The following is a 144,179-nucleotide window of genomic DNA, read 5'->3' as shown; positions in this document are numbered from 1 at the left end:
GTATTCCTGAGGGCTTCAGGGGTACACTATCAATCAGTGTGGGCTGCAGGAACCTAAAGCAGTTTCAGACATTCGTAAAACAGAAATATTCACAGCTTTATGAAGGATACGTATTTTATATAAAACATACCTTTTCTCCCACATAAGTACAAAGACACTGCTTCTCAGGCGCTGGAGTTTGCAGTGTAACTATACACACATGCTCAGGTAGTAAGATCACTGTGGAGCTGACTTCCCAGAATGATTGCCTTATTCTCCTTATAGTCCACAGATAGTCAAAACCAATCAATGTCTTGCAGAAATCACTAGTTCAGGCTGGTCAATCAGATACTACTATGGCATGTAGAAAGGTCAGAAAAGGGCTGGCGAGATAAGACAGGATCAGGCCCGCAGATAATAAGAAATGCATCTTGTGCTCATGAGCACACATTATGTGCTTTGATTGCAGGAAATCAGGGAGACTGGGGCAGCTATTTACGTTTTCACTTCATATTCCTGGGACTATTTAAGACAATACCACAATGTGAGAGGTGCTGGCACTACCAATATATGTATTCAGCTTTACACACAGCTGACATCATGCATTACCTGCTTCTTGTGTCACAGCCAAAACGCAAAATACTTTAGCTTGCAAGAAGTTAACAAAATATGGAACTGTGAAGCTTCAAGTCGTCTGAAACATACAGCAGTTATTAGATCTGTTTGTGGATTGTCATCCAGGAAGACTCCGTAATATTGCAAGGGAAAACAAGCTACAGAAAGCAGATGCCTTAACAGCTAGTAATTAGAATCTAATTACTCTTTCAATTACCTTTGCTCACCACTCTCAGTCACCAAGCAAGCTGCTGACAGACATCAGCTGTCCATGTAGCATCCTCATCTAGCACAAACCCTACTGAGTGTGAAATCAAATGAAACACTGTTACACCAACATTAACAGCATGCTTTTCAAATGCTGTGCAGTAGGAAGGCGCACTGAATATTTCATAGCACACGTTTATACTTAGTGCTTCCTTTCTGAGGTGATAGAAATACTGTATATCTGCAGAATTTCAGTGCTGCATAGCTATAGACAAGCAATTAAATTCTCTGTATAAACACAAATACATGACAAATCACAGTCATGCTGGACTAAACACAGCTTTCTCCATCCTTTTACTTGAGGTCAGTCTCCTGCTGTTACAAGCATTCTGTCATATAATAACACCTAGCATCAACCCCTTCCTTACTTAAAACCAGAGAAGGTTCCTTGCACACTGAAGGAATGAAACATAAATACAGTTGTTACTCCTCCACAGAGAATTTTCTATATATTCTGAGAAATTGCAAATCCCCCAATTGCCATCATCTAGAGAGGTAGATAAAGCTGGTGATTACTTCTTGTAATTCTCACAGTGCCTAGAGTCCTCCTACAGCTGCGGGATCCCTCTGTAGCAGCTCTGTAGCTGCTGGCACTGTAAGCAAGCCCACACTGTCACAAGCACACAATGTTAAGCATGTAAGAAAAAGGAAACAATCTCTATTCACAGATGAGGAACTAAAGTTGAGAGACACTTCCCCCAAAACACGAGAGACTCAACCTCAGATTTCCTGCTCTCAGCACAGCATCACCACTGTTTGTCCTTCTTTCACCAGAAGGATGGACTTCATTGGCTGTAAATCAATACATGTGAGTTTTGTGGGGACCTGAGTTTTTGAAGCTCACCAAGCAATGAGACTGTTTGAGACATAAAGAAATAGTCAGCAGGAGAAAGCCTATCCAAGTGTGGCTTATGGGGGTAGTGGTGCCACTCAGTTGCAATTACAGTGGTATTGCTGCAGCACATGAGTGCTGCAGGAGGAACCTGTGCTTGTTTCTTGTCTAGCACACTCTACCAGGCAGCATACACACTCCATCAGCTCTTTTGTAGGCGAGTTAACCAGGCTTCTTTTCAGATCTGCCTTTTTTTGATCAGTTCTCAGAGCATGCTCTTCGTCCCCAGAGGAAGGAATCTGTACTCTAACAGGAAAACTGTGGACACACAAGATAGCTAAGAGCTGGCACAGAGATATTCAGCCTGAAGGAAGAAGAGTCTGTAATACCTGCAAGAAAAACCTGGTAACTATCTAGAGAGTAGAAGAGGTTTCTCTCAACCACAGCTGGAGAAGGATCCCCTTACCTGGCAGCTATTTCTTCCATTTTAGACTCATCTGCCTCAGCCTGACCAAGGTTTGCAGGCCCACATGTAACCTAGTAATAGAAACAGTCTTTCCAGGCTACCTGGTGCTCTCCCAAAAAGCTTCCAAGTTGGGTTTGAGAGTTGGTATGGCGGGGGAATTAATCCAGTTTGGGCATGTGCTCCATCTTGTTTAAGAGGACAAGAGGGTTTAACTGTATGCACATGGACTGCTCATAGAATCATAGAATAGTTAGGGTTGGAAAGGACCTTAAGATCATCTAGTTCCAGTCCCCCTTCCATGGGCAAGGACGCCTCACACTAAACCGTATCACCCAAGGCTCTCTCCAACGCGGCCTTGAACACCACCAAGGATGAAGCATTCACAACTTCGTTGGGCAACCCATTCCAGTGCCTCACCACCCTTACAGTAAAGAACTTCTTCCTTATATCTAACCCAAACTTTCCCTGTTCAAGTTTGAACCCATTACCCCTTGTCCTAAGCTCCTCTTCAGACAGCTCCAGTGGAAATAAATCATTAGTGAAAGAGATCAAAGGGAAGAAAAGAAACTTGTTCTTTCAAATTCTCCTTGTTTCTTGCATCCACCACAGACCACAAGGTCAATAGTCATTTGTTTTCCTGCACAAATCCCTGTTTGGGAAGAGGTAGTCAGGGAGATTACAAACTTCAGACAAGAATTCTCCCTCCTGACCACACTAATCAATATCTCTCATTAATTTGCCAAACATGGTTATCAGCATGAGGAGGCTCCTAATAAGACCCAGAGGCAGCTTTTTAGTTCTAAAGAGAGATCATTAGTGACGTACACCCAAATAGGTCAAGCTAGCAGATAGACTATAAAGCATTTTTCTATGCCAAAGCGTCCTTCTTAAAGAAAAATCATGGTCAATCTTGTATCAATTTGTTTTCTTATTACAGGCAAATTTAGTATGCACGTTGCAGCTGATCAGATCTTTGCCTTTTCTTCTGCTGCAGGTGAAAAGCCAGGAGAATAGCATTACAAAGGCTAAACAAACCGTGAAAGAAGCAGCAGCTCCACTGAAGAGCAAGTCCTGCTGCCATGGGAGTTTAAAAGATTCCTAATCCTCAGAAGTCCCTGCCCCTTTCAAAAACAAAAGAAAAAAGAACCCAAAATAAATGAGTCTTTAACAAATGTTGACCTTATCAATATAAAGAACTCATTTCATGATAGGAAATGGTGGAAGAGAGATGCTCAAAATGAGGGCTGTACGAAAAGCTTCCTGACTGCCTCCATGTAGGTCATCTACCTAAAAATTTCCTTGCATTTTTAGTGATCAGTTGGGTTTTTAATTCATTCTGACCTAGACTGTAAGATACTCTTCTGCAAGAGGCGGATAGAGGGATTCACCTTCTGCATGTCACAAGAAATCAACATACCTTTTTATTGTTTCTTATGCAATTCTCTCCTGTGAATATTATGCTGATTATTAAAGGAATGGTATTTAGATAGTGGAATGATTAAAATATATTTCATTTAATCTAGCCTTTAACATAAGACTCTTCTTTGGGGGATATGACACTCCTTTATTAAGCCATTGTTCTGCAAAGATGCATGAACTTGCCTTCCTGTACAGACCTCTCTGCTAGGTTCAGACCTTAATTATATTAAATCCAAACTTTGACATTTTCCAGAAATGCTGCTTGGAAATTCATCCATATATATTCAAAGGGGAGGAAGGATGAAGTGAGAGACAGCTAGTTCTTTTCTATGATTATTTTTTTATGAATTATTAATATTAACTAAATATTTTTTGAATTTATTTGCCATCTCTGAAGGTGAATGTAAATATGTTTTAATCAATGTGCCTGCATCCTGTTAGATTTATTAGATCTAAAACTCTGGAATGCATGAAGACACGTGGAAAATGGAAGTTTTTTGGTTATCCAGAGCAAGGGGAGATGTCAGATACAGTGGGGGAGTTCTCTCATCTCTCCAGTTTTGAATATTTAGCATTCCGCTTTTTTCATCCAAGCATTTTCCTAAGCCTTTAAGTAAGAATTAGAGAGTTAATGCATCTATACATGGGCACACTGATAAAATAGCTTTACATTTATATAAGATTAAATTATATTTAAAATTTAAAACAGGTTTTGTTTTTATCTGCTCTGGTTCCAGTCTCTTACAAAGAGATAGTCCAGCTAGTTCCAGAGTCAGTGCCATCTGTATTTTAATTTATAATAAAGTCCCCAAACTGTTAATTAAACATCAGAGGACACAAATCTAAATATAACACAGAGTTCTTGGAATCCATGTGAAGCTATATTGTGAGAACATTGGCACAAGATAATAAATCTTTCTTATTTCTTATTGATACTACTTTCTTATTGTAAAATTTCAGCCTTTCCGTGTAGCAACTTTATCCCACGAGAAAATAAGAAGCCAGTCTTTGGCAACTAGAGGCATGGCCTTAAAAAACAAGTGCTTCCCTTCATCTGCTGTGAATCAGAAACATTTGTAGAAAAACAAACGAGCTGAGGGGCAAAACTAGGATGCTACTGAACACAACTGCAAGCCTGATTTGGCAGTATGTCTTCCTGATGACCCTCCCTGCAAAGACAGAAGTGCAGCATCTCAGAGCTAGTTTCACAGAAGCACTCGCATGGGCCAAGACATTCAGGCTGATTTTACAAGAACAAGAATCTGAGGTTTTTGACTTGTAAGCACACAGAAACAGCATCCTTGTGCAAAATTGTTTTGCAGATTGAAATTGCTCTGCTGCTGTTTCTTTGGTCAGATCAAGAATGTATTTTGAAGTCCAAAATGCCTGTCTGTCTGAGATCACAAGGCTGTAAGCCTACTTAATCTGCAGTCTCATATATATACATGAACTGATTTCCTAACCTCTTTGTTCCACGCCTCCTCTCTCTTCCTCTATGTAGTACAAGGAGTACAAGCAAAATGCGTCAGCGTTACCTTCTTCAGGATGATCTCACTATGAGATGATCTCATATACACATCTCAGATACACTGAGAGATCCTTGAGCAAAGTGAAACCATATATAGCAAGCAGCACTTTGGCTTTGCATTACCTTGCAGTTCCAGCTCACAACCCTCACATGATTTAGGCTGAGTAATTTAAGATGTTGTAGGGAGAAGGTCTGGTTCACTGTCCTCTGTTTCAGTACAGTCACATCCTTCACTCATGATTTGTTACATCTAGTGTACTTCCGAACTTGTCTTGCAGTCTGTATTTAAATGATGACATCTAGGTAGATTAGGATTTTGCAAGATTTCAAGAAAAGTCTATCTAGTTTTAATTCTTTTGTTCCAAACTAGAGGTAAGTATTCCTGAGGCAACACAGCAAGAGACAGACCCTTCTCCAAGATGCATGATGCCTTTATCACAGTATCTTGATTCATCATCAGTGAAGATTCCCAAGTGCTGCCCAACTCAGAAATCAGTAGGAATCAGGATCAGGGAACTTGCTGCTTTGCAGAATATACCAGAGCACTCCCATTTTGATCCTTTTGTGCCTCACTGAATGCTTGGCAAGACAGAGTGATACAGATGCTGGTAGGTCAGAAGGCAAAAGACACAGATCAACCCGCAGCAGCACTGGCAAACATCAGCAATGCTCAGTGGTACTGGGTGCTGAAGTGCTTTGGAGACCTTGGTACATGTCTTCACACATCCTTTAGACACCAAAGTACTTTAAGAAAACTGTTCTCTGGGTATCTAATACTTATTACACATAACAGAACTTCCAGTATTCTTTGATAAACTAAAATAAATCATTTTTTTCTCTTGTATTGGTGGCATTAATGTTGTCCTGCTAAATATACACTACCCTTAAACAATACAAAAGATAAAGCATTGCTGGGACTGCATAGACCTGTAAAATGACTCACAGCAATTGCACAGTACTTAAATATTTCATAGAACTGTAGAATCAATGAGGTTGGAAAAGACCTTTAAGATCAAGTCCAACCACTACCCCAGGACTGCCAAGTCCACCACTAAACCATGTCACAGCCTCATCTACACAGTTCTTGAACACTTCCAGGGACAGCAATTCCACTACTTCGCTGGGCAGCCTGTTCCAATGCCTGACCACCCTCTAAGTGATTTTTCCTAATATCCTGTCTAAACATCCCTTGGCGTAGCTTGAGGTCATCTCCTCTTGTCTAATCACTTGTTATGTGGGAGAAGAGACAGACCCCCACTTCACTACAACCTCCTTTCAGGTAGTTGTAGAGAGTGATAAGGTCCCCCCGAGCCTTCTCTTCTCCAGACTGAATGACCCCACTTCCCTCAGCAGTTCCTCATAAGACTTGTGCTCCAGGCCCTTCACCAGCTTCTTTGACCTTTTCTGAACTCAGTATCACAGTTTAGACATTTGCATTAATTGCCATTACTGTAGAAGCTCACTACCATGAAGAACACTTCTCTGAATAGCTGATATTCTGGTATTATTTTTACCTGATACCTTTACCTTTTAACGCTGATACTTTGAAAAGAACAGTTTAATAATTTCAATAACATTTACAAGAAAAATTTGGAATGAAATAGTATGTAGGTACTTCATTTAAGCAATTAAATACAATAATTCAAAAATCAGAGTTTTGGGGATATGCTTAAGTTACTTAATAAAACAGCAAAAATGCATATTCAGCAGCAAGATAAAACCAAAATTAGTCTGAAATGTCACTTGGGATTTCATAATTTTCTTTGTTTTCTAGCTGCAACTTAGCCAGCTCAGGGTTTGGAGACAGCTTTCTCCTCATGCATGATCGTTTTGCAAAATAAATATGCAAAGCCCGTTCATTTCATTATAACCACATGAGGACAACAAATTCAACAAACTGTGCATTTCTTTGACCTGCAGGGCTGCATGTATGAATATAACCTTATCACTTCTGTTCTCTGCCAAGCCAAGTTTCCCCATCACAGCACCAACCCCCCAGCACCAGCCCTTGTGCCAGCATCTTCTGCCCTCTTGCAGGGCAAGACATGAGGGAGCAGCCATGGCTCCCAGCTCCTGTTCAACTGCTGTCTTTGCCTACCTAATAGGCAGGCAAGAGAGACAGAGCCAGACTCTTTTTGGAGGCACTCAGTGACAGGAGGGGAGGCAATGGACACAAACTGCAACCCAAGAAACTCTGACCAAGTAGGAGGAAAACTTTTACTATAAGGCTGGTCAAAGACTGGACCAGGTCACTGAGGCTTGTGGATCCTTCACCCTTGAAGATATTCAAGCCTCAATTACACATAGCCCCTGGGCAATCTGACAAAACCGGACGTGATCTGAGCAGGGGCTGGACTGGATGACATCCCCTCCAATCTTCATTACTCTGTAATGCTATGACATGGAGACAAACAGCTTTTCAGGAGCTTCAGCCGATCAATATGATCTCACTTGTTTGAGACAGAAGTTCGCAACTTACATACGATGATGCTCAAAAAAAACCCCTTGAGGGTGGGTTTTTTCTTTTAGGAAAGAAATCATCTCTTAATTAGGCAAATACAATCATACATTATACCTGTCCAGGGCTTCCATCTAAGGTACCTGAACACTGTAAATATCATTAAAGATAATGAATATCCATTATCAGAAAATACAGGTGCATCTCCCAACTTTATTCAAGTTCCGATCCAGTAAGAGATGCTGACAACAGGGTGGGTTTATTTGCTCAGGCTCATGCTGTAGCATATTATACATGCTATACATTTGGCCAATTCTAAGACACACAATGGCACATGGAGCACAGGAAGAGAAGATTAGGTACTTCAGTGCCACACATAACCCCTAAAAACTGAAGGACCTTTCCCCAAAACACTACAATCCACATGATACTAATATATCTATGCTTCACTACACAACTACCTTTCCTTTAGTGTTTATCAGAGTGGATATAATGAAGAAAAGGAGATTTGTATCAACATACCTGCCACATAAAAATTTCTGCCTTGCCTTGAGGTTAATATTCAGTAATCTTTATGAGTCCACATTTTCTGCACTGTTAATACATTCTTCTGTAACTCCCTCTCCTCCCTCTACTTGGGTTTTAACAAGTGAAAAGGATTTTAAAAAATAAAGTACATTTAATCCATTCTCTAAGGAATGATTCACTGAAAAGGGGAGAATAACCTCGTCTAATTAGAGCTGCCAGGCTTTTTACCTCCCGGTAAGTATACTAATAGTTTTGCGCTAATTGCAACTCTCCCCCTCCTCCTTTAAGTTTTCAGTTCCAGTCTCAAACTGATTCTTTATGGAAACATTTTTAGAACTCATTACCACAGCACTTTTCCCCAGCGGAAATGATAGGGCCTCTGGGGAGTTGAGGGTTCTTCCTCCAGACCCTGCCATTTTCCCACCTTAAGGCTTGTTTGAAAGAGCACTGTCATACCCCCGCCTTAAGGAAGCATCAGCTGCAAGGAGAGAGAATGTATTTCATTAGACTGACAGATACAGCTGGAAAAGAAGACAGATTGCTCAGCTGAAAGGAGCCAGCCACAGAAACCCCCTGTTCAGTGTTGGACCAATGCACTGCACAGCAGAAACACCTCTTTGACTGCAAATTAAGTGATAACCATACAACATCTGGTCAACCACCATGTTGGTAGGAGGCAAGAGGCATGCTGTATCCAGTGAAAGACAGTTCAACTCACTGCACCAAAAAAAAAAAACAACCAAGAAACTCCACTCTTGCCAAAACCTGCACAAGACACACATCATGTTACAGCCAGCACAGCATTCCCACAAAATGCAACAGAAAACACAAAATGCTTGTAAAGTACCTATTCATGTGACAGTGGAGCTGCACCTAAAATTCAGTGCAACATTAAGATGACTGGAAATCAGTGATTTGATAGTGTGAGCTGCAAAGAGATCCCTTCATGGCCTCCGAAGTACTGCATCCTAGCAAGCTCAAGAGCCGGAGAGCTTCATTTCATGCAGCAGTCATTGAGCACAGAAGAGATTACTACAGCTGGCTGAACACAAATCATCTTGTACATCAATTTACACCCACAGGAGAATATATAGGATATTAATTTACTGGTATGACTTTTACCAGTCCCAAAGGTTTCTTAGGTGGTATTGGGTTTTTTGGGGGGGTTTGTTTGTTGTCTGTTTTTTTGGTTTTTTGTTGTTTTTTTTTTAGTGGGAGTGGGTTTGGTTGTTTTTTTTTTTAAGAGTGTAGGAAAAGGAAGCTACTCAAAGTGGTGTGAGAATGAATGACACAGAGCAACCTCTGGTTTCAACTCTGCAACCTCTGCCTCCCCAGATGTGCAAGTACACAGCTCTTTTTCACCCAGCCACCACCTCAACTAGGCAAAGCAAAGCAAGGCAAAAATGAAGCCTTTCAGGCAGGCAAGCCATCTGCTATACACCTCTGCTGCATAAGATATCAAAATGGCAGTAACAATGTTCCTCTTCTGATGAGAGCTATCCGCTGCTTCTGGTTTCATGGTTTCAACTTTGCTAGCCTAAGATATAAACTCAGGCCCTGGAAGAAGAGGTAGGTAACATAATCAGCAGCCCTCAGAAGCTGAGATGCTCTTAGTTACAGCTCTTGCTCTAGCTGCTTCTGAGATGTTATTTCCCATAGATGTAAAAGGCATCTGAAACAGTCACAGGAAGCTAAGGTTCAAAAGAATGAGCAATAACTTCATATCATTGCCATTTCAGTGTTAGCTGCTTCCAGTGATACCACCTCCAGCCCTCCCCACTCCCAAAAATCCAACAAAAAAAAACCCCACCCCTCTATCATCTGGGTACTTCATCATGTACTGAAGCAAACTGTTACTCCCTCACAAAAATCACAGAGAATTCATTAGTCTATTCCCTCACCCGCCTACCATTTCTCACACTAAATGGAGAATATTTGTGATCTTAAGCAATCATGTTTCTAAGGCAGAGAGTGAAAATCTGCTATTAGAATAGTCCATCACCACAGGCTTTCCTTCCTTCCTCCTACCCGCCCACCCACAAGCTTCAAGTGAAACAGTTGTAGCTCACTGGGAACAGAGAAAAGCACCTCACATGCAGCAAAATCGAGCTCAATCCTGCGGAAGTTCCTTCTTGGGCCAGGTGCACATGGATGAAAACCACTTGGTACATATATGTTTGCACCCGAGCCAATCTTGCTCTGTTACTGGGACAAACTGAACCACCCTGATTAGAGAAACATCAACGAAATTTGTTAAAAGACTATTATTTCAGAAGTTAAGAGGTCTGAGAGTCAAAGCATACTAAAATTCTCCAGAAGAGAAAACAATGACCTGCCTCTAGGTGAGGCCACCCAGCTGCAATTCTGTGGAAAGAAGTGGATGCTGTTGAAGGAATTAGCAATTAAGAAAGCAAGACACTTGCATGTATTCAGTTATGGAAATGTTATTTTAACCTCTTCAAAGTGTCCCCTCTGTGCTCAGACTATTATTTATTCCCCTTCAGCTCTGAAAGACTTACAGCTCTCTAGATTACCCCTCCTGCAGATGAGGAGGGATGGGAAGTAAAGCACTGCAGCCACCAATGCCATGCTGCTGTAGGTTGTATGAAAAGGACAGACATGCCATGCTAACTTGAAGATACAGGTTTTACATCCTCTTCACCAAAGCAGACAACTAATTACCTTGACTTGCCTTACTTACATGTGCTACATCTTGGCAACATTCTCATCTCCTAAAAAGGATGACACCCAATATTCAAGTCTCAGGATCTGGACAAAGCAAATCTTTCTTCTGCTATCTTGCTAATAACACAACCCCCCGTACAATAAACCTACCCTGATTTATTCCACAATATATCTAAAGTCTCAACTAGAAAGAAAGTTAGAGGACATTGCACTCACAACAGGAAAACTTGCCCACCTAATTTTCCAAATGAACTGAGACTCCAGATCCAACCAACTATTAGTCATTTGGCTAGCAAGCAAGACTGAACTTACATTAATGAACACCAGACTGCATTAAAATGTAGTTTAAGTTTAGCAATATGCCAGAATAATCCAAGGAAGGAGGGAATGGACAGGATTGAAACTTCAGACTGTTATTTCTTGCTTAACACCACTAAATTAAAAAACAATACTGCAGGATAGTTTGAGACAAACCCTAATGTCCTTGAAGGCAGGATGTGTTAGACCCATCAGCCCAGTGCTGCCAGGCATATCACTAATCCTGCAGGACTGGGGAGGACAGGGACAAGACACTTTCCTCAGCAGAGGCAGAATTTACATCACCTCCTCCTCTGCTCTTGACTTCCTATTCCCTCATGCCCAAACCATCTTCTTACGTAGATGGGACTGGTACCAACTTTGAATTTATTATAGCGAGGAAGCCTGCCAGAGCTACTAAAGCTACTTGCTTCTGTCATTAAGAATGACCATGCAGTAAATAGGAACATATTTACAGTATTTCATTTTAAGCATCGTATCCTAGATTATTTGCAAGGCCGCAGATGACTCCAGTAAGCTTGGCCAAAGTCCAAATCATACCAGCCTTCGGTAGAAAGCTAAAAAAAAATACAAAGGATCCAATATGTGAAACTAGCCACACACCATGGAAGAGCAATTTTTCCATTCTTGAACCTCACCTCAGCAATGCTTCTTGAAGTTCTTGTGCAATAATCAGTGTGAAAATAGTATATAAAGCTCTTGGACAAAAGAAGTTTTCCTCCCAGGTGCTTTGTATAACGTAAACTTTTGACGAATTTATTACACAGTTGCACTTACCACAAGGAAGAGGAAGGAAAACTGGTACCGCACAGCTGAGAGAGACTCCTTCTTCTGTATGAATGACCTGCGATTTAGGTACATTTTGTGTACGAGATGTAGAAATTTCACCTTCATGGCAACTCAGAAAATATTCATGAAGCTCACTTGCCACATTACTTAAACTGGATTAATACCCTTTTCCTTTTAAATGCACTAGGTAGGGAGACCATCCAAAAGAAAAACAAAAAAATCGCATTACTTGTACATTCAAAAATAACAGCTGTCTTTTGGTTTGGTAGCACATTTCTCATAAACATCCCTATGGTTATTCTTCTATCAAAAAGGCAGCTACAAGCACCTAACCTTCAAAGTATTTAACGGAATTAAGCATGAATTTTAAAATTTAATAAAAATCAAGTATCTTTCCCTTGTAACTCCCCTTCCCAGAAATCAGCCTTAAGTACTAACTTGTTACTCCTTCAATGCAGACAACTATCATTGCATGCATATGTAAACAACAGCTCCTTCCAACCTTCTTCCCAACTCCTTCATAGCAACTTAAGCATTTAATACATATTCCTTTAAAGAAATTTGAGTGAATTTATTGTATAAAATTATGATTGGCATGGTACAGAAAAATTCCTTTTAATGCACATTTCCCATTAACTTGTACACAAATATTACAAGTATCAAGCAAAATGCAAAAGTCTTAAGAACTAATTCCATACTACAAAAGTGTTCACATAGTGAAGTTACTCTGGTTACAAAATGTGATGGAAATAAAAGCACTTCAAAATACATAATTGGGAAATGTTCTCAAATAATCAACACAACCTTAAGTTAGTTAAAAAATGCAAAGAAAGAGATACCCTCTTCGAAATACTGTTGATTTGGCAAGACGGAGCAAAGTTCAGATCAGTTCATTTACTGAAGGATTGTTCTTTCCAAGAAACAAACAAACAAAAAAGAAAAAAAACAACCAACCTTCCAACCTTTAGTTAAGAAAGGGCTCAATTCTATTATGATGACAAATAACGTCATCAAAGAGTTATCTGGCTCTCGTTTTCACACAGGAGCTGTCAGCGGCAGAGATGTGTAAATCAACACCTCCAGGTATACACAGATTGCCTTTTCAAAAACAAACCAAACAAAAATACCAAACCCCAAAACAGCAAAAAGGAGACAATCTGAACTTTGTTGTTTCATTTAAATAGTTCAGTTCTTTAGGTCTCAAGGCCCAAGAACAGCAGTCTGCAAAGGATACATACTTAAAGAATAAAACTGAACTTCCACTACCAGGGAAGGTGCAGATGCCAAGTTACGTGAGTACCGTACGTCCTCACAGTAAGACTGCTAGAGGCTATCAAATCTCTGCTTCCCAACAGCTTTGATGGCTTGCTATTCTCAACACAACGAAAACTGCTTGGACCCTATAAACAGCCTTACAAAAAGAAGGCATAATCATTGCTAGAAGATAACACAAACCTTGAAGACTGAAAGAATCCTTACAAACACGCAAAATAGGCAATACATCACTTCTTGTATCAGGTGACTCGTGTGTGTTTGAGCAATTAAACCTTGGTATGTATATCTACATGAAACTCACACATACAGAATTATCAGGCGTTATTGTTGTTTTCCTTTTACACACACACACACACACACACACACAAATTACTATCGGCTTAACCAGTCTACTCAAACTCAGTGAAAAACAGTCCACAGCACACATAAAAGAAGCACTATCCAATACAGTGTTATCTTGCAAAAAAGGAGTCAGAATTCCTGAGTCTCAGAGACACTACTGTCCTCCTCCATTACTGGATTATTTATTTTTCCAAGGAGAACCTCTAGTTTTCATTTCTTCATGCTGACGAAATTTATAATAGATTGCATCCTTTAAAAAAAATTAAAACTTTTAGAAAAAAACATGCCAACCAAAGTGAATTTTTAAAGCTTGGGGGGGGGGGGGGGGAGGAGGGAATGACGAAGGATTCACTTACAAAGGAGAAGGGGGATTCACTTACAAAATAAAGGCCACCTACATGTAAAATAAGTACTGCCAGTATCCCATCATTCTGTTTAAAGGAGGGATTTAGCTTCCTGTTCTGGAAGCACTATTATGAGCAGTCATTAGAGTTGAAAAACTCCCTCTGTTTAACAATTAAAAATACTGCAAACAGGACTAACATGGAACAGCCCTTTGTTACAATCACCAAAGTGGCAAAACCAATGCAACAGTTAGGTCATGAAGTTTCCTTCAGTTAGTCACTGCAATCTATTATAACTTCTATATTTTCCCTTTTACTTTGCATATTACACAGTGTAACTTAAAATGTTATTTAAGAGCACTTCAGTCCCACAATGTAGGATTTAAGCTTGTATGAATATGTATGCATGGTTCTGCGACATTTTCAATGACTTACAAAAATACATTCAATCAAAACTTTGTATAGGGATTTTGTTTTGTTTTGGGGGTTTTTTGACCCAAAAATGAAGGAAAAGCCAAATGGTCCCATCATTAGCTAAATAATACACTCCAAGTTCTGGAAGCAATTCCAATGCAAAAGCATATTCAAGAATAACATACACTGAATTGCATACTTTCTCATTCATCTTTATCAGTAATAAAATTCTACTGCATATAATTATTCAGGCTTATAAATAATGCTAAGCAGAAAAATATTTACCTCTGTGCTACTTTTCTCAGTTTATAGAAGCATTTTTCAGTTTACAGGAGCAAAGGAAAAAAAAACCTAAAGTGCAGACTACAGGCCATGACAGGCATAGTAAATGACCAAAGGTGCAGCCAAATTTGCATTTACATCTTAAGTTACTTCGCCATCTTTCTTTCCTTGCTAGAAGTCACCCCATGTGCAACTGAAGAGCTGGTCGGTTGGTTTGTGCCACAGTACAACCTGTAACCACTGGTAAATTCTTCTTCTGTTTTGTTTTTTTTTTTTTTTAAACTAGTTGAATTGTCCATAGGTATTTCTAGGCAATAGCTTAGGTACACAAAACCTTACTCTATTAATACTTGAAATCACACAATATTGACACCTCCTCCAGAGAATGCTACTGTCCTTTTGTTGCAGTATGTGGTTGAACCACTGATGCTTGGTTGACTGTCTTTAGCAAGAGAGGTCTTCATTTCTATTTCACACGCTACAATAGCTGCATTCAGTTCCACTTGAGCTCGGTGAACGACATAAAACATGAGTCCTATGCTTATGATAATCTGTAAAAAAAACAAGAAAGAGTGTTGTAGACTACATAAACTGTAAGCATGAATACAAACCAACTGTTCGGAACAAACTAAAAAGTCACTGATGCAAAGATGCATGGAGGCACCTGTTGACTCCATGTCAAGACATCAGATAGGAGATGAACTTGACCAGTGAGTGGCTCTAAACCTACACGCTAACAACATAACAGCATATCAGAACATAGACATTACATGGACCTTAAATACTGATATAAATTGAAAATATGTTTTCTTTCTTTCCATTGACATCCAAGTACTTATTAAAAACCAATCCCTTCACTTTCTCTCTTGGCAAAAATACCTCCACAAAGAAACAACATGGTGTATTTCTGTCAGTCAAAAGGGCTCTTTTCCCATGTACCAAGTGAATAATAGATCAAAATTGTACTGGGCGTCTGCAATTTGCAAAATAGCAGACAGGGGATGATGCAGATGAAAAGAAATAAAGCTTCTTGTCCTTGCCCCTCTGGTGTGGAAGAGGGCAGAGAGCAGCATTATCACTGTGCTTCTCGGCTATCATCACTAAACAGGACTGAGCAACTTACAGCGGTCTGTATGGGAAGAACTTGGTTTCTAGACAATGGTGCGGGGGACAGAATGTTGGTGGGTGTGGGTTTTGTTTGTTTTAAGCAGGAAATATTGTCCAAAACTAGGGTTTAGTTCAGGGTTTTGCTCTTTATTTTACTACTAAGAATTTTAAACTTCCACCACAATTATTATCAGGAATAAACCAGGACAATTTTTTCTTAGAAATTACTCATTCAATGACAACAGCATGCACTGCGCTCCCCAGAGGAAGCCTCTGGTTTCAATAAAACATCAGTTAAGTTCTACAAATGAGATCCTCCTTAAGAAAAATAATAAAGTCTTCAAATAAAAATCAAGCTGTCTCATAGTGAGAGTGCCTTTGAAAGAATTGCTTTGCCTTTTTAAAGAATATTTTATGAAACTAGTCTGCAACTTTACAAGAAAAGAAACAAAACCAACAAACAAAACCCCCAAAAACACTGAACAAAGGTTGTATTGTTTACAACAGAACCTAAAGTTTTGAGTCAAACATCTGAACTTCATTATTAATTGGTAAGGCTATGTTTTCTTTGAGGACTATCACTTAAAACATCTGCTGGCATGGCATAAAAGATGTTAGAATATCCCCAAGTAAGACGATTCACAAGTACAGTCAGAGGAGAATTGTGGCAGTCTCTAGCCCAACCTGCTGCTCAGAGCAGGGTTGGCTGGACGATCAGACCAGGTTGCTCAGCACTTTTGTCTAGTCAGGTGCTGCAAACTTCCAAGGATAAAGGTTTCACCACCTCTCTTATCCCTGTGGTGAAAAAAAAAGATGTTTCTCACTAATTCAAATTATACAGTTCAAAAGCTGGCCAATGTAAGAATCAAAAGGAGACTATGGAGACAAAATTCTGAATACATAGTAAAAATCCTATTCTAAAAGCTTATCCAAATATTTAAATCTTACTGGTTTTAGAAATACTACTACCAGTAGCCTAGTTCCCTAGATGAGTAATGATGACACAATGGCTATGTTCTGATATGCTAGCTTTGTTGTTAGCATATCTAGTCTACTAGTCTGGAAATAACATTTCACAACTAAAACAAAAGATTATCAAGTAACCATTTATCTTCTCCTTGATCTATTTACCCAACATTTAAAAAGGCATTTTAATACTCATAACCCTGTTCTATGAAGCCTATAAATTAAATGTTCCATTTAAGAACACAAAAGTTGGGAAGGAAGGAGTATTAAAATGGTCCTCCTAGACTTAGTTTTACAACTTGGCATTGTTAAACATCAGCTTTACAATTGTAAAAACAGAGGAAGATAAATGACTGCAGTACCAAAGTCTGCAAAACACAGTAACTGCCAGCCAGACACAGCCTGAAGTACTGACACTGTGAGAGGCGGTTTTAGTATATAATCTGGTTCTGAAATACTCATGACCTCGATGCTTGTAATAGTCTCAGACTTAATGCTTACCCCAAAGATTTACTGACAAATTATTTCATCAGCTAAGCTTACATAAAGGTACTATATACTTCTCATGAACTTACTCACTTGAAAAATTAGGATATTCTGATGCTGGCTTTAGGAAAATATTATTTCTACAACACTTTCCATCCTGAACACCTATGCAAAATGGGGAGTGTCCAGTCCTAACAGTGACCACTGCACACATGCTGGGTCCATGCACCCTGAACATGCTACTTCACAGCTGGTGGCACGCAGGCTTTTGTGTAGCAGGGAACTGACACAACTAAAATCCATCAGGAGATTACCACAGAGGGCAAAAGAAGAAAATTTGACAAAACTGTGGCAGAAAAGAGAACACTGAGTAAGTTCTGCTTGCATCATATGAGGTAAGAGAGAATTAAACTTTGCTAACAGAACAAAATCAAAAGAAAACAGTACACTGGAAACTAGTATCTCTGGGTATCTAGCAGTCAATAAGGCTGGGAAAAAAAGAAACATCAGCTCAGTTTTACACAATCCACTGAAAATACCAAAACCAGTTATAAACACTTTTTAATATCCACTACTTTTCAATACCACATGCCATATTCACTTGGCTCAGCCTGTACAAGGTCGGTTATGTCAGACTAGGGATCTGTTATGCTAACAGAGAACAGTTCTTAACCCCCAAGACATGCATTCCCCCCAGACACCTTTTACCTGAGGATGTACAATGTGAAAGACAAATCTCTGTGTCTCACACATTCCTATATGCATTCCAAATGACTTGAGACAAAGCTACAGGAAGGAAACTTGTCTACTGTCTCCAGAAGAAAAGTTCTGCTTTGAATCCCACTGGTACAGTAGATGGGTGAGAAATCAACGCAGATACAGAAAAAAAAACTCAAAAAGATGATTGTTTCCAAGAGTAACTGCTTACCCAAGGAGTCGTAAAGAAACTGACATTATTGGTACCAAGGTCTATGAAAGCTATTCTTTTAACTTACCTGTAAACTGAATATAAAATAGCCACTAACACTTTGTTCTGCAATCACATCCTCCATGGTGCGCAAGGTAGTGCCCAAGTATGAGTTCAGGAGCTGAGTAGGAAGCAGTCCAACTGAGGAAGCCATCAGGTAGTTGGGTAGTGACAAATCTGTAATCTGAGTAAAAGAGAGCATAAGAAATGGAGCATAGTCCTAACACAGTCTATGTGCACAAACAGCCAGACTGCCACTCCCATGCAAAATAATGAAAGAATTTCTTACATTCCTTCACTGAAAGTTTCTACTGTGTGTGAATCAAAACAGTACAGGGCTGGTTTTCATCCAGTCTTTCAAAAGTTCTTAGGTTTTATTTTGTTTTACCTTACTGTACACAACATCTCTGTGCAATAGTCATTAACTAAAGATGCAATTTCACTGTTCATTCAAGATGTTCATTTCTTCATGGTGAACAGAGCCCTACAATTTATGAGAATTTGATTGCAGGAAGAAATTACCAAATGTGAAGGACTAAAGCAAAAACCTATTTGCTTTGCATTTTACACGTATGGCAACTGATAAGAGGCAATTGTTTAAAATGTTTTTGTATTAAATATCTAGGTAAACAGAATGGCAGATACAATTGGCCTCTGCAAAGGAAGTTATATATCTCATTCAGATACATGTAACTGTCAGTGATCTCCATCAGTGATATTTATCTGTATCTACCCTGAGATATATGGGTATCATTAAGAATCTCTACCCAAGATGTTTTACATCACACTTTCATTACATAGTACACAGTTACAGCTTTTAATTTATCTGGAAAAAAACAGTAACAATACGTCAAAATATTTTCCCCTCTTTGCTGAAATTTCTGTTCTCAGCCAATATGTGGACAGTTTACATGGGAACAAAATATACAGCACTAGCTAAATTAGTATCAGCAGCCATTAGGAAATAGTAAATGAAAGAGCCAAGAGGCCAAAGGATATTTACTCAGGAAAACAGAAACAGGAGAAAACTACAGGTTAAAAATGCGTACAGAAAGGGTGATTCTGAAAGAAGCAGGCTAAGGAATTTTCCAGACAATTCAGTTGATCACATAGGCATAAAACAAGTTCTAATTAAGAACAGCCCCTAACACTGGGAGCCTACACAGAAATTACTGACCTTGAGAGTTCTGTACAATGTCGAAGACAAGAGAATAGCAGCAAAGTTACACATTTCATCATGCTATTCTTAAAATAAGCTTTAGTTACTATGAAAGTCACAGTGCTGAATTCTCAAAGCTCTAAGCAGCATCAGTGGAAAGTTTTTAGGAGGAAGGAAGGGCAATGGAGGAGGCAAATGCACTGAAGCATAAAGATTGATTCACTGGAACAAGATCCAGTAACTCAAATCAAAACTTCATGCTGCAAATTATTCTTCCCACAGACTGAAATACACACCAGCACCACAAAAAATACAGTTCCTCTATACACAAGATTAATTTAGGTTTATAATGAAAAAGCTCTACACAACTCATAGAACCATGGAATGCTTAGACCTTAAAGGTCATCTAGTTCCAACCCCTTGCCATGGGCAGGGACACCTTACACTTAGACCAGGTTGCTCAAAGCCCCATCCAACCTGGCCTTTAACACTGCCAGGGAAGAGGCATCCGCAATTTTCTGGGCAACCTGTTACAATGCCTCACCACTCTCACAGTAAAGAATTTCTTCCTCATATCTAATCTAAATCTATCCTCCTTAAATTTAAAGCCACTACACTTTGTCTTATCCCTGCATGCCCTTGTAAAAAGTCCCTCTCCAATTATGTCAGAACTTCACATTTGACCAATGCTTTGAAACCTTGTTTCCCCCTGAACATAATAGTAATCTGGGCCATGCAGTAAAAATGCACAATGAAAATTTAACATATTGCCAAAGGAATGAAGGAGCTGCTACTAAAAGTCTCTGAAATACTAATGCTGAGACAAGATTTGCTAAGTAGGGCAGTCATTACATGTAACGGAGATGAGAAACTTCCCAAAGATTGTTTTAATGCTCCCAGGCACTTCTCTCATTTCTGTACATACATTAAGGACACTTCGGTTGCAGAGCAACACATATGCACACCTGGATTTGTCCTGAAGCAACTGGACCTCCTGAGTCATGAGAGGCTCCAAGCGAGAGGCTGCCAATGAACACACTGAACTGCAACCTGTGCTTCCATTAAAATGAAAGCTAGGGAAAGCAGGGTGGAATCTTGCAGGTGCCCTTTTAACCCCTGGTTTGCAAGGCTTAGACCTACAGTGGTATTCCTTCCCCCAGGAGGCACAAGAAGTGGACAGTGTCCCTGCCTAAGAAAGCAGAGAAATCTGCAATAGAACTTACAGCTTTCCATTTCTTTCCTTTTACGAACTTGACCTATTCTACAAACCTGCTAGACTGGGGTCTGTGTGGCCAGACAAACACAGCTTCTGATAAACAGAAGCTACCAGAACTCCATTTCTAGTGAAAGCTCAAGACAGCAAAAATTAACAGTGAATTCCCAAAGCATGCATGGATATAATTGTGTTATGGGCCTAACTGACGTATTTAAATGAAATTAAGAACTACCTAACTGCTCTGGTAACAAGATTATTAGCCAGAAAATCTCCCAGTAAGCCTTGGACAGGCTTTGTCTGGTAGAATTTCTGTGTAGTCTTTGCAGCTCACAACTTTGGTTCTGTACTATCAAAGAATAAATGCTTGTGTCAGGACTTTGTTGGGGGTTTCACATGCCTTTAGGGACTGCAGTAGATTTCTCTCCACTCAACTTACAAATCTGTGTATTTCAGATCCGGCAGGCCTAGCAACCGAGAGCAAAGGACAGTGTTGATGCTCTTTTATTTCCTTGGGGTGGGGGGTGAGGTTTGAGGTGCTGTGAGGGGGGGGGAAGAATAAAACCTGCAATGCCACCAAGTAGTAAATAAAAAACAAGACAAAAAATAGCTATCAACTTTTCAAGAAGCAGAGTAAGCAGCCTGCCTGTTCTTGCAAAGCAGGTACCATTTCTTCACATCTGATTTCACGCTGTGCATTTCTGCAACCGGAGATGCTCACTTGGACACTCTAGATTTCTTTTTAGCCAAATTATTTCATACACATGATACTCCTCTCAAAGAGGAGAAGAAATATAAATGCTGATCTAACCTACACCTGGCACTACAAATAATCAGTTTGCACAAACCTCGCTCCAGGGACCTACTAGTAGGAAGGAGGTGATAACCTGCATACCAGGGCTCCTTACAGACCTGCCTTCAAAACACTCAAGAGCTGCCAAGGGAAGACGGGTGGGCAAACACTCCAGTAACAGCTATCAGCCCACCCCAGCAACTGAAGCCAACCTGGCACCACAGGAGCAACAATTAAGCAAAACCCACTCAAAGAGAAATATGAACATGCTTTCAGTTAACAAGTTTCTAGGTCTTCATAAAGGCAAGTAAATGCATTACCCCACTGCTCCTACTATCAGCACCTTCCCAAAGAGCAGCAGAATGAACTTAAGAAACAAGACGCTCATGTCTGGCTGGTGAAAGACTAAGGAACCTGTGTTAATTTTCCTCTTGTGCTGCCAAATAATATAATCCCATCACTTGCCGAATGCTAGGAAGCTCTTCCTCCCTACTGTATACTCCCTGGCAATTCAACCTCCTCAATCCCCTCAGCAGGTGGTACACACCACTGAACAAGTGCTTGTGGAAATCCATCAAGTAATCCCAGCCCTGCAGATGACCACTCCCACATCAAAGTTATGTTTTGCCCTGGACTTCATGTGTCACTTCCTCCCTTCCCTCTCATTTAAGCATTCTCAGTATCTCCTGTTTACTTATACATATGCACACAGACCAGACTGCTGGAAAATTAAAGACACATAGGTTTTCTTAAGGTCACTGGTCTCTTCTCCATTATTAAGAGCAATCCTTTTCAAATTCATTGCTAAAGCTGCTAGGACAGGGAATGGATAAATGGTTAGGGCACCCCAAAACCCCTTGCAATTTTAACTTTTCAAATAAATCAGATTTCAAAGAAATTAACAACTTGACCCACGTAGGTAGAATTTTGTATCATATACATAGTTTACACTTGACTAACAGCAAGAAACTGCCCTGAATTCCCAGATTTGCATGCAACATCTTTAATTTTCAGTAATCTAGCAGTTCATATTAAACGTTCTCAGTTAAAATTTAAACACACCGTGCTTTATTTGACTATGCTGTGCAGTAGTAAATCCAGAGTAATAAACATAACCCAAATTAGTTTTAGCAGGCAATATCCAAGTTACTTGGCATATCAAGAATCTGGTTTCATCTCATTTCCTATCTGTTATTTTAACACTGAAACCTTCCCCTTGGAAAGAAAATTATTTAGCTTGCAGTACAGAGAGAATACAAAATGCTGATTTACAGCATCATTTTAATATTGCACTGGCCTGAATACTCTGCTCAATTGTGTTTCCAACCAAATGGTTTGCAATGAAGGAAATCTTTTTAACCCAGTAATTCTCTGGCCAGTTCTCGAGATTCAATACTACTCTACATCTGCTGACTACTTCAAGTGACACCCAGAAGCTGTGAACAACTGGAGCACAACAGCTCTCCCCACTTTAGGAGGGTCACACTACAGCAGAAGCCTCATCTGCAACACTGGGACCTTGAGTTCCGGCAGGACTCTGCTCCCAGCTGCATGGGTCTAAGCTTCCTCAGTCCTGCAGTAATATAAGAAAATAAATAAAATGGCAGAGTTTCTTCTCAATTACAAGGAAATAGTTAAATGACCTGCTTAAAAAGAAATTATAAATTGCTACAGTTTTCATGGACAGAGACTGCAGCTCTTGAGATGAATGCCTCAGCATACATAGCTTTATATATAGCAACTTTAAATATTTGATGGGGGTGTTAACCCCTAAAAATTGTGTGGATTTTTTCTTAAATAAAAAATTTGGTATTCAGTGATCTATGCATTTCAATCAGATGATTTTGTCAGAATTAAGCAAGCACTTCAGAAGGGTACAGGACCAGGACTGCAGAAGGGGGGAAGGAAAGTGTACTGTAACAAAGTGGCAGACCAAACCACTTTTTTAGAGGGTCTCTTACACTAAAGAACCTATGAGTTCCTGTTAAATGCTTAAAATATTTCACCATCTGGTTTGCTTTGTTTTGATTCCACAGAGTTAGCAGACACAACTAAGGCGTAACACACAGCCAAAACCAAAACCTTCAGACAAAGCACTCACGAAGAGATGAGGGTCTGAAATTGTCATCGTCAGCATGATGGTACTCAAAAAGGGGACCCTCCATACTCTACTTTCTCCTTTAAGATGACCAAAGAGAACAGTAAGATTGTAAGTTTTACATGGCTGCTCTTAAAGAGCACACCGTCATTTTAAAGTAGAAAGAAAAGCCAGAATAACCCCCTGTCAAACTCAAAGTTTAAACCAACTTTCAATACCACTGTGGTGTACAGTCTCTTTTCAGCTCTGAGGCTACATCTTCCTGTTTTGCCCAAGATATGCGGCCTCTCTGATGTGCACGGACCTACCACGTTACGGATTTGCCAGATGTATGCTACAAACACCAAGCAGAGGAGGAATTTTGTCAATTTCTTTCTTTCCAATATAATTACTTTTATTAAGTAGTTCAGAAAGATCTGACATGACCACTTAAAAATACAACTTTCCCTCCCACTCCAATCACTTTGAAAACACACACTTAAAAACTGCTGTGTTCTCCACAGATTTTGCTAACCAGCACATTGGTGCTTCTTTCCATCATTAGAATATAGTCTTGAAACATAGACAGCAGCTCTAACACAATGACACCGAACAAGGCACCTTGAAAACCTGACATCCCTCCACAAGGACAGAAGAGCCACTAGCAAAGGCAGGCAAGGGAATATTACTTTTAATGCTGTTAGAAAAGAAAGAAACCAAGGTTTCTTCCCGGGAAAGAGGGCAACTTCCACCACTGACACCGGTCGCTATGGTGCAAGCCATCCTTCCAGCCAGAGCTTTTTCCTTGGCCACACGGGAACTCACCGCGAAGACAGCATTCTGCAGCCCAAAGGGGATCGGGGTCAGCCGTGCCAGAGCCACCACCTTGAGGCCACTGCCGCCCTCCACGACGCGGACGATGGCACTGAGAGTCTCGCTGCCCTGGATCCTGGCCCTCGCCCAGTGGGCCAACAGCCGCTTGCAGGCCACATGGGCGACAAAAGTGCCCACAAGGACGCCGAGCACCATCAGCCCCATGCCCAGCCAGAAGCCATAGAGGTAGCTGGCGGCCACGTTGAGAAGGATGTAGCCCCAGCCGCAGGGGAAGGACACGATGATGAAGCCCACGGTGAAGAGCAGCACACCTGCCAGGCTGTCCAGGCTCTCGGCCCAGAGCACCAGGTCTCGCAGGTACTGGCGCACCAGGGCCAGCGAGGCGAAGCAGAGGGCTGCCAGAACGCACACGCTGAGGCAGCTCTTGCACCAGCAGGTGCCCAGGAGGCAGCAGGAGCAGCGCCAGCCCCGGGCCTCGGCCAGCCCGGACCCGCCGCCGCCCTCCTCGGGCAGCTGGCAGAGCAGCAGCTCCGCCGGCGGCAGCCCGCCCTGCTCCACGTATGGCCGGAGCAGCAGCCCCTCAGCCCCCGCTGCCTCTGCTGGGACGAAGCCGACAGTACCCCCGCCGCCGCCTCCTGCCGCTGTCCCAGCGGCTCGGGACAGCCAGCGGCCCAGGTCCTGCCGGGCCCCCTGCGCCGCCGCCTGCTTCACGGCCCGGGAGAGCAGCTGCAGCGCCGCCGTCCCCGCGCCCCACATGCCCCCGCCCCGCCGCCCGGCTCTACCGCGGCGGAGCCGCCCAGCCCCGTCGCTTCCCGCCTCCGCAGGCAGCCAGCGGCCGGGGGCGGCTGCTCCCTCATCGCCCCGCCATGGCCCGGCTGCCGGCGGCGGAGCCCAGCCGAGGGCCGGGCGGGGGCGGAGAAGCGGCAGCGGGGCGGGCGGAGAGGTGGGGGCCGCGCTTCGCCGCCGCCGCCGCGCGGGCCCGGCAAGCGGACTGTCCGCGGCGGCCTCCGAGCTGCCTCCCCCCTGAGTTAGACAGCAGCGGCAGCGCCGCGCTCTCCGTCCCGGCAGTGGCAGCGGCGGCCCTGGCGGAGCGCGAGTCCCGGGGGGCGGCAGCGGCGGCAGCAGCGGAGCTCCATCTCCCGGCGCTCTGGTCTCCCGCTCTGCGAAACGCGCTCTCGGAGCGGCGATGCCGATGTGGCAGCCCGGGCGCCGCTCGCAGCGGAGGGGGAGGAGGCTCCACTCCAGCGGTAACACAGCCCAGCCCCGCTGCGGGGCTCGGGGGCAGCGCCGTGGCCCGCCCCCCGCTCCGCTCCGCCCCGCGCCGGGTGTGCCTGCGCGGGCCTCTCTCCTTGCCCGAAAGAGCGAGGCTATGGTGGGTTTGGTGGTCCTCTGTCTTGTTCTCGGTAGCCTTCGTTCCGAGCCGCGGGCAGCAGCGAGGAGAGGGACCGGTCTGGGAAGCCGGAGATTTATGTCAGAGGAGGGGGTAGCTGAAGCGCTTCTGAGTAGCTGCTCGCATCGCGGTGGGTTGACCCACCCGACGGCTTAGCTCACATGCCTGGAGGCTCAGGCACTCTTTCGGACAGTTTGAGCTTGAATTTTGAGCCATTGCTAGAATGAAACAGCCTGAATACGGGAGATTAGTTCACAGGGGGCCTTTCTCTGAAGCTTCGCCGAGCCTCGGCAGCTTCATAGGTGGCTGTTGCTCTGGCGTTAACTAATGACAGAAGCTGTATAGTGCAGAAAGGGTTTTGTTTCTTTCACAACACTTAAACGTACCATGCGTTCCAGTGTAGTTACATTCCTCCACTAGGAAATTTGCATGCATATATAAAACAAGTGTGGGAGCTGTAAAGGTTAAAGAGTGATTGGAAAAAAATGAAGAGCATATCTCGGGTATATTACAGATACATTCACTTGACAAAGACACCATTTAGAAATGGCATAACCTGAGTAGTCCAACAAAACAGCCTAAGAAAATAACAGATGTCTTTGAGTACCAGAACAGAATAAAACAATCCTGGGAGACACTGTACAACAGGGACCTGCAGATAAATATCTCCAGCATAATCTGCTTTCTTGCTGTCACTTGTATCCCAGTGTGAGCATTTGGTTTTGTGTGTGCTCCTTCCTTACAATGCAAACACAGGGCATACATCCGACAATAATAATATTCTTGTAATAATGCCCCACATTGTGGGTTGTAAAGGGTGGTTGGCATGCTTGTACATTCAGTAAGGCATTTCAGCAAACTGGGGATGGCTGGAAGTTTAGTAGAAAAATGAGGCAAAATATTCTGGTTTTATATTAAGAGCGTGTATGTCTTTGATGTGGTTTCAGCTTGTGTGTATTTTTGTTCAGTGCAGTTGCTTTCACCAAATATGAAAAAGCCTGAGTGGAAATGTCTATCAGAGTTCCACACTTCACACTGCCCCTACATTTCTGTATTTAAAGTGTATAACCTTTTTGGAATGAATTGCCTGCTGTTGCTCCTAAAAGCCTCGGGGTTCTGTATTTGTAATCACAGAAAACATACTTGCAAGAGGAACATCATAGTCTATCTAACTGACGGTCCTGAGATTACACTCCAGACTATAAAAACATTTTAACTAGTTAGCTGGTGGACATGCTTTTCTAATCTCTAAGAGTACGCAGGCTGAAACTTCTTGATCTCATCCATCCCTAAAATATCCCTAGGTTCCCTTAAAAATCTCTAGGTTCCCCTAAAATAGCTAATCCTGGCATTGTACAGATCTCTAGAGCAATAGCTCAGGGAGGAAAAACAACAGGCAGTCAGATTTAGAGTAATGCGGAGTAAGAGATGAAGCATCTTTGGATAAACATCCAAGAGAGGCCACAGGAATTCAGCAGGACTGGGGTGGAGCTGGGAGCCTTTCCCTTACACATAGCAGATACAGCTACAGAGCTGAGAGCAGTGTCAGCTGGCTCCTGTGAGCCTTCCCAATGCGCTCTTACCATCTCAAGGGGAAAAAAAACAACCTCACAACATCCTTGAAAATGTGCCAAATTGGCACACTGCTGGACAAAATGCTGGACTAAATGGTTCACCTTTCACCCTTACTAGTCAGTGATTGATAATATATTCCCGTACTATGTGTGATGCGGTTGCAATAGTTTGATGATATAATCAAGGCAAGATCTGTAAGGAAAAGCAGTTATCTTCTCCTAGACCAATCACTACACTTAGAAAAACAGACAAGCTCTTGAGTACATAGCTCCTGGAGAAACATTTTGTGCTCCAAAAGATAGCACTGATTTTTATTTGTTGGCTTTTATTTTTTTTTCCTCAGGTAGGTTAGTTGAGTTGATTTAGTGACTAAACTCCAACAAATGTTGTCTAACCTGTTCTGTAAAAAAGCACTTGCTGCCTTGGTTAGCTTCAGAAATTATTTGAAGCAATGGAGATAAAAATTACAGGTCTAGTACATATGGGTTTAAATGGTTATATCGACTAAAACTGCTCCTGAGTTATCTAGTTTCTCATTAAACTCATCTGTCATTTGAACTAATTTCTTACCTCTCTTTATATATAATTTTGGTATTTGCCAATAAACCAATGTAAAACCTGAGAAGCACAGGGTAACAGCCAGAGGACTCTTCTGCTTCAAGAAAAGGCGTTTCTATAGAAAGATGCTCTCATAATAACATAGATTGTTGTGAATATTGAAGAACTTTTGCCATGTGGTGGTTTCTTCCAGGTCTGTGTTTTAGGTCCAGGATATTTCCTTGACCTAGTGTGAGCAACTGTGTTTTGAAACTCTGCTTCTCCTGTCTCATTTTTTATTTCAAAGAATATTGCATGCAAACACACCCAACTAACTGTGTGGGTCATCTTACTGAAATGAAAGACATGACTCATGTAGGCCCATGCAACTGGTCTGTTAGAAAAAGACTGAAACTTTACGTTAAAATGATTATATAGAACAATAGAAATGACTATATTTGAAAAGTTTTCGAATCAATAGTAGACTTCTGTATATTAAAAGAATGTTGTAACTTTGCTGTGGTAGCCTCAGCAGTAGAAACTAATGTAACAACAAGGACACAGAATGCCTGGCCTAAGACCTTGTAGTTTAGAACGGGGAAGCTTTGTCTAACTGTGCGTCTTGATAATACAGACGTTCATAATTTTTGTATTGCTTACAAGGAAGCTTTGTCTAGAAATGGAAACCATGTCTCTTAAGCAGCAGAAAATTTCATCTGCAATATTGGTAGCTTTGTGAAATCATTGCAACATAAAAGGACAAGCCAAGCGAGGAAGTGAGAACGCTGATATCCATATAATGGTTGGGGCCTGTCCAAAGAACAGAAAGGTGAAAAGAATAAGGGGAGGAAGACTTCTTACTTCATCTGAGGAAGACTCCTTACTTCATCGGCACGACCACCAGAGGGGGCTGCGCAAGCGCAGAAGAGGCTGATGTCGTAATGGACTAATAAAGTAATCCTTGATGCATATGTATTAGTTACGAATTTTTAGCGTATAAATTGCGAACACGATGTGACGAGGTCGAAGCCAGATTTGGGCACGTGCCCCTGGTTTCCCAGCGCTGCAATAAAGCAACTCATATAACCATTCCGGTGGTTATGTGTCAGTTCTTACGCTAACAGGTCCACACTCCAGGGGTCATGAAGCAAGAGTAGGATACATTGGACCTGTTGGATCAAGTCCAGAGGAGGGCCATGGGAATGATCAGAGGGCTGTAGCACCTCTCCTATGAATACAGGCTAGAGAGTTGGACTCAGCCTGGAGAAGAGAAGGCTCCGTGGAGTTCTTAGAGCAGTCTTCCACTACCTGTAGGAGGTCTACAAGGAAGATGGAGCGGGACTTTTTACAAGGGCATGTAGGGATAGGTCAGAGTGTAATGGCTTTAGTCTTAAGGAGGATAGATTTAGATAAGATGTAAGAAATTCCTTACTGTGAGGGTGGTGAGGCACTGGCACAGGTTGCCCAGAGAAGTTATGGATGCCTCATCCCTGGAAGTATTGAAGGCCAGGTTGTACAGGGAATTGAGCAACCTGGTCTAGTTAAAGGTCTCCCTGCCTACAGCAGGACAGGCTGGAACTAGATGACCTTTAAGGTTTCTTCAACCTTGCAGTAGTTCTGTGATTAAGCCACAAATCAGGAGCCAAAATATTCTGCAAGGTTCTGTAAATTTGCCTTACTCATTTCTGAATTGCTCTTTGAGAGGAAGAAGCAGGACTTTTTTGAGAAGATGATGTTAAAGGCTGTTACTCCAAGGTATTTCTAGATGCTTGTGCTGTTTAATTCTGTCAGCATTAATGTGAAGGTCCTTTGGTGGGAACTGCAACATTGACTGGTTTTGTCAGGAGTAACCATTCTTTGGCCACAGCAGGCTGTCACTAGAAGTACTTTCATCTTATCTGCAGCAGTACTCCTTGTCATACATTCCTTTACATCCACATGAAGAAAGGTAAATACACTTTGTTCATGCAGGAAGTATACTTTTTGCTGTTTAACACAGAATGAGTTGCAAGCATTTGGGGGAAGATATTAGCAAGGAGCAAGCCATGACCAGAGAAATTACTCTGGTAGATCATAATAATGGCTGGAGAAATTACTCTGGTAGTGGTGCCAGGGCCTGAGCACCACGATTTGGGTAGTTATTTTAAACATGTGTTAATTCACAGTTTAATCAAAGTGAATGAGAAGTATGCTGAAGGAAAATAATCTATCAGGTAGCTTTATATGAGATTGGTTAAATTCCCAGTGAAAGGTGGTAGTTCTGAATTTGCTGTTTCAGAAACGGGAGGTGTAAGAAATGGCACTACTAGCAATTTAGGATTGCTTCAGTGTTTTAATTTTTTGGACAAATATCAATCAAGATGGAGCAAAGCTTGCATTGCTTTCACCCGGAACTATCTAGATTATAAAAGATCTTTAAATAAAAGATGCAATTGTAAAAAAAAGGACATGTCCTTTATTGAGTCTCAATAAATATCTCCATTGAAAAGTACTAGAAGTCTTAGGGTGGGAATCCAGACAGTGTTATTTTGCAGCTTGATTCATTAGGTGTCTACATATAGGACTAGAAACTTCATTACTTTCTTTATAGTCGCAGCCTCCCAGATAAGAGCCATACAATCATGCTAAAAACATTGAATTTTATATACTATCATAAATTCGCATAATTCAGAATATGAATGTGTTTATGTTCATACATGTTTATACATAAAAAAATATGGTTTAATACATAATTTTACAAGAACCATGTCAAGCACATTTTATTTAAAGCTGTATGTAAGGCATGAACAGAAATTAAATACAATAAGCAATGTGCTGAAATATTTACATTAAAGGGAAGATTCTGAGACATCACTCTGCCATTAGTTATTATACAAATAGTGACACATCTAAAACAAGTCCATTTCAGTAGAACTGAGGATTTATGATGTCTTGCATGATATTCCTTAGAGTTGTCCTAGCCCAGAAACAGCAAATGAGAAACCTTAATCGTCCCTATAAAATACAGCTATATATTTGGTATTTCTGCAGCTGCTTAGAACTGTTGCAGTCATGGAAAATTTAAGCTAATTCGTCTTAAAGACTCACATGGGATTCTTCCTTGCAAAAGGATATCCTTAGATTGACAGAAGAAACTTCCGCCAATTTTTCCTTCTATGAAATGACTGCCTTGTTGCCAAAATACCACATTAGTCATGGGTTGTTGGTGTAATGCAGAGTAGGCTAAAGTTTGGAAGTCACAGAGTTGTACATAAGGACTAGACTAGCTTTGCAGACCTTGGAAATGATAAGCTATAGAAGAAAGACCCAGGGAGGTTGTGAATGCTCCATCCCTGGCAGTGTTCACGACCAGGTTGGACGAGGCCTTGGGTGATATGGTTTACTGTGAGGTGTCCCTGCCTATGGCACGGGGGTTGGAACTTGATGATCTTAAGGTCCTTTCCAACTATTCTATGATTCGATGATTTGATGATTCTAAAAGTGACTAAAAGAAGTGTGACTAAATATATACCATGCTCAGGGCACTTTTTAGTGGCACAGGTTTAGGAAAATGGCAATGTTACCATATCTTTAGTGTCATGTTTTCATCAGTTCCCATGCATCTGTGTCTTTCTAGCAGTATACTTTGATATTCTTCAACAAACTGTCACATTCCTTTTGATACATCAGCAATGCATTTTAGCCGATTCCCTTTGTAAAAGCTGTATCTGTCTCTTTTCATACACATACATATATATATATACTTTTAAAGTTTACTAGACAAAGTTTCAAAGCAAAGAAAAGTAGACTGCATTTTCACTAGTTCCATGGCAAGGGTGTAGTCTTAACAGGTTATGGATTGGAGGTTAGTTTCTCCTAATATTTTTATATCAGTGATTTTTGTAAAAATATTTAACATTAAAGCTTAACCCAAAATACAAAGGTTCTCTTTTAACACCACAGTAATATTTGACTTTTACTATTAAGCTTTATCAGGCAGCTTTAAGGTTAGCTTCCAGTGAGCACTGAACCACAATATTGTATTTGAGTTTGTGGCTTGGATAAACAAACATGTTTAAGTTTGCTGGTACAAAGCAGATGACTGATCTCAGTTACAGCAGTCTAAGATCAGAAAAAAGCTCATGGATTTATGTTTTCATGTTGTCTTGATTTATAATTAGCTTTTACATAGCAAAGTTTTAGCAGCCCTTTCCCATCTTGTTATTCCTTTAACTGAGAAACCACAATGTGGTAACTGCTGGCAGGCATTGAACATAGCAAGTCTTTATGCCTCTGTAGAAGGATAAGGAGGGAATAAATTTCAGCTTCTAAAATCAATGGCAGAACACTTGTCTGACACTATATCAGGCACTGTTTCTGCAACAAAGCTTGAATATATTGGTCTACATGTTTACAATCTTTGTTGCAGCATATCTACTAAATAATATATTTTTCTTAGTTTCCAGCTAGACTAACTGATGAGTTACAAACCTCCTCTAAGGGAACACTCACATTTTACATTAAACACTGGTACAAACATGATTTGAAGCCTAATTTACCTCCCATGCTAATTGTTATGGCCCTAGCATCAGGCAAAAGAGCATCTTAACTAGAATCCCCAAAAGGCAGAGTTATGTACGCAGCCTGGCTCTCCTCTGCTGTGTAGTTTAAAGGAGAGGCAGAATATGACTGAGTTTGGAAAACGGTTCACAGTCTTACCTCTTATGTGTTAAGACTGCAAAATGGAAACTCCACTTCTTGCCTGCTTCTTCTAGGCTCTGGTGTCTGCACCGCTGCTCCAGCAGCTGACATGGGGCACAGTGTAGCTGAAAGAACAGCAATTCATTAGGTTTGAAATAAATATTTTGCCAAAGGCTTGGAGTCTCTTTTGAAGTATTCAGTAGTCCTCAGCAAGCTTAGTGTGCCCTCAGGAACTCATGTGTTTCACATCAAGAAGCTTAGAGATAGACACAGAACACAAATAAATAAATGGTCAGATGTGATAGAGAAGGATGACAGGATTTAAAGAATATTACTGCTCTTCGGAAACCACATGAAAAAGGGCTGTGTATTCTTTTCAGTCCCATTTCTATGCTCCCCCAGTAACAAGGGTGCTGTACATATCTTTCAGTACTATTTAAATGGAGTTATACACGAGAAGGTATGAGAAACAGGGTAGAAGTATAGGGTCTGTACATGACTCTGCTCCCATCAGCCCCAGAACCACTCTATCCAAGGCAATGTCCATGCACCCCTTTCTGCGCCTGAGGGCAGCTTTTTCCTAACAAGAAGGAGGAACCTCTAATGCTGTAAGAGACAGCCTTGCACACAGTAATTAAGATTAGTGTGTTTGCTAAACATGAAACCCGTGTATAGAACAGATCTCTATAGGGCACGTAGCTTAGGCAAGTAGGAGTCCAGATGCCTGGCAATTTGGACTTTCAAATACAAGCATTCCCAAATTGCACCTCTTGCCAGGTTCAACAGAGTCATAATAGCTGTGTTTAAAAATATTTCAACATGTTGAAACTATTTATTGACTTTGAGAATGACTTAAACTGCTTATACATTGATACCCAAAAGCATGTGTTTAAACTGCAGTTATTTAGTAAACCTGGTTCAAATTGTATTGTTAGATAAAATCAGAGAAAGGTTTGAAAACCTGATCTTGCAAAGACATAGGAACACATGGGTTTTAGTCATGTAAGTAGGTACTTTGGTCTGCCCTCTGTTCACTTTGTCCTGGACAAAATTGTGCTTTCTGCAACCAGTAAAACCCAAAGGAATATTATAAACAGCTGAAAAGTTATACATGTCAATGGTAGACATGTTCAGGCAAAGACATCCACAAAACCTGAAAGCATCAAGAAAGCATTGATAGGCTCTACATCTCTTGCTTAGCTCAAGTCTTTACCTGGATTTAGAGTTTGTTTGTGAAGGTGGTTGTCTGGGGGTTTGAGCCATCTATACCATTGGTGCTCATTCTTCATTCTAACAGTTTCAATTTCAACAGGTTTCACTGGGCTACAACAATTTTTTTAACTGTCTGGCTCTCCTGTACTTTGCATCCTCAAAACACTATATAAGCACTTTGTGTTGCATTTATTGCCTCTATCTGTCCCTTGAAGCACTTAAAATTACCTTTATAAAATATGTATACATTAAATCCAACACACTGTACACTTGACTAAATCTGCTCTAAACTGCTTTCCAAGTCATCACACCAAACAGGCAGTCTGCAAACCCAGCTATAACCTTAGAAAATAAACACATCAGCAGCATATCAGACATCCCAGGAAGATGATCTCAGCCTCAAAATACAGTCTTTCCCTACTATTCCTCCCAAAGTAACAGAACTGATCATGTGAACCACTGCATCATGTCCTAACTTAGGTAGAGAATTTCTTCTTAATTGAAAGAGCAGCAAAGCTTTCTCCAACATTGAACCTGCCCTCTTTATAAAACCTGTATGTAGTGTTTGCTTACTTGTTTACTTCTTGTGATCAGAAGTAAGGCAGAAGGGTAAGTTAGACAGAAAGGGAATTTGCTCCAAATCTGAGATTTGAAATCAGTTTGTTCCTATTACACAAATTTAGATTTTTGTGAGTTCTTTTTCTCTCTTAAAAAATTTAGAGGATCATACACTTTTAAAAAGTAAGTTTGTGCAACAGAAGTTCCCAAAATTTTCTTCATGCTTTTCACAGTTTCCTTAACATATTCTGAAATCATTCTTTCAATGTTTGCATTCCGTCATGAAATAACATGGTATGTTGATATACAGACACCTGATCTATCCTTAGGAAAATGTTAGCTTTCATAATTCTGTACAGTCCCAGTGCTAACACTTAACATCTACCTTTATTCCCTGTTTCTAGTCAAGAATGGTAGGAGGTTCACCTCTGTTATCCTTCCTTCTCTGTCTCCTTTCTGGCATTCTGCTACAGCCATGGAGTAGCAGGCATATAGTATTTCTTCAAGCAGTTGCACCAGCTACTTCAGGCATGCGTATCTCTTCAAATTAACTTCTCTGTGTCCTTTAGCAGCTGTTGCTGCTTTATCACTTTACTGGTAGATGGGCAGCAGGCACCAGTCCTGAGCCAGGACCAGCCGACATGCCATTCCATCCTTACAGCAGCACTGCTGTTGAATTCCTTACTGGAAACTGGATACCTTAAGCAGCTATGTTTCTTCATTACAATCTATTTCTATTCTTCTTTATGTGTGTTATTAATATTTGTCAATAAGCCAGGACTAATTTTATACCAAAGGAGATACTGAAGAGCTATTATGTAGACATGTATGTATGATTTTTAATGACTTCTGAGTGCAACTCAACGCCACTCCAGCATAAAATTTGCCTTAATTTGAAGTTATTCCTAGTTTTCTTCTTTATGCATTTAGGTGTTCCAGATTAATCTCACCTCTAGCAAGACAAAAAGTTTTGCTATGAAATAGATACATTTTAAAGTGTAAAGTCTACTTCACCTCCTCTAAAATGCACAAAAATTTCTACTAAATAATTATTTGTAAAGGAAAAAAATCATTAACAAAAACCATTAAAATACATTTGTTACTGATTTTGATATTAATAACTTGAGTAAATAGTTACAGTGTGTGATGCTAACATTATCCTTCAGTACAAAAAGCAGACCAGCTTACACTGCTAAACCCAATATATGTACTTTCATAGAATCGTACAATCACAGAATGGTTTGGGTTGGAAGGGACCTTAGAGATCATCTAGTTCCAACTGCCCTGCCATGGGCAGGGACACATTCCACAAGACCAGATAGTCATGTTATTCACGATATTCTTAAACACACTATATGCTATTTGCTAATTATGGCTTGGGTAAGATCATGGCATGCTCTATTATGAGCCTCTCCATTCTACAATAGTTTATTGCAGTCCTAAGCAAAAGGCTGTAGTGTCTTTTTTCTTGACCTGTTAAGTTATAGACTTTTTCTGTAACACATACCTTGGTCTACAGTGCCAAAAGAGAACTGATGGATTCCTGCACAAGCCTTTACTTCCTCACAAAGCAGATGTTGTAAGCAGTCTCCTTCTAGATCACCTTCGTCAATTGTATCATACACACTCCAGTAATGAGAGAGACATACATTACCTCTAGTCTGAATTCACGGACAAACTGTACTTGCTGTCCCTGTACTTGCTGTACTTGTACTAACTTCAGAAGCACTGACGTCAAATGTGCAGACACCCCAAACTGTGAAGACCAGTTCAATATAGTTAATAGAATTTATTTTGCTAATTCTAAGAAAAATTGTGTAACTAATGCAAACGACTTGTCTAGCTTACACATGATTAATGTGCTAGTAGAGGTTGACAAGTGCAGAGGAGGATCACGTCTTTCTTATTTGCATCTGTGCCATTAAAAAGTTTTTATTTGGCTTTTCTTTCTATGTTTTGTTTTGCAGTAGCTATTGGTATTTTTTCTGTAGTTTTTATTTTATCTTTCTATCTTGCATGGAGATAGAAATCAAGCCTCATGAAGCAGTTCCTTAAATCAGAAGACTGACAAGAAAAATGGATGTGAGGTGTTGAGCTTCTGTTGAGAGCAGAGATCTAGTATCTTGGGTCCGTATAAGACCTGCAGTCTTCATGATTTCACCCTCTTGTTTCCTAGTTGCCCCTTCCTTAAAAATTTGTCATGCACTTTAAAATTTCATCCCTTCAGACACTTTATGTTACTTCAAAATCCACTAGTCCTCCACTTGCATGTTTGGCCAAAACTTGCAGGGCAAAAAGCAGACTACATTTCTTAGGCAATACCTGTGGAGGTTGCTTCAGAATTAAGACAACTGATCATAAACTCAGTGTGTAGTGATAAAGTCAATCCCAGTAGCTTCCCAAGAGCTGCAAGAAGCTTTTTACAAAGTTACCTTTTAGACATACCAAATACAGGAATAACTCATTGCACTGGCATTTGAAATCCACGAAGCATTTTGTTTCTTTTTTATTGTCTTAATTTTTGATTAGCATTTCACTTAGCTAAGTTTGAGCAGTCCTTTCTTATTTTTGTTGTTATTCCTTTATCTCAGAAACTACAAATGGAGTCCATCAAAGGTAATCAAGTTGCTCAGGCATGATTTTCCCTTGCTAAATCCATGCTGACTGCTCCAAATCATCTTCTTTTCCTTCATGTTCTCAGAAGACTTTTTCTGCTCTTTTAGATGACATGCAGAAAATATTTAATCAGAGTATACTTTTATTGCTACTACACATTTCTCACCACATATTTTAGGGTACAGACTGTGCTGTGTGTAAACTTGCACACCATGTGTCTGAATCCGTGGGCCACACTGGAAGAGGCTAAAAAAGAATGGCCAGGTAGAAGGAGAAGGTTACGGGCCATGTCACTTGTCTCCCATCCCTCCTTGCCACTCCACCTTTTCCAGTAAGCCCTACATGCAGGGAATTGTGCTGTCATCCAAACTAGTTCTGTAAACAGATAGCAAACTGGAGGAGGGAGATTAATAAAAACCCTACATAACTATTTACATAGCTGAGGATTTGATCTGATTCAACAGAGCATTACAATAGCTCTAGGACAAGTTATCCTCCATAACACCAGAGGTTTTCCATAAGAAGAAGAGCAGGGAAACAGAAGCAGTCAGCCCTACCTAGTCTTCAGTGTAAGGGAAGGCTGCTTCAACAACAGAGGCAGTGAGGCAGTAGAGTAGTTGAAACTCTGCTGCAACTCGTTACAAGGTTTCTAGTTACGAATAATTATTTAGGATTTCCTCCACGGAGTTCATTTTAAAGAGAACTGGAGATTAAAGGCCTCTTGTAACCTGTCACACTTAAAAGCATTCCAGCTTCTCAGATGTGCTGCTCAAGGGACCTCTTTCTATTTTATTGGTATCCACGCTAGGAAAATAAGCAACAGCCAAGTCAGAAAAAGGTTGGCTTTTATTACTGAACTACAGCAATTTGCTGTTGCTAACCTCATTGGGAAATTGCAAGGAGCTGAAGATAAGTGGATGAGCTGATTCACTGGGGAGTATGATTGATGGTGGGAAAATAACGAGGAGTCCCAGGGAAGAAGAGAAACTTCAGCAAAACATGAGTTTTAAAGGGAAACATTCTATTTTTCCCTTTTTTTCTTTTTCTTTTTTTTTAAGTAAAAGCACCCACCATGGTCACAATGTACTTTGATCTGCCTAATTTTGAGGTTATTTTCAAAGTGCAGAAGGCCCTTCTTCCTGTGTGAAAGCGAAAAGGCTGTGCTTGCCAACCCTGGAAACAGGTGTGGGATTCACAATTCACACAGATCTCCTAAGAAAGCAGATTCTCATATGTAGCCTGTATTTCCTTCCGACAGTGTAAAACCAGCTGGTTTTAAGCTGTTTGTTAAGAAGAGTCTAAACCACATCATCTTTGGTTGAAGAAAGTGGATGTATGCCACCCATGTATGACTGACCAATAAACTGCTCTCCCCCATGCCAGCATTTAGATCAGAGCAAAGCACATGTAAAAAGCCCCAAAATATTTCCCCACCTGTTTCCTACCCTTGCAGAGACTGTAACAGTCTCTGTGGTTTGGAAGCAAAACCAAAGAGGGAAGCTGTGATTTGAAAGCAGCACAACATGAGGGTAATGTTCAGTGTGGCAACAGGGTCTGCTGTGCCTGCAGTCCTGCAGAAGAGCAAAAATGTTGCCCAGTTGTAAGGAGACACTTGCAGATAAGTACATATTTGGCAAAGATTATCACTTTGTGTTCTGGAATAGCATCTCTGCTTTACTGTGAGTGGAAAGCAGGAAAATCGGGTCAACTGAGGGGACAAACTACAGGGCCAAGGGATTTCTTCTTTCTTAGAGTTCAAGCAAGTCAAAAACATAGCAAGACATGATGAAGATACTTCATACCAAGATCTTAGAGAGTGGAGGACAAGCATGCGTGTTAGAAGAAAGCCACACTGGAGGGAAGCCAACCAGCCAGTATCTAGCAGGTCTTTGTTTTCAGGGGAACTCAGGAAATGGGTGAGCTTTGTGGTTCTTCCTCACTGCTGATGTGTACAGGCAGTACCACATGAAGTCCTACCCTTTAAAGTACAGATTACCACACAAACATGATTCTCCATTTTCATTTTTTTTGGAATTAAATTTAAACATACATTGTACTAGCACAACTAGGGTTACTACAGCAGCAGTTGCTTTATTTCCTGTATTTCTGCAACAATGCAATTTAAAGACTGAGCCTGACTTTGAGACAGAAAAGCCTCCCGTGAAGGAAATAATCTCATCAGCCTTCTGAACTGAACTATTAGTCCTGTTGCAGTGCAGAGCAGACCGTAAAATTGCTACTGTCACACCAAGATGACTTAAACTTATTGCTGAGCCTTATGCCTTCTCAAGGGACTGCCACACAGGAGCTCTCTTGGAGGGTTTTTCAGAAGTCACACGTCTTGGATGCTGCAAGTCCCTTGGCAACACCGCTGTCAACAAATACACACAAAATCACTTGATGGTGTACACAAAACTCCCTACCATGACAGCAGGATCTAACACTGAAATATACACCCTGAGATGTAGAGACAACTTTTCTTGTAAAATGTGGCTGGAGGCTGCAAGGCTGCTTTAGCAATCATGTAAGAGGGCCTGTACGCTCACGAAGCTCTAGAAAAGGGGTGTAATTAAAAGGATTATGCCAGTGCTTACTTCAGACATCGCTCTTCAGCCTATGTAACCAAAAATAAAGAAAACAAGGACTGTGTCATCATTAAGACATTAATTAAGTAATGAGGCTAAAAATAAAACAGAAAATTGTTTGTGTAGTTTTACTTCCTGAGCTTTCATTCACCAACTGACACAGGCCAGCTCCTGGGTTAAAAACTGGACAAAAATTAAAAGATAAATTTGAAGACCATCTCCTTGGCAGCTCTCATGTATTCAGCACGCAGCAAGACTCCTTTAAAAATGTTAAAAGTGAGTCAATCTGAAGATGCCACAGATTTTAGGAGAGGTTCGAAGTGAAACTAATCTGCCTGAAGCCATTGTGACCCTGCAATAATGTATACTGTCTGTCCGTATTTAATGTTCAGAATATCAGCATGCCAATCAGATTTTCCCAGAAATCATGTTATTAATCTTTACCTTTTATAATAAAGTCTTGGCTTTAGCTTCTTGTGTACAATATGAGCCTAGGATCCTGTCAAGAACTTGTCCTCTGTGGATCTTCTGCAGCCCAGCAATGTGGGTTCTTCGGAGACAACAAAAAAAAAAAAAGTCCTTTGAGATTTCCTTTAGCATGTGAGGAGGAGAGGGAAAATGTTAATAACTATATAGAAAAGTATAAATTTACAGATTAAAGTGCCTTGTGTGTAATCAACTCTGCGCCAGTTTCAGGCATGCGATCGGATGCAGCAGGTGGACATACACTAACACTTCTGTCTGTGGATGGAGCTCAATCACTCCCTGAATTAGGCCAGGATTCCTCTTGGGAAAAGCCCCAGGAATTAGCAGCTCTAATTGCATTATCCAAAGAAATTTGGGGCATGGTGAGCAGAGACAGCCATGAATGAGACCTTGATAAAAACCCTTAGTCTCTTGCCCATCTCTAGAAACTTTTTAGAAAGTTTACCCTTTCTAAGAATCTATAATTTAGTAGAGTTATAAATTTGTATAGGCTATGTAGCTTTATACAGCCAGCTTTTGTGCTGGGAACTGAAGAAAAAGGAAATAGGAATACTGAGAGTTTGAGAGCCTGAGAGAAACAGCAGTGTCAATACAGCCCATCCAATGAAAGACATGCTTGGGTTTTACTTACATTCTGTTGCCATTTGTGTTTAAAATAATCTCATTAGTTCGGGTTATTCACTACCTGGAATGTCTTTTTCCCTGCTTGCCAAAAATAAATTATTAAGCCTTATTCTTTGTGATAGAGGACATTGGAAAGGGAAGCTATGGGGGAAAAGACAGGAAAGTAGATTGGGAGAAATACTCAGAATACTCAGCGATGTGTTTCTAAGCAGTCTGACGTATACCTGAAGCCTACAAGAGACCAGAATTTCTGTCCCAGCTGGAAATGGTGGGCAGAACAGATCTCACAGCAATGCTAAACAGTAAGGACACCTGAACCCTTGTCGTGTCCTTAGCAAGGGAGAAAGTTAATATTTCTGTAATTTTGCTGCAGATTAAGTATGAAATTCTAAGTGAAACAGAGTATCTTGATGCTGTTTTCCTTCTCACAGAAGATGTTTCCATGCATAGTTCTGTTCATATTTACTTCTATGCCAACAAGAGTGCATCAAATGCCTTTCCACTGCTGCTTTTTTTCTCAGAACTGCTGCCAAACCATACAATCATTTTGTTTTTTAATTCAGTGTTTACAGAGAGTTTGAGAGTTTATAAACTGTAGTTCCTGTGATACACACACAAAAGCAAAGGAAAGAGAGGAATAAAAATCTCTTGCCTGCTTTGATGGCAAAATTGTTTGTACAAGGATATATAAATTCTTTTATTCTTTTAAGTTATAACAGCTGCCAAATTCATCCTCTGCTAAACTCCAGTATTTCAAAAATGCAGTGACTTAACTGCAGGGGATTTTGCTGATGAATTGGAGTCCCATCTCTCTAGCTCTGAAGCTGGCTTTTCCACAGCAGCGTTTGCAGGCCATTTTGTATCCAGGTGTAGAGGTTTTCCCAGCCCCAACCTCAGCCCCCATCTTGTGATCCTTCCTCATATTCTCTTCCTTATCTGAGCAAGAACCACTTTCATCCTTCAAGCTGGAGATGTTAATTTGTACTAATTAGATTAAAATAGAAGTTATAGTTACACAAAGGACTTGCCAGTGGAATCTGGCAAAAGAAGAGGGAAGGAAAAGGAAGAAAGAGAAGAGTTTATTTGTGGAAACCACTTCATTAGTAGCTGCTATTTCTGAAGTACAAAACCAAGCAAAAACTTAAATTTAATCCCCAAAAGGCCTGACTGAAACCAGTACAGCTGCCAAATATTAGGCCATCTTGGGAAATGGTTTCACTAAGCAGTATTCTCTCCATTATACTGTTGTTTTCTCATGTGGGATACTCAGTAAAGTGTGCAAAAGGAAAGGGTCCCTGAGTGAAGGAGAGAAGAAGTCCCCAACAAAAGGGAGAACATAGCTACTAATACTAGTAAATACTGTATAATATAATAATCAGTTGAATGAATAATCAGTTACCATCGTGATAATTAAAAGGTAATTGTCTAAACTGATGGCTGTAATGTAAATGGAGATGTGCTAACACAACTGGAATTTGTGCAAGTATCATCAGAGACTAATCAAACCCTTCTTCTCTATAGGCTTGCTTGAATTTGCTTATTTTGGAAACAAAGCAAAGCTTTAACCTCATTTGTTAAAACTGTATAGGCAGCAGAACTTCACTCTATCTCATGACCTTTTAATGAAGTTCCCAGAATCAGCAGATTTCCAGGTGCAGAAGCTTTAACTGGTGAAAATACAAGGGACAGAAGTGACTTGTGGGTTGCAAAATTAACAGTGAAATAACTATCTCTGATGTATGTCTGAGTGCTGTATTCCAGTGGTAGATATTTGCCATTTTACACCAGTACGTTTCTGTGAGATGTCCTGATGGTCCCCAACGTTAAAATTAAGACAACACAGTCATGTTCGGTCATCATGTGCAACAGTACAGATCTAGATTAACATCAGTATTGAATTTACATCAACAAGAGAATGAGAGATCAAGAGGACTTGGCTTTTTCTGGAAAGATCCAGAACAAAAAAAAATGTTAATATTACCTTTCCCACAAGATTTTACATTGGCAGAAGAGGGGAAGAATGTGGTCACTAGTACACCAGCCTTACAATTAGTTTCTCAACTTTATTATTGTCTCCACTGAGACTCTCAAAATCCTTTTGCTATAACATCATCCCAAGTATTTTCAGCTGCTCAGCAATCAGAATTTTATAGGAAAATTCTGACTCTCTGAAGGTTGTGCTCATTCTGAATGGGAACAAAAGCACCTTCTTATAGTTCCTTCAAACAGAAGTTTCTGGAAGAGATGCTGTTTCAGGAAATTTGAAATGCATTACCCTAAGATAATTAACTAGTAAAGAGCTTTGCATTTCAAACATGACAATTTGTTCCGAAAAGGATCAAAATTAATTGCACTAACATTGTTAAAATGCTTTTCAATTCTTTTCATCATGGAATTTCACGAAAGGCAATGCAGTTTTCAAGATAGTTCAGCTCTTAATGAAGCTTCATTTCCTAAAAGATAAATTTTCATACAGTCAATTTCTTTCCTTTTTAATTTTACCCTTTGTTTTCTGTACTCTGTTCATCTGACACTCAGTTACACAAACGTTGACACTTGCACCACCATCAGGACCCCTTTTTCTAGGTATGAGTCTCTTACTCCATCTGCCAGTACGAAAGTGTATTACAACACAGACATTACAGCTCTATGTATATGGCATTTTATAATTTGAAAGTTGCCTAAGGGTTAATATTAGTTCCAAACTATAACACTAAAGGATGTAAATAAAGTTTTGTATGTTGGAAGTGACTGTTAGATTAACATCAGTATTGAATTTACAGTCTGACCTCAGACTGTTAGACTGAGGTCTTCTGCTTTTTAAGAGGTGATCAGAGTGCAAAGGGTAGATTAGGAAAAGGAGCTTAACTAAAAAATTAGAAGGCAGGAATAAGGCTTGAATTTGCAAAATACACAGACAATATCTCAATTAACAGGGAAAAGCTTTCCAAAGAATGGCTGTACTTGAAGCACAGTGAAAAAATTAATTGGTTCTCTTGAGGTTAATAGGGAATTAAAGAGAGGATAGAGTCGCATTGCAGACCTGTTGTATAATTTCCTTGTCTGCTTTTACAAATGAAGTGGATGGAGTTTTACTTTACTGGGCATCCATTTTCCCAAAGACAGGGAAAAGAACTAAGAAACAATGCTCAGCTATAGCTGCAGGCAGGATGCAGCAGGGCCAAACGAAGCAAAAAATGTGTGGATGGGAAACTGTCAGAGGTAACTGTGGACAAATATTTGCCAGGCTGATTTTGGTAGATTTGAATCCAACATCTGTTCTGAAGGACAGGAAAAAAAAACCCAAATGTGAAACAAATGCCAACAATCAAGGCTTATTTGGCAGAGATTATGGGTATTTATTACTGGGCACACATACGGAAATCTGACCTTTGGCAAGAAGATATGATTAGACAGAGTACGCACACTTCAGACACTGTGGCTTTCCCACTGAAGGAGGACGCTTGAAGCAGCAGTCGCTGAAGTACACTGGGGTTATAAAATGGAGACCAAAATATTCTGTGCATGTGTCACGTAGCAAATGACGTATGTTGTCCTTGGGAGGAGGAGAGGGTGCACAACTTCTTTGAAGCTCTGGCACCTCATCTTTGCCCTTTATTCAGATAGTCCAGAGTTAGAAGATGAGTAATTCCCAGGCTCCCATGGACATTAGATATGTTCTTTTACTAAAGGCCGCTTTAGTGGCTTAAAAATGTCTTATAATTTGTTTTCTTTTCAAGTGAGATCAACCTTATAATCACTTATGTTTACTGTTCAACTGCCAGTACATTCCTCATTGTTGACAATATAAAGCCACAAGGTAAATCTTAGCTGTTAGTTAAGGCTATGCTGGTGACCCCAGCATAAGAAGGACATGGAACTATTGGAGCAAGTCCAGAGGAGGGCCATGATATGGAGGTTGGAGCACCTCCCATACAAAGACAGACTAAGAAAACTGGGGCTGTTCAGCCTGGAGAAGGCTGCATGGAGAACTCATAGCAGTCTTCCAGTATCTTAAGGGGGCCTACAAGGATGCCAGAGAGGGATTCTTCATCAGGGACTGTAATGATAGGTCAAGGGTAATGGTTTCAAACTTAAGCAGGGAAGTTTAGGTTGGATATGAGGAAGAAATTCTTTACTGTGAAAATGGTGAGACACTGGAACAGGTTGCCCAAGGAAGTTGTGAATGCTCCATCCTTGGCAGTGTTCAAGCACAGGTTTGACAGAGCCTTGGTCTAGTGTGAGATGTCCCTGCCCATGTCAGGGGGGTTGGAACCAGATGACCTTAAGGTCCTTTCCAATCCAAACCATTATTTGATTCTACGATTCTATGACTCTGCAATAAATGGTCATTTTATTGCCTCATGCAAGAATCAAGAACAGCACAGGCTGTTTTATTGTGAGCTACAAAACATGAGAGGATAGTTTACAAAACTTATCTGCCAGCTATCCTTATATTCAGTGTAGATGTTCCTCTGGTGCATGCCACCTCCCAGATAGACTCCTGTTTTCCACATGTGTCTGTTGAGCAGGAAGGCAAGGATGGTCAGGACCAGGAGGGTCCACACAGTGCAAAGCAAGAAGGTCTGTGTGAAGGAAGCTGGCATGGGGATTAACATCATTGCAGAGGCAGCTAAAGGGAGAAACTCCTTTGGATGAAGGCCTTGGGGCTGTGAGGACTTTGTCTGTTATAGCTAAAAGAAGCATCATCTGGGATCCTACAAACCTTAAAAAAAATGAAAATAAAAGGGCAAAACCACAGCTGTCATACATCTCCGTAAACTTTCTTATCTACACAAGGGGTTCAGACATGAAATCCCCTCTCAGTCAAAAAATGGGAATTGTCTAAGAATATCCACATTGACAAATCAAGTGCTGAGTAAAGACAGATGTAGAAAGGATTAAAGCTGGCATTTTTTTTTGCACTTGTTTGTGCATTGTATCCACCACAGACTTTCTTATATTCACTGGAATTAAAGCTCCCTTCTTGTAATCTTCTATGATATTCAGTCACATTCTACCTTGAAAAACAGGATCAGAAGCCAACGGCTTTCAGTTATTAGAGATGATCCAGTTAAACACAAAGTGCTATGAAGGAGAGAGGAGCATCCAACAGACCGTGCCAACTTCTGCAACAGTGCACATGTTTCTCTTGATATGGCCAATAGGAAAGCGTTCTCTGTGTAAGCGCTTACCCTGCTTTAATTTGTGGTTTGTGGAAATTGATAGCACATTATAATCCATTAGTAAGTATCTTAGGTCATCATCCTGTTAACTTCTTTCATGCTTTGATCAACTGCACAACAAATACTACTAACTCTTGTTAACTCCCAAATTCATACCCGTAAGGAAGGTTTAGTGTGGGCAATGCTCTTTGTGCAGGTGGAGTTTGTACATAAATATTTAACCTGTTCACATCTTCTCAATTGTAGAAATTCAAATGCAAAATGGAGGGAAAGAAAAGAATGTTAAGTTGGGAACCAGATGTGACTGTTAAAACTCTTTCCACGAAGCATAGCTTTCTAAAGACTAAAAATTGCTGAATGTCATGCAGAGGGGAATAGAAGACAAGCTTGGCACAGCTTTAAATCTCTTGTTTTAATGACTTGGTGGGTAAGATTCAGAATTTCTAATGTGTTCAGTTTCAGAAACTCACTAGGAGTGACAAAGCCAATAAAACAAAGAAGTGATGTTCAAACCACCTTGATGTTTCATCTGATTAAAATTCTGATTTTTGTTTGCAGATAAGCTCAAAATGAGATAAAATTAATACAGGCACCATGTTTATGCTTCAGAATATAAATTAGAGAGTTATAAACTGTGTCCTAAAAATGTAACATAAATTTCCTGTTCCTTTTACGTTTTAAGGGAGAGTGATCTGGGTATTTGTCAATGTCATTTTAATGTTTCACAATATTTGTCAAATGCATTATTCACAAGCATGTTCAGTGATTTACTTGTTTAGTTATGAGCAAACACTTTCATGTGGAAAGCTGGAAATTCAAATATTATTCTATTCAACTAGCTGTGGCTGAGAGACAGAAGGCGGCACGTTTGCTGAAAATATCCTATTCTAGCACTTTAATAAGGAAAGACTGGAGAAAGTTCCCTAAAGCTCTTGACTAGACAGTATTAGGCTGCAGTGTAAAAACCAAAATCTAAATTAAAAGAGGAGAATTGTCTCATGGCAGAGCTCAGACCAGAGACCAGAGCACGCCTGCAGCCTCAGTCTTTTTGCTTGAAAGCTGAAAACAGTTTGGGTTTTGTATGCTTTATACATCAGAATTGCAACAGATGAGAAGAGTAAAATAACAGAGCTCTGAGAGTTAATACAAGAGCAGACTATTTAAAATAAAAACCTGAGAGCCATGTGCTATTCAGAGCCTTATTAGCAGGGCCAGTTGGAGGCAGAGCATTTGCTTCTGTGACCAGAGGGCAGCCCATGGCTGTGCCCAAGGAGCCCCACTCGGGCATGCAGAGCCCTAGTTCTAGACCCTTTGGGATAGTTTTGCTCTGGCTTCACCAGTGCAGTCTATGGCATATGTGAGCACAGCATTTCCTCAGGCTGTAGCCTGTGCTGTACCTGATCCGTAGATTAATGGAGTTCAGCAAGCCCAGCTGTTAATCTCCTACTTTTCAGGAACATGATATATACATATTTATTTATACTCACATTGATTGTGAATGTATAAGTAAATGTGAAGGGAAAGAAAGGAAAACATTAAAGTAGAAATAAAAATGAGACTCGTGGGAACTCTGATGTCTAATTACAAACACTGTGCATCTATTAGCCCAGAGAGGTTAATAGAAAATGAGATCAAAGGCAGCATGTGTTTACCAATGGTAGATCATGCCAGATTAAGCATCTTTGATGTGCTGAGAGCTCTGAATAGGAAATGCAGATCTCATCTATCTGAACGTCAGGAAAACATTTAATGTGCTGCCACTTGGGACCATATCTGTTAGATGGATGATAAAGGAACTCATAAAAGAACCATAAAAGTTCATGAGGTTTGGAACAAGGTAGATGACAATCTGATCCTGTTGAAAGGAAAATAACTATACTGCAAGGAGGTCAGTAGTGAAGATCCTTGTGGATTTGTGGTGGGTTTGGTCATCTTCTGTAACAGCACTTATACTGTTCCTCCACTCCTCCTCCCAGCCCCATATTTTCCTGGGGATTTGCTTATCAGATGCTTCAGGGCTGCTCAGCAAACAAATGTGATGCTGCCCTGGACTCTGAGCTGTGTCACCCAGACAGTGGGAACCTGTCGCAAGTCCCTGCCCTTCCTCCTGGAGAAATCTTCACCTGGGCTACAAGCATTTGCTCCAGGGAGGGCATTCGTGCCCAGCAAGTTCAGGAATGGTGATGCTTCCCACATCCCTTGAGTATGGAAACTTGCAGAAGAGTTCTGCAGGGCCACACAAACACCACAAAACCTTCTAGACTCATGTCTATAAGTTGATAGCATTGCCAGGTCACCCTTCAACTAGTAAAGAAAATAGGTTCCAGTGTTGGGTGGAAGCAAATGATGAACACAAAAAGATAGCTTTCATTGGTAACCATGAAATGTTTATAATTGAAATTACAGATGTAACAAAGCAGGTAACTGCAGTATCATTCAGGAGGAACAAGACCTTAGGGCGTGGAGTCACAGCAGTGTGATGATGAGCTTCCATCAAATATGTTGTAAGGCTATGCCCTTTGGACCTCGATGAGATTTGTGTTACAGACTGGGAGTTCGTCCTTTGGGCAGATGATGGATCAAGGGTTTCTTTTCAAAGAAGCAAAGGTACTTGGAAAGCATAATCTGAGCTACTGAGCTACTTCTAGCAAAGAAGGAGGAAATATCTAATGACATTTTCCTTGTGAGCTCTTTCTCAAAGATGGCATAAACCCCTTGTCCTTTACTTTGAAAAAGAGAAGCAAAGGTGAACAAGTGCAGAAAAGGCAAACCTGACAAGGGAAATCACAGCTTCTCTTAATAAGAGAAACCCTAATGTATTTGCTTAGTTAGTCTAGCAAAATCAAGGCCAAAAGAAGAAGCAATTATTCTCTGTAAACCTGTCAAGGCCAAACCTCAGTGAAGAAAAGGGACTTTTTAGCTGGCACAGCAAGACATGGGAATAAACTGGCCATGAATATGTTTTGGCTGGAAAATAGGAAAAAAAAAAAAACTGCAAGGGAGCAGGGTTGTTTCCCAGTAGAAGGAATAAAATAAAAACATGCAATTTTAGGACAGCAGCCAATCAGCATATGGAAGTGCCACCTTGAACACTGCCATCCTGCAGCAAGAAAAAGAAACAATAAGAAACCATAAGGCATTTCTAATTTGCAGCTGGACATAGGAAGCCCAAGGGATACCAAACTGTATGGCAGTAAAACCACTTCTCTCAATGCAAGAGACTGCTGTCTAAACACAGGTTAGTAACGCTGGGATTTAGAGGCCAGTCCTACATCAGAACAAGTAGTTTCTTTACTCTGGAGTTGTAAGTGAAACTGGAATCAAATTTACCTAGCCCACGTAGAGCAAAAAGAATGGCAACAAGAAGAGCAACAAGCCCACAATAAGTAATTTCAACCGATGTTCAGATCCACAGTTCAAGCTGAACTGCAACAGCAGAGGGCTGGTTATTGGTGCAAATACTCTGCTTTGGAAAAAATGCAGGACCTCATATAAAAATTTATATACACTTTTGCTATGAATCATTGAGACTCCAGGTAGGACATCTGTGCATTTTGAAGGTGAAAGACCTATGGACATTACCTTACCACAATAACAGTCCTTGCTTTTTCTGCCACTGGTCTGTGGGAGGCTGCAGACCTGAAACTTTGGTTTGGGCATGTATCTATGTGGAGCTTGCCAGAGTAGTTGGACTCTGGCTTTGGGGGTGCCATTTGATTCATGTCGCCTTGGCTGGAGCTGAGGACAAGTTGTTACACCTCTGATTAACTTCCAAGCTACAAAACATTTCAAGATTTGTGCAAACCACAAGATGGCACAGCTGTAGTAGCTATAAAGAACTGCATAAGGCAGCCCGGCAGGAACAGATTAACAATTAAAATTAACATAGTATTTAATACCAATTAGAAATGGGTAAGGAGGAAAAACTGTCATATTCTGGTGAAAAAGATCTTATTTCTAAATGAAGGGCAGTGTTCTCTGAGCCCATAAACAACAGACAATACTGAAATCTTTTCAATAATCAACGGTTATATGTTTACCAAAACAAAATAATTTCAAAGCAGAAAGGACTTCTGAACAAGGAAACCAGTTATGTCTGAGATGTGATAGAATCCTGTGACTTGAGATTCAAATTCCAGTCAAATGTTACATGGAATAGCTCTCAGTGATTTTTTTTTTTTTTTTAAGCTGGAAAATTCTTTAATACCGACAAACTCTCTCCATCCGACAGACAATGCCATTTGCAACCACTTCCAATTTTTGAATAGCAAAAGAGTTTGAGAACAATCCGTAATCAGATGTCAGATACCAATGACCTTTTGAAAATAGTCTTTTTATGATACAGTCCACAAGGCAACAAATGCACCCTGTGAGCCAGTAATGTTAGTAATATGGATTTATGGGATTCAGATTCACTGCTCTGAATGACCCAGAAAATATTATGGAAATTTAACTCAATCATTACTCTGGCAGCCTATCACAAAGAACTGGACAGTGTAGGTTTATTGTCTCCAGAATATTTGCTTTTATTATCCCCTAAATACTGAGGAGATGATGTGAGGTAAAGAGCAGCCCATATGCGTTAAGGACAATGCAGGGAGGAGGAATTTCATTAAGTTTATGCTGTGGGATTTTTTAATGATATGATTTGTGTAATTCACCAGTGAGTTTTGCCTTTTGTCTTGCAGCTGTTCAGCACCTAACCCAAGAGGGTGATGATCCATGATTTAGATTTCTAGGAGTGTCTGCAACAAAAATATTAACTCTCTATCCATTTATGTACTGCCATGTTTGTTACTTGTCACAAATGACAGGGATTTGGAGAGGTCCTATTATGGTGGAATAATAAAAATATAAATATAGACTCATCTAAATACTGATATATGTCCATCAAAAATATCTATATCTAGTCATCTAATATATATCCAAAGGTGGGGGGAAATTATAACTTTATAAGCCAGGTTCTTTTGTAGTAAATCAGAATTCCTGATGAGCATACAAATGAAAAACTGGCCTTTCCAAATTTTCTACCTTTCATCCAGGTAAACTGTTCTCTGACTTGGACAGTGAGGACATTCACAAAAAAACCTGCATTCTTGAAAATCAGATCAGAAAAATTAATTATAAAGTTTTTCATTTTGGCTGACATTCTTCCTTATTTTAACTGAGCAATGCCTGTGTCTGTTCTTGCTCTTTCCTTATATTAATATAACTGAGCACAGAGAGAGACAATCAGTCCCTGAATGCTAAAAATGCCTCTCACAGTGAAACACATACAATATCTCAGACACCTTCTCAAATCACTGTGCTGTCTGTTATATGTATGTATATGCTTACTTCTGGCCCAGTTGTGAGGCAGAAAGCCTTTAGCATTTTTCTCAAATACTTCTTAATTCAAAACATGTTACTCATAGGTTGGCATTTGTAGGAGCATACATAGGTATGGAAGAAGAAACTATTTACACACCCCAACAACCCTCATGTACTTGAATAAATTTACCAGGCTTCTAGGCAATGATTTCTTCAGAACCAGTACAGACCAAGGCCCTTAAGACTGGACTTAGCCTTTTGGTGGAACCTCACTCCCTTCCTTAGCTGTACAGAAAACTGTCCTCCTAGGTTTGACAAATAATTATCAACTCAAGTTTTACAATACAAACAACCTTATGATCCCGCTTCTGGAGGGGAAGGGAGCCAGGGTGTACAGGCTGCTCAGAACCATTGCATTTATCAGAGTCTGACAGCTACGGTGGGCTGGACCTCTTTGAGTTTGGATTAAATGTGAAACTGTTTTTAACCACAGACTAAAAGTAGCATTTTCCTTCTACCTTTTTTCTGGGTATGATGCAAATACAGAAAATGAAAGTGCATCTTTTTTACTGTGCTGTTGCATGTTATGCTTCTGACGCTGTCATGTTTTGATCTTTCCCTTTGTTCCATTTCTTAGATCTCATAAGTAAATATCTGACTTAGCCATCCAGCCACACAGCAAGCTTTTTCTCAACGTGAGCCACAGTCTCTGCTGGATGCCATGTTGCAGTCATTTATATTACATACTTGCTTCCAAAACACTCCTGTGGGGCAGCTTGTAAAGAGTGTGCATAGGAGAGTCTGTCTGTGCAGTATATCAATCGTCATCACATATCTTATACATTTTACATGTCCCTAAAATGTTGTCCTAAAATATGCCAAATTGAATCTATGTGAAAGAGTGTGTAAAAAAATGTGGGTTACATCCTGCAAGGAACAACTGATACTCCATGTACAGTGATATATATGTAGTTTACTTAGGCACTCCTAATGCACCACTGTGCGTTACTGACCCACAACAGTTCCATCTTTACTATGTTTATCTTTATAATGATATTTTTCTATCCCAGGAGTATTATGTGTCCCCTACAGACAGAAAGGGTAAAGAGTGACTGAGGTTCATAGCTGCTGGTCTAAAGCCTGCCTTAGATGCCAGGAGATCCCAGCTTTGGCATTTCCCACTGGCTGTGAAGAGGCTGTCAGGAGCACCAAATTATTAACAAAAATTAGGCTTGGGAACATACATGAAAACTGTATTGAATGAGTAGATCTTCATTGATTTTCCCAAACATGCATAAGAGCATGAAAATAAACAAAAAGGACAAACTAATGTTCTAGTACAAGCTGTGTGGTTTCCTCCTGCAGGAACTCTTACCAGCATCTCCCCAAATTCCTTACGTGTAATTATGGCTTTACATTACATTTATTTTCCTGGTGATTCAGGAAAGAGCTCCGTCCGATACACACAGACTGCATCCAGGTTCACCCACTGATGTACGTCCTGCATCCCAGTTGCCTATGCTGGATTGCCATTGGAGTGTGCTGTGGCTTTCCACCAAAGAACAGGTATGGGATCAGAGGGAAAGGAGGGCAGACTAAGGTCTTGCCCCAGGAGGGATCAGGGTGAGGGTAAATTCAGCCCTCGAGCTGGGGACTTTGATGTGATTTTCATACAATGAACTAGACATAGCCACACACTCCATCTGTAGGTAGCTGACCCAACATTTTTCCAGACACACCATCAGTCTTTTTCGGATTTAGTACATCTACCCTTGCTGTCACTGGCACAGATGCTGTATGGAAGGGGAGTCACTTTTTCATCCTCACAAACCCATTTGTAGAAACAGGGAGATGTAAAGATACTGGCTCCTCACTTGGGTCAGATTAGTCCATGTGCAAGACACAAGATGGAAACGAAAAGTGGCCTCTAGCATCCTCTGTTGTCACTGATATAACTATCCATGTCCACACACATACTAACTCTGAAATTTCTGTTTGTACAGTTTATGATCACAAAAAGTCAAGAAGGAGCTGTTACAGGGAGCAGAACGTGAATACTCAAACTGGTTTGGGGTTGGCCTACAAAGAGCCAGTCCAGGTGGTCAAACCATGACAAAACTTGTTTGAAGAGCTGAAGGCAGATGTTGTATTATGCTGACTCAGTTCTTTAGATAGGTACCAATCAACTCCTGTGGTGAAAAAAAGAACCATAAAGCAGATAATTTCCTTACCCAAGGGCAAATAGTACTTTTTACTACAGATCCATGGGGTTCCCAAGGGTATAAGCTGTTCTTCTGCTGGAAAGGTTTTATTTTGACATAAGCATTACATAGTGGTTTTCCTGTCATTTAGAGGCAACACACATAGCTAACCATCATGGAGTGATTTACAAACTTGATTAGACAGTTAGGCAGCTTGCATTTCCTCAGTGGAAAGGAAGTTTCGTTGTCTGTCTCAGCATTGATGGCTCTTGTTGCATAGCCCACTGCACAGCAAGTGTAAAGTAGCTTTTATCACCAGTTTTCATTTGCTGTTTTTTCCCAGATAAAAGGGCAAAGCCAATAAATACTGGCTGGCCACTTCATGTCACATGAGCAAAGATGATAGTGCAGTAGGCTGGTTTCTAAATAAGAGTTTAATGATTTGACAAATGGCAAGGCAAACAGCAGGCACTTTTAGGTTTAATCCTTACCCGCACATGAAACAACTTTCCTTCTTATAACAGATGATAAGCAGCATGGGTCTGCGACCACAGAAGCGAGTTTATCCCTGAGTACTGGCCTCTGCTATCCTCACCTGGGGATTTCACAGAGCTGTCACCCTCCCGTCAAGACAACAGGTACCATACCTGTACTTCAACATCACAGAAACCTCAGGCCACATTACCTCTCCTGCATCTCACAGCCGCTTGCTCAGAGGCAGAGGGAAATCACTAAAGGAATAAGGAAGCTGGAAAATTCAGACCTTCCATCTGCTTGTGTTGTTAAAATTATTTTAAAGTGGTATAAAAAAGTATCACCACTAAGTGATGCATACACTCTACTCCCAGATTTGTTTGTTTGCTCATCTGCACCTGAAAGCTAAAGTCTCTAAACATGATTACTTGAACTGTGCTTTCAAATTTCTACGTCACACAAAGGTGATTTGCAAATTAGTTTTCTTAATAACGGAAATAATGCTTCGTAGTATAATAAAAGGCCTGTGAGTTATTTTTGCTTCTTATGCTTTAATTTTTTCCTGAAAATATCTGGATTGCCCTTTATTTATTTTTTTTTTTTAATTGTTTTTCAGGAAGATTTCTCTAGGCATAATAATCACAGTGAATGTTAAGACTAATCAAAGGGGAAAGATACTGGTTCTTCAACCAAAGTCTTTTCATTCCAAGGCAGTAATTAGTCAATAAAGTTAAATATGTAAGGTTTTATTATAACAGTTAATTATAAACCAAGCCCCTCTACAGTCTAAAGAAGCTTTTCCTTATCTCCACTCATCCTCCTGGCTCTTGAGATGACTTTGGAATTTTTCTTCTTTTCTCTCTCTGTAAAGAAATACATTCCCATACTTCCATCCTAAGAATCAGATTAAATAAAAGCCTTTCAGTATTATTAAAAAGCAAAAATAGCCTGAGATTATTTTCCATTTCTTTTTCGAGCCATCTTTAAGATGTTAGATAAAAAATTCTCACCCTCTGAAATTCCTCATCTTTCCTTTTGGACAGTTCTCTCTCCTCTCTCAGGTTTTCTTTTGTAACATAGGAAGGGAGGTTAAAGAATCAGTAACACTCATGCACAGTAAGCTATGCCACAGCTGAGGCTTTTCATACATGAAGGTGACATGAAGGTGTTTTAAAGCAGAAACTTCACTCTAACGATTTTTATGTTTTATATAATCTCTAGTAATATATGATGATATAATGTATCATATATAACAACACAGTAATGTATAATGTATCATTGCCAGTGGTGCACAGTAGGAGAACAAAGACAAAGCCCCCATTATGTGATGTCCATATAATAGCCTCCTGGCATATGTCTGAAATAACACAAACAGAAGTTTCCCTCAGGACTGCTTTCCCCCTCACCCCAACATCCTCCTCCTCCCCTGTATTCACCCTGCAGAGCCTGCTCCTGCCCCATCTCACAGCTCCCCATTCGCTCCATCCCCAAAAACACAAGCACTCCCAGGTCCTCCCAGCCCCTGATTTTTGACCAGGCACCTTTATTATATTCAAGGACTGTATTTTCAAGCCCAAGTGCTTTTGTAGAGTGCAGCTGATCATAATGTCCCCATCAGCCATGTGAAGTCCCGTTTCACCCCATCACCTCTCCTCACTACGGAGACCTCAAAGCATGGCCAGTCTTGCTGTTCAAGAAAGATCCACCCCAAGTGAGCGTACTCAAGGGGAAAGCAGCCAAAGTGACGATGAAAACTTGGCCTGACAAAGGCAGGCTGCAAGAACCCAGTGTCTGCCATGGAGAGAGCGCAAGTCTCTCCACAAGCCCACTTCAAAGGCGCAACAACGTGCCTGCGGAGTAGAACAGCACAAACCCTTCCCCGTCTCCCCGCGGGCGAGCGGGAGCAGCAGCGGTCCCTCCCCAGCCTGTTTTGGGTGCTTTTCCAGCGACAGGCGAGGCGGGGCGTGCGGCTCGGCCCTGCCAAAGCCACCAGCCCGACCGGGGGGCGGCGACGGTTGCGGCGGAGGGATGGCGGCGGAGCCGGGAGCGGGGCTGCGCATCTTCCGCGATGTGAGTACGCGGCATCCCTCACATGAACTCCTCCTTCCAGCAGTTGGGGGGTGCGTGTCGTGTGTGTCGTATTTTTTTATGGTTTGGTTTTCTTCCCCCCTCCTTTCCTCCCTGGGGTGGGAGGGAGCGAAACACAGCCGAGCAGTGGGTCTTTAGCTTTTCCTCTCTTTTCTCCTTTCCTTTTTCTTTCTCTTTCCCCTTCCCCTTTCCTTTTCCTCTTCCCTTTCCCCTTCCTTTTATTCTCATTTGCTTTCCTCTTTTCCTTCCCCTTCCTTTTTTTTTTTTTTTTTGCTTTCCCTTTTCCCTTTTCCTTTTCCCCTTTCCCTTCCCCTTTCCTTTTCCCTTCCCCTTTTCCATTTCCCTTGTCTTTTCCCTTCCCCTTTTCCCTTCCCCTTTTCCCCCCTTTCCTCCCCTTTCCTTTTTCCCCTTCCCCTTTTCTCCTTTTCCCTTTCTCTTTTCCTCTTTCTCCTTCCCTTTTTAATGTTTTTAGCATTTAAAATGATCATGAGGGGAATGAGTTTGCTTCCTCTGGTGGCATGCATGTGGGAGGAGAGCCCATTAGCACTTGGGAGCAGTTAGGAGAGGTGCTGAGTGAAAACACCGTCACATTTCAGAATACATTGCTTGGATTTCTGTTATTTTATTTTTTCTCTGGGCTCTTCACTGAAGCATTGCTCACGCTGCAGGTGTTTTTCCCAAACTGTGCAGGTTCCCTCCCATCCCATTAGACCTGGATGGATTCGAGGTGCCCAGAGTTGGTGTGCCTCTAAGCCCCTCAGCTGTTTGAGGGGTAGCCCAGCAAGGTGCCATCCTACCCCTCAGGGGTGCTGGGCTAGACCATGACCAAGGGCTGGGTGTCTCACAAGATGCAGCTGTGAAGTTTTGGTCTAAATATGCCCAGCTCAGAGCATTTCTTTGCTCTGAGGCAAGTCCTGATAAAAGGTAAACTCCCACCCAAGATTCCAAGGTATCCTCTGCATCTCACCTGTCCTTGGTGAGACCTATGTATCTTCAGACCAGCTCTACTACCAACTTAGATCTACTTAAGACCAACTCTTGTACCAGGGTTAGTCCACAATATAAGTACTGTATTAAAGGATCCTTCATCTAGCATCTCTAATGTGCCCACATTAACTTCCCCAACATTTTCCACAAATTATTTCAAGCAGCTCCCATCTGCTCATCTCCCAGTATCTCAAGACTCTGTGAGAAAGCATTTAAATGAGACTATTTGTTGCTTTTTATTTCCATTCAAGTGTATAAGGAAAATGCAGCTTTTATGAATGCAAATACCACTTGTAAGAGAAACTGGAGAATTAGAGGCATACATAACAAAGACAGAAGAGAAACCAAACTAGCCAGGACTAGCTTGAGCCAACTCCTCAGTTTAACTCAGAACACTGGGTTAGGAAACTGTTCATTGTCAGAATATCTCCTCCCTGGTTTTGTGTCAAAATCACTATCAAGTGTCCAAAAAATTTTAACATCTTCTTAATTATAAAAAAAAAAAATTAAAAAAACAAATTATGAAAAATAATTAATTAAAAGTTAAGATAATGATAAATACATAAAAATTAATTAAAATTAATTTCAAAATAAAACCCCCAAATTATTTCTGCAGAAACCCTTTTCACCTTTGACCCATATTTACGGAGCACTTCTGGTTGGTGGTTGGTTGAAAGTCTGCTGCTACAGCTGTCCTAGTCCTGTCCACCTATAAGCCAAGCCAGAACAGCCAGCACGCTTGGTGACATAGAAGTCTTGCACAGGGTGTGGGCTGCATCACCTGGTGTAGCTGTATTACCCATGTGGCTCCACATGGGCCTTTGCTACTCATGGCACAAGTCACTGGTCATCTGTTAATATTGCTCAGGTCCATGCTGGGTATATTTATCTCCCTGCTAAAGCACACCTTGTTCTTTCCCATCAGACACTGTGGGCAGCTCAGCCCAGGCACCTGTGAGGCAAGGAGGAGGGTTTCAGTGCTCCCACTTTTATTTCAGTGCTTCCCTTTTATTGAGTGTAACTGGGCAGAAGAAAGCTATTAGATCTCAGAAGGAAAGGAGGCTGCTTGCCAATGAGACAGGAGAAAGACCAACAACAGTCCCGTCCCCCCCCCCCCAGAATCCAGGCAAAATTGCCAGGAATGTGGGACTGTGTTTTACCTGTTAAGGATTATAGACAGGTTTTATTTTATTCAAATAATGCTTTTACTGATCTTTCATTTGCTCTGCATTTAGTCTTTAGTTCTCATTAGGATAAAATTTCCAGTTTAAGAGTAGAAGTTTAAAACCCCTAAACAGTCCAATCTTCATACTGAAAATTGAGCTGCATCTTAGTAAGATAATTTCATACTTTATGTGCTGTAAACTTGTTCCAGTGCAAAATTCAGCTTAGAGACCATTAGTGAAGTCCTGGGTATGGGTAACAATTCTGTTAGCTCCCCAACAACTTCTTCCCTTGTGTAAACTTGGAGCATTGCCCAGACAACCCCCCACTGAAGTTCAGGCTGAAGTAGTGATGGAGTCTACATCCAGAGGCGCAGCAGAGTGACAGTGGATGGCAATTGCACATATCTGAGGTGTCACATGGTGACCCATGCCACAGAAGACCTACCTCATCTGGAGAGCAAAGAAACTGGAGGAGACCCCTATGTTGGTTCCACTCCCTGTGCCTGATCCCTTCTCCTAAGTGTGGACTAATGTCATGGTACCCGCAGTGGGACTGCAGCAGGGACTGGCGGGCATGCCAGCGTCTCACCAGCATAAGACAAGGCAGTACACCTGCCTACCATCCTGGGTGGGTTGTTGCTGTGTCCCGCCACCAATGGCAGGGCTGCTTGGAAGGCTTTGCAACCTCTGCTCACAGGGTGCACCCCTTTGCATCCTCCTCTCAGACTTTGCACAAGGGGTTGCAGACTGTCTGCATACTTAAATGGCTTCTCCAGCAGGTGCCATTTACAGTGGGGAGAAAAGGTAGCTTGCACACCGTGAGGGTAAGCTGGGGTCATGCAGAGTTTCTGTGGCAGAAGTATTGCAGGGAAGGATCTACAGCAGGCACCCTCATGCTCCTTTGCCTTCCCATCTTATAAATCTCTGTGTTTTCCTTCTCCCCTTGCTTCTGCATCTGGTTTCTACTTGCTATCAGAGAAATCCTCATATCAGCTCCCACACATTTGATCTCACTGCCTCCCACACTCAGTGTGATCCCTTAATGCCATCCGGCTCCTCTCCTGACTTATACTTTTGTTCCCTCCACCCACAAACCCCTGAGTCTTTCTCACCATCTCAGATGCTCAGCACATCCTCCCAGCTCTCATCCTTGCTCTGCTTCTTTAAACCACTTTTCTCAACCTTGAATTGAGTATCATGGTGGCCATACAGTATCAGGTTTTGTGCCTGAACATCACAGAATCATAGAATCATAGAATCGTTAGGGTTGGAAAGGACCTTAAGATCATCTAGTTCCAACCCCCCTGCCATGGGCAGGGACACCTCACACTAAATCATATCACCCAAGGCCTTGTCCAGCCTGGTCTTGAACACTGCCAGGGATGGAGCATTCACAACCTCCCTGGGCAGCCTATTCCAATGCCTCACCACCCTAATAATCATCCTTATAAGCCATGCACAAACTAGAAAATAAAAGCCAGTTCTGATTATGGTCCTGGTTTTCAGTGCACATAGCACAGGAGGAGTTAAGGAAAGCAATGATCTGAGGGAAGGTAGACATCAAACTAAAGTTGCCCACTAAATTGTATTGTGTGCTATTAACCCATTAAATAAAAGAGTGATTCTGTTCTCTCTCTCTTTTTGTTTAGATACTAAGAAGAGCAGACAAGAATGGTAAGACTGTGTCTTCCCCTCTCCCTTTGGAAAAAAAAACATCCATCATCGATTCAGCATTTTAAGTCGTGCTTTAAACATCCTAACATGAAAACCAGACATCCCTCATGCAATGTATTCTGTTGTGCACTGATCCTCCCTATGAATTTTTCAAGGGCAGATCTTGTGCTTTCACAATTTGGTGTATGTTTTTGATTTGCACTTTGGGTGCACGTGGGTGTTGTCTTAGTGACATTTGTTCACAAGGTTTGAAATACTTGTTAGTAGCTCCATCTCATGACTTTTTAAGAACACCATAGGCTATATCCAGCAATCAGACTTGTTTCCTACATTTTGCAGTTATGTGTTTGTTTGGCATGTCAGTAGGCAGGATATGCCCTTGAGCTCAATACGTAACACAAAAGTTGTGAGTTCATCATCAGAAGTTTTGCCCACGTACCGCACAGTACTGTAAGGCTTCACAGATGCTCCCATGCAGCAGGGAAAGGTCCTTGCTGTAAGGACTACAAGTATAACTACTGGGTTTTTTTGCTGTATACATAGTCATGGTCTGGAATATGACTTTAACTCCCTTCTCCATCTCAGAATTGCTGCACAATTTTGGACAAGTTGCATTTTTGGTTTTGTGCCACATACCCCAGCAGAGAAATGAAGCCACTAGCCTGTTTCTGCATCACACAGACAACGGCATCTGGTATGTTTGAGGCTATGAAGAGCTTCTGTAGCTCTGCAGTTACCATAATAGTATTTATACTTCACTCTGATGACCAGAGTTAGCTCTTACAGGGCAAGAAGAAAACACAAGTTTCCTTGTAATAAAAAGCAGTTACTTAGTACTGTAATACTGAAATACAGGAAGAAGGGGATGTGACTTGTTGAAGAAGCACCGGCCAGACTTTTGTCTTTTCCTGAAAGCATTGAACAGTGTTAAACCCACAGCTCAAACAGGTTTAACCCTGACAATCGATCCTCAGAAAACAGGTATAGTGCAGGTTCAATAAAGTGTACTCTCAGGTACCTGAAGGCATATGGACACCATTATGAAAATCAGAATAACTTTCAAGGAAGAACTATTGGACAGTAAGGGGCTACTGTATGGTTTCGTGGTATAACTGAGCCTGTTGAATAGCTGTTTAGTGTTGCTGAGAGGGCAGTCTCACCTGCACAGCCCACCTCCAGTTGCTATTCCACTCCCAGCTTGTGCAGCAACTAGCACTTCCCACGAGACCATGGCAGGCTCCCTCAGAGAGATCAGGAACCACAAAATCCATCACTGTGAGAGTTTTTTTGGCAGTGTTTTTGTTATTCCCCTCAAACAGTTTGCCAGTGGCTTGCAAGGGCAGTGGTGGTACAAGCTGAATCCCAAGATGAGGGCTGAGATGGCAAGGAGAAAGGGGCCCCTGCAGCTTCATGTCCCTGCCGTGAAATTTGAGCTCATGCTCTGTCCCAGCTGTGGTGGATCCACAGCACCTTTGTGGTCAGGAAGACTTGCAGGCCTCACAGGGTTTACCCCACAGTTTATTACTTACACATTGCTATAAAAACTAGGGGAAACAGCTCACACAGTCAGTGGCAAACATGCTTGTACCAGCACCATACGAAACCACATCAGCTGCCAAGACTTTGGTTGCTGGCATTCGTACCCATATATGTGGATGCTTTACAGCATAGTGTTGGGAGAAAAGTGGCTAAGTTCAGCCACTTTAGCTCTCTTAATTTAAGTCCATGAACTTGAAATTGTTTCAGCTCTTATGTGCTTAATTGTGTTTGCTCAACCATCAGTTGCCTGTGGGACTTCCACTTTGCTAATCCAGCACTGCACAGGCTTGTGCCACATTAATGGGGAGGAAGTCTGTTTTAAGGCTGGGAAGTTAAGTCTCTTCTCTGAAACGTTATTGGATATGAGAAGACTTGCCTAACATGTTTACGCTGTTGTCAACACAGATTTTAAGCTTTTGTTAATGACTAGGATACATTTTCAGTGTCACCCTTCTGAGTAATGGGAAAACAAGTATTGGCTTACAGTAACAAATACTATGTTACTGTCTGTGACATGGCCCTATTAAGCTCTCTTATACACTTTTAATAGGACTCTCTCAGAGCTGCCATGCTTTTTCTGTGAGATTAAAACACCCCTCAAAAAAATAGCACCAAAAAACCTTACTGTACACTTGCTTGACAGCATCCATCCAAAAAAGTGAATTAAGCTGATAAATAAGAGTATTATAGGAGATAGCAATTTAGGGACTGTGGAACTTCAGGTTAGCCTTCCACAAGAAAGGCAGACAGCGGTTCTGCAAAGACAATATAAGAGATCAAAAGAGGCAAGAAATCCTGCTGAATTGCTGTTACTTAAAAATACTACAGTGATTTATGACAGCTGGGTTTAATTGAGAAGCTCCTTTATCAGTTCCTGCCCTATTTGAAAGAAGCTGTACAAATGTTGTTTCTTTTGTGGTGGTGGCTTCTTTCTTTGGCAGCTCAGGTATGTAAATCATAGAATCTTAGAATCATAGAATCGTTAGGGTTGGAAAGGACCTTAAGATCATCAAGTTCCAACCCCCCTGCCATGGGCAGGGACACCTCACACTAAATCATATCACCCAAGGCTTCGTCCAGCCTGGTCTTGAACACTGCCAGGGATGGAGCATTCACAACCTCCCTGGGCAACCCATTCCAGTGCCTCACCACCCTAACAGGAAAGAATGTCCTCCTTATATGCGATCTAAACTTCCCCTGTTTAAGTTTTAACCCGTTACCCCTTGTCCTATCACTACAGTCTCTAATGAACAGTCCCTCTCCAGCATCCCTATAGGTCCCCTTCAGATACTAGAAGACTGCTAGGAGGTCTCCGTGCAGCCTTCTCTTCTCCAGGCTGAACAGCCCCAACTTTCTCAGCCTGTCTTCATACGGGAGGTGCTCCAGTCCCCTGATCAGCCTCGTGGCCCTTCTCTGGACTTGTTCCAACAGTTCCATGTCCTTTTTATGTTGAGGACACCAGAACTGCACACAATACTCCAAGTGAGTTCTCACAAGAGCAAAGTAGAGGGGCAGGATCACCTCCTTCAACCTGCTGGTCACGCTCCTTTTGATGCTGCCCAGGATATGGTTGGCTTTCTGAGCTGCAAGCACACACTGCCGGCCCATGTTCATTTTCTCATTGACCAACACCCCCAAGTCTTTCTCCATAGGCCTGCTCTGAATCTCTTTTCTACCCAACCTGTAGCTGTGCCTGGGATTGCTTCGACCCAGGTGTAGGACCTTGCATTTGTCATGGTTCGTCTTCATGAGGTTGGCATCAGCCCACCTCACAAGTGTGTCGAGGTCCCTCTGGATGGCATTCCTTCCCTCCAAGGGTATCAACCGAACCGCACAGCTTGGTGTCATCGGCAAACTTGCTGAGGGCGCACTCAATCCCACTGTCCATGTCAGCGACAAAGATGTTAAACAAGACTGGTCCCAACACCGATCCCTGAGGGACACCACTCGTTACTGGTCTCCAGATGGACATTGAGCCATTGACCACAACTCTTTGCATGTGGCCATCCAGCCAGTTCTTTATCCACTGAGTGGTTCACCTATCAAATTGATGTCTCTGCAATTTAGAGACAAGGATGTCGTGGGACAGTGTTGAACGCTTTGCACAAGCCCAGGTAGATGACATCAACTGCTCTACCTCTGTCCATCAGTTCTGTAGCCCCATCATAGAATCATTCTGTTACCTTCCTGTTTCTGGAAATGCACAGCTTCCCAAAGAGGGTTATCTTCATACACTCAATCTGTAGTTCTTATTTCATGGGTGATCAGCTCTGCACTGTATAGAGAATATGCACATTCCTCACAAAACTGAAAAGGTCGTGATTTTCTTAGAGGGAGTACAAGACATAGGGAAGGAATATCACATTTCTAAGAAATACATCGTGCATAATATTGACAAAAGCATCAGAGAACCCCAAGAGGAAAGAAGTAATTTCATAAAGGTGAGATGTTGCACACTGGCCTTTTTGGAAAGGAGTTTCAGGTTTGCTTGTCAAAATGAAATACTGGTCAGGTTTACTTTACAGAACTCCATGCATTCAAAAGAAAGCATGTGGATTTCACACAGAACTGCTGTGGAAAAATTCCAGCTAAAAGCAAAGTTCTTAATTTATTTCATTGCTTTTGCTGTTTAAAACTAAATCAGACTCATTAGATTCCTCTCAAAAAGTAAAACCTTGTCCCTAGCCTGCAAGGGAGGGAGCAAAGAAATACCAGAAACTGGAGCTGCCAAATGCAGTCTTTTGTAATCAAGAAAATTTTTTACCTCCCTTATTTCATAGGCAGCAGTGACTGCTATTTGTTTCCTGACCATCTGGATCTACTGCAGGCACCACGCTTGATTCTGTTTCACAGCCCAGGCTCTGCTTTGGGTGGCATTCCCCATGCCACCTCCCTGGGTCCTTCAGGTGCTGCAGGGCTGGACTCTGTGCTCCAGCTTCCAAAAAATTATTTCTATAAAGATCAAATGCTTGCTTTTAAACCTAAACCATCTCCCTGTTCACTTAGTTTACTTGGGACCACTCGGTTACATGTACTGAGCTTTCCCAGCATAACAGCTGCAGTAATGGCGCAAAATCATTATTTCTGGTTTTATCAACACTTAATACAGACCAGAGTCAATAAAAGTTTACTGCATTTGCCTAGAATCTTTAAAGCTTCAGTCTGTGTCTGTGCCTTTTTTAATGCAACTTTTTATACCTGGGACCTAGTACATGTTATAAACATACTCTTTGGCACACTGAACCTTATTATTTTGGCAGGTCTTCCTTGGTCTGATTCCAGCCTATGTGCCGTATGCCAATGAATCGGGTGTTTTTCAGTGTTTTATATCTGTTTCCATCCATTTGTGTCTGTTGTCCTGTGTGTGTCTCCACTGCTTCATTCTCTCTGTGTATAAGGCAACTGTAAGCCGTCAAAAATGTGTCCTAAAGACTGCTTGTGTTTCTGGAGCAGACTGGCTGGGGGATATCACTAGATCCTATTTTATGCATGCAAACGTCTATTCAATAGGTGAATTTTACAGAAATAAATGTAAGAATGCAATTGCTCCCCTAAAACACTGTGTAAATACATTCCTAAACTTGCAAGCACTACATAGAGATACTCATTTGATTGTTTATGATTTTATCTGCCAGTCAGGAGTGTTTGGCTCCAAGGAGAAGGGGCAACTGTGCTTATTTTTGAAGAGACCCTGCTTTTGACAGACATCAGAGCAGACACACAGAAGCAAGCAAGAGTTGCAGAACAGCTTCTTTGAGATAATGTTTCCAAAGCAAACACTGCTGAAGGCTGATTTGTCTGAGGGATGCATGGCTTCAGAGAAGTCTGTCTTTCATGAATCATCTATCCTGTCATTTTGCCGCAGAGGCACAGATTGAAGCATCTGTAATGTAGATTTCTGCTCAGCTGCTCTGAAACATTTAAACCAGGCAGTATTTATGTGGGTGCTCCGAGGGCAGTGAGGTGTGCCCCAGGGAAGCAGTGCTGAGGATATGCAATGCAGCCTTTAAAATAAAACCCATTCTTGACACCTGAAACAGAAAACTAGCTATGAAACATGTCTTCAATTACACAGCACAAGGAGCACGTGTTTGGGATTGGGTCTGCACTTCATCTGAGCAGTGAGGAAGCACAGGGGTAGCCTGAGCCACCAGCAGCCAAGTCCCCAGCTGCACTAGCAAAGCAGTTGCATTCATAGAAAATCAGAGAATTGCCCTGGAGAATCAGAGGTTTTTTTTTCTGGTAAACATAACCATATGAAGTCTGCGTATAACCAAATAGAATCATAGAATAGTAGGGGTTGGAAAGGACCTTAAGATCATCCAGTTCCAACCCCCCTGCCATGGGCAGGGACACCTCACACTAAACCATGTCACCCAAACCATGTCACTCTGTCCAACCTAGCCTTGAACACCACCAGGGATGGAGCATTCACAACCTCTCTGGGCAACCCATTCCAGTTCCTCACCACCCTAACAGGAAAGAACTTCTTCCTTATATCCGATCTAAACTTCCCCTGTTTAAGTTTTAACCTGTTACCCCTTGTCCTATCACTACAGTCCCTAGTGAAGAGTCCCTCTCCAGCATCCCTATAGGCCCCCTTCAGATACTGGAAGGCTGCTAGGAGGTCTCCGTGCAGCCTTCTCTTCTCCAGGCTGAACAGCCCCAACTTTCTCAGCCTATCTTCATACAGGAGGTGCTCCAGCCACCTGATCATCCTCGTGGTCCTCCTCTGGACTTGTTCCAACAGTTCCATGTCCTTTTTATGTTGAGGACACCAGAACTCCACACAATACTCCAAGTGAGTTCTCACAAGAGCAGAGTAGAGGGGCAGGATCACCTCCTTCAACCTACTGGTCACGCTCCTTTGGATGCAGCCCAGATTACGGTTGGCTTTCTGGGCTGCGAGTGCACACTGAAGCCAGCTCATGTTTATTTTCTCATTGACTAACACCCCCAAGTCCTTCTCTGCAGGGCTGCTCTGAATCTCTTCTCTACCCAACCTGTAGCTGTGCCTGGGATTGATCTGACCCAGGTGTAGGACCTTGCACTTGGCATGGTTAAACTTCATGAGGTTGGCATCAGCCCACCTCACAAGCATGTCAAGGTCCCTCTGGATGGCATTCCTTCCCTCCAAGGGTATCAACCGAACCACACAGCTTGGTGTCACTGGCAAACTTGCTGAAGGCACACTCAATCTCTCTGTCCATGTCAGCGACAAAGATGTTGAACAAGACCGGTCCCAACACCGATCCCTGAGGGACACCACTCGTTACTGGTCTCCAGATGGACATTAAGCCATTGACCACAACTCTTCACATGCAGCCAGCCAGCCAGTTCTTTATCCACCGAGTGGTTCACCTATCAAATTGATGTCTCTCCAATTTAGAGGCAAGGATATCATGGGGGACAGTGTTGAACGCTTTACACAAGTCCAGGTAGATGACATCAACTGCTCTACCCCTGTCCATCAGTTCCGTAGCCCCATCATAGAAGGCCACCAAATTGGTCAGGCAGGATTTCCCCTTAGTGAAGCCATGCTGGCTGTCACCAAGCACCTTGTTGATTTTCATGTGCCTTAGCATGCCTTCCAGAAGAATCTGCTCCAAGATTTTGCCAGGCACAGAGGTGAGACTGACTGGTCTGTAGCTCCCCAGGTCATCCATTTTCCCCTTCTTGAAAATGGGGGTTATATTTCCCTTTTTCCAGTCATCAAATAGGTTCAAACCTCCTTGGGTTTTGACAGCCACAGGCTCAGTGATGTGTCAGTCACTGTTGATAACATTCAAAATGTTATTGAGAATGAACAGCAATGAAGCAAAAGTCAATGTCTGCTCTTGGATGGTAAAATGTAAAGAAAATAGCTAAAGTGTCCAACCTGTCTGTTGGCAAATCATTAGTTATTGGATTGATGTAAAGCAAATGATCCTGAATAAGAGAGATAGACAGATGTTTTAGGGTTTGTGTCATACCCAGACTGTTCTATGAATAAAGTCATAATATGTTCCATCTCAGGAAAGTTGCCGAAAAATCACTAGTTTCTTCAGTATGTGTGTAACTTCCATGCAAATCACTAATTCCCAGTAAAGGCTAAAGCTGCAGAGGCAGTTTGATTAAACAATCAATTGTATCTGTATGAATCAAAGGAAGCAGAGCTATGAAAAGAAGCTCATTTCAACAAGCTCAGTGTTTGATATTCCTTCTCTGTAGCCAGTGCTAAACAGCAAATGTACTTAGAGTCTCAATTAGGTAGGCACGGCAGTATTGTGCCATCCTTGGTTTTAGCTCTTGTACATCTTGACATTTTATTTTGATCATAATTATGATTATCTCCAGCTACAATCTGTCTTTCCGTATTGAACATTTCAAAATTTTTTGGTGAAACAGTTAATTTGTACAATTTTCAAACCCCTTGAAGATTACATATGTGAAGCCATACATTCAAGTCAAAGAAATGATGAAATAATAGCAATTAAAAGAGTGAGGAAACCCCTGAGCTCTACTCTTCAAATCTGCATGCTGTAGTATAGCATGTAGTTACAGGATTCAGATACTGCCTGTATAATAGATTCTTCACCACTATAAAATTAGGCCACAATAATTTGTAGATTAGTCTAGTGCTTAGGACATCTTAATCTTACCCTTTACAGTTGTTGAATGCCCTGTGAGGCTTTCAGTATATTACTGAAGGAAGAGGAAGAGACATGTGAACTTAAATTGAGTGCTACCCAAAACAGAGTTATAAGGTGTTAGGCTCTTCGAATTTTCTTTATGCTTCATGAGGCTCAGTCAATTTAAATAAATTATTACTTATCTACCTTTTAACCATTCAAATTTCTTCTAAATAAAAGCAAAAGGTGGATCTTTTGTTTTGGCTTTTGTTTGCTGGTTATTGGTCTTGCTTTTAAAACTCACTACATTAGTCAATGATCTTCCATGAAGATGTTAGCACATGGGCAGGGACTGAGTAAGGAAAGCATATGGGAGGATGGGGAGAGGAGACAATGAATGGGATCTGGGCAAAGATAGGACTATATTCATGCATTTGTCAATAAAGACTTACCAACACCAAACTAGCTTTGCCTGAAAGATAAGAAAGAAGAAGAAGAGATACCAGGCAAATTGAGAACTCTGATGCAACAGCTGACACAACAGCGCTTAGCATCATGTTCTTCATGTGTCTTGATCAAATATGTAAATTTTCTAGATTTAGTCTGAAGAGCTAGAGGTTTTAAATAGTTTCCTCTCGTATTGTGTGAAATAAGCAAAACTATAAACAAAACAAAGGCACTTTCCATTTCTTCATTGTTTCAGATGATGGAAAACTCTCCTGTGATGAATTCAAAGCTTACTTTGCTGACGGAATTCTGAGTGGAGAAGAACTACATGAACTTTTTCGCACCATTGATACACACAACAATGAGTAAGTGCCCCCTTCTTAAAATTACAGTACTAGTCTCTGTACCTGAGAATGGAAAAAAGACATCAGGCTGATTTTAGAAAACAAGTCTGAGAAGAATGCTGCATGAGGGAAGCTAGGCTGTGGCATATGGCTCTAAACTGTGCAAGTGACATGTTTCTAAACCTTGTAGAAATACCTGCATGTTCCAATAAATGTGTTTTACGTCCTGAAAACATGGGGTAGAATGCAACAAAGACATAGAAAGAGGTTTCCCAGATAAACAGACAACACAGGAGAAGCAGCAATGTAAAGGAGATGCCCCTCATGATAAGAATAGAAGGCTGTTATTATTTCCCTTGTTTCCCATAGTTTTATAATTTATCAAAAGTGCTTATGTGCTATAAATTCAAAGCAGAAGATTGCTAAATAAGTAGGTACCATGTACAGAATATATAAGTGTAACATTTTTATTTCCTCAGGTTTCTTAAAATCAGTGGCAGACTGAGAAACAAATATGATCTTCAGTAAATACAAAGCATTCAGTCTGTCTAATCCTAGCAAAAAGAATAGTGCTTATTAGAACACCATGGGAATTTGCTTAGCAGATTAAGGGCCTCCATGCAAATTTTTAACCCAAACACTCATTTCAGAGCTGTTTCATACAGCTTTGGTCTTCCTCATGTGTACCACATATCTGCATGAAAGTGGTTTTATTTTACCATGATTCCATTTGCCTGCATTTGTCAGGAAGCATCCTGATAAGGGCAGATATCCTAGATGATTATGTAACATTTCTAAGAAAAAATAAAATAAAATAAAATAGATGTTCTACATTTATTTTTCCTTTCCTTTGATTTGTAAAGCTTTTTTTCATTTGTAAAATATTTTTATTTCTAAACCTTTTTCTCTTTAGCAGAGAATATCTGGATCTGAACAATATGTGGAAAAGTGAGAAAAACATTAGGTTTCTTTTTTGTCTTTGAGATAGGCATACCCGAAGAATAGGTGTATCTTCATTGAATGCTACAGTGTCCTGGTTTCAGTTGTAACAGCTACTTTTTCTCCTTCTTAGTAGCTGGTGCAGTGCTGTGTTTTCAACTTTAGTCTGAGAACAATACTGATAACACGCCAATGTTTTTGGTTGTTGCTAAGTAATGTTGACTCAGATCAAGGACTTTTTCAGTAATATGTATGTAATTACATACAGTTATTAGCTGAGAACAGGTAATGAAACTGGCACACCAGCCATTTGAGATAGAGGTCGTTTGCCAGGAAAAGCCTGGCAAAAAGCAGGGCACAAAAGTCACTGATAATAAGTGCTGTGAAGGATGTATTTCAGGGAAATGAACAGGTGGAAGGATAAAAAAAAACTTACAAAATTGCATTTTCCAGCCAGAAGAAAGCGTGCTTTGTATTGACTGATTAATATTGGTTATAGGGTAGGACAGGTAATAACACAACTTATAATAAGCTTTTTGAGTTTGGGTTGGTTTTGTTAGTTGTTTTTTTTTATTAAGTCTTTGATAAAAGGGTTAGTGCCTGACTTTGTGGCTGAAAAGTATTCTGCACTGCTTGATCTTCCTCTTTAACAGAGGTAAACGGTCTTTGAAGGCTTTCCCTTAGTACTTTTGAAAGCTTTTGAGAACCCTGTCATCGGGCAGGCAGCAAGATGGAGCATGTCAAATATCAGTACAATATAAATTTCTTGTTAATATAGCTTTCTAGGAAAAATCACATAATAAGGAGGCAAAAACTTTACTCGCTGGCATTTGCTGAAAAGGGCAGGTTATGTAAAATGTCTCAAATTAACCATTTGGTTAAGAAAAGTAGCAAAATGTTCATTGAACCTTGGGAAGTTTTGTAACATAAACATCAGGAGAATCATGTACATATCAAACAATCCCCAAACCACTTATTTTGTGATGGTTTTACTTGCAAATTACCCAAGGGAATGAAATGAAAATCATGGTTTGTGCCATGGTTTGTGGGTGGGTTTTGGTAGGGGAGGGTGAGGAATTCTACTCATTTGTGATTCTAGTAGGAGATTTGCACAGACTATTTTGTTTCTCTTACCCAGTTTAAATACAGATTCTGTCAAATTCTGGACAAAGCATTTATCTTCTCTGCTTCACTATTTACAAAATGCAGACTGTAGTTCCCTATCCCTGAAATATTTTGTAAGAATTGAGATTACACAATGATTTATGCTACATGTAAATGCTTAGGACAGATGGCTAGGGAAGCATGTGATGATCCACTAGATCATTTCTTGGAGCATCTCAAGATTTCGTACTCAGCTTGTCACAATAGCAGACAGGTTGTTTCCACCTGCACTAAGTCTTACAGCTCTGCCAGCATTCAAAACCTCACTGTCTGCTGTGTGCATGAGTCTTTGTTCTTCAAAGCCTGAAGATAAAAAAGGACAGGTTGCCTTGAGATGATATTGATAGGCCACAAGCTCAATCAGTCTGAGTTTTCAGCTCTGCTGCAGCAATCTTTCAAAAAAATATTCAAAGCATACAAAACTTACACCAGCTTAACAGTTTTTGAACTCCATGTTACAAGGGCCCTAATGTCAATCTTGTTGAAGAGAGACTTAGAAGATTATTAACTTTGAAAAAGACCAAGCCAATCTAAGGTAACATACCTGTTACAAAGCATATGGAAACTATGGAAGGGTATGGAAGACTGCTAAAATGCAAAATTACCATTTTCAGTGTTACAGAAGGGCAAATAATAGAGGGTTTAACTTCCCAGTAATTGAGGTTGTGTCTGCCTAACTGACTGTGATCTCTGCACCTTACTGTTTGGTTCAGTGACCATAATCACCTGGAAAAGAGATGAGTAGGAGTTAGTCACCACCACTTGAAGTTTCCAGGTTGAACAGTTCACTATGCCAGGATGAATTTATGTTTACAATTTGTCTAGACCCTGAAGTACAGGTTATTCATTTGGGGCAGATCATTGCTTTTACTGAAAATTTGCATTATCTAAGGATCTTTCCTCAGTACAACATTTGGACATACGTTTTGCAATTTATGAATGTACTTACATGTAGACTACTTTGTGGCTATTTTTTTTTTCTAATTCATAAAATCTACATTACCTTTGCATGAAATCTAAATATTAAATTAGTACCAGTAAAGACATGCCATACAAATGGATTGCCTGATTTTTTTTAATGTCCATTCATTTTTCCTTGTAATACTGCCAGAAACAAATGTATAAGTTAATATATACTGGGTACGATATTGGTTAATAATGATGCTATCACTATGCAGGCAACCAAATTAGGTAAAGTACTATGTCCATGCCAAAAGGAAGGGTTTTATTTTTACCCATATTTTAGTACTGCTACAATGTTTTCCATTCCTTGAAGGTCTTTTAATATAAAAATTATATTTGTAAGAACCAGCAATCAAAAAGGTAAATTGCAAACACTCTACATTTGGGGTGAGGTCTTCCATCCACTGAGCCATAAGCCAATATAATTAATAGTTTATAGGCAAACTGAACATAGAGTTACACAGAAATTTCCTTCATGGGCAGACCAGCTCATACCTGTTCACAAGGCCTTAACGTAAGTTGTTGGTTTTTTTAAAAGCCTCCAGTGACCACAAAGAAACAAGAGGACGCTGGACCAAGGGCCATTGTGGTGACCCAGGGAATGCCAGTCTCCTGGTTTTTAATGAAGGCAGGGAGATAATACCGAGATTAATTAATACATTAAATTTTAATATTTTTCACTAAAACAACAACTTCTGATTATTCAGAGATACTGTGCTTCAAAAGCTACATAAAGAGGAAACAGAACACTTTCATTAGGCCATGCAACTAGCATTCCTGACATCTAAGTAGTACAAGGTAACTGCTTTAGGGAAGCAGCTTTAAACTATTCTTCCTTCAGTGCAGTTTCCGGTATTGTCATTACTTCAAATTGAAGCTGAAAGCCAATTAGGCATTTGACTTCCACTGAAAGTCACTTGTATTTGTGCTTTCCAGGATTTCATGAAACCTTTGGGCAATCCCTATTCAATCACATACCATTAAATAGTATAAAGAAGCTGTTATGGAAGGCCCCATTCAGATGCCCTCACTCTGTCAGTGTATGAAGAGGCTTTGCATCGAAGCAGCAGTGATTAGGTCTGAGCTGATACAGCCAGGTCTCCAGGTTCTCATTTCCTAGCATGCACTTAGCACTTGGATCTACTGCAGAGCAGTGTCTTGTATTTAAAGACCTTTAAAAATTATAGGCAAGAAATCAAGAGCAGTGTTAAAGGCTTAAGCTTCAACCTAGGGTTGTACAATGATCCTTCACCCCTTATTCATAATGGTTTAAAGGTTTTGCAGACAGCCCAGAAACAAGCACAATAAAAGCATCTGGGCAAGATCTTGAAGGTATCAGAAGGCCAAGATATATCCTGACAGTGTGTTGAGCAGCAGTCAAGCCCCCACAGTATGACTTAGATCAACATGAGGGCACGGCTGTGAGCAAGAGAAATTGTTCATCTTTGCCTTCTGATTGGACATACATTTGACATGAGGAGGCAAATGCAGGTGCTGTAAAGGCGCCAGAAGTCTTTCCTGGGGCTGAGAGGGAAGGTGACAAAACACAGCTCATGGAGGGCATGGTCTGCAGGTCATGTCTGAAGTAATTTTGAGACTGAAGACCTACATGTTCTGCTGTCTTGGAGCATCCCAGTTATTGATTCCTCTGTCAAAGTGAACATGAAACACTTATTTTGGTTGCGTAGCAATTAGTACTATAATGGCATGAGCATAAATCAATACACACAGCTCAAGCCAAAGGCTATCAGGGACTGATGCTCAAAGCCACCTGAAGATAGAAGTGAGCTAATGATGTTAACTACAAGAAACATTTTATGGTTTCAGAAATTGCAGACTTTTACAAAGGCAATATCCAAGAAGTGTAAGGTAGAGTAGAGTTATCTTGCAACCTTAAGCATTGTGTTTCTTAACATATTCTCCTAAATGCTATTTTTAGGAGCAGATTGGAGCACAAGATTATTTTACAGATTAAATAGGAAGATGAATAGGAATGTGACTGGGTTTGCCGACTTTCCGTTTGAAAAATATAGAAGACTTTTTTTAGTGTTACTTCCATTGCTTTTTCACTCTCAGCCCTTTTGAATCACTAAATCCGAATGTATACACAAAATCCAAATCTGAAGATCTTTTTCTTCCCATGTTTCCATCTAATCAGGAGCAAAAATCATATTTTAATTGTAAATTTATATTTTTAAATATTTTGATAATGTGTGCATTATTCCTACTAGCTACTTTGTATCTGAAACATTTCTATAAGCTTTCATCTGGTTTCACAATCCAGTGTGTGTGTGTATGTTCAGTGCAGCTATCTGGGGGTTGTAATATTGCTGAAGGAGCTATTTAAACTTCTGATTATTCCAGTCCAGAAAACCCTAACTTGTGGGGTTAGCGTGCTCTAAACAATTAGTAGGTTGCATTACCTGGACATGCCTTTACTGAATGTTAAACAACTTGCATGCAAGACAGGATCACATCACAGTTCAGCTTCAGAGATGAAGTTCTATAGAAATACAGCTGTTTTGTTTACATTTGTTATTCCCTGAAATAGAAATTATCAGCAGCACAGATCTTTTTATACATGGAGAGAAGTATTCAGGAAAAGTTTGAAATTTGTGGCTTCTGGGGTGAATACTTTTATAGCTCATTTCCTTGGTACATCTGCCCCAGTTTAATTTTAATGTCAGCTCTGATGAGCCCGTGTTTCACCAGAGCAAGAATCCTTGACACAGTTAATGGTTTAGCGAATGGGTTTTAGCAATCATTGCAAATGTAAGCCTCCCTTTTACTCTTCTCCCTTCCTTTCCCAACTCATAACTTTCATGGAAATTGTTTTTGAATAACAGCATCCTTAGGGAAAAGTTGTCAGAAGATAATGAGAAGATATGGAAAAATTACAAACTAAAAGACATGCAGACAATCTCAAGGGGATTCAGTCTGCAGCACTGTTGGAGAGATACTGTGACAAAAGCTTCACTGATTACTGACTTGGATGAGTCAGTAGGGAATTAGACTTGGTTTTCTCACTTTTCTCATTGGTAAAACAAAGTTCTCAGCCAGGACCTTAGTTAGAAGGTAAGAGGGATGCTAGAACTGAGGCAGTCCTGAGGCACAGGCGAATTCCCAAAGGTAAGGTCCCATTAAACCTTTGTGAGTGGCACAAGTTTAACTATGTGCAAGCCAGAGGTGAATTTGATGAGGACCTGACAGCCTTAGCCACTTGCAGTGCTGAGCTTATGCTGGCCATTTGGGAGAGAGCCTGTCATACTACACATACTGCACATGTAGGGATGGGACTTGGCACTATGGAGACACATCTACACTTGCATGCATATGTGTCAGCAGGGTATCTGAGGCTTCCTCATAGTCAGTGAAGTCACTGGCACCTAAGAAGTAATTTTGCTCACATAGGTTTCAGCACTGATGCCTAGGCATAAGCATTTAAGATGTTCCCACCTGAGACATCAGCCCAAGGTGGACAGGATGACACAGGCAAAGCAGTTGGGACTGCAAAGTGGTGGGAGAAATGCTAGAACATCTGACACAACACTAGATGCCTATGTTTTATCCAACTACTCAGGCTCCTGACAGCTGGTCTACTGAAAACCTCCCAACATACACTGAGGCTCCTTTGCCTGGCAGGGGATGTTGGACACAAAGCGCACTTAGGCTATCTGCATTTAGGACTCGGCCCCAAAGTGATTCCGCCTTCCTTCCACCTGCCTAGATCTTCATTAGCAGAGTCCTAGTACCTCCTTTAGGCCAAAAGAGGAATGCTGAGATCATGTGCCTGAATAGCAAACTCCAAAAGGATGCCTATTTGATGTCTGAGAGCAAAAGGTTGGTTAGCATTATCCTTACAATCGTGGGAACCCATCCAGCATTAGCCTGCATTAGCACTGAGCACTGAAACTAAAATGGAATGCATGTTATATGACACCACAGTGCTTCCTTCAACACTCTGGTTGTAAAGATAATAATGACAAATCCTCAGTAGCTTAACAGTAGTCTAGGATAGTAATTATCTGTGCCTGGGATGGGTTTCTTTTGTTTCAGTTGGAAGGCATATTTAAATCATGTTATTGCTGATTTATCATGGTTCAATACAAGTACACAGAAAAGAATAATAAACTTATAAGTACAGTGAAGAAAAGAAATATTTATTAAAAACAGCGTGAGATACAGACAGGCTTTTTAATTAGATGAACTGCAGGTGAGTGAAAATGCTTTTCTAAAAAGGAATTATTGAATGCAAAAAAATTGCATTACTAAAATAATACAGCGGGTAAAATAATACAGCGGGTAAAATAATGCAGTGGGTTTTGAGCGGTTTTTTTAAACCAGATTTTTTAGACTGAATAAGAATTTCAGGCATATGGTGCAGCACTGACATCAGAAAGGCGTGTTTGCTACTGTTTAAGAGACACAATTGCAGCTATTAGTTTTAACTATCACTTTTCAAAACAAAGCTATATAAATCAGTTGGAAATGAAGAACAGAGAAAAAGACAAGAGGCTGGTCAGACTGTGAGCTGATTATATAGTTTGATATTTCATGACTGAACAAAACAAGTTCAGTGAGAACGATTTACACAAGTACTGATGCTAACAGATCCTCTGGTCAGAAAGACAAGTTGCAGATAGAGTTGCTTGGAGATTTTCCATATGAATGGTTATTTTTAATGGGAAATTCAGCTTTCTGCAGAAAAAAATGAGAATCACAGTGGGAAGATCAAACTGTAATGAGGAGTTTCAGTTGCATTGACCTAAATATAGTTGACCTAGAATCAGTTCAGTTCTTCAGAAGATAACACTGGCTTCCAAGCAGTGTGCTCATTGCTTAATGGTAGGTGTAGTCTGAGGGCCTAGTCCCTTCCATAATCTGGGTTTCCTAAAGAACCACAGCAGGTTTGTTGTGTCTATCAACATGTGCATTTCCAAGGAGTTTAATAAACAAAATAAACATTTTGTGTATCAATAAATAATTTTGTATAACAATAAATAAACACAGTTTAAAAAAAAAAATTTGGGGACAGAACTAGAATTTGTAACATCAGCTTCTGATGTTTTCTGATGAAAACTCTGAAATTTGCTCCTTGTGGCAAAAAAAAACCCACCGTGGTATTGCCTCACATCTCCTCAAAAATCATAGCACTGCAGCCCTTGTACAGCTATCTACAGATTTTATCATGCACTGCAACTTTTAATAGTATCATTAAGATACGTTTAGCAACACAGAGACTGTTACAGCTTGGATGATTAAGGTGGCTAGCCAGCTATGTAGTCATCAAGTTCCTGTGAATCACTGCCTATCAAAGGACTAGTTTTGGGCTTCTTTTTCAGGTGAATTGTTAGTCAGGAAAAAAAATCCCTTTATTCTGTTCTGTAGTCCTGCCACACACTAAGTGTGTCACAGCCCAGAGAGCCAAGCTGGTTGCTGCCTTTAGAAGCCCAGAAGCTGCACAGCCAAGCTAGCCCTGGGGTTGAAGAGCAGAGGTGTCCTCAGGGCAGCAGCAAGTCTGGTTTCCCAAGGACCACTCCCAGGAGCTCTGTCCCACTTTTACCTCTTCTTCCTCTTCTCCCTTTTCTAGTTTTGGCGTACCTGTCTCATTTTGCTGACTTGAAGTGGGATGGTATGCAGGCTTTCTTGTTGCAAAGAGCTTACATCTTTTTGGCTGAGATTGTCCATGCATGTCTATTCAGTTGCACAGTCTAAGTAACATTTAATTCCTTTCAGTCACAAATTATATGCTTCTACTTAACAATAGGAGATACCAGCCTTGAACTTTCCTCCCTGAAACCAAATTTAGCAAAGAGATGTGCAAATGGGACCCGAAAAAAAGGGTTGGTTTAAGCCTCTGAAATAAGTCTCTCTTATATCTGAGAATGAAGAGAGACCTGAAGAAGAAAGTGCTATCCTTCTCCAGCTATGATACTCATGGCAATGAATTTCCTAAATTAAGTTAGTTCAGAAAGTCTTTCATATATTGGATTCTTCAATAAAATAGCTTCTTTAGGCACTAGAGTCCATGATTTATATATAATTCCTGTATTGAAGAGATGCCACTGCCTCTTCTTGTGGTCCAGAGAAAATATACAGATCTTCTGCTGGTACCTCTGCCTAGAGGTGCCTTTTCTTCCAGAGAACAGTATGTGTCAGGTCAGTGGATTGGGCTGTGGACTGGTGAATTCACACCAGTGGATGGGTGGAATAGCTTTAACCTTCCCTCCTCCCTGGCTGGCCCCAGTTCACACCTGACTGTGGTGGGCAGAACAAGAGCGTGATCACAGCTGCTTTAAACTAATATATTTTGAGCTTCTTCCAGAGGTATCACTAATAGGCACTTCTGCCATGGTTCACTGAAGTGACTTTGCTTAAAGCTTCTGTCACTGAGCAACAGGTATGATCAATGTTGCAACAATCAGGACTGCTCAGTGGAATATTTACAACAGTCCTCTAACAATAGCTCATATTAGGTAGAAGACATTTTTTGACACAAAGCCAGACATGCAAAATGGCTGCATTTAGTACTCAGGAAGAAAACTGAGAGCACGTTTGAAAAATTATCATGTTGACATGACGTGAATGCATTTGGCTGCACCCTCTGCCTCAGGTGCTTATCATGAATGGAGTGCTGGATGTGAGTCATCCAGCAAATACTGCAAATAACATGTTCAGCATTACCAGATTATAGGTCTAAACAGAAGCATCCTTGGCATACACGCCCATTGAAATGATTAACAGGTGCCAAGTATAAACCTGAGTACTGAGATGCAGAAGCAGCCCTCTGGTGTGCACCTTACTGCTGTACTATTACATATATTTCAGACTTCTTCAGTTGTTTCTGTAGCATACTGCAGGGAGCTCAAAATTGTTTGTATACAGAAAAAGAACTCCTAGGTTTGTTCATGACTCTGTTTAAAGCAGCATGTTATTATTTCTGAGCAAATGAAATAATCAGTGACAAGAAATTATAGTTTCCCTGCCTAGATGAGCATCCCTTTCAAACAGAATGTCAAGAACAATGGAGCCTCAGAGGGTGTTTGTAATAGAAAAGGAAATACTATGAGTATGTTAAACTGGCATCCATGCTCTTTATGTCATTTCTGCTTTTCTGTCACAGGCTTCTTGAAAGCTGCTGCATAAATCACATTGAACAATAATTTTCTCACTATTCAGGTGCCCATTTCTAACTGAAAATAAATTCAGCAGCTAAATACTTTACCATTTTCGCATGTAGTCCATTTGCAGCTGTGTTGCTCATGTCAATAGGAATAACAGCAATGTTCTCATGACCTCAACATTGAAAGCCTCTGAACCACTCCCTTACTATATCACTGCAACACTGCTGAGGATATTGCAGAAAAACAAGGACCAGAATGGATTTCAATATGAATTTTGAAAAGGGAACATGAATTCAACTTGCTAAGCAGTGTGAAAGGCTGTTTAAAACACAGTTATCAAGCTGTCCATTAAGAGAGAATGCACTAGGGCAGGTGATGTGAAGGGGCAGAAAATGCAGGGACAATGAGAAAGAGCAGACATTATAACAGTGAATTCTGTCATTTAATGTTATTCTGTCACTGCCTTTGACTCAGGCAATTTTCCGCCTTTCAGGGTTTCAGTTTGCCTTCAAAAAGTGAATGTCTGGACTGTTCCAAAAATGGCTGCTGAACTGTAGAAGTGGTTGAAGAGACCTCTCATTTACATAATCAGTTAAAAGTGTTCAGAAGTCTTTATAGCCCTGAGTATGCAAGTTTGTAACAACTCAGGATCATGTAATTTCTGTTGGTTTCTCTCCTTCATGAAATAATAGCCAGATGTATGGGAGTTAACATTGTTGAAACTGACTTTAAGATAACACTGTGTCATCATTTTATTAAAAGGTCAATAAAAAAATCCCCTTAAAAAGATAAGTGAAAAAACCCTAAGTGCAATAAGCCATTCAGTATTCACCCCTCAGCAAGATTCAAGAAGGATGTTCATGCTTTTAAGTTTCTTTAATAATCCGTTTCTTCTCCTCCTTGGAAGAGAGTCAATGTGCTAACTTTCAGAACCAAGCTGTAGGTCAAATGTTTTTTGTTTCAACTGTTAAGGCCTCAAAGAGAAAATACTGCTTAAGAGTTAGAGTTGATCAAGATGAAGTCTTTTTCAAGTGAACAGCTTTAAATTGTATGATACTTGAATGTATTTATGTATTTTAATAATGTTGGCATGGAAATATGGCAATATAGCTATGCTTTTTACATCACTAATTTTGCTGTAGTACTGATTAAATGGTTTTCTATGTCCAGAAATTCTTAGGAACTATGTATGCTGATGGGCTATGTCTGGTTTTATCCTCTGACTGTACTGTCTCTCCAATGGAACCCTATTGCAGAGTGCAGATTGTAAACAGGAGAAAGTTACCAAGTTTTCCCTCATTTAGCACAGAGAATTAAGCTCTCTGAGCCACGCTGTCCAGCACAACAACAACAGAAAAGGAGTATGGGCAGAAAGATGGGGGGGGGAAAGGTCCCCAAACTATTTCTGGTGTTTAGATGGATTTCTGCCAGCACTGGTACCAAGCGTGTAAAGCCTGAAGAGGAATGACTCTGCACCATTTTTCACAAAGCCTGGGGGAGGAACCCCAAAGAGGGCTGTTGGTGAGCAGGAAGGTGACAGTGGGAGCATGCACCCTGGTCTAGTGGAAGGTGTCCCTGCCCATGGGAGGGGGTAGGAACTGGATGATCTTAAGGTCCTTTCCAACCCAAACAAGCCTATGATTGCGAAGGGAGACTGTACCTGCAACCACCTTCAGAAAGGCTGCAGCACAGCTTTTGCCTTCAGCTTAGGACAAGTCTCCCCAGGGCAGAAGAGCAAGGCCAGCAAGAGCCAGGCACTCACATCTCCTGCTACAGCCCAGATAAGGAGGCTGATCCTTGAGTCAGGCTAATCTTTAAGTCCTACTGTTTACCAATCCAACAAAAATAAATTACTAATCTTACTAACCTTCTATACTCTTATCTTTCCAGCAACCTTGACACAGAAGAGCTCTGCGGTAAGTTCCTTTCTGGGCAAGAGTACATAATCTGTGTGTTCTAGAATAATCTATGCCTTTGGCAGCCCTGCGCAAGTGAACGTATCATGTGGTAGGATTTTTTTTCCCTGTTTAATCTTTGTAGCTCAAATAGAAAATAGTTTCAATTGAAAGAACTCTTGGGAAAATGAAGATGACTTGCAGCCTTTTTACACTCTGTCATCCATTACTTGCAGAAGTTACTTTGAAAATGTTTTTCCTAATCAATACTTCACATTCTCTGAGCTTCAAGATCTGCTCTGATAGACAGATAACTCTTATTTTATTTCCCTTTCATGTGAGATATTTTTTTCTAGTTGGTTTATCACTTTCAGAGGTATGCTTTGGCAATTTTGAAAGAGATTGTCATATTAGTAACCCACTGGAAGAAAATTCCTTGTGTCCCTCCAACTTGAGCCAGTGATAACAGCAGTTTGACAAGTTCTATCATCCTTCCCCACAAGGAAAAGAACCCTCTTGCAAGGCCCAGTTACCCATTTCTGTACCACATTCTGAGCTATAATTTCTTACAGCACCTGATTTAGGAGTGCTGTTTGTAGCAGAAAACAATCCACAGAGAATTTCTGCAAGTCCTCCCACAAAACATCCAAAAAAATCCAGTTATGCTTGTTAAAACCAGACTATTTCTGAGGGAAAGATGACAGCCTAATAACTGTTCCATTGGCCAGTGATGTTAAAGACTTATAAAAGCTGAAAATACTGTCAAGTTCAATGCCAGCTCACTTACTCACACACACAGTGACTCAACCCATGACCAAGAACCTACTCAGCCTATGGCTTGTAAATACATGGCAAGCGACTCAAGTGAAGTGACTTGGGCTGTGATGACTTCTGGTTGAACATCTGGCCAAAATTAGATAAAACTGGCCAAGGAAGGCAGGTGGCCTTGTTCCATGAGAGTTTTACTGCTCTTGATGTGCTCCTGGAGGCTTACAGGGCCAGAGGGCTGGGGTTGGGGTTGGGGATGGGGATGTCACCCTGATGGTTGTTCTGTTTTTGTTAAACATGGGCTACTTCAGCTGCCTTTTAAATCTTTCACAGGTTGCTAACTAGGGTGTTTCTCATCTGTGAACCTGGTACTGAGTTTACTGAACACATGTTTAACCTAGTGATTATACAGTTCTTTCTGAGTTACTTGAGTTGTCAGAAATGGAGCTTCATTTCCAGGATGCTAATTCACAATACATTTTTGTTCTAAATAATTTCATTCAATCTTTCAGCAATACCAGGTTATGTTTCAGTGTCCTTGAAACCTTATGTTTCGTGACTCCCTCAAGAAGTTCATGCTGACCTCTAAAAAGCCTCAAAGTATTGCTATTTGTTAATTCAGAAAGATCCCATCTAATGTTGTTCTTCCTATTACTTAGATGAGCTTCTGTTCTTCTGTTACTAAGATGTTGTTTTTTATGCTCTTCCAGGTGATTTGATGTCCAAGTACCTTGTCTAACACAATCTCTAGCTTTACTGTTTTTCATGTTTTTTCCCCTCTGTGCCTCTCTCTATTATGTCTCATCACATTGGCCAAATGGGAATTTGGGTCGTGATTTCCCACGTTTGCCTCCTCCTCTCACTGTAATGCCTCTGAGTTATGCACCCCAATTTTACATCAGCTCTTTCTGTTAAAATGTCCTTTGCTTTGAGCACCTATGTAAGGATATCCCACAACTTATGTTATTTCCATTATTTTTGTTAAAATCATTTTGCATACATCATACTCGTTGAAAATATCATCACAGTGCCTGGGACTAGAAGCTTATCTGGCCAGCTCATGGTCTCTTAATTTCTGACTTGACCCCAGCTCACAGCAGATCCCCCTTGATCATATGTCCTCTAAGGGCTTTTTGAGAATTACTCATTTTTATATGGAGATAATCAGATTAGGTACTTACACGTGAAAACTTTATTTCCTGCTAGTAACTGTAAAGTAAACTATTAGACTGGAAATCCAGTTTAGAAAGAAAATGCAGATATTTTGTTGGTCTGTTTCAGCTCTTAAACTGACATTTTAAATTTCTGTCAATTTGGCAACTCATTTATTGAAGGAAAATATTTTTAAACACTGCTTATAATATTTTTAAGTACTCTGGGAATGATTTTGAAGAAAAAAAAATCATCATTTTCATTGTAAATCTTGTTCATTTTATATGTTTAGTTAATAACACCATAACTGAATTCAGACATGATAAAATTGGTATTTCATGAAACATCGATTTTTTGTTAATAGCTGACATGGGTTTTCTTCCTTTAGAATACTTTTCCCAGCACTTAGGAGAGTATGAAAATGTTTTATCAGTCTTGGAAGACTTAAACATAACCATACTGAAAGCAATGGACAAAACAAAGAAAGTGAGTAAAAATTGTGGAATTTTCTTTACATTTTATATTTTGTTTATTTGAATGTGTATCCAGTATTTTCCTTATGTAGGTAAAGTTACTAATTCATATTTAAGTTCTTCCAAATATGCATGTTTGTAGCAAAAGCCCAATAGGAAATGGCTTGTCTAAATGGCTGAGTTTCAAAGCTGTAAAGCTCTGTTTGCAAAGTATTACAGTTTGGATAGAACGACAATTATCTTTGAAAGATATCTGAAGAACATTCTTCAAATTGTACCAAAGGAGGGTTCCATATCCAGATGTGGGTAAACGTCATCAGCATATCAACATCTGGAAACAGCCTGAATTTGAAGAAAATAATTGTGTTGTGTTGACCCTGCGTGGGCACCAGGTGCTCACCAGAGCTGCTGTACCCCTCCCACTACTGTGATAGGGCTGGGGGTGCAGCAAAAGCGAGTTAGCATATTGGGATGTCATGGATAAATGATGCGCTTCACCACCGACACACAAGATGTGATGTAGCTCCTAGCTTAAGTTAACTCCCCAGCATAAACAAGCAGGTCCTCAGAAATGGTTGGACTGGTTATGAATGGACAGCGGTATGAATCCAGAGCAAGGCCTGGGTTTCCTCTCCCAGTGCAAAATAAAGTTTTGTCACTGCTCTGCCACTGTAGTCACCTGGGCCTTTGAGTAGTCACTGAGTAATGGGAGCATTTGTTACTATCTTCTAAGCCAACATCTAGTTTAAAAATTCATATGTAGGAAAGGGAAAAAAATCAAACCAGAATTGAAGACTTACACTTTGAGAGCTACAAAGACATGCTGTGTATATGTACAGTGTCTGAGTCTGTTTCCAATGGGCAGGACCAAATTCTCCTGTGAAAAATGAAAAGTAAAAACTTCTGAGACTGAACCTGAACTCCACTCTGCAGAGTGTGGGGCTGATTACAAATTACCAGTCCTCAGGGTTGGTGTGAGGTTTCCATCCCCTCTGACTTTTTGTGGGGTAGAGAAAGCTCAGCACCTCTAACTAGGAGTCTCTGCTAAATTTTCCCAGAGTGCATGCCACTTCAGGTCAGCAGCTCATTCAGTCTTATTATTTGGAAGGAAGAAGAAGCCACTTGGAATAATGATCATTTCATTTATCCAGCTTAGAGTCTGATAAACAATCACCACTCAGTCCTTCCAGTGCAAAGTCTGTGTTCTCCTACTAATTTGAGTTGCCCGTACCCAGTAGATACTGTGCATGAGGGGGGCAGCTCTGGAATTGAAGCCCTAGCGAAAATTTTTCAGCTTCAGTTTCCAAGGAAACCCCAGAGAAGGAAGATGTCAGTTTTGAATGAAAAGCTGAACAGTGGTTTGGCATGTCTGAAAAATTTAATCTATAAACCCACCTTATTCCAGATGGAGACAGAGATACAGATGAAAACCCCATAAAATGTACACCACCCCCCACCACCACCCCCCCCCAAATGTTACCACACAAACCCAATATAATCTTCCACCAAGAGCAACCAGAGTTTGGCTTGGCTATAGATTCCTGGATTTAAATCAAGATCAACCAAATTGTTCCCATCACTCCAAATTATTTCCACATACAGATACTTTTAATCCAACACATTAGCAAATAACTGATTCCTGCAAGGTAATTGCAGGACAATTTCTATGTATTTTATTGCCTTCTGTGGTTTGAAACGGTTGTCAGCACACCTTTATTGCACTGAGCTTTTCTCCATTTTTCCAGTCCTGTGCCATCTGAAAGCAGACATACCAAGTCATCTATGGGAGAAGACATTCCAGTGTGTTAGCAGGTTCAAGAAACTTTCAAACCAGACTTTCTTACACCATTCTAGGGCCAGATCTCTTGTAACCAAACTAAACAGACAGGAAGCCCTTGTGAGGGTAGGAGTGCGTCATGCTCCGTTGCTTGATGGGAAAGTCTTAATCTAAAAATGCAGAGAAATAGATATAGCAAGGAACATATTTCAGCACAAAAACCACTGAGTTGCATTGCAAACAACACACTTTGAATACAAAAAACATCTTACCAGAAGATGCTTGGGGAGCTACAGACCTTCCATTTTGCTACTGCTTTCCTCATGTTTCTTTACACAAGGAAGGGAAACACATACCTGAGGATTTTACAAGGGATTTGTGGCATTTGATACTTGATAATTTTTCTCCTATGTCAAGAGTCTGTGTGAGTTGCTTATACAGGAGTGCCGAGGACAGATTAATCAGTAGTGTCAATTATTTTCTTGTACCTGCCTGATTGATATTTTCCTGGTGAAAGTACAAGCTGGTATAGTTCTATTTATCTCATTTCTTCATCTTATATACAGGAAGCATTACAAATTAGGCTCAGCAAAACTTCACAAGGCATTAGAAGGCTGTTTCTTTAAGCCTTTTTTTCCTGACATGTTTTATAGCAAAACACAGAAGGATATGCAATTAAAATATTTAATCTCTTGGGGCTTTATTATCCAAATAAACATAACATTTTCAGCAAGCTGCATGTTTATTACAATCTGTAGCTTGCAGTCACATATAAATACAATAAAGAGAAACTTTGCAACCCACAGCACAGAAAATCTGTCACTGAGTAATGTTACAAATAGATAAAAAGAAACCATTTTTTTTTAAGGTGCTTGATGTCTTGGTTCTGTTGACTTGTGAATGCTGAAAATCAGAAACTTAGAGACAAAAGAACATGTCTTCCCTTAGGTATCAAGCCATAAAATTGTTGCTATTTATTGCACTTATTCAGTAAGAACAAGTTTTTCTCTATTTCTGGTATTGCTACAGCTTATTGGAAATGCAACCTGCTGGTGGCAGTGGGCTATTCTGTTCTCAGCAAACTAGAAAAAGCTCATTTAATCACTATAAATGTAATTTTTGTATACAATTAACTTGACAATACGGAAATATTCAGGGGTTTAATCAAGCATCTACTGGTATTTTAGAGAATCTGTATTCAAGGATGTCCAACATGTCTGCACAGGCCTGACGAATACACACAGGCCCTCTAGAGACCCAGGGGCAGAATGAGACCCCCGTCTGAGGCAGCAGCTGGAAACCGAGGGTCTCTGTAGGGCACAAGACTCAAGTTTAGGTACTTGAATAGCTCTGAGGTCTGAAGGGTGTTTGCTCAGAGGAACTGTATCACAAAGGAAGACCTGGTGATGGCTTACCCTGATCTGACAGTGCCTTTTATCAAAGTTGTAACACCCATTTAAAGTTCACATTTTTTCACCAGCTGAAGAGCACTCTCCTCTTCTGCTTTCTGCCTTCCGTTTTGCCAATGGCATGGGTTCATTTTCCAGCCAGGATGTATTCCCATGTGTCCCCACTGACACCTGCACAGTGATGGCTAGCAGCGGAGGCCTGTGCGGAAGCAGGGACCATTTCAGATGATTTTAAACCCCCTGCTCCTGAGGGCAGCTTATACTGCAGTGTTAGTGAAAGTTAACCGTAGCTGGCTGGTGGCAAAGTGACTAGGGGGGTTCCAGGATGGGACATGTTTCCTGCTCCATGATTTCAGTGACTTGGCTTGAGCAGGACTTTCACACATCCAATAGAAAACATTTATGAACAGAAAAAAGAGGAATTCAAATCTAAAGTAAAGGGAACAATGAAATAAGCAAGAACTGTCAGTACGAAATTGCTTTGCAGGGACTTTCTTCCCTCCTTTGCAGCTATTTAATGAAGGACAGCAAATACGCTGTCTGTGATAGCTGGGGACCACACTTGGTGAACTAGCAAACACCATTTAAGCAGCAGTAACCACAACTGGTTTATACCCAGCATTTAAATATGAAAAACATAACATTAAGTTTAGGATGGAAATGAAAGATAATTTTTATTCAATAGAGTAATCAAATTCTGGAATATCCTTCTAAGCATTTGGGTGCAAAAAATACCTAACTACTTTTTACATGTTGCTTGCAAAAAGATAGGGCAGTGTGTGGTGTGCGACAGCAAGATGCTGGATTTGGGGACTGACAGAGCATGTCTGATTCTTTGCTGCTATGAAATCAGACATTTTTCTGATTTGCTCAAAAAAAAAACCCAGGCTAAGTGAAGTTAATTCAGCCTTATTATTACTGGAAAACTTCTTGAATAATCTAAAAATAGGAGCTAGTCAAAGAGAAGATTACAGGAGCTGAAAGAGTAACACAGGGACATGCAATTTAGTTACTGATGGTGCATTTATAGTAATTATGTAAATAGCTGCACTGTGGAGGGTTGATACCCATTATAAACCAGAATACCAAGATTTTTTTAATTGCATATTTGAGTAATAGTAACAGTAGTGATTATGTAAATTATATTGCAAAACAAAATAACTGGAAAAAAGCAGAAAAGCTAGATAAGCATATGTCTACAACAGAGTGCCACAGCTAACATTCTGTTTGAGTAAAAATGGAGCTTCAAATTGTAGTTTTGTTTTCACATAATCTGTGTTAAATTGGCTAGCACCAGATTGGGCATGTGAGCAGAATTTATTAACAGTTTTCATAGAATCTAATCTTGTTCTCTTTGAAATTGCACTTTTTACAAATGCACCTTTCACAGGTGTAATGTAATGTATAGCTACTGCATCAGAATAACCTAAGGCAAGTAATGTAATGTATAGCTACTGCATCAGAATAACCTAAGGCAAGTATTACTTTATTTATCATGGTTATTAAGTTTCATGCACTGGCTTTGAATCTACTTCATTTGTTCTTTTATGTTTATCACAAAGTTTTTTCAGGTCAGTGTCAATCTAAAATCATTGAATTGTTTAGAGTGAAAAAGACCTTTAAGATCATCAAATCCAACTGTTAACCCAGCACTGCCAACTCCACCACTAAACCTTGTCCCTAAATGCCCCATCTACACATCTTTTAAATACCTCCATGGGTGGTGACTGACCACTTCTGTGGGCAGCCTGTTCCTGTGCTTGGCACTCTTTCTGTGAAGAAATTTTTCCTACTATCCAATCTAAACCACACCTGTCCTTGGCAACTTGAGGCTATTTCTTCTTTTCCTATTACTTGTTAACTGGGAAAGAGGCTAACCCCAGACTCAGTCCATTTCTCCTTTCAGGTAGTTGTAGACAGCAATAAGGTCCCCCCTGAGCCTTCTCTTCTCCAGAGTAAACACTCCTAGTTCCCTCAGTCATTCCTCATCAGACTTCTGCTCCAGACCCTTCAACAGCTTTTGCCCTTCTCTGGACCCGCTCTAACACCTCAATGTCTCCCCCGCAGTGAGGGGCCAGAACTGAACACAGGATGTGAGGTGCAGCCTCACCAGTGCCGAGTAGAGGGGGATGATCACTTACTTAGTCCTGCTGGCTATGCTATTTCTGACACAGGCCAGGATGCCACTGACCTTCTTGGTCTCCTGGGCACAAGCTGGCCCATGTTCAGCGGTGGTCAATACGCACCCCCAGGTCCTTTTCTGCCGGCAACTTTCCAGCCACTCTTCCCCAAGCCTGGAGTGTTCCACAGGGTTGTTGTGGCCCAAGTGCAGGACCTGGTGCTTTGCCTTGTTGAACGTCATACTGTTGGCCACAGCCCATTGATCTAGCCTGTCCAGATCCTTCTGTAGAGCCTTCCTATCCTTCAGCAGATCAACACGCCTGCTCTCAACTTGGTGTCATCTGCAAAGTTACTGAGGGTGCACTCGATCCCCTCATCCAGATCATTGGCAAAGATACTAAACAGAACTGCCCCAAATACTGAGTCCTGGGAACACCACTTGTGAGAGAAGAATGCTGGTGATAGGGCTAAATATATCACCAGTTACACCCTGCTAAAGGCAGAGATGACCCTATGAATAAACAGCTAATTTTAGCTAGAGACATTAATAAATGAGGCTTTAGAATTTAATTTCATAGGATTTTCTATCTATGAAATCTATTTAAGATTGTGACTATTAGGGCAAGTCAGGGTTCTCCTTCTAGCTCCTTATCAGAGTAATGAAAATTCTTGGGATCATCTTTGATCTTTTTCGTGAAGTCTTATACCTACCGTGTGAGAAGGAGGCAATGCTCAAAATTCTGCTAGTAGCAGAGAAGATGTGTTAAATAGTCAGAACTTAAAAGCAACCAACCAACCAAAACCAAACCCCTTAATTAAGTTACTATCCATACCTTTAAACATAGAAATGTATAGAATCAACTTCAGAGCAAAAAAAGAAACATTTAGCCTAGCCATTCTCCTGTCAATACCTATCAAAACCACCACCAACAGCTTTGATGTTTTCCCTTGCAATCCTTACAAACCTCTTCCAGGAGCAATGGCATTAGACATATCCCTGCTACCTGCTGATATAAAACACAATTTCTTGTCTCAAGCTGTGTGATGCACTTAACAGCAGTTAAGTACAAGTTATTTTTTTATCCATGCATGAATTTTGTACATACTATTACTGCAGTAGGAGTATATTACTTCTTCAGTAATCCCAGTAGAGTGATAAACTATGTGGTTTTGATGCATGCTATTACAATTATACATCAATATTCTCCTATAATCACCCATGATTACCTATTTTTTTCCTTGCTCTTACGTTATCACTGCAAGTGGTTAGTAGAGATTGTCACTGTTCCAATTCTGTAGGCAGAACTGAAACATGCATTTTATTCCAAATAAAATACTTTGATAAATGTAGAAAGTTTTTGCCGCACTCAAACCCTGAAGCTGAATCTATGTAATAGTTTTGCATGCTATGCTTCTTCATTTTTACAATGAGGATGCTGTAAGTCATCACAGTGAGCATCTGTGGATCCAGCTTCTGATGAATTTATGATTTTACTCTTGACTTTACTCTTCTGATACAGTCTGAAGAACTAGATCTTAAGGAATTAAAGAACTTGATCTTAAGGAATTAAATCAAAATACTGTATTTTTTTTATTTTTTTTTTTCCCATGGGCATATGAAAAATTCACACCAGCATACCAGTTATCCTGACTAATTTTATATCCTCAATTTAAAGTTGTAACGCATGGCGTTGTCCCACTAATTCAGGATAAACACACAGAGCAGGAGACATCCCATGATCAAGGGAAATTTAAATACATTATTCCTTACTGAGTCTTTGTCAATTATAACTACTTTTCAGTCACCTTGGGGTTATTTTCTGTAAAGATAAGCATAAATATCTTTTATGAAATTATTTTTATATGACACATAAAATAGGAAACAGAAATTTGCAAAGTAAGAAACAGTAGAATCATAGAATAGTTAGGGTTGGAAAGGATCTTAAGATCATCTAGTTCCAACCCCCCTGCCATGGGCAGGGACACCTTATGCTAAATCATATCACCCAAGGCCTCGTCCAACCTGGTCTTGAACACTGCCAGGGATGGAGCATTCACAACATCCCTGGGCAACCTATTCCAGTGCCTCACTACCCTAACAGGAAAGAATTTCCTCCTTATATCCAATCTAAACTTCCCCTGTTTAAGTTTTAACCCGTTACCCCTTGTCCTATCACTACAGTCTCTAATGAACAGTCGCTCTCCAGCATCCCTATAGGCCCTTCAGATACTGGAAGGCTGCTATGAGGTCTCCACGCAGCCTTCTCTCCTCCAGGCTGAACAGCCCCAACTTTCTCAGCCTGTCTTCATACAGGAGGTGCTCCAGTCCCCTGATCATCTTCATGGCCCTTCTCTGGACTTGTTCCAACAGTTCCATGTCCTTTTTATGTTGAGGACACCAGAACTGCACACAATACTCCATGTGAGGTCTCACAAGAGCAGAGTAAAGGGGCAGGATCACCTCCTTCGACCTGCTGGTCACGCTCCTTTTGATGCAGCCCAGGATACGGTTGGCTTTCTGGGCTGCAAGCACACACTGAAGCTGGCTCATGTTCATTTTCTCATTGACCAACACCCCCAAGTCCTTCTCCACAGGGCTGCTCGGAATCTCTTTTCTGCCCTACCTGTAGCTGTGCCTGGGATTGCTCTGACCCAGGTGTAGGACCTTGCACTTGGCATGGTTAAACTTCATGAGGTTGGTGTCAGCCCACCTCACAACCATGTCGAGGTCCCTCTGGATGGCATTCCTTCCCTCCAGCGTATCAACCGAACCACACAGCTTGGTGTAATAACTATTATAAGTAATTTTACAAATAAAGTACAATAAATAAGTTATAAAGTGCTATATAACATAATCTGCTACACAGTAGAATAGCAATATAAGAAGGAGAGGCCAAGGGGACCAGGTTTGTTCAGCTTGGAGAAGAGGCTGTGGGAAGATGTAATTCTGCTGTCTAAAAGGGAGATACAGTGAAGACAAAACAACATCATCTCTTTCAGGGGTGCACAGCAAAAGCACAAGAGGCAATGTCTGCAGGTTGTGGAAGGGAAGAGACATATGGAAAATTCTTTTTGCGGAGAGATGGAGTAATCTCCACCCTTGGAGATGTTCCAGACTGAGCTGGACATCACCCTGGGCAGCCTGCACTAGCTTTGAATTTGGCCCTCCTCTGAATAGGGGTTTGGAATAGATGACAGCCAGATGTCCTTTCCCACTGTATTTGTGGAACTTTTGCTTAAGCTCCAACCCCTTCTGAGAGATTTCAGAGTTTTTTGCCCCAACCAACTTTAGTTTGCATGTCCCAAGTCAGCGAACACAGGTATCTCCTTCCTTTCCATCTCAAAGAGCTGGTCTTGCGATAAGTGGATCAGTGTGGTGTCAGGTCACTGGCTGGCACCACGACTTGGGAGGATCAAGAGAGTGACTGAACCTGTGGTGGCCCTGAGATGTGGACTCCTGCGATGTGGATCCCTAAGCCCCACCACCTCCATCATTATAAAAGGAGAACCTCTTCTGAACCTTTTAATACAGCTGTAAGCGAGCTTTAAAGACCACAGTGACCTTTTCCACAGAGAATCACCCAATTATGTGTATTTTCAGTTGCATTAATGGAAACTTAAATCTTAGCTGCTTACAAAGGTCACAGTTGTCTCTTGATGAGGAAGATGTGGAAAATTACCCTCATTCACTTACAATCAGTAAAACTAACAAGCAGAGTGATAGGTTAGCACAGACTTATTTGATGTGGACTACTCAAACTGCTGTGCAGTATAATGTATATGCTAACGAATGGTAATTTGCAGCTAATGAAATTAAAGAGTTCTTTTTTCTAATTTATATATAGACACCATCAGTGGGTCCTGTTATTAATTGGTGGCAGGATACACTAACAATGCAAATGCTGGGCATGCTGATTTTAACATAATATACACTTAATAAATTGATACACATTTTTCTTAATTCAGAAATAACAATGTCTTTCTCCTAATGAAATCTTGTACCATTGTGCCTCTAGTGAAATGCAAATGAAAGCATTTTTCTGTATGAAGTAGAGTAGTGAAATGATAACAAAGCATGTAATTCCTCATTGCTGAGAGCTGGAGTTGAGGTTTAAGTTGAATTGTAATGGTCAGTCTTTTTCCCTCCATGACTTAAATTATAATAATGCTGACAATTTATATATGGTGAATAGCTTTTTCCATGACCTTTGAAGAATTTTAGAAGGACAAGTAGACATAGTTGTCTTTCAGTGGGCAGGAGTCAAAGTTGTCCAACATTGCTGTGAGCTTAGATTTGCTGGCTTGGAGCCATTTACTTAAAGAAAAACACTGACTAGCCATTTACCCATTAAAAGAGTTAAGTCTTCTGTATAGAAGAGTTGTAAGCACTACTATTTGGGTAAAATGTACATGAGGAAAAGGTCTTTGATAATTCTAGACTCACAGAGATATGTTAGCATGTTGCATGGCCCATCTTTAGAAAAAAGCTCTGTGTACCTGTAACTATAAGCTGTATTTAAAGATCACAAGGATCTTTTCCATAGGTCTTTTCCAAGTATAGAACTTACGGAACAACAGAACAAGAATAAAAAAAAAGACTAAATCCTAGTGCACAAACCTATAGTAGTTCTGATGGGAAAAAAAACCCTGAAATATTATTGATTTTGAAGTGCAGGAAATATTTCTAAAGAAGTCAAAAAGCAGCCAGCATTAGAGAGCAGCAAGTATTACAGAGCTAATGTTTGTATGATCCCCTCCCATCAGCAAGGGCCCACCTGAACAGTAAGCAAAATGAAACAGGATGGATGTACATTTTAAGTTGTAATTCAACATACCAGTATCAGAGTTACAATGACTACAAGCAGGAAGCTATATGGAGGTATCTGTAGCACTTGGTTTTTGGATGCCCAGGATTTTGAAACACTTTGATTATTCTAATCTTGTGAGATTGCCTTGGTATTCAAAAATTTACAAGAAGTGGTCGGTTCTGTCATCACTTATTTCCAAGAGTACTGGTGGAAGGTGAAAAATTGTAACATACCCTGGATTTCTTCTGCAGGGTTTGATTTAACTGCCCATACTACACATGTCGTTCTAACATGTCTCAGAGAACCAAAGTTCTTTGAAATTAAGTGACATCTGCCAGGTGCACCAGTTTTAAATCAGTTGCAATAAAGACAATGTAGAAGAAGAAAATAAGCTTTGCTATTGTATAATAAGTTATACTAATCATAAAGGTTGCCATAAATGTTATTTGTAGGACCAGTGTGAGCCTAAGGTATTCGTTCAAAAGGTAGACAATCTCCCATGAAAATCTATTTCAAAAAGTATAAATGAGAAATTATTTGTTGGAGAGTGGCTTACACCTGATTCATCTGAAGACAGAAGTAAATATAGAAGTTGCTTCTGGCAACATGAATAAGTTCCGATGACTCATGGGTGGTTTAACATCTGAGATCTCTCTAGCAGAAGTCTTCCAACAAGAGCTAAGTTAATAACACATATTGTGAATCGACTGCTCTCACTTGACAGCAAAATGCTTTTAAAGCTATTAACTTAGTCCTTTTATTTCGCATTTAAATTTCAAAACGTCCCACATTTGTGTTCTGATTGCAAACACATACATGCAAAAATTCTAAGAGAAGTCTAAAACTCAAAAAGGCATTTCACATTGAGAAGAACAGGGAAGATCTTGAAAATACTCATATGCATTGCCAAAAATACTCAAATGGGTTGTCAGCTTGAGTAGGAGGCAACAACATTCAAATGACAGGTTTTCTTTAAAGTGTGGAGATAACAGACCGTCAATCCATCTTCAAATGTGGTGACCAGAGAAATCTTTCATTCAATGTACCTCATATTTTATGAAACCATTTTAGATAGAATTGTAGCCAAAGGCTTTCAGGATCAGCTGAATGGGATTTCTGCACACATAAGCAGACTTAGGGCATATGAAAAACACACACCAGCATACTTTCATCAGAGAAGGACTCAACAAATTCAGTCAGAGTTAGAGATGGAAGTCCGTTTTCCTTCCCTTTTCCAGATGGGAGCTCTACACAGTAAGCAGAGGTTCTAGGGGCCTATCCTCTCTATTATATTTATTAATGAGAAAAGCACAAAGAAGTTTTTTATATTATGCTAAATATAGGTGCAAACTTTAAGCCAAGCTCCAACTCAAGGAACTTCCGGATGCATTTAGTGTAATTGTATTGATACATGGTTTCAAAAATAATTAAGCAAGTTATAGGAACAAAAATCAGTTAAAGACTCTTAAATTCAGAAGGCAATCTCTCTGGCACAGGCAGTCCTCCAGCCAAACTGCTGGTGGAGTTTTCCGGGGAATATCACTAAGCATGTGCCTTGCTCAAAGACTATTCCCATAATCACTGTCAGAGGCAGGCCAGTGGGCTTGATAAACTTCTTTCACAAGTGTGGAGCTGAATAAAAGCTATTTCTGCAGTTGTCAATCATATCTTGGCTTTTCCACACTTAAGAAGTAATGTGGTACTGCCATCAACTGGAGTTAAGAAATGTAAGAAAAGGTTTTTTTTTCTGGAGGTGGAAATTATGTTGAGGCACTCTCTCAGCTTGGGTGGGATCAGCATTTAAACCTGGAAATGTAGAGGTCTTTTGGTCCCAAAATGAAAGATATGTTGCTTATGTGGTTTGCATGTATAGGCATGAAAACATCCAAGCTGCTTCCTTTCCAAATTAAATCTGAATCTTTCCTCACATATTTCTAACCTAGTAGGCAAATCTTTGTTTTTTTACTTTTTTAGGACTATCAGAAAGGTTCTAATTTGGAGCAGTTTGTGACTCGCTTTCTTTTGAAGGAGACGCTGAACCAGCTTCAATCCCTCCAGAGCTCCGTGGAGTGTGCCATGGAAACCACAGAGGAACAGACTCGGCAGGAGAGGTGAGCAAACCTCCTGCCCAGCTGCAGTGAAGGGTGTGAGCAGAGGGGTCACCATTTTACATTTCACCATGCAAACTGAAGGAATATAGGAGTAGCAATGGAAAAGTTAGGCTAACTCAGCACTTCAACTACAGCTGTTTTGGAGAAAATGAGTTAGTTCCTACTGCAGATGCCCCAGTCGCTATGTAAAATCATCTTCAGTTATGCTTAACCCAGAGGCAGACTGAATCAAAATCCCATTCACACATTCCTAAACTAAGGGTGCTCACAGTCCAGTATTAGCTAATTCTCATCAGTTTTCCTTCCTTATTGTCAGATACATGTTACTGTTTATCTTTTCAATCTTTAAGCTGAAGAAGTCAACCTTTAAAGTTCATATTTCACTTTTAGCTGTTCTTGTGACCCCAGTTCCTCTGCAGAGATGTCGCAAAACTCATGTGAATGAGGGACCAGTGTGACTGGTTCATTAGGTCAGGTCAGAACCACATCACAAACACCAACTTTGAGCTTTCTCTCCCTTAAAGATAGGTTTACAACAGCTTAACCTTCCTCTTTTTACTTTATAAAGTCTCCTGTTTCTGTGCAGACAAGATCCAGCAAAACCAGAAGTGCTTTCAATTCAGTGGCCAGGAAAACACTCAGCTCGAAGGCTGCAGAGGAAAAACAGTCTGTCACCAAACAGCCTCCGTTTTAGCACAGGTATGGCATTTCACATTTTAAAGATATTTAAAACACACATACCCATGTGCACAGTAACACTGCATGTGTGTGTGTGTGCTTAACTCTCAAGCCAGCACTTCTTTAGCCTTTGTACTTGTTCAGGTAAAGCCACACTCTGCCTCCTCTACGTATCACACCCAGGGTACATCCCAAGTATTAAGATTTATTTGTTTGCTCAAAACATAGTCCAGGTGCCACAGGAACTCTCAGCTGAAAAATGAGCAAGGTACTGAATTTGCAGATCAAGAGCATGTGTTGAAAAATCTTCAGTTTCTGATAAATAACCTTTCTTTCTCTAGAGCAATCACTGCTGTACACATTCACACTGTGGGTGATGCCAACAGCTGCTCTCATCATGCACATGTGTTTCCTTGAGTATTTTCTTGAGGCTTTAGCAAAGCAAAATTTTCCAGAGACTTTAGAGAGACTCAGAGATGCCTGTGCCTTTGTAGAACATTTTCTAGCTTCACCTTTGCTATATATCATATCATTATACAGTTATAAATACGGCTGCAGCAGAGATGGGGAGCTAGGAAGTCTTCTAAAAGGGGCATGTCTTATCCATATAAAGAGACAAGACACAGTGTCTTTAGTCTTTCCTCTGCTGCTAACTTCCATTACTTGGGAGAAAAAGATATGAAAGTTATTATGACAAAACATACTCGATCTTGAATCGGTCAAAATTTGCAGTCACCACAGGCATAAACTGCACATCTCAAACCCAAAATCTCATTCTAGGAGAACCTAGTGGAGGATGGATCAATCCTAATAAAAATATTCCTGCAATTCATCAAGCACCTAGGAATGCTGTTTGGTTGGAAAGGTGGAGAAGGGTCATTAGCTGCAAGGACATCAAGGTAATGTTATTACATTAGCTACAGAGTCCACCACAAGTTTATACCATAATTAGTGGATACATGAAAACCCTAAAGACAGCATATTGCAGATAACTATTAAAAAGCTGAAAACGCCTCAGAGTTTAAGTATGAAAACAGCTGTAGCAGCTAAATGACCCTTCTCTGAATGAAGAAAAGGCCCCTTATTCCCAATGCATACAAGCCATTCTACAATTATCTTAGGAGGCTTCTTCAGGAGTCTCTCAATATCAGGATTCCTCAACATGCCATGCCAGAAACCTAGGTCACTTAGATGCAGATGTACACCCAATTAATTCTTTTCTACTGTTCATAAGAATGTTGTGATTTGGTTTGGTTTGTTTTTTTTGGAAAGAACATTCATACTCTTAACCTTTGAATAATCCTGGAATTCTGCTGGAAACACTGTATCAGGACCCTAAGAACAGCAACAGGCTGACTATGGCAATGTCCTTGCAGACAGGTTCCTACAGCAGCTCTGCTGTCTCTCTGCAGGAGGAAGTAAGATCCTGTCACCAGAGCTGTATTGCCCCTGCCAGGATATTACAGACATTCTTGACTGCCTTTCACTTTCACCGATGCTCTCAGAGGAAAGAGGAACTGCAGTCAAGACACACACATGGTCCATCCATGGGATGTACTTGAAAGGAATCCCAAAGACAGTCTTGCTATGCAGCAGAAGAGCTGACTCCTACTCTTAGAGAAACCTTTATGTAAAGAAGGTGAAGAAATGGCAAACTAAGAAAAATATTAAGATAAAGAAAACCTTAATGCATGCGTACACACAGACACCCCTCAGATGATTTATGAATTTTGAGCAGAAGGTACTCAGGTAATGAGCTGGTTACATCTGCAGAGGAGAGTATTTCTTTCTTGAGGTACCAGCATGATTTCAAAAGCACTTGAATATATTAATCTAGAATGTAGTTTTCATTCTGCATTGGATTTCAGTTATATCTTAAAAAGAATGAAAATAATTCATATAGTCAAAATCATGCTTTCCTTTAGTTACACCTAAATGAACATGGAACTAGTTGCAGCACGATCTTCAAGAAGCAAAATAAATTGCCAGCTAAGCCAAACATTTTTATAAAATAAATGAATATGCTGTATTCCAGTATTGAGTAACATTTGATAAATGTTCATTATTTATGTTTTCCAAAGGTTGGATGGAGGAAAATGGCCAGTGGATGACCCAGATAAACAGACTCCAAAACCTGATTGACAGGCTGGAAAAGAAGGTGTGCATTTCTTTTCACCTGTTTGTCTCTCAGTAAAGAAATCCTTAAACCACAACTGCTTTCCATGTCCCAGTCACAGCCTTTCCAATCAGTGAGTGAAACATCACCTAAGAGAGCTAACACCCATTATATCCTTACGTTTTTCCTTCCACCTTCTTTCCTGCTTCATCAGAGTATGACATGGTTTTTTTATGTTTTCCTTTCCCTTTTCCATCATCACAGATCCAGCTGTTCATCAAGAATTGAATAGTCACATTACGACTGGAGGATTCTGTTGTACTTAGTTATGTTTGTTTTGGAGAACATGGGACAAGCCTCTCTTTTTAGGATCTTTTTTTTTTCCTTTTCCTCTCTAAGCTTTCCCACTAAAGCTTGACATAAAGTTGTGTTTCCTCCTTCCCCACCAGAGAAAACTGATTTATAAAGGTTGGAACACTCTTCATAATGAGTACAGTTCAACCAAAAGCTAATGCAAATCTTATCATCCTGCCTGGGAGGTGGTTGCACCAGGTCCCAGAGCCCAGAGACTGCCTGCAGTTCCCATGCCAAAGCAGAGCCATCTGGGCATCTGACAAATGACCCATCTGATCCAATGAAACCAGGGCTTCCAGGGCCTTGTAAAAACCCGAGTAACATCTGTCTGTAGAGAAAGTACCTATTTCTTTTCTCTTTCAATGAGATTGAGTGCTACCCTAGCTTTTAAAATTTGGGTTATGTCTATGTGTGATGACTTTCTTTTTGGAGAAGAAAGCAGGGTATTAAATAAGGTTTTAAATTCCTGTGTTGTTCTCTACATGAAGTGTCCCTGTTGAAGGACAGACAGCTAATGTTGGATAGATGCTAAGGAATACCTGTATTCAAGGATTTGGGACTCAGGGGATTTCTTCCTCCTGGTCTACTAGAGGCAAGGTTTTAGGCTGAATTGCTCTCAGACCCAGGAGCTGCTCCAGTCCCAGTCGGGCTGATGCTGCTCCTCCATGCAGGTCAGTGCTCGCCAGCAGTGAGGCTGTGCACATACTCCAAAGACACCGGTCAAAGCACAGCAGCACAGGTACCTTCACCAGCACTCTCCGACAGGCATCACTTGCAGAAACAATATGCAACAGCCTGATCCTTCTTCCCAGTTGAGCAGGATGGATGTTCCCCTGTGAACATTATCATGGGCTTTAAGTCTACCTAGTGTTTGTGGCTGTATCCATGCCCCTTAGCCAGGCACTGCCTCAGACCTTGGGTCCTGGCAGACAAGCGTCTCCTCCTTCTTGCCTGCTAGTCTGGCTTGAGTTCAGTAGCAGATTATACACACAGAAAAAAAGTTAAGTGAGGGATTAGACAAGAAGCCAGAATAAACGGTGGTGATCCAGCACAGGCCTCAGCAAGATGAACATACTGACCTTTCTCTGCCATTCCTCACTCCCAAATGAACAAACTGCTCCGAATTACTTTTACCCTTTGGTCCCGCTTTGGGATCAAAGTTTGGTATTTCAGTTATCTCAGCTTTATAACTGATTAGCTGCATGACTGATGCAGTCACCCCTGGCACTCTTGGCCACGTAAGGCTGCTCTCCAAAAGGCCAGTACTTCCTTTGGTTATCCCTGAGGTCTGACAGTCTCTCGCATCATTTCTCCTTAACCAGCTGTGAAATTTGGTCGTTCCTTGTGGCACTGTCTGTAACTTCTGTCAGCTGCTCACTCTGCTCCTTGCTGTGCTCAGCAGCTCCTCACGGTCTGCTCACTCCAATAAGCCTCTGGCCAGGGCATACCCATCCACCTGCACACAGCAGCTTCCTCCCAGAGGTCATTTCTGTATGAGGAAACCAATTACACAGCAGTTGCCACATTAATGACATTTTAGTAGCAACTTGTTTTTTTCTGAATAGATCAAAGTTGGATTTTGAAATGTCAAAGTCCATCATGAAACGCAACTCCTGCCTTTGGTCCAGCTTTACTCCCAGCTCTGCTTTGGAAACAGCAGCTCCCTGTCCTGCCACAGTTGCCTCCTGACACAGACTGATGCCAAAAGGAGTTCAAGGAAACTTAACATTTCAAAGAATGTGACTGAAAAAAGAGACCTGGCATACAGCACTAATGCACTGCAAGCATTACGGAAAGCAGCCAACCATTTTGTAGTATATAACTTGAGGATGTTTAACAAGGATGTTAGAAAATGATCAAATCTGCTACAGATAAATTCTTCAATAAAATCTTCAACCTCAGCCTGAAAAGGATCTCAGTGCCAAAGGGAAACAGTGGCAGGGCATAGACTTTTAAAACTTCTTAAGGGGACTGGCAAGTTATCCATCTGTATTTCCTACTGGAAAACTACCTGGTGAAGGATTTAGTGTTGTCTAATTCTTCTGCTGTCTTCTGTCAAAGGTGAATTCAGAGTATGGAACTCTGTCTAGAGTATGGAACTCTGTCTGGGAACAGGTGAGCAGTCCACAGAGAGTTTGTGGGTCAGGGTTAAAGGGAATATAGCTATGGGAGACATTACTGTGGGGATCTGTTACAGACCGCCTGATCAAGGAGAACCTGCGGATGAAGCACTCCATAGACAGAAAGGAAAAGCTTCATGCTCGCAGGCCCTTGTTCTCATGGGTGACTTCAACCACCCTGACATCTGTTGGAAGGACGGTACGGCCCGGCACAAACAATCCAGCAGGTTCCTTCATTGTGTAGGAGACAACTTCCTTCTGCAAGTAATAGAGGAGCTGACAAGGAGAGGTGCCATGCTTGACCTCGTGCTCACCAACAGGGAAGGGCTTGTTGGAAATGTGACTCTCCAGGGCAGCCTTGGATGCAGCAATCACGAGATGGTCGAACTCGAGATCCTCAGGACAGTGAGAAGAGCGTGCAGCAAGCTCAATGCCCTGGACTTCAAAAGAGCAGACTTTGGCCTCTTCAGGAACCTGCTTAGTAAGGTTCCATGGAATACAGCCCTAGAGGGCAGAGGGGCCCAAGACTGTTGGTTGATATTCAAGGATCACCTGCTACAAGCTTGGGAGTGTTGCATCCCAACTAGAAGGAAGTGCAGCAGGAGGGCCAGGAGACCTCCTTGGATGGATAAGGAGCTCCTGAAGAAAATTCAATTGAAAAAAGAGGCTTATAATAAGTGGAAGCAAGGACAGGAGGCCTGGGAAGAGTACAGGGATGTTGTCCGAGAAGCTAGGGACCAGGTTAGGAAAGCTAAGGCCCAGTTAGAATTAAACTTAGCTAGAGGTATTAAAGATAACAGGAAGGGATTCTACAAGTACATAGCAAATAAAAAACAGACTAGGGAGAACGTAGGCCCCATCAGGAAGCTCTCAGGAGAACTGGCTACACAGGATTTGGAGAAGGCTGAGGTTCTGAATGACTTCTTTGCCTCGGTCTTCACTGGCAAAGGCTCTGACCAAACCACCCAAGTCTTGGGAGGCAGATGCAGGGACTGTGAGAATGAAGACCTTGTGCCCACTGTAGGAGAGGAACTGGTTCGAGACCATCTTAAAAATCTGAATGTGCACAAGTCCATGGGTCCTGACGAGATCCATCCGCGGAAGGAGCTGGCAAATGAAGTTGCGAAGCCACTGGCCATCATATTTGAGAAATCATGGCAGTCAGGTGAAGTTCCCGATGACTGGAAAAGGGGAAATATAACCCCCATTTTCAAGAAGGGGAAAATGGATGACCCAGGGAATTACAGACCAGTCAGTCTCACCTCTGTGCCTGGCAAAATCTTGGAGCAGATTCTCCTGGAAGGCATGCTAAGGCACATGAAAATCAACAAGGTGCTTGGTGACAGCCAGCATGGCTTCACTAAGGGGAAATCCTGCCTGACCAATTTAGTGGGCTTCTATGATGGGGCTACAGAACTGATGGACAGGGGTAGAGCAGTTGATGTCATCTACCTGGACTTGTGTAAAGCGTTCGACGCTGTCCCACACGACATCCTTGTCTCTAAATTGGAGCGACATCAACTTGATGGATGGATCACTCAGTGGATAAAGAACTGGCTGGATGGCCACACACAAAGAGCTGTGGTCAATGGCTCAATGTCCAGCTGGAGACCAGTAACGAGTGATGTCCTACAGGGATCGGTGTTGGGACCGGTCTTGTTTAACATCTTCGTTGCTGACATGGACAGTGGGATTGAGTGTGCACTCAGCAAGTTTGCCGATGACACCAAGCTGTGTGGTTCTGTTGATACGCTGGAGGGAAGGAATGCCATCCAGAGGGACCTTGACACGCTTGTGAGGTGGGCTGATGGCAGTCTCATAAAGTTGAACCATGCCAAGTGCAAGGTCCTACACCTGGGTTGGAGCAATCCCAGGCACAGCTACAGGTTGGGAAGAGAAGAGATTCAGAGCAGCCCTGCGGAGAAGGACTTGGGGGTGTTGGTTGATGAGAAAATAAACATGAGCTGGCTTCAGTGTGCGCTCACAGCCCAGAAAGCCAACCGTATCCTGGGCTGCATCAAAAGGAACATGACCAGCAGGTTGAAGGAGGTGATCCTGCCCCTCTGCTCTGCTCTTGTGAGACCTCACCTGGAGTATTGTGTGCAGTTCTGGTGTCCTCAACATAAAAAGGACATGGAGCTGTTGGAACAAGTCCAGAGAAGGGCTACGAGGATGATCAGGGGACTGGAGCACCTCCCATATGAAGACAGGCTGAGAAAGCTGGGGCTGTTCAGCCTGGAGAAGAGAAGGCTGCATGGAGACCTCATAGCAGCCTTCCAGTATCTGAAGGGGGCCTATAGGGATGCTGGAGAGCGACTGTTCATTAGAGACTGTAGTGATAGGACAAGGGGTAATGGCTTAAAACTTAAACAGGGGAAGTTTAGGTTGGATATAAGGAGGAAATTCTTTCCTGTTAGGGTGGTGAGGCACTGGAATAGGTTGCCCAGGGAAGTTGTGAATGCTCCATCCCTGGCAGTGTTCAAGACCAGGTTGGACGAGGCCTTGGGTGATATGATTTAGCGTAAGGTGTCCCTGCCCATGGCAGGGGGGTTGGATCTAGATGATCTTAAGGTCCTTTCCAACCCTAACTATTCTATGATTCTATGATTTAACCATCAATTAGTCTCCTAAGTTGTCTTTTTTCCCTCAAATAATATCTTTTTATTTTCTATGTTCATATTTTCTGGAAAAAAAATGGAATACTTTTCTTGCTATCTTAGTAGAGACTTTCCAGTACAACTTGAGTCATTCCTGCCCTCTCTTTTTCCATTTGTTTCCCCTAGAAATAAAAGGCACTGTTAGTATAAAAGAGCAACAGGAATATGCATTTTCCATCAGGGTTTTTACCTGAAGTGTCTGCACTGACAAATGAGCTATTAAAAGCTGGGTTTTCTTCCCTTCAATCACACATGTCATGCCCTTCTATGCACATTCTACAGAAGTAAAGCTATACTGGACGTAGTGTGATTGCAACTTCACTCCTGCCTTGCTCTGCCACCTGCTGCTGGTGTGGGTCCCCTGGTCATTTGGGTTTTACCTGCACACCTCTTCTTGGCTTTTCCATGAGTACAGTATTTGTGCTGGCAAAACACTTGCTCCTTGAGGTTAATCAATCCTCACCCAGTGGGAAGCAGAATGTTTTTATCTTTCTCACACAAGAATTGTGTGCAGTAGGATGTGAAATACACTAACAAAGAGCGCATCTTGCTCCAGCTGCTTACTGCAAATCAGTCTGCTTTTTGTCAGGCATATGGATATTTTTCAGAATATCCATATGGCACTGGGCTTCAGGGTACTGCATGTGCCTGGCATGTAAATGCTCATTGCGTGTGTGTTACTAGACAGTGTTTGCATGAATTACCAATTCATAAAGTGCACATCCAGCCTGTGTGCCAAGCAAGCATACTGCTGCCTCCCAGATGCATCTGTTTGCTGCTGCCCTGCCTGTCCTCAGAAGCAGGTGCAGTAGTTCAGAAACCTGACTTGGAGCAATGATGAAAAACAGTCCCTTGCAACCTTTAACCCCCATAGGGAAGCTTCTCTACGTAAAGTTTTATGATTGCAGAATGGTAGCTGATAGTTCATTTCAAATGAGGTTGAGGCAACTGGGGTTTTTTAGTCTGGAGAAAAGGAGGCTCGGGGGGACCTTATCGGTCTCTACAACAACCTGAAAGGAGGTAATAGTGAGGTGGAGGTCAGTCTTGAGTGATAAGACATCAAGCTGTGCCAGGGGAGGTTTAGACTGGATATTAGGAAAAATCTCTTCACTGAGAGGGTGGTCAGGCATTGGAACAGGCTGCCCAGGGAAGTAGTGGAACCACCGTCCCTGGAAGTGTTCAGAAACTGTGTATATGAGGCCCTTAGTGACATGGTTTAGTGGTGGTCCTGGCAGTGCTGGGGTAATGGTTGGACATGATGATCTTAAAGCTCATTTCCAACCTAGTTGATTCTGTAATTCAAATCACTATCCTTGCTCATCTCCATAGTCCACATGACAATTTCAGAAGGTATCTATCTTACACATTTGTGAACAAGTGGATTTCTTACAAATGAAATATCACCTGATCAGTATTATAAATAAAACTGTACAAACGGCTTAGGTTGGATTTAACCACTGAAGCGTGCAAGATATTGCAAACAATACTTCTATTTGACTTACAGCTAATAAAGAAGGGATTTAATTATAACTTCTGGAGATTAAACAGAATCTAGCTATTGGAATAGTTTGTTTAAAAGGTAAGAGCAGACTACAGATGTAGTATTGCCTTGTATATTTCTATTTTATTTTCAACTGCCTCAAAGGACCTAAAGCTTGAGCCATTTGAAGAGGAGGTTCTGGAAGAAAATGCAAGATCTGTAAGTGCTTTTCAAGATAATGATTTTGACATTTGCTTTTGCATGCCAGGTATTGAAACAACAACACCTGATCTCTTTTGTTGAAAACTAATTTAAAAAATCACCATCCTCACTTTTTCCAACAGTAAGGAACCATTTTAGTTAGCAGGATACATCATGCAAGAGGTAACAAAAGAATATGTGGGCAAAACTTTTATATTAATTTTTGGATCATTTTCAAAGGGTGCAGTAGCCAAAACCTCAACTCACATAAGGAGGAAGAGGTACCATTAATAAGATTTACCAACCTGGCAGCAATGTTTAAGCAGTGATAGCTTCTCTGCTCCAAATCACCTAATGCTGAATGCATGCTTTAAATCACTGTTGTATGGCCTTCTCCCCTTCCTTCCTCCCTCCCTCCTTTCCAAAACTGCTACAGGAAACCTTATCAGGAAAGATGGAAGATCATCTAGTACTAAGCAATACTCAGTATTGCAACTTACAAAACCAAAATCATAACCAACAATAAACTTACTGTTAAGTAAGATTATGTCCCAAGATCAAGCTCATTTTTTCTGATACACTAGCATTCTTACATTCAAGGCTTTGGACCTAGCAAAATGGGAATCAAATACACATGAAAAAATAACCAGAAGAGGTGATCCATCAAATTCCTTCTTTCATCACAGGAATTTAATTTTTTTTTTTTTTAAATTATATTCTACAGTATTGCTAGACAGGAAATCTCTGTTCATCATTTAACATGGGCTACCTTAGGCATCTCATTCACGTGTGAGTCATAGCTCTAAAAGGTAAAAGACTATAAGAGCACCTCAATGAAAGTAACACTGCATCCAGTGCAGACCGTCGGAATACACTCTTACATCAAACCTCACACCTGGCTGCATCCAGATTCATCCAAGGAAACATGCTGACTTTATTACTGAACATTTCAAAGATCAACATTTGCTTCATATAGTTACTCTCTCATCCAGTGTTCAGACAACTCTTGTTTTCTCTAAAGTGGACACTCATTTGGGTGTTCCCATTCTGTGCCTCACCTTGCCCAGACGTGAAAGCCACATACGAGCATTTATACTTCTCCACTCCAGAGCACTGAAACAGAGACTGCAAACTGTGTTTTTTATTGTTTTATGGTAGACTTTTATGAGTTTAAAGCACAAGGAACTCAAGATGATATGACAGTAATAATGTTGTGTTCTTGTATCAGCACATAATGATTGTCCAACGTCAAATGTCTGTGATAGAAGAAGAAATTGAGGAATTTTGGCTTGCTCTGAAGCAGTATGTAGAATCCGCTTCTGCTCAGGGTGGCTGCTTGCAGTAAGTACAACATTATTTTGCTTGGGCTGAAGGAAGGAATGCAGCCTAATTTCTTGAATACCTTTTAAGTGGAGCTGGATTATTTATGAAGAGAGAACTTGTAACGTGTGCTTGTGGCATGTGTGTAAGGCAGAGCTTTTCAAAGACAACTAAAACCACAAAGAAATGTCAAAGTGTATGTGCAGGCTAAGTAGTATCCCAAAATGTCAACATAGACTATCTCAAAGATGCTAGTCTTCTATGGCTTCTCAGCTCTGCAGGTCATCAATTCATGGCTTCTGCAAGATCCGTAGGCTGACATGCTATATTGGAAAACTCACTTGCCATCCTTCATTTGCGCTCACTTGGCAAGTGAACAACTTACCACCTTGTTTGCCAGTTCTCTGCTTGGAAGCTTTCAGAATCTTTCAGAATCTTCCCTTTAAGCTACAATTTTTAAATTTTCATTCATAATAATGGGAAAAACTAAAAAGATTTTTCCACTAATCGGGGTATTTCTGTTTTGCTCCTTTTAGAATTAAAGAAAACATTAGAGCTGTATTAATAAATTTTAATGACTCAGTAGTGTACTGAATTTCTTAATTGAACATGCTGGAGAAAGATGCTATTTTACACACTACAGAACATTCTGTAAGAAATACTTTCATAATGTGTACACAATACAGGATCTTCCTACATCTTCAAAGGCTTCCAAAGCTGACTGTCACATTCGTAATTTGTGAGCCTTGTGGTTATTTGATTGTCACACTTAGGACTGTATCAGTAGTGTTCACCCAGACCAGAAAAAGTAAAATTAGCTGGAAGAAGAAAAGAGTGACCTATTTGCAGTGGTGAAGCACTGGCACAGGTTGCCCAGAGGAGCTGTGGCTGCCCCATCCCTGGCAGTGTTCAAGGCCAGGCTGGATGCAGCTTTGAGCAGCCTGGTCTAGTGGAAGGTGTCCCTGCCTATGGCAGGGGGGTTGGAACTGGATGAGCTTTAAAGGTCCCTTCCAACCCAAACCATTCTATGATTCTGTGAAAATAAAACTCTCTTCTGGACCAAAAACGGGGAAAAAACAAAGATGAGAAGCTGCCCAGCCCTCCTCCAAAAACGAACATCCAGCAACCCTGTCAGGGGAGAGAGCTTACATGACTTAAGAAGGCAACTTAACAAATGACGGCAAAAAATGATTTTCTTTCCCAGGTTTACCGGCATTTGGTAAGTCTGTAGAGCCACCTACTGGTTGAGTTTTACTGTAGCTGCATATGACTTTTTTTCCAACAGTTCTTGGTATTTTTGCTAATTTACAATGTGTTTTCATATACAACAGGAGAAAGACAATAAATCGTACCAATTTTTGCTTCTCACAGAGTGAAATATAATTTGAGTCCAGTTTTTAAGGACATCAGTAGTAAGATCGGCAGCCTCACACTTGGCATTCCGAGAAATACGTATATATACTTTCTACGCTACACATCTAAACATCAGTTTCAGTGGCATCTCTACCCATGGCAGGGGCTTGGAACTAGATGATCTTAAGGTCTTTTCCAACCCTAACCATTCTGTGATTTTGTGATTCTATGATATGCTGTATTGGCCGATTTTCTCTGAACCACAGTTGTTTGATTAATGTTCTGTATTACTGATTAGCAGTTCTTCAGATAAATTACACTTCTGGAGCAATATAAAAAAGGAGTTTCATAAATGGGTCCATCATAAGTGCAGTAAAATAAAATGTTTATTAAAAAAAAAAAAAAAGCCATGAAGATATTTCAAGACATTTATTAGAAAAAAAAAAAAAAGCTCATAATTTGCAGTGTGTAATCACTTATTTTATTTTTTACATTTCTTATTTGGGTTAGCTTTTGGTTTTTTTAGCTTTTTTTTTTTTTCCCCAAAACCACTGCATTTGGTGCTACTCTTAAGCAGTTTGGAATAAGATAAGTATATCCAATAACTTTGCCATGTTTCTTTAAATTTTACAATTTCTACTCTACAATTCTTAGTGTTTCCATACAGAAGCTTCCAAGTGATTCCCGCTTCATTGTTTATGAGTTCTGGGAGAACAGCAATGCCTGGAATAGGTAAGTTTTGGGAGTTTGATTTGATTTGGTTTTGTAATACAGTTTTGAAGATTAGAAAGCAATCATGTAGAAAGACTGAATAAAAATTACTTTAAATACGGCTAAGTGATATCTTGCTAAATATACCACAATACTTCAGAACAATATTTTGGTTGCTAAAGACTTAAATATCCTAACATACGTAAAGAAAAATGTCAGAAAGACAAAGCTAATTTGAATGGAAGTTGTAGTGATTAAATGTCCTACCAGGCAAATTCTAGCCTGCAGAGGCAAACAGCTGAGAAATTGAGACAAAAAGATATTCCTTAAGTAAATTTACTGTTAAAAAAAAAAAACAAACAAACCCTACTATCCTAAACCTGTAGACAGAAACCATTCTGAAGGAAGAAGTCTCTTGAAGCTTAGTTGCTTTCCTTTTGAACAAAACCCCAGTTCAAAGTTTTACTTTCACTAAGACTCAATAAAACTAGTAACACATGTCAACACTACACTGGCTCACAGCCAGTTACCCAGTGCCTCAGAGTGGCAGTTAACCGCACAGAAGTTAACCTGTGTTTAATAAAACATGAAAGCACTTCACAGTTTATCTGGTCTCCTCTCCTACTATCATCATTGCCAAAGTTTTGAAGCACAGTATTTCTGATACAGCATTAATTGTAAAATTTCTAATGCTCATTGAAAAAAAAAAATTGCCCTTTTAAAAAAAACTGATATATTCTTATTTTTTACAATTATTTAGCCACCTTCAAATGAATTACAGCAAGACATTCCAAAGAAGTAACGTGGACTTCTTGGAAACTCCAGAGATCATGACAACAATGCTAGTCCCTGGTAAATACCAATATTTCACATTATTTTGTTTGTTCCATGTGAAGAATCCTGCTATGTTAGTGTGTTCTCTATGCAGAACTACTGCGTAATATCACTCTTAGTCACATCATCTTTGGTGAAGTATGGAGGAGAGAGGAACTCCAAATGTTTTTATTTTAAGCATAGAAATGTAAAGTGCATCAGCAAGAATGAGACTCACAATGCTTCATTTTATACAGTGCAAAGTTATGCTAGCATATACTATTTAAGAAAATACCTAAACAATAGTATTTGTGAATAGTAAAATAGACCCTGTTTAAGATTTTCAGGCAGAAAAATGCTGATGATTTCATCAACTTGTTACTTACATTGATTGAAGGGATCCTTAATTACTAATAATTTACTAACCTATTAATTACCTATGCTTCCTGCTGTGTTTAAAGAAAAAAAAAATTGAAACAGCAAGGTATTAAAATATTATGAATTATTGTTTCTAATACAAACCAATAAGCAGGATGAAGCAAAGCAAGCATCAGTCCCATATTTACACTGGGAGAACAGCAAATTTTTGTTAGGGAACACAAATCTATTACAACGAAACCCTTATTTCCCTATGTCTGAGCACAGAATACATTTAAAATAATAAAATCCCACCTAGCAGGAAAAAAAAAAGACAATATTACATAGTTCTGTACCTGGGGTTTCACCTTGAAAGAAAGCAGCCAACACATTTTCAGACCTCAAGAGCCTGATCTGGACACACAATTATATGCCAGGGATTCCCACAGTATCAGGAGATTGCATTTAATGAACCAAGAATCTATTAAAATCTTCTGTCTTACTGGGAGACTGCTGGATTTAAGACAAACTCATCTGAAGGAAACAATGCAGTTTTTTCCCTAACTTCTTGGTGTCCAAGAGCTAAAGTGCACATGACCCAGGAATGTTCCAGGGGTGGTTCACTCACAGCTAAAGTACAATTAATATAAAATGAAATGTAAACATAATTTTTAAATGCCTAAAAAGATATGAGTACCTGAAATTGGACTCCAAATGCTCATTAAAGCATCGACTCTGCCTGCTAAGAGGATTTCAGTCTGCAGCACAGTTGCCATAGTAACAGCATTTCTCACTGTGCACTCCTTGCTGGGGGGGCAGTGGGGAGTATGGCATTCAGTGCTTTTTCTACAGCTCTATAGATTACCTATAATTTAGAAATCTGCTCAAAGGTTTGAAATTTTGTTTCATGGAAAGGACTTCCCATGTCTGATCTATACAAATTGTATTTGAAAGACAGAAAATGATCTTGATGTAAAAAACAATGGCTGCAATCCTACAAGTATGCTTTATGAAAGAATTTTAGACACTGTAAAGTGGTACCATTGTAAAATCAGGGGGAAAAACCCTTCTGCGACTAATACATAGGCTCTATTTTAAAAACAAATTTACTCTAGCTCTGACACATCCCCACCTCTTTACACATCTGGGTAACTAAGAACTGAAAAGCTTCTAATCTGAATCGGATTCAATCAAAGATTACAACTCAAAAGTCTCTACTCCACCAATTAATTAAAATAAATAAATGTGCACTTATGCAGCTAGGAATAAGTCAGGAAGACGAGTCTTCAACAGTGTTAGATCCAGTATCATGCTAAAGCAAATTAATTTACCATCAGTTAACAGGAACCTTAACCTATTATAATCACTCACACACATCTTAACCAACCAAGTTGCTTCAGGCCAATCTACCAGGGTGGCATGAATCAGTTCATATTCAGTGAGTGCACAGTTTTTATGTAAGATTTGGGCTTTAGGACACTAGAGAACCTTTTGGTGAAGAAAAGCTAGGGTAAAACTGTTGAACACTTACTGACACTATAATCCATGAAATAAACTGTTCAACTGGCTTTTTTTTAATCCAAAATTCATTAATACACTGATGTGTCGGAGACTAGTAGGCTTTCTTAGCACTAACTCAGGTAGATTCTTAAGTATCTTCTCACCATTCTTCAAGAATAACATTTTTCATGAAAATGGCATAAATTGACAGATTTATGGGAATTCACAAAAACAACTGTGTTAATGAATTTAATCCCCAAACTGTGTAGTGCAAAACCTACTGAGCCTAGTACACCCTTCCACTGAGGGAACTGGGCATCTCACATAGAGTCACAATTCCTTTCCTCCCATCCTCTCTCTCCATAAATCTTGCAGTTCCTCTGCAGAACATTCAATTTCCAAAGGCCAAAGGGTAGGGACTCTGGAGAAGTACAGATGTATTTCACTCCAGCTCTGTCTATAATCTGGTGATTACAGATCTTCTTTTACGGGAATGACATTTTACAAGTCTATCTTGCTTTTGGGACAAAACACTCTTAAGCCCTAGAGCTGTGTGAAAAGAACACCAGCACTGAATAATGTCACCAGGAAAGACATTAAAGACATCACAGCCACCCAGGGAACACAGTGCTTGGCTTAAATACTGAGGCACACAGCAGAACAGGAGGGAGGATTTATGTGGTTTGCTCTCTGGGTTCTGAGTGCTTAATTCTATGCAGCTGCACCTATGACATACTGATGCTTCTTTGGATGTTATCAAAAGGACATATAAATTCTTGTGCTGAAGCCATACCCCAACCAATTAAGACTCAACTCTCTTAGTATTTTAAGTATTCTTACCCTGCCTGGAGATGTTTTGTCCTTGATGGTATGCAGCTTTCAAATAAAGTAGTATTAGCTGTTTCTTTATACATGTTATAGCTATTTTATTTAGGGTATTTATAAGAGGTGGAAAAAGAAATACTGTTTATGTTAACAACTTAATAAATAAATTCCCCTCTCTTTCAGCATCGTGGTGGGTCCTCAATAACAACTAGAAGCTATGGTTCCAACTAATGTTAAAGTTGCATTGTCTTTCATTGCAGTAACATTCATATAGCAGTGTCCAGGTGTGTCTGGTTATGAATTTATGATGTGATACTGTTTCTTATTTTGGATGTGATCTTTTCCATTTTAAAATATGGAAAACTGCACATGTATGACCCTCTTGTGACTACTTCAGTTAACTGATGCATCCTAAAGGCTGAAATAAGACAACTATGCTGTTTACTGTATATATTCAGTGAAAACTGTCACAGAAAAGTTCATCTTGGTTGATATGACTAAATATTTGTGAAAAGTTTTAGTCTTGTGTTAATGAACAGTTGTCAGTTAATGCTGCTTCTTTTACAGAAGAAACAGGTATGAACATGAACATGCATGAACACAAACACACATTTTCATACATGTCATGCTTCAGAGAAGTTGTTATGTCATTAATTAGGAGAGTAAACATAGGGACAACTTTCTGTGTTAACACAGCTTCACTCATACAGGACATTTTCTGCCTAGCACAGGACAAGGCAGTACCATTTTCTCTTCAGCCTCTACCCCCCCCCCCCCACCACCACAAGAGGAAACATATCTGTCAAGCCATTACAGATCCACAGACTTAACATCTCACTACCAATTTGCTTTGAAGGATATAGTATCCTTACCACTCAGAAAATATTTTCATTAGATTACTGAATCAAACCCTTTGCCAATGAAGGCAAGGGACCTTAGATTCTCTGCACAAATGTGGGTGTCAGAAAATGACAGGTGCCCATGTTAAAGACAAATTTCATCTGTAAATCTTCTTGCAGTAACTCAGCAAAAGTGAATGCTTTTAATATTGAAGTCCAAAGCTTTTCCAGATTGAGGTGATCCAACTACAGATCTGTTAATTTTAAAAAAGGCACCCAAATAGCCATATTATACTCACAAAATGACATACCAGGGAAAATTTAAAGGTTTCTTGTCTTTAGCAAAGTAAAACTACTCATACTCCTCAAAATCTGGCTGGCTTTTTTACTATCAAAGATGCCACTCTACTGTATGGCATGTTTTCTTTTGTCATTAGTGATCTATAGACAAAGGAAATAGAGTGATATGTGACTCTGCTGCAGGGTAAATCTGTAACTGAAAACAGACACACTACACAGAGTACACTGAGGTTTATGGCATTTTTCCTTTCCTCTGGAAAAGCTGTATTAAAATTATTCTTAAAGAACCTGCTTTAGAATTCCGTATCAGTTAGGTGTTGGGGGAAGGAAAGTCCTAGTAGGCCGTTATGTCCTTCTAATAGTTATTCTGCTTTGTATATTTACTAGTAAATATCCTGTTTTCAGCTGAGATAGAGTTATTTCTCTGTGATGGGCATCAATCAGTGGTGGTAAGCAATTTATTGTGCTTTTTGAATTTTCATTGCTCGTCTTTTTGTTGTTTCCTATTTATTACTATTGTTAATATTGTTATCATTATTATTCCTATTATCACTGCATTTTACTTTAGTTATTAAACTGTTCCTATCTCAACCCACAGGTTTTACATTCTTCTAGTTCTTCTCCCCATCCTGCCTGGGGAGAGAGAAGCAGGGGAGTGAGCAAGTGGCTTTGTGGTACTTAGTTGCTGGCAGGGCTTAAACCATGACAGTAAACACTTTGATGAACCATACACCAGAATACATTTGAGACATTTCACTTAAGAGTTTTAAGAGCTACACAAAGAAATTGCCTTCAACACATACTGCAAGAAAGATCCATAGGACTCACAAATCTCCCAGGGATTAAAAACCAACCAATCAACCAACCAATGATTTCAGTTCTCTGTGACATTACTTGTAAACAACATACAAATAATAGAATATACTTGCGACTTTATTTTAACTATGTGCTACTAAACATCAAAAAAAACCCTGAACTGAAACAAGTTTGAGTAGTTCAGGGAAAGAAATCTAGTGTCTGTCAAATGCAACTTGAAAGTTTTCTGCACTTTTACAATTACCAGCCAATACATTCTCATTTAGCTTCCACTATCATTTGTGACAAATGCTATAAAATTGCCTTCAGTGCCCAGATGATGTTGTTGTGGGTCTGAGTAAGGGTCTCGAGGGCAACTGTATTCATACAAATATCTATTATTGACACTTGTCATCTGAAGGATGCTTTCAGAACATAAACTACAGCTTTCAACTTCACTGTGAAATACTCAACTAATTTAAGGAAGAAAGTACCAAAACAAACTATGCTTTGGTATACCTATTTACCCATATAAAACATGATTAAAATCTGTATTGTTCCTCAGTTTTGTCCATTACTTCCACTTTTCAAAGTCAAAACCACTGGTCAATTATTTTCAAAGAACTTCAAGGAATGCAAAACATAGGCAGTTCTCTTGCTCTGATCTGATGTCTCAGTGACATGAACACTGGGATTTGGTGACATGGACAGTGGGATTGAGTGCACCCTCAGTGAGTTTGCCTATGGCACTAAGCTGTGTGGTTTGGTTGATATGCTGGAGGGAAGGAATGCCATCCAGAGGGACCTCGACACGCTTGTGAGGTGGGCTGACACCAACCTTATGAAGTTGAACCATGCCAAGTGCAAGGTCCTACACCTGGGTTGGAGCAATCCCAGGCACAGCTACAGGTTGGGCAGAAAAGAGATTCCGAGCAGCCCTGTGGAGAAGAGCTTGGGGGTGTTGGTCAATGAGAAAATGAACATGAGCCGGCTTCAGTGTGCGCTTGCAGCCCAGAAAGCCAACCGTATCCTGGGCTGCATCCAAAGGTGTGCCCTGCAGGTTGAAGGAGGTGATCCTGCCCCTCTACTCTGCTCTCGTGAGACCTCACCTGGAGTGCTCTGTGCAGTTCTGGTGTCCTCAACATAAACAGGACATGGAACTGTTGGAAAAAGTCCAGAGGAGGACCACAAGGATGACCAGGGGACTGGAGCACCTCCCGTATGAAGACAGGCTGAGAAAGTTTGGGCTCAGCCTGGAGAAGGCCACGTGGAGACCTCATAGCAGCCTTCCAGTATCTGAAGGAGGCCTATAAGGATGCTGGGGAGGGACTCTTCATTAGGGACTGTAGTGACAGGACAAGAGGTAACAGGCTCAAACTTAAACAGGGGAAGTTTAGATTGGATATAAGGAAGAAATTCTTTCCTGTTAGGGTGGTGCAGCACTGGAATGGTTTGCCCAAGGAAGTTGTGAATGGTCCATCCCTGGGGGTTTTCAAGGCCAGGCTGAACAGAGCCTTGGGTGACATGGTTTAGTGGGAGGTGTCCCTGCCCATAGCAGGGGGGTTGGAACTTGATGATCTTAAGGTCCTTTCCAATCCAAACTATTCTATGATTTTATGATCCATGATGAGATAGATTTCATGTTTTAGTGAAACTTAGTAGCAAGACACTTTGTAATTTGAAAGAAGGTATGTATGCATAATATACTAAGAATGTACTAACTTGTGTCAAGTTGGAGATTTCAAATTAAGAAAGCAAGCCAGTGAAGTTTCAGGGGGAAAAAATAAGCTAGAGGGGCACATACCCTAAGACACATGAAATTTGACATAGGCAGTATGTGTCATTCCATTATTAGTGCTAACGAAGGGTCGTGGGAGCATGCAAAAAGCCCCAGTCAAGCATTGGTTTAGAATTTATGGTCAGACACTCTACATGGCTACATAAGACAGACAATGCAAGGAAAAAAACCTGCCACAGCAAAATGTAGAATTTTTTATTTTCACTGTAATTGTTATTACCATCTTAGGCTTTACAAATTAAAGGTTTGGCTTTTAACACAGTCAGGCAATTACCGGAAGAAACAGGCTTTTTCGTAAATTTCACTGGGTTCTACTTTCACCTGCAGGCATCCAAGTACTTTCAAAACTCTTTAAGATCTACATCACATGTAGCTCCTTCATTGATGGATTTCTCATTGTCCAAACAACCTGTCATTTCTTGCACATGTCAATAAAAGGCCTGCTCTTTTCCTGTAAGACAAATAAACCATCAAATTACTTCCATTCTAAGAGGTCATTTAAATTAGGGGTCTGCTTATAACCCATTTCTACTCCACATACATTTAACAATTTTTTTTGGTTTTGGTTTTGTTCTTCTGTTATGTTTGGGTTTTCGGATTGGTGCAAACAGCTCTACTTTCATTAATCATACAGACTTCACCTGAAATCTTTCTGGGAGACACTGTCAACACAGAGACTTCAGTTCAAATGCTGAGCTATGTATAGGCAGACCTCACCCCATGTCTCAAAAAAAAACACTGTCCTTCACTACAAATGCAACCCACAGCCTCCTAATGGCAACCACAGCATCTGCCTTGTACAAGTCCCTCTAGGAAGCTTTCTCCATCTGAAAATACGGCTTTCACTCAATGATGGGCATATACTTCAGCAGCAACTTCAAAAAATCAGAACTAAGGAAAAGTCCTGAGATGGGCAACAAGTACCTGAATAGTCAATTCAGTGGCAAACTGCTGACAGCCACCGGCTCCTAAATTCAAGCTCACTGACACTGAGATTTCCAGCAAGGTTCTTATACTTTAACTGAGATCTCGCAACACTCTTGGAAACAATGGTAATTTTTTCCTCTTCCTTGCCAATAAGGAAACTGCTTAGTGAAAAGCAAGCAGGTATATCCATGCAGCCATACAAAATGTATCTTAAGACAGTTCACATCCAAATAGCTTAAATGTTTAATTCATGCTAATATGCTGCCAAACTCCCAAATTACTAAAAATTCAGTATCTACACAAAATTCAACACTGGAATACAAGAGTGGCTGGTTTATCTTATATTAACAACAAAACATTCGTTTTAGTCAATTCAGAAATGCAGACTATCACTAACCAAGTTTCTTCTGAAGTATGACTGGCAAGCTGATACTACTACCCTTATATACTAAAGAGAGCAGTATACTTGCAATACCTTTTTCAACACTCTCCAGGATCACACAGCAAATTCTCCACCTTTTGCTGTCTTTTAAAAACAGGATTTTTTTCCTTTAGGTTCCTACTTAACCATCCATACTTTGTGCTTAAGACACCAGTAATGATAGCTAAGTGATACACTTTATGTTACTTTAATTCAATATCCTGACTAATAAAGGTTTCTAATTTACCCATCCCCTTTTGCAGCTGAATAGAATCAGAAAACTCCATTTTTTTCATATGTATGATAAACTAGCATATGCAGAGGAAAAACTTTTAAGAGCAGGCCTCACAGTCAGTTACTCTTTATTTCTAACAACACAACTATATATAACTGAGTCCTACACACATGGATCCCCCAGCCTGAAAACAATCTCTTAAAACACATGCAACCCATCTTGGCTTGCACCAGTTTTTACTATCTTTCTTTCCCTCTATCGAAATTTTTTGCGATTTTGCCATGTCATGAGCAATTTTAGAGTTCATTCATCCACTGATTATATTCTGCAGGGATTCTCCTTTACTTACGAACATAACCATGTGAAAACGTATGTATTATTGAAATTTTTCCCCCTTGGAAACTCAAGTGACAGGAAGAGGGGAAAAGAAGTTGGGAAATTCACGAGTTGTAACTTCCCTATCTGCAGGCAGGCTTGCAAACAAGTAAAGCTTTCATCTTGAGGACATGTAAAAAGTAAGATCAAGGAAGGCCAATTTCTGTCTTTTATTAGTTTAACTTTTTTTTTTTTCCCAAAGGATCAGAAGTTTACAACTCTCAAATTGTGGCCAACACAGCAGTGATCCGGACATACTTCTCCAGGATAGGAATATTACTTCTAGAAGAAATACACCCTTATGGCCTCAAAAGCAGCCTAGTATTTAGCCTGATTTGATATAAAGCTTATACCCAAGAATGTTTTCCCAAACCTGATATGTGGAATGCAAGGCATTAAATTTTTTTCTCTAAGCATACGAAGTCTTTGAGGATTACTTCTTCTTACAGGTTAAGGTGGCACTCCTGGATATCCTTCACATTCATCATTCATTTTTACTCATTTCTTCCCAACAACACAGATCAGGAATGTTAACACAAACTGCATTAAGCTCATCAGTGGACACTGATGCATGGGCAACTTAAACACTGAAACCAGACTTTCACAAAGCCAGAAATTTATCAAGATTGCTCTCTTTTATTTTCAGAAGACAGACACGGAATTCACACAGACTACTAAAGCTATGTACTGTGATTTCATGGTAGAAAGCTTTTATATGATTCCACATTGATTTTAAATTTGGAATTTCTGGAAAACAATTAAACACCACTTTTCCTTTGTATGGCACTTGCCATGGCAAGATGCCAAATACTGATTGGGGAAATCATGTACAAAAGTAACAGAGCTGAACTGTACAATCTGTCTTTTGACAGTTTTATCAATTTGGCAGGCAAGTCAGAAGAAAAATGTTTCCTATCAAATGGGTTGTCAAAACCTCCATGACTGTTTTACAACTTCAGTTAATAAAAAAATGCACTTACTGGCTTTTCAAGTACAATTGGATGATCAGGAAGAAACTCTGGCTTCTTCTGAGAGAGAGAAACACTTGAAAGTTTCAGAAGGAAATCCCTGCTGTATTTGATCCTTCCTGTCAATACACAAAATTACAACGTTCGACGTTGTTCAAGGCATTAAGGTTCGGAATTCAGAAAACTGATTTATTTCTTCTACAAAGGTGGAAATGCTGCACATAAAACACAAAAATCAGTAGTAAACCCAACAGTAATTTAAGCCTGACCTTGTCTTCGGATAATTTGTAGAAAATTACAGAGAATTTCACTTTATCAAATTGACTTATTTGAAAACTTAGGGCTTTCTTTTGTTTCTCCCTTGTTTAAAAACATATGATGAAGATGACTTCTATGAGGCCTTCAATATAGTCCCCCACAAAACCCTTCTCTCTAAACTGAAAGGTATTGATTTGATGCATTGTTTGGTGCATGAGGAATTGGTCAGATGGTCACATCCAGAGGGCAGTGGTCAATGGCTCAATGTCCAGATACATATCAGTGATGAGTGGTGTCCCTCAGGGGCCTGTACCGGGACCAGTACTGTTTAATATATTCAACAATGACACAGACAGTAGGATAGAGTGCATCCTCAAGACAGAACACTAAGCTCAAGTGGTGCAGCTGACATGCCTGAGGGACCTGGACAAGCTTGAGAATTAGGTCCATGTGAACCTTGTAAGGTTTAACATGGCCAAGTGCAAGGTCCTGCATATGGGGTGGGACAAAACCCTGGTATCAATACAGGCTGGGGAATGAAGGGACTGAGAACAACCCTGCCAAGGACTTGGGGTTACTGGTGGATAAAAAAAATGGACATGAGACAGCAATGTGCACCCATGGCCCAGAAAGCCAAACATATTCTGGGCTGCATTAAAAAGAAAAGAAGCATGACCAGCAGGTCAAAGGAGGTGATTCTGCCCCTCTTCATGAGACCCCATCTGAAGGTACTGTGCCCAGCTCTGCAGCCATCAGCACTGGAGCAGGAACATTCAGGGTCAGGTTGGACAGGGCCCTGAGCAACCTGATCTAGTTGAAGATGTCCCTGCTCATTGCAATGAGGTTAGACTTGATGACCTGTAAAGGTCCCTTCCAACTCAAAAGTATTGTATGATTCTGAAAGAAAGCAAGGAAGTGATTGAGATAGCAGCAACAAGCACTTAAGAACTGCAGAGACAGATAACTGAACAGATATGAAATGGAAATTCTTATCTAGAATTTAAGGTACAACTGGAGATAAAAATGGAGTTCCAGTGGAAATCTTACAGTGCAATGGAAGTATCTGTAGACAGCAGCTGAACAACAGGACCTTTGAAGTTGTGCTACAACTTTCCTTAAGGAAAGAATAACGACAATCTACAAACAAACAAAAGGCCTTTGTAAACAAGTGTTGAAAAAAGTTCAACATTATGGACAAATGGGGAGTAGTCTCAACAAGGCATTGCAGAGCACTTAACCACTAAAAAAGACCCAATGTGATGACTTACATGAGACTAGGATCTGATGAGAAGTCATTTAAGATCTTGTAAAACACAACAGTCTCAACACACCACAAGGAGAATCAGTAGAAGATCAGAAACAGATAGAACTTGACAAGCCTGACACCAAACTAGGTCTGAGGAACAGTATTCTATTTACTAAGACCAAGAATAGAAGAAACAAACCTGAGCCTGAAAGGGGTTACATGAAAGACTTAACTTTCAAATTAATCACAACAGTGTAAAATTACTGCTCAAGAACCTGGGTGATGGCAACCTCAGACTGAGGAAAAATAGGAAAGACTCAAAAAAAATGAACAGAATTAGTTCAGTTTTTGAGTACTAAAACCAAACCAAGTCTCCAGAGATTACTTAAGGATTGGAGATTGCAGATGGAGACTTGAGATGCCTGATATGGAAGGTATGAACAGAAGAAACTGTCTCAATGACACTGTCACAGTTCCTGTGACATATTTAAGAATGAAGATTTAGGCAGGAAGCAGTGCAGAGGAGGACTGTGAGGATACATTTGGGATCTGGGATTATTCCTTAATGAAAAAAGAGTAAAAGGTTGGCTTGTTTAAACTACCAAACAATGACAAGAACACTGTTATGTTTTCTGAGTACTGAGTGATAGGCAGTACAAAAAGAAAAGCACAAGAACCACCATTTAAGGACAGTGTTGGTAGAAGAACGAACTGTCTAGAACTAATCATGAAAGAAATTAAAGTGATTTCTAACCATCAGAAAATTAATATTTCAGAAGCACTGTAGTAAGAGTAGGAAAATGAAGCCAAACTGCTAAATTCTTTAATTGGTTCCGTGCAATAATCTGCATGCCATGACTGAGCCCTGCAACAGGCTAATGGATGCAACTCAAATCTGTACTGCTCTATACAGAAGCACTTTACACAAAAACAAGATTTTGTGTGAAGATTTTTTATGCTTTTTTTTTTTGTTTTTGTGGTCCCCCCAAAGAAACCCCAAAACAATAAAACAAAATGAAGGAAAAAAGACAGGCACACCCTTATAAGTGAGCAAATCTACTAGTGGAGGTTTCTCACCTCACCTGTGGCTAATTTGTACACTTTCTCTAGAGTGTTATATGAAAAACAGAAATGTTTCATGTAGCTCTCAAACTGTGATACAGAAGAAAGCCAAACTCTCTAAGCACCAGTTAATCAGAAAAAGTAATATTCATCCTATCCCACATTGCTTTGAAGTTCAGTTGTCTTCTATCCAGAAAATATAACTCTGACACAGATCTTTATGCAGTATTTTACCTTTTTTTGCTTCTGATTCATGCTGGTTTGGTTGACAGGGCATCATAGTTTGAGTTAAAATCTTCACTTCAGTCATTTCAGGTAACTAAAATAAGGAAGAAAGAATTAAACATTTTTTGGTATATTTCACAGCATAAAGTTACAAAGTTTGTTTATGTTAAGCACGCTAAAACACAGATATATGTTTCTGGGTTTCTTAGTAAAAAATAATAATTGCAGCACAGTTTAATTTGTGCCTGTAGAATGGTTTTTACTCTTGATTACATACAGTAAAGGAATAGTTCAACTACCTACAAAACAGTATAGGTAACCACATTTGAGACAGCAATCTTTTAGACAGAATCTCACAGTGCTATTGTTAGTTTTTAAAAATAACACAATTATCTCCTTTTCTCTGAACTCACCCAGAACACAGCCAGAAGCTGCTACACTTGGGAATAATAAAAAGAGGAAGGACTTTCCATAAAACCAAGAGAGAGATTAGGATTCTCTCATGGAGAAAAAGGTTTCATAAGCATGAAGACCTAACAACTACAGTATAACACCTGAGTTCCTTCCAGCTGCCAAAACCTTGAACTGTTTTGGAAAGTAGGAAAGCTGTTTACTCTCAACAGTTTGACTCAACTCTCAAAATGTCTCCACAGGTTTGGCTGAGGAATTGTAATCTCATTCTGAGACAGATTTAGAATCACAGAATCATAGAATCCTTAGGGTTGGAAAGGACCTTAAGATCATCTAGTTCCAACCCCATGTCATGGGCAGGGACACCTCGCACTAAAACATGCCACCCAAGACTACATCCAGCCTGGCCTTGAACACTGCCAGGGATGGAGCGTTCACAACTTCATTGGGCAACCCATTCCAGTGCTTCATCTGGGAGGACACAGGGGGAAATGGTGGGGGAGAGCAGAAAGAACTGAAAATTTTGGGAAGCAGCTGCAAAAGCAGAAGAGGTCCTAGACAGAGACAGCAGTTAACACCGTAACTGTATCACCAGCTATCATGGTGTGCTAAGAGTAGAAATCGTGAAATGGCAAAATATTTCTATTATATTATACACCCTGCTCGCACTTCCATTTTTTGTGGTTTAAATTGTTATCTTTTCCTGACTTGTCTAAAGCTGGGGGAAAAAAAAATCTGAAAAAATCTAGGGATTTTGGAGAATGAAGTTAACAGAGAACCATACTGCTAATTCTAACTGCTTTGTGATGCTCAACTAGTCTTCACAAGTCTTAGCTATTTAAAGGCTCTTTCCAAGTGCAAACAAGGATTTAACATACTCTTAAATCCACAAAAAAACACATACATGATAAAGCAGAATGTACAGCAATGTGCCAGTGTCAACACAGCATTTTTACATTTCTTCCTGCACCTTATCATCCTGCCAACTGCTTTATAATATCAAGAGTTCCATTATGTTCAGTTTTAGGTCCAATGCTTAACATTTGAGCATCACCACTCATAACAGGACTCTTAACACACATTCCTATCTGAAATATATCTACAAAGAATGGAATCCATTTATAAAGAATAACCCAAGAGCAGGGCACATATATCTGAAGCTCAACATCATTTTTAAATGGTAGATTAAGAATTAGTAATTTAAAGCTGATACTGACTGATGGGAGACTTTTCAAGCATCTCTACCTCAAATAGATCTGAGGTAGTGGACTTAACACTCTCCAGATCTGAAAATTCCTTGCACACCATGAAGTAATAAAATTTATTCTTTGCTTTAAATTATTCAGTTAGGGCACAGCGAGAATTCAGGCTTCACTTTCACTCTGAACACCAGTTTAGCAGAAATTCCCTAGAATCAAAGTTAACATCTTATATACAAGCACTGTCACCGTGCTCATTATTAACAGTAGCTCTTCTCCACTTCCTCTAAGGCTCAAGACTAAAAGTTTCAGACTCAGTAGTTTTAATTCACTGTTCTTTGTACTGAGTTAAATCTAACACTGAACAGCACTCCTGATGTTCCATAATGATGATCCTTTTCTTTCTGGCAGAAGTCTAAGCAGCTTTAAGTGTGCATACTAAATATACCAGAGTAAAGCAGTTTGGAGAATTCAGTTGCCAGATTCTTCAGTTCTTTCACTGCTTTAAGAACCTGGTTTGTGAAGAGTCGGCATTTTTTTTGTTTCTAAAGCCTCCTTTAAACATCTGTAAGTTCATGGCAAATATAATCTGCTTTACTTTTTAAAATCTTCATCATTCACCATACTTTCCAGAAAGTAACCTGTATTTCCTGTATTAACCTATATTAACTTCACTTTATTCCCTCTTTAATAGATCATCACTACATAAGACTATGACTGGTATAAAAAGTTGTAACAACTTGGTTTTCCTTTAGCCCTACTAAGTGTTATAGCAAAACTTGTTTTTCACTTTACAGTGTGTTTAGTGTTGTGCTTATGTTTTGTAAAAGGTACTATATTGGAGGAGGAGGAACGAAAGGGGATGAGGATAATTAAAGTGTTACGCTTGTAAGATACAGAGCACTATTACTGTCTTGCCAAAAAGGCAGTAAGATTTAAAGTATGTGAAATACAATTACAATTTTGAAGAACAAGTTCTTGAAGTGAAATATATACATTTTTATACATATATTATTCTAGGAATGGGGACATTTCACCATATCAGGAGCCAAAGAGTAAATGAGTAACAACGTACAGCTTTTTCAGATCATCACTGATGCTTTTTGAAACATAATATTCAGCAAGATTAAAAAAAATAAATTAAAATTCTAATGTTATTCTTTACACACAATAAACAAAGACTGTAGATGAGTACTTTTAAGTTTTAAACAGCTGTCTTAAATTCAATGAAGACTAAAGAAACGCCACAAAGATTTCTGCAAGACTCTATCTGAATAAGCAATTCATAGAATGCATTTTTCAGATACTAGTGTATACAAGTATCAGGGAAGGACATTCATGAAACTCATACTTCTTTTTAAAGCTTCTGACTCTGCTAGTTTATAACATCAAGGACACTCCTAGCTCGAAACAGTTTACATTTGATAACATAAGGGAACAGCTGACCTCCAATTCATAACAGTTTAGAACACATTCCATCAACTTTGTAATCTACTCTTTACTCAGTACTCACCCAGTCAACCTTACTCTGCAAACATACTTCAGTGTTTCCAGGTAATTTAGTCTGAAAGTTTAACACAATGGCTGATTCTGGAGAAGACACAGAAAACATTAAAAAAAAACAAACAAACAAACATTTAAATATACTCCACATCTTTATTTTGTGGTAACTGCCACAAGAACATTGCTGAAATCCAACTGCAAAGAGATTATATGGGCATGTAGTCAAAACCTGAAATTTTAAATCACCATAGGATCATTTTCCATTTCTTCCATGAAGTTTAAAGAAAGTAAAAATTTATCATGTTCACATCAGCACTGCTGTTACTTTCTCTGGCCACCAAAGTACTTGTAATTTAACAATAATAGTAGCTGTAATACTTCAATATCTAGATAGCATACACAGGTTTAAAAACAAACCCACAATTGACATAAATACTGCATGATTTTTTTCTAAGGCTTTTGTTTTAAACTTGTATGAAGGCTAGACAAGAACAGTACAGTGCAGTATAGCATGCCTGCAATAAAACCTGAACAATAATCTGTTACATTATAAGTGTTTTATGTTTTCAAAGGAGGAGTTAAGTAACCCAAGAAATCCAGATTTAATAGAGAAGCCTGATCCAGCTTTCTGAAGCTGGAATTGCAGATGCCTAGCTAGAACACCACCAGAGTTCTGAATAAACCTAATCTAGTTTTAATTCAGACTTTATCACAGAGATGATGCAGTAAACTTCACACACAGCAAGACATTTACGCATGACTGCAGTTTGAACAAAGTCATTAAAAAAAAAAAAGTCACCTTACATGTCCTTGTTATCTCCTCAAAAGCAACTGCAGCTTTGCCAAAGTGAACCGTATGGTATCCATGCTACTCACCTTGTTTAGAAGACAGATGATGCACAGGTCGTGCTGCCTGAAGGGATTTACCAATAAACTTTTTAGTTTCCCTTAACATTTTGTACCACGACACTTGTAAAAAACCACCAGAAGTCAATACAGAGCATTCAGTTCCACATGGGGATGCTAAGAAAGAACAGCAGTCTATCTACTACTCATTAATTGCATTTGACAAGAGAATATACTATATTTTAGTATCTGGACAGGAAAAAGAAGGCCTAACACAGAAATTTTATTACATGACAGAATATACTGGATAGAATTTGCATAAGGACAGAATCAGACATACCTTTCATTTTTCCTTCCAACTGAGCTACCCTAGTTTCTTTTTTTAAAGATTTTTTTCTATATGCTTGTCTGCACACTTGGAGAAAGGAGATGGGGACACATGATGGAAATGAAGGTGTTTTCTAACAATTTAATTAACTGGGTTAACTAACACTAGTGTACCTTGTACAGTCTACTGGCTGTAGAAGTTCCATATATATCTACATAAAACTTGCATAACTGGCTTTTAATATCTACTTTAGTAAAATTAATACAGTTTTGCAACTTCCCACTCATTTTAGCTGCTTATAGAAGCACCAAAAACTGCTAAAGTGGTGCTGGGCTGACAGATCTCCCACTATATGTAAACCATTGGTCATAAAATCTTAACTTGTAATATCTATACCTTAATTTTAATCCTACCCCCCTCCAATCTCCTTTGTCAACTGGGAGATTTCACCATTTGAAGGAACTTCAACTTCTTTTAGAGAAAAAGAACAGCAGAAACAACTAACATAATAATGAACGGTACTGAAATTGTGTTTAAGAGACTTTACAGGACAAGGGAATAATTGTTATAACAAAAAAAATCCAAAGTAAACAAACATGACTTCAAGATTTAAAACTGTAGAGATTATTAGCCCGTTCCAGTATGGAACAGGAGAAAAGTTAGGCTATTTAAAACATGATCCAGCATCACTCCCTACATTAACTGGTCTTTGCATTTGGGGGGGGGGGGGGGGAATCACTTGATGATTTACTAAATTAAAATCTTTTGAACACCTAACTTTTATAATATTCAAGTAACAACTTTTCAACATAGCCAGTTTGAACCTATTCAGGTCTAGAAACCAACCGTTAAATCTTTACTGTCTGAATTACATCAGTTGAGCAAAAGTCAGGAAAAAAATTCTGGTTTGATTCCCCAGGTGTGCTACCTTCTCACCTTAAAAATGAAAAATTGAAAGCTGTAGTCAAAAGCAACAATCAAAATTCCTGCAGGTAAATGAACTGAAACTACTGACATGAAAGATTTCATTTTATCCAGATCAGGAATACTTGTTCAAATCATATTATTCAAGATACTAAATTTCCATATAGAGCAATGCATTGGAAGATTAAAAACATTAAATTTTTCTCCATGCCCTGACTGCAACTTATATGTACCCTTTTTAAAAACAGGAGAAACTGTTCAAGAGGCTAGCTTCGACAAGATAGCACACCTCTATTTTTAGTGTTCTCCTTACTATAAAAACAAGATCACTTATGGTGACAGCAAAATGGTGCATTTTGCCCCTTTACCCCAACCCAAAATTTCTATGAGGAGGATTTCTAAGAAACCCCATACTCCAAAAACAAGGAAAAGAAAACAGAGTATGAGAGAGAGTGAATTTTGGGCAGAGGGGAAATAAAAAAACAGCTCTATTTCCTTCTTGAAGCACAAGAGCCTAGAAAAGATCTCATATCACCCAGCCCAACCTTCTTGTATTAATAGTGTTCTATCTAGTATCAAGAAAAGTGGAGAAGAATTAGTTTTAATAGCTGAGAAATAAACTGTTGCCATAAGAGACTACTACTTCAGAGGTGCCTTCTGCACCCCAAGATCTCCCCCTTACAAAGGCCATACTGCTGCTCAGGAGTTGCTCCAACTGGTGACCTGCCTACCGAGAGGAAGCTCCATGCATTAGCAAACGGGCCTAGCAGGGTTTCTGCATGACCTTTTAGTTTTGAGCATCTGAACAAACTGGACATTCACAGTAGACAGATGATGAGGGCCATCAGAAATGTTCTTTGGAACACTCCTTTCTGAACACATGAATGGGAATTAACACAATTCTTGCGAAAAGCCCCTCAGCGCCCCGCAGGCCCACGAGTAACCAAAACCTGACAATCTCCCCTCGCCCGAAGAGGCACAGCGCTGTTCTACCCAGAGCCCTCACCGCAACCACCACCGTTCCCCACCAGCCGGACAGAAGCCGCCACCATCCCGAGCAGCGGTGCTTACGGGCAAGAGGTGGCGTCCCCTGGCGGGTCACCTCACCGCCTGTCAGGCCCTCACGCCCCCGAAGACTGCCCCGGCCCACCTCAGGCCGACCCCTAGCCCACCTCTGGCCTCCTCCCCAGCTGTCCTCTGTCCGATCCTTAGCCCACCTCTGGCCTCCTCCCCAGCTGTCCTCTGTCCGATCCTTAGCCCACCTCTGGCCTCCTCCCCAGCCGCAAGCAGCGCCTCTGCCCCAGTACCCCGGGGGCGCGGCTCAAGCTTGGCGGCAGCTACCACAGCGGGGAGCCGGGAGGGGTGAGGCGCCTGAGGCCGTTTAACGGTCGCGTCGTCAAGCAGGTGGATGGGAGGGGGGGGCGGGTGTAGCCGAGAGGCTGCCTTGGGCGCCCCTTGGTGTGGCCGTGGCTTCTTGCCGCTACCTGCTGGTTAGGGAGCGAGTGCACACTTGAAGGCTGCCTTTCGGGTCGCGAAGGGTTTTGTCGGCCATGCCAAGGTGCAGGAAAGGCGTTGTCGCTAGCTCCCTCTTGTGTCAGGACAGAGAGGGACTGGAAATGGTGTCCGTAGATCTACTCCGTCCCACAACGCCTAGTCAGGGAATCATAGGATGTTTGGGTTGGAAGCGACCCCCCCGTCATGTCCCCTTCCACTAGAACAGGTTGATCAAAGCCCTGTCCGACCTGGCCTTGAACACTGCCAGGGAGTGAAAATTAAGAGAAAATAAGTGACATCTGAACACAACTGCAAGTCCTAAACAACTAAACTCATCCAGAAAGAAAAGTAAAATCCACAGGCCTGGGAAAGCAGTCAGATAGAGTTGTGAACCAGAAAACAGCACTTGCCAGCCTGCCGGTATCACACCCACCTATTACACGTGTGTGAGGGACCACAGAACAGCCACTGGCTTTTGATTTACATAAGTGATGGCATCCTGCATGTTTTGGAAATGAAAATGTATTTTTTCTTACAACATGTAATCACAGTAACAGTGGAAATGCCCTGGTAACTCACAAGGGGGGAGACTAAAATTCCCTGATGTTAATTTGTTAGATTCCAAATAGTCACCTTATTTACATAGTAATGTAAAGTACACATTACTGAAAAGTCCTTACATTTTTTTGTTTGTTTTTTTGTTCTGTTTTCTGTTTGGCTCTGTTTTCTGGTATTTCATAGCACCTGCTACCTCTGACTCCAGAGGTTCAGAGTAGGTGGTTAACATCAAGTATGTAACAATTACATAAATAGCAAGTACTTAAATAACAGGTATTTAATTATTAATATCCAATGGTAAGATTTACGGTCCTGGTTTGTTATATATAAAGACAGTTTTTGTTCTAACACCAAGCATCTTGGTTTGTCTTTGTTGCAAGCTCTGATTTTTATTTTTCTTAAGTGTGCAGAGTTAAATACCGTCCTGAAATAAAGGCTGTTATACCTAGGAGTCATGCTTCTGTAGTCTTCTCTCATAACACGTCATCTTCCAGTTAATTTTCTGAATTGTCCATGCATGGTGCACCATCACATTCTTTTTGCAAACACTGATGCAGTATATCTGCATGCTTGCAAACCCACTTGCTGCCATTTAAATCTGGTTTGAAGTACTTTCTCCCAAGTTAATTCATTTATACTCAGAAATATATATCATGTTTCTTCTGACCCATTATTTATATTCACAGGACTGTCATGTAAAAGTTACTCCCCTATTCATGGTTACCTATTTATGTTATTTGTGTTAACCCTTTCTCTACATCAGAATCAGTACCAGTTAATAATATGTAAGTGCACATAATTGTCTGTTGCTGCTGCAGAGCAGTTACTGGTGGGAAAGTCAGTGGAGCAGCCAAGACAAAGATATGTTTTTTCATGGGGCTGTTGTGTTTTTTGAAAGAAGAGTGTCAGGTGCTACAGACCAGATTTGCACAAGATCAACACAACTTTTTTGTGGTTGACATATCAAAATGGTATCACGTAATGTATCCTTCCAGTGTTTTTGCAGATTTAAATATGCTAATGATGAAATAAATAGTAAAAAAACTCACTTGTGTATTTCACAAGGGCTGTAGACTAGGCTCTTGGTTTTAACATATATGGGAAGGAGAAGGAGCAGGAGCAGAAATAGGGCAAAAGGAAAGACATGGAGAGTGCCAGATATTTTGAAAGCTTGTTGCTCCTGGACCTGCTGGGAAGCTGGGAATATTAGGGTTGGTAATGGCTAGTTTTTGAGGCGCTGACCATCCCAGCAGGAGTAGTTAACACCTCACACGCTGCTGCCCGGGAGTTGGCAAAACCAGCAGTAGCAGTGAGGCCAGCTTTCCAGCAGTCTGGCATAGCCAGAGGGAGCACTGGACCACAGCCATTTCGTAGATCCCAGCAACCTGCTGTCTCAAGCAACTTGGCCTCTGCCTAGAAAGACTCCTGCTTCTGATTGAGGGAAGTGAAAACATATGCTAACGTTTCTTCTGCTTTATCAGTTGTCTCTCAGTTTGCCTGGTGCTTGTAATTAACCTACTGGAAATTTCTACTTTATTTGCTATTGTTTTATGTTCATATATTACATGTGTTCTCTCAAGTACCTGATATATGCAATATTTAATGTAAAGAGTTAATGACAGGCCTAGCCAAGAAAGATTTATTACATATAACAAAATATAATTATTAGAAGTTTTATTGCCATGTGAACAAAATGTATATATGTAGGAGAAAAACACTGCAAAACCAACTGCTTGATGAACCAGAGAGATTATTTCCTTTGTTTAAATATATTGCTTCTGCTCCTAAAGGCTACAGATTGCAGAAAACCATGCAATCACATTCCTTTTTCTAGATAGGGTTTAGGAAAGCATAGAACATTTAAAAAAACAGTATCAATATTGCATGTATAAAAATGAGCAGTTGCACATCTAAATGAGCGTGTAATTGTAATTGCACATGATTTTAGTTTTGTAGTGGATGGCACTTAATAGGAAAGTAATGGCTTTGTGCTGAAATGAAAGGACTCCTGGGTCAGCCTGAGGGCAGACTTGTAGTTGCAAGTTTAAAAAGCCATTTTTCTGGTGTGATTTGTTATTCAGTTGTACAGTCAAATGTAATCATTCTATTTGCAAGTGTAATTGTAATTTATTTAGCAGCACTTTTTTGGGAGACGCTTTTTTTTTTTTTAAGGCACTTTCAAAGCAGTTTCATGACATTATTTCCAATGTTACATGCTTTATTAACCAGTCAACAGAACAAACACCAAGAGACAAGAGCATGTAAATATATATGTGTACACAGAGAGTATTTTTATTGTACATTTGTGAAGTGGCTCCTACAGCTAAACTAGTGACTTGTCCTGAGGCAGCAGCACAGGGGAAGAATGCAAAAGCTTTTTTACCCCCTGGCTGTTCCTGAAGTTGAGCTATGCACTGTATTGGTGCTGTGCCATCAATACATTTAAGAATTCAGGTTCATCATGAGTATTACTCTTGTTCTTTTTGACTGGGGAACTGTTGAATTAAAGTGGGAAACTATTGCTGTATTTACTGATTACCACATGTAAATATAAAGAGGTTTGTTCAGCATATAATACTATGCACATTAATATATGCAAACATATTTTCTTCACATACAAAACTTTAATTTCTGTAAACTGTCATGCTTCTCTTGGATTAGGATTTTTGTCTTTAAAGTTAATTTTCTAGGATCATTAATTTTAACATATTCTCAACATTTTTCTGCAATATTTCTGATTTCTGTGAATGTGGAGAAAAATCTTGACAACATGGATCAAAGGCACCATACAAATACCAAAAAAATCCCCAGATGGTAAATGAAACAAATTTTATAACTAAATATATAAAAGACATCTCAAAATTAAGCATTCATTATCAGGGAGGTGGACAGCCTTGCTCATGTCTCACCACTGAGAGATGGCAGTACTGAATTGCAGAGGTTAGTTACCACATCTAAACTGAACAGAGCATTCAGGCTGTGTGACCTGAATATTCCCAGTAGCTGCAGACACCAAACATCAAAATTTCAACTGACCTTATTTTGTAGGCTCTGAAAAGCCACCTGCACGTCCTGCTTCCTGAAGGGGATTTCAGAAGCTACTGGCAGGAGGATTAAAAGGCAGAAATGCTGATGGAACCTGTAGGCTCTCTATGTCACAGAGGTTTTTCCTAGGCAGCAGGGTCTGCTCTTACTGCCTGCACCAGCACAGGGGCTGCATGCTTCTCAGAGTTGCCCTTTTGGTTTTGATACACAAAACTGTTCCTCTGTTGAGGGAACTGGCGTGTGGAGGGCTCATCTCATGCAGAGCTTCATTTTGCCATGATTGCCTCGGATAGTGGAAAAAGATGCCATGGGACAGTTGATCTGCAGAGAAGGAAAATTGCCAGACTGCAACAAACAGCTTGATGAACTAACTCTGTATATGAAGGTGGGTATTAAAAAGTATCAAAATAGCTGCTACTTGCTTATTTCTTTGCATTATCAAAAGCATAAGAGAAAGAAGATAAGAAAGATTTATGGTCTTGCACAAATCAATCAATAAGAATTATCCACATCTAATATTATTCAGAACAACAAAGTTTTATAATCTATGTATACATACACTTATTAGTAGATGATTATTTTTTTTAACTATATATATTTCTTTTGTATGTTTTTATGTATGCACAGGGACAGACTCTTGCATTTAATAGTTGATAATATCCTGGAAGAGCTCAATTTGCTGTGGGAGACTGGAATTCTGAAGTTGTGGCTTAATGAATTTAGTGCAAGTTTTGTACTTTTTTCCTGGGTTTGGCCCATAATTTCACCAAATATTTGTATAGATTCCTTTCTCTGAATTCTCACCTGTGATACAGCTATCATAGCTGAATTACAAGACCTAAAAATCTTTATATATACTGGAGTTATTCTCTGAATCTGAACATTCAAGAGAAATCAGCTTATGCACCAATAGAATGCAAAATTTTGCCTTCAGGTATTTCAGCCATAGGAACTGGGTTTACTTGTTATGCTGACGGAGATTGTTGTCATAGCTTTTAGTACGAGGAGTATATGTAGCCTCTAATGACTAAGGCACTGCTACCTGTAGATTCAGACTAAAAAATCAGCATGACTCCGCAAATGGCACCAAAACCTGTGCTGATAAATAAAGACACGGTACAATGGGAATAGAACAGCCAGAACCAAGTGTGTGACAGGAAAAAAAAAAACACAAAGCTTGGAATGTGACACAAGGAAACACATATTAGCTGTGCAAAAGAGTAGTGATTATGAAAATTGCACACATTAAAACTATGCATTCATGCTTTTCTGGATGGAGATAATAATCTGTTTATATCACAGCTGTGGGGAAAGACGGTCATCAGAATTGTTGACAATTTTAGTTTACATGCCAAATAGGAAATATGATTTGAAGATAGTAACACCGTTATGTGTTCAGATGTGTGTATATACATGTAAGGGTAGGAATTACCTAAGTGAAAATTAATCTTTGTAAATAAGTCCATTGTCATGCACCCCAGGAAAGCAGAGTTGCTTTGTCACCCTGAAATAGATTATTGTAAAATTGGAGTGGAAAAACTCTGATCTCATTTAGCTTTTTCTAAATGTGAGGTATGGCTGATTTATAAGGAATCAAAATCAAGTTTCTTACTTATATTGCTACTTAAATTTTAAATTACTTACAAGGGAAAGAGATTAATATTTCTACAGCTTTTAAGTTTGTATCTATCTTAAGTCAGTTCACTGTTCTGTGTCAGTTCACTGTTCTGGTGGGAGTGTATATCTAATATCTTGTAAAGATGAACTGTCAAGACAGCAGTCAGTATAAACTCAGCGCATATTGATCTTTCTGCATTATGTCATACATCGCCTCTATTTCTGTGTTCTATATGTGTGTGTCTCAGGGTTTTAAAAGCTTTGTCCAGTAAATGGGCTTTCCAGCCCTTTCTGCCTTCACACCTCTATGTATACTAAAGGACAGATAACACTTTGTGTAATATCCAGCAGATGTTATAATCATGGAAAAGGACAGGGGAAACTGTTGTACCTCTTTGCAGTTAACACATCCCATTCTGTCTGGAAGCAGGCAGGGGACGAGCCTTAGTCTTGTCCTGAAATAATCTGGAGCATACACCTACCTATGGCAGAGATAATCTCGAATGCAGAAAATAGTTTAGCACTGGAAGTTCTGTCTGTTGACTTAGTGGCATGCCTTTTCTCTCCAGAAACAGCAGTTTGATAGAGGTAGGTGAATTAACTCCTGTCTGGGCAGGGACTCCTTGCAATAGAAACTAACTGCCAGAAGCAGGAAGGCCCTGGCAAGTGAATTCTTGCACTGGGGTGCACTAAGGGAATATGAATGCATTAAGAGGATTGTCTTGGCATTGCCTACAGGAGATTACCCTGCTAAAAGATGCCAGAAACTGTACAGTTTATGCTCCAGAGCACTCTTCATTTACTCACTCTCAGTTATCTAAGCTTGCCACTCCATTGTAGCAATGGACCCATCAAATTTGGCTGTTTTCATAATAGAGACAGCAGGTTGTTCCATCCAAGAAGATGTTTTTTCTCACCTGCATGCTCTATATTTTATCCTGTCATTTACTGTGTGCTAATTAAACAGTGACAAAGGTAGGGAAAAGCAAAGGTCACCATACAGCAAATGAGAATAAGGAGCTAAACAGAAACAAAAGAATTGCTGCTGTCATTAACCAAACAGAGCATTAATCAAAAAAAGAAAAAACATAGTATCTAGAATCATAGAATCATAGAGTGGTTTGGGTTGGGAAGGACCTTAAAATCATCTCATTCTAACCCCCGGACATAGGCAGGGACAAAAATCCTATTCTGGACCAGAAGCCCTACAACCATGCCAGGAATTAAAATCAGGCTGATTTTTTTGAATACGCAAAAGTCTCTTTTTCAGTATATGAAGTGGAATAAAGAATTTCACTGCCAGCAGAATTAACAGGAGACATCTTTGATGTTCTTGAGAATAAGCACAGAGTGTGGCCTCTTTACTGGCAAAAATTGGAGGATTGTCAATTCATCTTGCTAAAAATAAAAAGGAAACATAAAGAAATCAGATCAAGTTCTCATTTCTCTGTAGGAAATACTATTTGTTAATCATTGAGCATATGTTTACAGAGACTTTTGGTCCCACAAGGTAGTTACAGGTATTCCTTTGTTTTAATATATAAATCTTATTCTTTAGGGCTTTATAAGTATTACATTAATAATATCTCATGGCCTGGAACAAATTTATAGCAGTACATCTTCTCTCTCTATTTTATATTATTCTACCATGGCTTATATTACAAGTTTTTAAAAAAGTATTTTGGGATAAATATTTTTACAGGGAGCGTTAACCTGGATTTCATGTTTCTCATACAAGTCTAGTGGAAGACACTTGGAGGGGAAAAAAAGTCCCTATTTATATAGAATGTAGCAAAAAAAAAATGACAGTATTTCTCAAAGGTTGCAACCATAAAAAAGATTTTTAGACAAGTATTTCACTTTTCATGTTTTTAAATACCACTGCGAATTAAAACCAAGTTTTATAAGAAACCTGAAATTTTCTGGGATAGTCTTTTTAATAATATGTTAACTGTACTTTGAACAACAAATATAACCCATTTCCAGATTTGTTTAGCTTTTAATCTACCGTTTTTAATTAAGCACAAAAGCATTTAGGAAGTTGAGATTTTAGAGGGAGTCTTCACATTCTTCACAGACGTCTGTCACTAGATCAGTTCTGATGAGAAATCAACAGGTGAGCTGCTGTGACCCTCTCTCCACCCTAAAAAACTAGGGGTAGACACATGTATTTGGGAAGTTAAACACAGATGTTACTATCCCATACTGATCATTAAGCATGGGCTGCCTTGCCTCAGGAATTTGTTTTTCAGCCTGATCTCACTGCTGCAAAGCGACTTACAAGGATTCCAGTGGTATCCGTCTCTTATCAGCAACACCTTTTTTTTGCAGGATAAGTAGATCCTAATTTTTGATGTCTTGAATCCAAGCAAAGTTAGCAATATGGCCATTGTTAAAACTATTATAGATAGCTGTACTAAACAGAAGAAGTTATGTCACTCTAGTCAAAGAGTATCAAAGAAATGGTTATATTTGTCAGAGCATATATGCCTTATTGATTTAGGAAAGATTGTAGGCTTAGAAGAATGACAGGGATTCCATAAATAATAATGAAATAGGAAATTTAGGGTTCAGTCAGCTCACACCAATGCCTTCCTTCAAGCCAAGTTTAGGATCTGCTGTTAACTTGAAAATACCCTTCAAGCCTTCTAGCTCATCCAGCCTCTGTGCTTACAAGTGTGAAACTAAAAGCAGATAATCCTAGTAGAAAAGTAAATTAAAATTCACAAATATAAACATTTGAATTGTAAATGTTACCGTTTTCCTCTGCCTACTCTTGGTATTAGCAACAGTCCAATACACTTAAAGCCGTATTAAAAGTACATGGGCTGTTTTGGGTGTAACAAGATTATAAATTCTGCCTTTTCTGTCAGTGCTAGAAGTTCTTGCTCCTGTCACTGTACTGATGGCTGGCTGCCCCTGCAGCCAAGAGACTTCTCTGGTGGAGCGAAGGGCAGTGTCACTCCTAACACAGTATCGTGCTGGCGGTGCGTGACAGGAATATTGCTTTTCCCGCAGGCAGTGAAGCATGGCATTGGGCTCTGCACACTCTTGACCTGCACTGTCTTCTTAATGCTGAAAGCATAGGAAAATTCAATAGTTTGGAAAAGCCTGAATTAGAGGAGGCAATAATATTCTTTCTGTAATTCATCAGGTAAGAAACTATGGAAAGCTTTCATTTACTCTCTTCCAAAATGAGATATATCCCAAGCTTTCAGTTAGGATTTCTTAAAAAAATAAAAAATAATTAAAAAAAAAGAAAAAAGAAAAATCAAACAAATTGCACTAGATTTTTGTTTTAAACCAGAAGGGCTGCTAGTTTTGGACTTTTTTATATTTAACAGATAATGTTTTTTGCTTTTTACCTTAAAATAAAGATGAAGGAAAAAAAAGGTTTCTTCTCTCTAGTTTTTCCTTTGCTAATCTGGAAAAAGCATTATTGTTAAGGTTCCTGCCTCAAATGTAATACCAGAACTATACAGTGTCTTAACGACTACACCATTTCTGCTTTTGCAAAGTAAATTATAGTGTATTTGTACATTTGAGGTTTTATTATCAATAACAGCTGCTACTTTATGTTTTCCAAAATTGGAGAGAAAACCCCATTTGTAAGGTTGTGTCTTCTTTTCACTGCTAACAGCCAGAAAGGTATTTATTTGCTGCAAGCCTGCCTGTCCATGAAGTCTGTTGCATATAACCTCTGATACTGGTGACCCTTTAAACAAAATTGGAAGTATTTTGAATAGAAATGGAGATTAAAGTGATTTTTCAGGAAACCTTCAGCATCTGTTCACCAATATGTAAATGAGGCCACTTTAGTGTTTTTTCTAATTGCAATAAAATTCATGCATTTGGGGACAGTTCTAGTGATAGGGATGTGTGACAGTAGGCACAAAGCGATGCTGACAGTGATTGAGTGTTTCATCAGCCTTGTCAGGCTGGTAAAGAGGGCTGATGGCATACAAATTTAGAGATTAATGCTTAACAACAGTGAGGAACTCTTTTGTGTGTGTGCAAGCCATATCTCTGAGGAAAGTCTAAACTATTTCATACAAGGATCTGATTCTTTATTTTGTATTGTGCATGTATTTTTAACAATTTTGTTTAGCTCCATTAGCTTCCTAGTGTCCAGGTTAGACAATCTAAATATAACAACAAATGCAGTAGCTTTGCATGTGACACTTATTTATAATTTAAATGCAGCAATTAAGATTGCTATTGTAGTTCTTTTTCTTAGTTGTTTTGGTCCTTGGGGTTGGCTTTAACTGAAGTTCATATTGGCTCCCCTTTTCCTGGGACATGCAGGATATCTCTGGGTGCTGTTAGGCTAGGGCACTTCTGCCAGGAACTCCAAGGTCCCTAGGTCACATCAGACAGTGCTGGTGGAGGAAACTCTGGGGATCAGAAGTGTGCTCATAATCTCAGAGGGAAATCACAGAATGGCTTGGGTTGGAAGGGACCTGAAAGCTCATCCAGTTCCAACCCCTTGCCATGAGTAGGACACCTCCCAGCAGAGCAGGTTGATCAAAACCCAACCTGGTCTTGAACACTGACAGGGATGAGGCAGCCACAGCTTCTCTGGGCAACCTGTGCCAGTGTCTCACCACTCTCACAGTGAAGAATTTCTTCCTGATAGCTAATCTAAATTAACTGTTTTAGGTTAAAGCCTTGTCCTATCCCTAATGCAGAATTTAATGTTCTTAAGAAATTATTAGGCATTTCTTCCTCACTTCCCATAGTGCAATTTCTTCTACCCTGTACTTTGATCTAACAGATTATTTTCTCTGCCTGTTTCGCATCACTGTCTCCTTTTAGGATGCTTCTTGACACCCTGTGTTTTTTTTGGTTTTTCCTTCTGTCATATTGCCCAGTTGCCAATGAAGAAGTCCTTTTCTTTCTTCAGGTATAGGAGATGCAGGAAAGCCATGTGTATTTCCTGCGCCTCCAGAATGAAGGTACCAATTTGACTAGTTCAGAGGAAACAGACACCCAGTATAAAATAGATGTTTTGAGATTTTTAGCTGACTACTACTAGCAAACATCTACAGAGAACACATAGGTGAAATTTTTCTAAGTCAGCTGCATTTCAGCTCACTTTTGCAGGAGAGTTGGAAACATGCCTGACACAATTCCAACTGATTCTGCCAAACCACTCCAAAGCATAGGGCAGGGATAGCTGGAATTTTCTGACTATATGGTTTTATTCAAGCATAAGAAATTAAACTATTTTCCCCTGCTTTCATTCCTGGAACACCAGTACTATTTGAACTAAAAGTGCAGAGAGAATATGCCCGAGATAGACACCTGGGATGGAAAATTTTTATCTAAAAGGTTAATGTTTGACATTATAAGCATCAACAGAAATGAAACAATCAAAGCTCAGAGGATGGAAATGATAGGCTAGTTAAATTTATTTTTTTTAAAGCACTTTTTCTAGTTTGCTGACCTTTCCATCGAAATAACAATAGTGTGCATTTATGTTAAAATGAACATAAATTACTGTTTTCTTACTCCTAAATAAGAAAGGTACACTGACTAGAAATAGCACTGTTGGCTTTTTCAGCCCTCTCTTGAACTGACTGGAGTTAGCCGAGTACTTTGGGATGAGAGAAAAAATAAAGTAATCAGAGAATGCCAGTTTGTCAAACTCAGATTTCTGAAGGGAAAACTCCTGCAGAGATTGCATTTTATGCAGCCAGAAGACCCTTATGAAAGCCTGCTTGCTCTCTGTTGGCTCTTCAGATGGGTGTTTGGGGTTCCTTGCCACACAGCCTGCTCAGGGTGAGGGGCTCCAAGCTTGCAGAGCTTCTTGGGAGGTGTATTATACCTTTCAAATTGGTGTTCAATAGAAATAAATCCTGTATGAAAAATTACTTTCTTCAAGGTGCTTTGTATTTTATCTGAAATTGATAGAAACTACGTGCAGTGTATTTTAATGGTATCCCTTATATAGTCAAGTATTCAAAGTATTTCAAGTTTTCTCTGAGAAAATGGTAAATAGCATAAGCAGTAGTATCAGTTACAGACAGAAAACTGAAAATATCTGCAGAAAAAGATGATAATTACATTACAAAAATACCAAGGACCCAAAATCCTCCAGTAATAGTACATAGACAACATTTTGGAGGTAAATAATCTAAAAAACAAATTCTCTGCCACTTTCTATTTAGACAACACCACTAGTTTTTTTAAACAAATTGAAAGTACAACAGGAAAGCTGTATCATACATGGGTAAAAGACTTCATTAAGTAACAGTGAAAGTTTAATGAAGCTGCTTTGGAAATACCAGAAATTCAGTCTGGTCTTTCTGTGAAGGTAATATGCTGTGTGTCATCTGGCCTGGCCTCATGAGCCTGCTGGTAACTTTTTCTCACACAGTTTAACTCCAGTCAGTCTTGAAATTTGTATCAACCACATTGTTTTCCCTAAGAAATACTGCAAGAGAAACAAGCAGCACGGCCTCAGCTATGTTTTTCTAACCTCAGCCTCTTTGTCCCTCCCCCAGTTTGTTTTTAAACATTAAGCAACACACTTAAATTTTAGTAAGCTGGAATGGTAACCGTGTCATTACAAATTGATATAAAGCTATGCAAAAGAGCTAGTATTAAATCTATGTTGAAATAAATCGTTGTTTCTCCATTATGAGACACACTGTTATTGGATAAAACAATAATAAACAACTGTCTTCTTGACCCCATACATATCATTAGGATTTATTTTTTAGCTGTTTTTATCTGTTCTTAAACCCATTTGATAATTGTTTTACCAAGTTATTGCAATGACATACAGCTTGTCACCTGGATCAGCAATTTCCAATCCATAATCTGCCATAGCTGTTACTTTTGTTGACAAGATATAACACGCTTCTTGCTCATAACTGTTAAAAAAGAACCATAAAAATCAATTGAGCGTTGATGTCTTTTTTTTTCTTCCCAAAAGCAGCCAACAGTGAATGCCTACAGACAAGAGTACAAAAGCAGAAACAATAATACAGGGATACCTCCCTGGTAGACTTCTCCAGATTCCAGTGAAGTGTAATATGACGAGTTGTTGGCTAATCAGGCTAACAAGTAGCTTTATTGTTCAAAAATAAAAGCCCTTTTGTGGTTAAAGATTTAGGAAACTGAGCCTGGATATTCTTCTCTTGTTGGCTCAAATAACCATAGCAAAATCTTGCAAATAACTTCAATGGCATCAGGTTCCTTCCCCCCCCATCTGTTTCATGACCTCCATCATCTTGTTCTTCACATTCATGCAATCTGCTGCTCATCAGCTGTACCAATAAAATCACTGGAAGAAATCTGAATGAAGGAGGCACTTCTAAGGTTATTTTCAAGCAGACTCCCCTCCACCCCCCCCAGTGATGGTGCACAGTGTAGCCACTCACACTCCCCTGGGGTACAGCTCTGCTGCTGACGACAGTATAGGGATGGACATAAGCAGAAGGCTGAGAAATGGGGACAACTTAATCTAACTACTGAGGCAAATGTGGCTTGTAACTCCATTATAAAGAAAATAAACTTCGGTATGATGGGAGATAGAGTCCAGCTTTTGAACATTACACATTATATTAAATGTTATTAGAATTTTCTATTGGAAGTGATAGTAATTTCTCCAACACTGATCTATTTCTCCACATCAGATTTTTTGAAAGGGAAAGCTCAGTCCCCAGCACTGTAAATCAGAATCACACATCAGAAGGAAAAAAAGAAAGCAAGCAGCATGGGTAAATGCGCTTGCTCTCAGTTCCTATCATCTAGGAGTAAAATAAATGAAATAAACTGCACCCTATAAAAATATTAAGTATTTCCAAATAGTTGGCATATATTTCTACCCTGGATTTAGAGAAGGCTGAGGCTCTTAATGACTTCTTTGCCTCAGTCTTCACTGGCAAATGCTCTGACCAAACCACCCAAGTCTTGGAAGGCAGATGCAGGGACTGTGAGAATGAAGACCCTGGGCCCACTGTCAGAGAGGATCTGGTTTGAGACCATCTTAAGAACCTGAACGTGCACAAGTCCACGGGCCCCGATGAAATCCATCCGTGGGTCCTGAAGGAGCTGGCAAATGAAGTTGCGAAGCCGCTGTCCATATTTGAAAAACCATGGCAGTCAGGTGAAGCTCCCAACAACTGGAAAAAGGGAAATATAACCCCCATTTTCAAGAAGGGGAAAATGGATGACCCAGGGAACTACAGACCAGTCAGTTTCACCTCTGTGCCTGTCAAAATCTTGGGGCAGATTCTCCTGGAAGGCATGCTAAGGCACATGAAAAACAACAAGGTGCTTGGTGACAGCCAGCATGGCTTCACTAAGGGGAAATCCTGCCTGACCAATTTGGTGGTTCTTCTATGATTCACTACATCCTCCCAGTTTGACACTCACTATCTTTGAATAATTTCACCAATGTGTTTCTCAAGCTTGCTTGGAAGAACATTTCACGCATCTTTAGAGGGCATATTGCATTCAGTGCAGAATTACTGTCAGAAAAGGCCAATTATCTAACATGACAAACCATCCCTGCTACTACTCGCCCATTTATTTATTCAAGTCTTTACAGTTAGTTACAGGGATTGTTTTTAGCCCTTGATATTAAGCTCCTGCCCCAGCTTTCCCTCTGTTTGTAAAGGCATACTCTGTGTGAAAGACTAGGAAAACAGCAGATATTGCTCATCATTCATTTATCAGCAATAACCACTAACGGCATGACAGTTGCTTCAGTATCTTCTCCAAGATGGTATCTTCTCACTTCATGGTGAATTGCTTATCAGGCTGATTCAAAACCTAAGCTTCTTTCAACATGCTACTCATGAGATCAAGATCTCCTGATAGTCTAATTTCAGAAACACTACCCTCTAGTCTTTGTTTTTTAAAGACAACAGATCAGCATGTATGATGGGTACAAACAAAACCAGTAACAGACCCAGCAGCAGGCTTGCAATTAAAAAAAAACAACAAAACAACAAAAAAACCCAACTGAAAACAAACCAACCACTCCCTCAGTTTAAGGCCTGAAGTGTTTCCTAGACAACACCACTCAGTTTGTAAGAAAACTCTTTTAATGGGAAGGAGAGTAGGGAAGGGGGAAGATAAAACTTGAAAGTGCAGAAGCCTTTCACTGTGAATTCCAATCTACCGCTAACACAAAAATAATACATTGAGGAATAGTCTATTAAAAGTCAGTGGAAGAAACGAGTTCAGTAAAAAGGTCAGTATGCACAGGATTATTTTATTGTTTTTAACTTAGCTTAGATAAGTTTAACAGACTGAGATGTAGTTCAACAGAGATCATGACTCTGCAAACAAGCCTGTTTCACAAGTAGCCAGATCCAATTGAGTTTATAGAGATCCTTTCAGATTGTGCCATTAATTTTCTTACATTGTTAAAATGGTTCTTATGTCCCCCAAAATGTTTGAAACGCAGTGACACAATAAATGTAACTTTATAGAAATAACTACATTTCACTTTGCAAAAGGAAGTAGTAGCAAGTATCGTCCTATTATCCAAACAAAAATACTTTGCCCAGGTATCTTCCCTTCTGCTCAAAAAATTTAAGGAGAAAACATAAGATAGGAAATCAAGTACAGCTTAACACTGGGGGGGGGCAGGGAGAGGAAGTACAAATTCCTTTGATTCTTTAATATAATATTATGCCTAAGCTCCCCCTGCCCTTGTTTCAAAAGCAGTAGATGACTTTTTGTACAGCTGCAGCCTACTTTATTTCAGTATGTGGAGGGCAGGCAGCGTTTTGAAATACAAGACACCTGGAAAGAGCATTCAAAGGTTTAAGATGCAAATGACCACAGCAAAGCCCTACAGCAAAAGGATGTAAACAGAATCAGGAAAAGAATAGAGTATGTTACCATATTCCCCTCAATAAGCCACTGACTGAAGAAAACAATCACAAACAGTAGTCTTATCCCTTATTTACTTCCTCATTCTTCCCAAAACATGGGTAGTTTGTTCTTGCTGTCTTGTATTCCTGAGGCTGCCATCTGGCAAAAATGCAGAACTTACCTCTGCTGCACAATGCCTTCGCTGCTCAGACCAGGAAATTCTTCCATTTGTGTATTTTCCTTTACATATAACAAACAAAATATTTTAAGTTTGAATAATAATCTTTATTTCTTTATTAGTTTATTTGTAAAAGGTACATTGTAATCCTGAGCTACTGCTTTTATACATTTAGCATCATACAAAGACAAATCATTTACAGTTTGATCATTTACATTTATTGTGCTCCAAAATCCTTATCTGAATATCATTTTGTCTTAGCAGGAACATAGATAATTTAAATTACATGTATCCCTGAAACATCCACATTAATTCACCCATCTGACCCCATTATCTAAATCACTACAGTCATCTAAATCACCCAGGACATTCCTTCCAAATTTAGCAAGAACTTGTTTAAACTACAAGATGGGCTGTGCAAGAACTGGTCCCTCAATCCTTGTGAATACATCATTAGAAAAGATTCTGTTTCCGTATTCTCTTCGCAAGTCAGTGCTAAATTGACTAGATGTACTTCGATGGAATGGTCCACGTTATAATTTGCTCATTTCCTTATTATGGCAGTTAATGTGAATTTACAATGTCTCCCTTTGCAGTGACCAGTGCTTCAGTCTCCCAAACAGGGAAGTTCCGACATGATCAGAGGAAAGTAAGAGGCAACCCATCACCATCTTATTGTCACCTATGTGACATTGAAGTATTATGAAAGTCATACGAAATGCTTCCCTTAGACCCTGTTAAAGAACTTGTACATACAACCAGAGTTAAGTTCCATTATCCGAGCTTGGCTTTTAGGATTTGCCAGTTAATAAAAAACAAACAAAAAAAAAAAAAACACCAAACCAAACCCAAACACCTACATCCACGGATCCTTGAGAAGACAGCATTTATTCTAACTGCAATCCCATCCTGGATAAATGGAAATTTAATCGGACTACCAAAACAGCATCTTTCTACCTGAAAAATCTCAAAGCATACAGTGTTTACAAATGTCTCTCTAGCAACAGTGTCAGTCTTTTAAAGTACACTCACAACTTTCATTTCCTGAATAAGGTCACTATCATCTCAGGCAAAAGATACAGTAAGCAGTTCAAGCAAAATGCTTATTGCTTAGGTTTTAAAGCAAGCCACTTTGATATAATTTTAGTTAAAATGTTAAGTACAAATG

At 40.2% G+C, this 144,179-nt stretch overlaps 5 protein-coding genes across 14 annotated transcripts in view; 1 reads left to right on the top strand and 4 right to left on the bottom strand.

Annotated features, from left to right (window-relative positions):
* Positions 1 to 13,507: 13,507 nt before the first annotated feature.
* TMEM64 (transmembrane protein 64) lies at positions 13,508 to 25,385 on the bottom strand. 2 transcript variants are annotated; one of them, XR_009961944.1, is made up of 4 exons: positions 24,135 to 25,025; positions 18,096 to 18,251; positions 14,545 to 15,092; positions 13,508 to 13,751 (listed from the first exon to the last, which is right to left on the bottom strand). XR_009961944.1 is itself a non-coding variant. In XM_062604633.1 (3 exons), the coding sequence occupies exons 1-3, from the start codon at positions 24,897 to 24,899 to the stop codon at positions 14,898 to 14,900; spliced, it is 1,116 nt and encodes a 371-aa protein (XP_062460617.1). In that variant the 5' UTR covers positions 24,900 to 25,385; the 3' UTR covers positions 13,821 to 14,897. The 2 variants fall into 2 exon arrangements, 1 of the variants encoding a protein (XP_062460617.1); XM_062604633.1 differs by lacking the exon at positions 13,508 to 13,751 and having other exon boundaries at positions 13,821 to 15,092; positions 24,135 to 25,385.
* Positions 24,997 to 25,749, bottom strand: LOC134156505 (putative SCAN domain-containing protein SCAND2P). The gene is given in 3 exon segments (XM_062604586.1): positions 24,997 to 25,294; positions 25,296 to 25,510; positions 25,678 to 25,749. Coding segments are annotated over 3 exon segments (585 nt in total).
* A 29,609-nt stretch (positions 25,750 to 55,358) lies between these two features.
* NECAB1 (N-terminal EF-hand calcium binding protein 1) lies at positions 55,359 to 124,828 on the top strand. Of its 6 annotated transcripts, none has more exons than XM_062604629.1 (13): positions 55,500 to 55,647; positions 59,468 to 59,492; positions 68,346 to 68,454; positions 80,514 to 80,539; positions 82,827 to 82,924; positions 95,001 to 95,137; positions 95,724 to 95,836; positions 97,897 to 97,973; positions 104,708 to 104,761; positions 105,972 to 106,084; positions 108,071 to 108,148; positions 108,888 to 108,979; positions 111,806 to 112,172. In XM_062604629.1, the coding sequence occupies exons 1-13, from the start codon at positions 55,606 to 55,608 to the stop codon at positions 111,832 to 111,834; spliced, it is 993 nt and encodes a 330-aa protein (XP_062460613.1). In that variant the 5' UTR covers positions 55,500 to 55,605; the 3' UTR covers positions 111,835 to 112,172. The 6 variants fall into 6 exon arrangements, with proteins under 6 accessions (XP_062460611.1, XP_062460610.1, XP_062460612.1 ...); XM_062604630.1 differs by lacking the exon at positions 55,500 to 55,647 and adding an exon at positions 55,655 to 55,708; XM_062604627.1 differs by lacking the exons at positions 59,468 to 59,492; positions 111,806 to 112,172 and adding an exon at positions 124,757 to 124,828 and having other exon boundaries at positions 55,359 to 55,647.
* On the bottom strand, positions 115,524 to 127,642 carry CUNH8orf88 (chromosome unknown C8orf88 homolog). Of its 3 annotated transcripts, none has more exons than XM_062604639.1 (6): positions 127,545 to 127,642; positions 125,061 to 125,153; positions 124,195 to 124,271; positions 121,081 to 121,165; positions 118,293 to 118,399; positions 115,524 to 115,805 (listed from the first exon to the last, which is right to left on the bottom strand). In XM_062604639.1, exons 2-6 carry the CDS (start codon positions 125,137 to 125,139, stop codon positions 115,767 to 115,769), a joined length of 387 nt encoding a protein of 128 aa, XP_062460623.1. In that variant the 5' UTR covers positions 125,140 to 125,153; positions 127,545 to 127,642; the 3' UTR covers positions 115,524 to 115,766. The 3 variants fall into 3 exon arrangements, with proteins under 3 accessions (XP_062460623.1, XP_062460621.1, XP_062460622.1); XM_062604637.1 differs by lacking the exon at positions 127,545 to 127,642 and adding an exon at positions 126,965 to 127,273; XM_062604638.1 differs by lacking the exons at positions 115,524 to 115,805; positions 118,293 to 118,399; positions 127,545 to 127,642 and adding exons at positions 119,043 to 119,435; positions 126,965 to 127,289.
* Positions 127,643 to 143,096: 15,454 nt separating this feature from the next.
* PIP4P2 (phosphatidylinositol-4,5-bisphosphate 4-phosphatase 2) overlaps positions 143,097 to 144,179 on the bottom strand; it is a 23,712-nt gene continuing 22,629 nt past the window's right edge. For both annotated transcript variants that reach the window (XM_062604636.1, XM_062604635.1), the window contains exon 7: positions 143,097 to 144,179. This exon is cut by the window's right edge and continues 515 nt beyond it. The gene's annotated coding sequence lies outside the window, so the exon portion shown is untranslated.

This window comes from Pezoporus occidentalis, unplaced genomic scaffold (genome assembly GCF_034315485.1).
Source record: "Pezoporus occidentalis ecotype Australia unplaced genomic scaffold, CSIRO_AGI_Poc_V1 ctg87, whole genome shotgun sequence".
In the NCBI taxonomy this organism is placed as follows: domain Eukaryota; kingdom Metazoa; phylum Chordata; class Aves; order Psittaciformes; family Psittacidae; genus Pezoporus; species Pezoporus occidentalis.
Note: the sequence above shows the minus strand (reverse complement) of the source record. Positions and strands in the feature narration are given on the sequence as shown.

Excerpts from the sequence above, each read along its gene's own strand:
- TMEM64 (XM_062604633.1), bottom strand. The coding sequence starts at position 24,899 with ATGTGGGGCGCGGGGACGGCGGCGCTGCAGCTGCTCTCCCGGGCCGTG. Across the intron at positions 18,252-24,134 it reads TGCAGAATGCTGTCTTCGCG|ATTACAGATTTGTCACTACC; the intron begins GTGAGTTCCCGT and ends TCTTTTACTCAG. Across the intron at positions 15,093-18,095 it reads ATTTTATATTCAGTTTACAG|ATTATCATAAGCATAGGACT; the intron begins GTAAGTTAAAAG and ends TTTTTTTTACAG.
- NECAB1 (XM_062604626.1), top strand. The coding sequence starts at position 55,374 with ATGGAGAGAGCGCAAGTCTCTCCACAAGCCCACTTCAAAGGCGCAACA. Across the intron at positions 104,762-105,971 it reads TGGAAGAAAATGCAAGATCT|CACATAATGATTGTCCAACG; the intron begins GTAAGTGCTTTT and ends TTCTTGTATCAG. Across the intron at positions 106,085-108,070 it reads GCTCAGGGTGGCTGCTTGCA|TGTTTCCATACAGAAGCTTC; the intron begins GTAAGTACAACA and ends TACAATTCTTAG.
- CUNH8orf88 (XM_062604637.1), bottom strand. The coding sequence starts at position 127,100 with ATGTCCAGTTTGTTCAGATGCTCAAAACTAAAAGGTCATGCAGAAACC. Across the intron at positions 121,166-124,194 it reads TGCAGAGTAAGGTTGACTGG|TTACCTGAAATGACTGAAGT; the intron begins GTGAGTACTGAG and ends TCCTTATTTTAG. Across the intron at positions 118,400-121,080 it reads TGAATCAGAAGCAAAAAAAG|GAAGGATCAAATACAGCAGG; the intron begins GTAAAATACTGC and ends GTGTATTGACAG.